Here is a 144,179-nt window from a genome sequence, read left to right as displayed (position 1 = left end):
CTACGCTTTTTGTGAATCATTTTGGAGTATTAAAAAAAAATCAAAACATCTAAAATTTGAAAAACTTAATATTGCTATTTTTGTGAAAAGCTTAAAAAATAATCAATAAACACCCCCCCGCCGCTCCCAAACATAATATTCCGGATGTATGACTTTTTACTGATCTCCTTGCAAATTTGATTATTTGAGATACATAGTTGCCAACTGTAAAGGTTATAAATAATGAACCATAGAATATTAATTAAAAATATCGGAAATTAAGGTGATTCATATTTATTCTTATAACTTTGTTCTGTCCTAATTAACTACTTTGAAAATAAAAATCTTTATAACCTATACATAAATGAACTATAATATGACTTCTAACATGTAACATTTGACAAACATCAAAATAATCCGTTAATGATTTTATAATTCACTTAATTGATCCATAAAACGAAGTGCAATTAACTTCTGTAATATTCATTTAATGAATCCTTGCTACGTCTGAAAAGCCATAGATAAATATTGTTTGCAATTGATCGTTATCGTTATCAATATTTAGAAAAAAATCAACTTTATTATTGCTATCGATTGTCAAATATTTTACCCATTAATAACCGAAAATATAAAAGGTTGAAATGATAAAGGTAGAAATACTGGCTTTGGTGGCCTATTGCATGTCGCAAACAGCCTCCAAGGTTAGAAGAAAAAGATTTATTTTTTCTAAGTAACCTAAAAGCTCCCTCAAGGTATTAGGACAAAAACACCGGTGAACAAAATGCCCTCAAACCCCTCCAAGGTAAAAATACTGACGCACCAAAAGTATACTACTTCACTTAGATATAAAATCACTCTACTGGTATAATTAATTAATCATTTTTAAGCTTTTGTAGAGTATTAGCTAAACAAGTTGAGCTTTGAACCCACTCCACGACTTGTTTGCTCAACAAAAAAAAAAAAAAAAAAAAGAAGATTAATAGAAATTGAAAAGAGTTGACTTCAGGTTATAAAGTAAAAATTTAATTAAGAATCTGCCCATTCATCAAATTAAAGTAATATTCTTATATTTATTAAATGAAATATATGTCTTTCAGCAGAATTTACAAGATGTATGCAGTCACACTTGAAAAGTCCCTTCCAGTTATTAAACATAAGTCAACATTTAAAGAAATCAATAGTTGATTGGAAAATTGAACAAAAAATACTATCAATTGACGGACTTTTGATTAAATAGTAAAGACACATGAACTAGAATATTATATAATATATATAAATCTATATTTTTTAAATCCTTGGACACTTATCCCCTCTGTACTTCTTTCATCCTCCCAAAAATCTATAAATTCATTCAACTGTTACTCTTAATCTCAAGTAGACTATTGTTGGTATTTTACGCATGAGTATAGAGATGTCTATACAACTTAGGTATAACGGGCTGAACCTCAATATAATAATAAATTTACACATTTTCACCATCAAATTGGCAATTTCAGATTTATTAATTAAAAAAATCAATGTTAATATAAATACTAAAAAGATTAATATTTATTACATAGTAACTATTAAGAATAATCCAAATCTTATTTCAAAGAACATATTTTGTTAATCAAATGAATTTACAATTATTCAATGGTACTACAGTTTTTAGAGAATATACCCTATATCCATATATTAGATATGGTTTCAATATACAAATGTCTGAAAAAGGTAACTTGAAGATCTTGGTTTGCACGGATCATATTCTTATTGAAAATAGTATCAACGCTATAGAAAGTTGCTAAGAGGGATTAGTACACTTCAAGAATATATCTCCTTACCCTCATAACTGAGACCCTGATTTACATCTAAAATGTGCTAAATTATCCATTTATCATACTTATTCACCCCACCCACCTCTCTATTCATGGGATAGGGGAAAGATCATAATAGAATCTCTTTGACATGATAATTAACGCAGTATCTATTTGTTTTTATCTTTCTAATTATTTTACACCAGTGCAGTCAATAAAATATTAACTTGCTAAGTAGTAGAGTAAAATGATGAATCTGAGGGGGATGTGCCCAATTGAAGAAATCATGATGAATAGCATAATTTGGTATGTATTGATTAACATGTCCGGTAAGGACAAATTGATTACTCCGTATTAACTATTAAGAATGATCCACATCTTATTTTAAGACTACATATTTAAACACATTCATACAACGATACAACAAATACCGAGCGAAGATAGGTCATCGACTGTTGTGATCTGGCTCAAAATTAACAAATAAGGCCAATAGTAAATATTAACATTTGAACAAAGTGATATTTTTAAACAAATGTTTTGTTATATTTTTCTTCAAAATGGTAATTACCCCGTTCTTACTTATTCATTGTTATGAATGTATGTTAAATATTTACTGTCTTGAACTCGAATGAAACCTCACTAAGCAGTAAACATATCCTTACTAGTGTACAAAAAAGATTTCAACTTTTGATAGATTAAGAGATGTAACGAAATATGTTTTCCATATTGAAAGTTTCTTTTCAATCCAATAATGTTCTCATCAGTATAGTTGTGTAAAACACATCCTATAAAGCAAAAACAGCTTTTTATTAATTGGTCATTTGAATATGATTTTTATTAACTTACGGTGTTGTTAATATTATTTAAATCATTAAGACAGAACATCCAAATATAAAATAACAAGCATTGTCTAAGTACATGAAAGACGAAAATTATTAGTATATGTAAGTCTTTGTTGGACATGAAGTAGAATTGAGGATCGACATCAGAGTAATTCCATCTTATATGTCATTGCTATCTGCGGAGTGGGATTTGTGTTTATTTCCTTCCTATCACAGCTGCTTGCAGCTGATCTAATAAACGTCAGAATAGCTAAGCTGCTCTCCTCTAAAACATTTTTGAAATTGTTCGGCTGACTGTGTTAATTTTCTGGTTCTTTTATTTTTTTAAATACCGGTAGGTCATATATTATGCATTGCTGGTGATTTATATGAATTTCTAATAAAATACTACATATATTTTGCGATTTTTATTAATCAATAACAATTAAGAGATCATCCCATGGTTCCAATATTATCTACCTACAATATAATATACTTTTTATACGGCATTACCATCAACGTTTTTTTCGATGAAGCATAAATCATGTTGATGTCATACTATAAAACTTTTAATAATGTAATAGTGTAGATAATCAAACAATTAAGAAATATAGAGAGGATGATAATTCCTTTATTTATTATCTTAATCAAATCAACCCACCTTCCCCTCTTTGTCATTTGAGGGAGAGAAGAAACATTCATTTTGTAGCAGTGGCGTAAATGGTGTATGGTAGCTGTCAAACGGAGGCACCTGGAAACTTTATAAAAAGAAATTGAATTGATGGAAAATTTCTTTGTGTATTTCAAAAACTTCCCTGCAATTCGCCATACCTAATGAGACATCTATAAATATTTGGTTTTAATATAAAAATTAAAAACATTTATTGCCGTTAGATGACGGTAGCCTCATTTGTCTATTATCCAATGACATCGTATTAAGTAAGGATTCAATATTACATCCAAAAGAAAGGATGGTACTTTAATAATAGGTCTTTATCTATGTTAACAATATAGAGGGCCCTTCAAATATGTTTTCAAGTTGAAGAATAGGGACGTTTTTTCTTCAAATTTCAAGATTGAAATAGTAATACTGATAAAATTCTATCATTTTATTAAGTAATTTGCTTAATTTAATTTTGAGCCCTGTTAAAATCATTCGACAAAATTCCATGAAGCTGACATTAACCATCTATGCAATATCGTATCCCAAAAAATCATACAATAGAATTAAAAAAAGTGGAAAAAAAGGAAGTTGTAATTTCTGTCACAAAATTCAAATTACCTCATCACTGACGAATACATTTAGGAAAACATTAGCACCACGAAAATCAGGAGAATGGGCAACATCAAATAATGTTAATTATTGCCTTCAAGTCTAACCTTATAGAAATTGTTTAAAATGTCTTCCATGTTGATATAAATGTGGCCTATCAACTCAAAAACAAGCTTGCATGATTTTTCTCAAAAGTAAGTATGGCTCAGATTTAAAGCTCATATCGGAGCTAAAAAAGTATTGTATACTTTATGAAAGCTCTTGACTAGAGGTCGGGTAACTTATTTTAGCGTTACCCCAAAATAACTTCTAATAAAATTAATTTAACCAAAACTTGACCAAGGGCGTCTGCAGGCTTATATTTTGGTGGGGCTGGGTTTTTGAATTTTTTTTGAAAAAAATCCAAAATATTTTTTATTTTATTTCAAAAACTTAAGGCTGTTCACAAAAGTTGAAATTTTTAGAAAAGAAATTCAAAAATCCACAGCTATTCCCAAAAAAATAATTTTATAAGAAAAAAATTTGCATAAATTTTTACCTCTTATTTTGCGTAAAATATATGTACACATCCTAACATTTTCAGTAAAAAGTATAAATTACTTTTTTTATGTTTTGGTCTATAGCATGTTGTTTATTTCATTTAAATCAAGGACATAGTACTCCCATTACTCCGATTTTTTTTTCCGATTACCCTATTTGGGGTAATTTATCCCTGTTTCCTACCACTGCTCTAGACTATATCTATTTTATTCGCAGAAACGAAATATTCAGCTCATATTTGACAAAAATACGTCATTTAAAAATAGATGGGCTTATATTTATGATATAAAAGAATAGATGAGGAATTTATTATTTCTGTTTAGTATTTATTTTGTGCTGACGCAGCTCATATATAACATAGAAAAGTGATCACTAAACTTTTCTTTATAAAATAATCTATAATAAAAGAAGAAAAAAAAACCTGATCATGGAAACATAAATTAAATTATTTTCCGGGATGAAGCTATATTAACTCCATTAATATTTTTCCTTCGGAGGGGGTGCATGAAAGTTGTCAGAGATGGATATAGCTAATGACGTTTTCATGACTCTCTCATATGATTTTTTCATAAGTGTGAGAAAGTTAGGGTGTAAAAAAAATACAGCAAAACACGAAAACAGGAGTAATTAAGAGTCCCAATTATAATCTATGTATGTATATACATACACACTTTTCAGATGAAACCATGATGAAATCCTGCTTTGTTTCATGAACCGTGTGATTTGAGACATGAAGGTTAAAGTCTGTGAGTGGTTTTCTTAAGAAACAAGAGTTGTGAGGAATTGGGAATTATCAATAAGAAAAGTTTTGTATTTACATTTTTCTTAATAAATTGCAATCTCAAAACTCCACAGGGGCGTCCATTTGGGGAAGCTTGTTGTTTTTTTTGTTTGTTTTTTTAAAAACAAAATCCAAAAAAATTCAAAAAACCACAGTTATTCACAAAAAATTTCCAAACTTAATTTCAAATATTATATTTTTTGCTCTAATATATAATTTACCGAATGTCCAAAAACATATCTATTTAAATGCAAAAGTTCCTTTTTTGTTGTTGTTTGGATCGGGGCTGCAGTTCCACCATCCCAACCCCTGCGGCCCCTACTTCATTTATTATCGCTCAAAGATTCTAAAATAATTTTTTATTGACAAATTATCTTGTTAAAATATATAATCCTAAAAAAGCAAGCACAAAACGATTTTATTTATAATTCTTCGGTAACTTTTAATAATCTATTATTTTCTTTTTTTGAAATGAGCTATTTATTTTGTAAAATATAATAATTTTCAACGCATATGTGTCAAGCCAATTTTCTAGACACACAGCTCAAAGGACACTGCGTTATCTTGCTAACACAAAAATATACTATATATTATCCTGTCAGCTGTCGATTCTCTCCTCTCCCTTGATTCGTGATAGCTATTTCATAATTTATTCTTTTTCATAAATCAATTAAATAAGAATTTATTCATACTCCGTTTCAAAAAGGGCATGAATACAATTTCTTGTTGATCCTCGTCGTTAATATAATAAATATATGTACCATTTTATTATTTCTATGAAGATATTTTGGCTATCAGACACAAATACACAAATGTATGACTAATAATTCCATAAAATATTGCTAAGCATTTTATAACATAGTATCAAATAAAATATTATTTAGGTTTTAATAATATGTAATTAATTTTAAAAATAGTGAAGAAATAATATGACAGTGATAGTCTGGAAGTAGATAAAATAAAAATGGCAGATTGACTTATTAGGCTAACTACCAGATGATTTTGGGCCTTTTTTAAAGGAGAGGTTGCGTTATACATAAAGGTAACTCTATAATATCTCTCAACCTTTTCTTCTATACGAAAAAAAGACTGAAAATTTGTCTGCATTTTTCCATTTGCCTAAATAGTTTAGTTATTTTCAAGTAGAAATAGGGATATATTTATTACTTAAGCATGAATTATGTAGATCTATCCTTATAATTCAATAATACATATTTATTAATAAAACCCCACAATGGAGACCTAGAGTTTTGATAACTGTTTGTAAGAGTAAAACTTTTAGGACACAATGGTATCCAATTATATTCAGAGTTATCAAGTATTTTTTAGTCTGTTATTTTCCTATTTGTATGGTATGTTGACTACTCCGATTCAAATTATATTTTATTAAGCTGTGAATTTTCTTCCAAACAACTCCAAACCAAAAAAAAATCGATGGAACGACGTAGCTCAATGTACAACGCCCTCGGGAGAAATAATTATCCAATTGAACTCAATGTGTGTAGGCTTGCGTCTCGGTCATTCATAGAGAAGGAAATATACTTAATGTATATGGAAAAAGACAATTCATAGGTCAGATGGAGTAATTGTAATATTATTATGGTTAAATATACTTGATCAATGTAAATCCATTTGATTAATTAAAGGAACATTTAAAAAATCTTCAATTGAAAATTAAGTAGTTTTTTTTATTGATTAGTGGGGGGAAAATAGGTGAATAATTCTATGTTTTCTTAATGTTAATTACTTCGTAGCTGTATTTTAGATGTCTAAGTAAATAATGGTCTATCTGTTGCGACTAAAGTCGCAAAAGAAGGTGTTTTTGTGATAATAATGTAGAGTTAATTTGGTCTAAATGCTCCTTCCACAACATTTGATATATAATCCAACTCAATTATTGGATTGAAAATGTAATCAGAGGGATCATAAAGCGGTAAATACCAAAATATTGGCATTAAAAAAGAAATGGTGGACATTTTTGTGCTCTATTGGACTGAAAAATATATTTTTGTAACTCAAAATGAGAAGTAATATAGGATATGAATATACCTGCAAATACTTAGAGATATTCAAAATAAAGTTGTAAAACTTATTTGTACATACCTACATTTAAATCCTTCAATCAAGAAACAAAGTAAGGTATATGCATTTGCTTAAGTAAAATTATATATTAGTAGCCTAAAAGTAATTAAACATCTATCAATGTCGATGTATCAACTGTTTTTTTATTATTGCTATTTAAGAAACAAAGTTTTTTTTATAAACAGGAGTAGTATAACTCATTTAATAAAGATGCACTTTAAAACTACGCCAAAAGATCTATTCAATTCAAAATAAAACCCCGAGAGAAAATTCATTGTTAGAAGGAATACCTAATTTAATTTAAAAAATATGAATGAATATATGTCAAACTTTGTAATTACTTTCATAGGTGTACATAGTTAAGTTTTAATTCAATGTTGAGTGTATTACCTTTACTTAATATCCATACCCATGTATGAAGAAAGACATTCAAATAAACTTGAACTCCCCAGTAATAAGTAGCTTGTACGAATATGACATTAGACCTTGTACATTACTCTGTGTGATTTCAATGTAATTATCATAGTTTTGTGGCTTTGATTTTGTATGAAGATTTCTATTATTAAATTATAATAGTTGTTATTATATCCATAAAATTGAAGATTATATTAGCAGCTCAATAGGAGTTTTTTTTTTTTTTTTTCAAACTTTTCCTATCACTAACATTTATGTATGTATATAAATGTACATCATTTTTCTAAATGTATGTGAAGGTTATAAAATAATAAAAATATAAATTACCTCTTGTTAATGAATCAAATGTTTTTAAATTACCCTTGCATTAAGTCTTTGTAATAGAGCAATCTAAATACCTTTAGTTTTGCAATACAGAGTGGGATCCCAAAACTTCCAGCAGAATGGCTAAATTATAAAAAACGTGATATTTATGGAATCAAGAAAAAAAAAAAAACTCAAGCCCAATTTGTGATATGTTTAAATACTATTTTAGCTCTATTTTTTATTCAACATATCTTCCTTCTCTCGCAATTACAGCCTTGACACGCTTGTGAACAGATTGACAGCTCTAGACAATGAAGGTCATGTCCATGGTATACCACGCTAGTAACCAATAATTTTGCCTTAAACTATTTTTTCCTAAAGACATTTTGCCTCGAGGATATTTCGCCTTAATATATAAATAAATAAGATTTATAAGTCATGATTGTTTATTTTTGGTTGAAATTGATGTTACCTTTGAATTTTTCAAATCAAAATATGTAATATTTTTTGCTATAAAATGCATTAAATGTTTGTTTTCTGTTGGAATAATGATAGAACTATGTTCTTGCCTCATATTCTGCTTGTTCGTCAATCCATGAGTGTTTTCTTGTTTAAATTATCCATCATGTCTTATGTTAATTATTAACAGAGAAGTGATTAGCAATGATTCGTTTCGAATCGTTGGCGTGTTTATATATTTTTGTTTTTCTTATTATACTAATTGTATAATAAGAATTGGTTTTTGGTTTAAATGTATTACATAGTGAGAATTTTGTTGGTGTATAAATTGAAATTTCGGGGTGTGATTCACTCATTTTAACAATAGAAAACACAATTCAATACATTTCGCAGTAATAAACAACACATATTTTGATTAGAAAGTTCCAGCAAAATATCAATTTTAACAAAATTGACGTATAAATCTCATATATTTATATTTAAAGGCGAAATATCATTGAGGCAAAATGTCCTCAGAAAAAATGCTTTAAGGCAAAATTACCTTATTCCTACCACGCTTCCATGATTACGGTTTGGAGCGATTCAAAGTTTGGATGAGAGGTGAGGCATACATTCTTCTATAAGACACTCCAAACTGCAAAGTCCCGGGGTTTGAGGCGGCCAAGTGGAGTAGAGCCACATGGAGACAGACCAGAAGTAACCCATATTATCGCTGCATAGATTTTGGTTCTTCTTGGCAGTAAACCATTCCCATCCATAATGTACTTAATAATGTTGTAGGCAGCCTAGTTGGAGATGCTGACAGTCACTACAGGAATAATAATGGTTGCCTTTTTCTTGTTGTTGCTACGACATTCTTACACGTAGAAACTTTGGATAAAATTGTAGATAACGTTTCTTTGAAATATTTTTGACTATATAGATATCAACAGTATTGCCCCCAATATGGCGTCACTCTAAGTTTTTTATGTAATATTTAACGCCAATGAAATCACTTAAAATAACAACAAGACTTTATACTCATTAAAATAATTTTTAACAGATGAATAACCTTCATAAGCTGTTTATATACACAAATAGCGTTTATTTTATAAATTATAATTCAAGTGCTTATTTTGAAAAAAATAATTTTTGAATTATATTATTAATAGCTTATTTTTGAATTTTTTCTGTCTTGAATACAGAAAATATACACTGTTTTACCTAACCCTGAAAATAACCTGGCATGGGAGAGAGTAGAAGGGGGGGGGGGATCAACCCCTAGAATAATTGATTTCTTGGGATTAAAAAAAGAAAAGAAAAAAGAAGTAATAATAATAGAAGATAAATTTCCTATAATTTCTTTGTTGTAAGGAACCAGACACGTGAGATTTTAGAGTGTAGTGCGACTACCTTTTTACTTAGTTTATAAATATCTACCATTAATTTACTAATACTTGCTAGTAATTTATGGTCTAATGAATCTTGAAAGGAACTTACATAGATGTATGTATATTGAACATACCTACATACATACATGTGGTAGTCGTTGCAACAGGTAAACTTATGTTTCGACAGTTTTTGGGAGTTCTCATTAGTCCTCCCTCAGTGAAAAAGGACGTTATGAGAGAAGAAAAATAATGATTTTTTTCAATTATTTTGTAATAAAACTTTTGTTCCAAATAGTGGATTACAGTATAAAGATCAATAATACAAATAAAATAAATGTTATTACTAATTATACGAATTTAGATCTATTTGACATTTGAATGGAATCATAGTGTAGAACATAACAACTTCTGTTCTTTATGTTTTCATATCGATCCAATATTTGCAAATGTTGATATCCAGAGCATTTGAATATGACGTAGATCCGTACAAGGTGAAGGAGAAAAAAATTATGGTCGGTTTAATGAAATTTTAATGCCTTTTATGAGAAAGATTTTGCATATTTTTTTCGATCATGTGATTGCTTTATAAATAAGCTTTTGTTTTGAACTGGCCACCAAATGAGTGAACAAAATGAAAAAAGTTGTCATCTATACGATGAAGCACATATAGCCCAAAAGTACATCACTGCTGTAGTTGCAGTCAATGTCCGCAATATCCAGTATGCCAAGAACGTTGGCAAAGAGACATCTAGATTGTCAAAACCTTCAGTCACTGTATTAAGGATGTCATTGCTTCTAGTGGAGACCATATCGGATAAGATGCAGACTCTGTGATTTGACTCCAATTTTTGTAAATATATTTTTTCAAATTAGTAAAAAAATTTAATTTTGAACTAAAAAGTTTTGTTTTTGCTAACCGGAAAAATTTACTACCGATCATCCTCTACTCAAATTGGATATGTCAAATTAGGACACGAGTCAAATACTTGATTGAGATTACTCAAGTCCTCACAAGTCACATAAATAATGTGATAATATATGTTTTCTCCCAATAGGTCTGAAATTAACTGGTAGTTATTATTACAAAATGATAAAGATTGAGTTGAACAAATCAACGTTCAGAATATTAATAAGAGTAAAAAATTTGTACATCAATAGCCCATAAAGAATCTTTTAATCTTTTGTATAAACGGGACAATATCATGAGGACTTGAATTAGGTACAAGCGGCAGAGTCCGACTTGAGCTTTATCACTTGAATCCTGTGACTCAAGTATTATACATCTATAATGTATCGCGAGAGAAAGTATCAAGATAGGAAAGTAACAACACTTTGACGAATATACAATATTGCTGACTTAGTCTATCTACATAAAACATTCATCAAGCCATTTTTTCATAGAGTCTTATAGATACAATTTCCATCATTTCAGCATTCCATAATACGATAAATTTGTGAGGCTCTTTTTGAAACATTAATATTTCATAAAACATAAGTGTTTGATCGTTTTTACCTAAACACATATGAATTATAACATCCGACTTCATCAGCAAATATATAATGAAGAGTTCTAGTGAAATAAAGGAAGGAGCAGATGTTTATTTTTATGTGGATTATAATATATAAGTGATATTTTGTATAATTAAAAACGTAATTTAATAACTTATTCTTTTAATATAAGACATACTATTGTTTATAGTCGGTTCATATATTCATATAATTTGACATATTTGTTTTTTATATATATAGCCATCCCAAAAAATATAGAAATATGCTGAATCGGAATGACTAATCCATAATATATCATTCTGTCCCAATTTCCACATTTATAATACTATGCAATAAAATTTAGGTTTTTGAACGCCCGTTGAATAAAACTTACATTATTAATTGTAACTAGGGCCATATAACACGAAATGATCTTTAAAATTTTCAATTTAAGTAACTTTGGTCTATAAGACTTTTTTTTTAATCACGTTTTTGAGTATAATCTTAATTTAGACCATATTTTTAAGTGAAATAACTATATAGATAAAAATTAGAAGTAATAACAATTGATAAAAAACATTTGAGAGATAAAATATTCATTAAATTACCTAAAAAAATGGTCTCAAACTGACGAATAAACATTACGTTAGAACAATATAAGACTTGCTATAAAAAAAAAGTTCTATTTTTATATATTTTTTCAGTTTGGCTTTTAATTTTTTTAAAGAACATTTAATAAATATGCTTTTAGGTTGCATGAAAATATTTTGAAATTAAATATAATAAAGTTAAACTTTTTTCATATAAGAAAATCTTTTCAAATTATCATATAAAGTTTATTAAATAGTTTTAGCTATAATAAAAAGCAATTAAAAATGGGAATCAAATATGAGCTTCCATGTATGATCCTTCATTTTACTAGATTTTTGTATGATTAGACACATTTTGTAGGGACTTTACTCAATTTAACTTAACAAAAATTATTTATCTTTGAATGCTGGAATGTTTTTATCAATTGTTATTAGCTTAAATGTTCATCTATATCAATAGTTTCCAACCTTTCAAATATAGAAACCAATTTTGGAACCAGCAATCTGAAAACAGTATCTACTCTTAAAACATATTTTTTTGTTGAAGAAACTGCCATATATTACGATTATGAATTATAGATCATTTATTTATGAAGTAACTATGCATTCCGTAAATTCACCATCGGAGAAGAAAATCTTTCGGTTGCTATGATGTTTGAGATCATTGATAAGACTCCTACAAAGTTTCAATCGGAATTGTTGATAGGTTTTAAGTCAACAATGGCCTTTAAATCAAACCTATTTGACTTCCTACCCTCATACTTGACAAACATTGATAAGGTATTCTTATTTCATTTTCAAAAAATCTAGGCACTAAGTAAAAAAAAAAATCGGCTAGATGCTGTCAAATTTGGCTAATCTATTTCGAAATTGGCTAATCTGACAATACTGATGGGAAAAACAACAGTGGTAGCTCAACCAAAATAAAATAAATACCAAACATGTTGATTAATTGCTCAAACGTTGAGTTGAGTGATTTAGGCAACAGTTACATTTAGTTTCATATTATGAATTTAAATAACTGTCTTTATAATATGTTTTTCATCCTATTTTTAAGAATATACTTATTTGGCTCAAAATCAATGAACGAGTCCTTGGTATTGGTGGCGCGACACAATGTATGTCTTTACACCCACAGGTTGGGAACAACTGATCTACATATATAGTTATTTATTTTCAAAATATGGATGTAATTCGAAATTATACTTTAAAAACGTGATTTAAAATAAATTATAAGGGCCCAACCTATGGTGATTGAAAATTTTAATGGTAATTTTCGTGTTCTATTTCTTAAATAACAATAAAAAATGTTGTTTTTAGCCGGTGGGCGAAATTTTTGTTGTATAGTGTAATTAATCAATTGAATTGATTTAATTTACGGTATTGCAGAGGGATATTTCAACCAAAATAAAAACTGGTCATTGGGGTGCATAAGTACTCTATGTACCTATATAAGATAATTAATAATGACATATTTACTGTCCTTGGATGTATTTTTGTTTTTTGAATTTATTTGTCTTGTCTTATCTTATTAATAAACTATTAAACCCGTACCTCTAAATAGGGTATTTAAGCCATACTTTTAGTTTGGAAGGGAACAAATTTTTTAATGACTAAAAACAAGATACATTTAACTTAAGCATAATAATATAACTTCTGGTTAATTGATGTAATATACACATTATGTACATGCAGAGCGAGATTTTGCGTGATGGAGGACTTATTAGTAAAGAAATCCATCTATTATGTATAAGGTAATATTCTTAATGATTCACCTAAGAGCAGGTCTGGTTCTCCAAGTGAAAGAATGAGATATGTACATACTTAAATTGAGTAAGATAAGCACGCGACATTAGAAAGTATTCTCGGATTATAAAAATATATATTTTATCCAAATTGACTCTCAGAAAATTCAAATATTATACTTACATAAGAGAGAATCCTTCAACTTGAAGATACTTTTTATTCGATTATCTATTACAGCTCTTAAACAAGCCCATTTATATCTTTTAGATATGCAGATTAATGTCAAGGTAACTAAATTAGTTGAACAATATATATTTATAATGTCGTAGGAGGGGACAGCGACAGATTTTGTTAGGTCAAAAGTCAAAATTTTATATTATTTATGCTCCTTCGGAAATACAATTTGCTCCCCATGACATCACATATTGTATAATAAACGAAAAGTGATGTCATTTTGTATGCATAATTTTTGATATATGGAGTTAAGAAACAAAATGGACAAATCTACAGGAAACTTCATCTAATTGCATTTTAAAATGAAAAATAATAAATTATTGTAATTTATGAGCAAGGATTTTTATTCTTAGAAAATTTGGTTCTTTATGCTTATTCCAAAATGACTGACTTTTAAAAATGATGACGTCAGGAGTAAGGGTCTGTAACTATAAATAGATCAGGCAGAAATAAGTTTTATGTTATAATTACATACGTATACCTATGTGAGTTCAGAAATGCAGTGAAGGATTCGCATTACTTTGACATGGGAGAGGCCAACCTAAATTTTGGTGACCTTAAACTAAAGATTGACTTAAGTTCAATATTTTTTTTCTTAGCTCTGAGTTAGGGATATTTCGGATTTTATATTAAATATTAAATCACTTCATTTTGTTTTTAAACAAAAATTCATTTACTTGGCGACCCCTAAAATATACATTGCAGCGTAGGGCACGGCCCCTGAGAAGCCAACATTTTTTAAAATGTAAAACCAATCTTACTATTTAAAAAAGAAATTTGTAGCAATTCTTTCGACGTTCCAGAACTCCCAAATTTTTAAACCTTACGACTATTCTGAATTAAATCAATGAGATGATGCAAATAAGTAATAAGTCTTTAGAAATTATGTATTATGTATCTCAGTATTCATGTATCTCAAGCGCCTATAATCCTAAAAATATCATTATTGTTTTCACCATTGTTGAGCATCATTCGAATAAATAATTATCATTCAAGCATAAAAACAGGAGTGTAGTTTGAATAATACATAGATATACGATGGAAGGTATGTATTTTTTGCTGATTTATTGCGTTTTCATATTAGGAAAAAGTAAACAAATATTATTTGACATAGATAGGTAATCAAATTCCCGGGATTTTATACCTACGGGAAATTCCCGGGAAATCCCATATTTAATGATTTCGTAATATTACTTTTATGAAATTATATATAATCCACCTTAAATTAGCTTGTTCATCACTAGATACTTTTTGGCGGGTCGGATAGGGTTCACTAAGTTAAAAAAATCTGGACCCACAGACTCTATAAACAACCCAAATACTATTTGTGGTAATGACAAAATGAAGAATATTTGTGTGGTACTGGATTAAAATGATTTATTTCTTCATAAATTTTTTAAAAGAAATATATAAACTTGATACTATTTATCCATTCCTAATGGAATCCCGATATATCCCGGGAACCTGCTGAAATACAATTTCTATAGAAATCAGAAACTCTATTGCTTATATATGTATGATGATACATCACCTCTAAATTAGGTTTCCTTTTTTAACTTTGGCCATGTTACGACTTGACAAATAATTATATAATATTATATGTAATTTACTTATATCCTACATTTACATATATCATTATTCAAACAAATTCTTTTTATTTGAATCATAGTTAGAGTAAAAAATATCATATAATGAACGGATGGCTCAAGTCAGCAAGGGTAGTGGATATAAAAGTCTATTAACAACCACCTGTGTTACGTTTCCGGTATATAAATATGAGCCTTTTCTTTTATAGGATCATTAACGGACAGTTGATAACAACCAAATTTTGAGCCTTTAGTTCATTTGTGAATAGATGCAACAACTATTAATGTGCATAAATATTATTGTATGTAGGCACAATGTACATTGTACGGACATGCATATAAAGTACTTATCATGCTGTCAACAATGAGAATTTTAATTGTATTTTATCATCACGGAATTCATGATTGAATCTTTTTACAATCTAACAAAAAAAATGATAACATTTTTCATCAAATTAATTTTTTTAAATGATGAAATATGAATTACGACCATACAAAGAAAAAAGTTTTAAATAAATCATCATATAATAACCATGCATATGATTATCATAATTATTTTTTGTTTAGTTTTATAAAAATATGAAACATTTGAATTGAAACAAAATTAATTAACTACTTAAGACAATTAAACGGACAAGGGAGTTTCTACTTGGGATTGTTTGCCTCAAGCTCCTGATAGATAGATATATTATGATAATAGAATAGTCCTTTGTTAATGGTCTTTTGTAGACATTAATTTATCGATTAGAGGATGAGTTTCCTGAGTGAGTCACTCGGTTCTATAGTACATAGATCTTTAGAACTGTAACTAATAAATATAACATTTATTTTGAGTCTTTAATTAATCCTGATAATAATTGTAGACCGAGAGAGAAAAAAACAACTATGAAGAACTATGATGCCGTTATTTATCGGAAAATATGTTAATGCCCCTTGCATTCCTGAGTTCCTACTTACGTATCATGTGTTTCTCTGAACCCTAATATAACAGTTTTTAGCAAATTATCATTTCTAATAACCCTTTAATGGTAACAATGTCAGGGGTGTCCACATTGGGTTGGCTGGTAGGGGTGTAGTCCGATCCCAAATTAAGAAATTTGTGCATTTGAATACAAATTTTTTTGAAATTTAATTTTTGAAATTATTTTCAAAATTTTTTTTTTTTCAAAATTTAATTTTCTGCGAATAGATACTTATTTTTTAGAAAAACTATTTCTTTATGAACTATGGACTTTTAAAATTTTTTGTGAATAGGTACGGATTTTTGAATCCGTTTTTCAAAAACTGTAATAAGTCAAAATAATGTAATATTTGAAATTTTTTTGAAAAATTTAATTTTTGAACTTTTTTTCAAAAATGTTTAACATTTGAATTTTTTTCACAAATGTTTAACATTTGAATTTTTTTCACAAATAATTTAATTTTTTGGTGAATAGAAGGGGATTTTTGAAAAAAAAAATTCCAAAAAAGTTCATATATGAAATTTTTCTTGTTTAAATTAATTTTTTGTGAACATCGTGGATTTTTGATTTTTGAAAAAATAAAATTTTTGTGAATAACTATGGATTTTTGAAATATAACTTTGCGAACGCCCCTAAAGTACAATCTCAACGCAAACCAGTCCAAAATAACTATGCTCATCTATGACGTAATAATATTTATAGCATTAATGCGAGTTAAAACAACTGTTATCTCAGTATAACTATCCTATATGATATAATAAAATGAGTTATGACAACATAATATCTAGTCTTGTGAGGTTCTGTTGATGTATTTATTATGACTTATATATTAATTTTAATTAGTTAAGGTAAAAGTATCAGGACATTAAAACAAATTATGATGATTACATCATTGGAAGGAGATGGGATTTGTATTCATTAAAAATATGTTGCTGGGGTGAAATAAAACACTTGGATCATCGCATAACAATTCAAACATTTTTATCATATGAAACCGCACTCTACATATGTACCTGCAATATGGATATGACTTTAGGACGGCTTATAGACAAAGGCATAAAGCAGTTTTTTGCTCTTTTCTGTTCCTTATATGATATCATTTATTATATCCGTCATCGAAGTTATTTAATATGTTTACCTCTGTTGTTAGTTGGTTTGTTTGTTTATTAGTAAACAAGATTACAGTAAAAGTTACTGGTCGAGTTTGATCAAAATTGGTGCGAAGATACATCTTTATATGATCACTTATAGAGGCCTTTTTTTACGTCACGGTAACACAAAGCGTAAAAATGGTATGATCGACAAAAACTTTGGAACAAATTGAGACATATGAGAGATTTTACACTCTACCAACAGGGACATCAGCATGACTATATATATTTTTTTTGAGGGGGGATGTTGGTGGAAATGTTTTTTCTATTTTTTTTAGAAAAAAGGTAACAAAGAATTTAATTATTTTGATTTTTTCCCCCTAAAATCTATAGTTATTCACAGAAAATAAATTATTTTTTCCAAAAATTAAATTCCAATTTTAAATTTTTGGAAGATAAATTTCATAAATTAAATGTTTTCGAAAAAAAAATTCAAAAGGCCACAACTATTTAGAAAAATTGAATTTTTAAAAAAATCCATATTTCTACTCAACAAATTAAATTTTTGGAAAAAAATAGCATTTTAAATTTCATATATGAAAATTTTTTAAACTTTTTTTTCAAAAATCTACAGCTGATCACAAAAAGTAAAAAATATATACAGCTATTTACTAAAAATAAAAATTTGGACAAACATTTGATTTTTTTGGAAAAAATTTCGAATTTTAATTTTTTGGGAAAAAAGCAAAAATTCCTTGATTGTGGTGGGCTACAGCCCCTCCAGCCCACTCCTACGGAAGCCTCTGACCATGTCCTCATAATAGTTAATGCTATGTTTGCAGTTATAACTAAAAAAAAAGAGCAGAATATTATATACCAAAATGGGCATTTTTGGTATTGATAAAATACTAAAGGACTTATTACGGGTCAATCAAAAGACAACCCGTACTTGTTAAAGCATAACCCAATATTTTGAGTAGGAAAGTTACAGTTGACAAGAGGCCATTAATTTTTGTCTATATCCACATCAATAATCATAAACCTCATGCTTTATTCCCGTTAACAGGACGTAGTTTATACGAATGTATGTAATAAAATTATGTCATTAAATGTCTTGAGAATACAAATAAAACTCATGGAGTACTTTATATCTATAAATTTTATTTCTTAAACCTTCGTTAGAGACTGGGGATTTTGTACACTTCGAATTCTATAAACTATTTTTAATTCCTACTAATAACATTTATCACCATACAACACTTACTTGTATGGTCCTGAAACATCTAGTCGGAAACAAGCAAAATTCAATTTTTGTTGTTATTGTGATAATGGCTTTTCTGATGATTATTTCAAATGGCTTCCAATTTAATGTAATTTATTATTTTATGTTTCACACTAAATCTCATAAAAAATTGATAAAACGTATTTTTTAATACAAATTCGTTAAAAATAATGAAGATTTCACATTAACGTTTGTATCAAAAATAAAATAATATTACTTGAACTATGATAATAAGAAATTAGATCTTGTTGAGACTTACAATTTAAAATTAGTGATGTGCCACTAGCGAAATTTTGCAGCTCGAGTAATTTCGATTTTATAAAAAAAAAACCACTCGAGGATTTACGAGCTATACTCGAACTCGCTGGAATTACCGTTACTACTATGAATACTTGTTACTCCTTTGAATACTCATTACTCTCATGAGTATGAAACATACAATGTTTAACTAACTGATTATTTTTAGGGTAATAAAGAAAAAAATGATTGATTAAGGAGGATTTTAGCCCTCCAGTCCATGTCTTTGGAGATGCCGCGGATACTACCTAACATTTTTTGCACGCACACAAATTTGTCAGTCAAAAGATTATATTTTATGTAGGATTATTGAAAATTTGTCTTTTAAAAATTGTTTTCCTTGCTCTATTTCGTAATGATAAGATCTATATTATTAACTGGCTCGGATGAAGCAACTTACTTCCTCTTGTGGACACAACACTTTTTGAATTTGATTTAAAAAAAAAAAAAATACATTTTGAAGATTTACATGCTTTAATATTTCAAAAAGAAAAGGCGAGAAACGTAATTCTTGATGAGTTACGATTAAATACCTGCATTTTAGACACACGAGCTCAGTTTTCGCTGTCTTTTTTTGTTTACCTCATAAAACTCAAGTACCAATTTAGGAGTTTTGCTCGTGGGCCATCACTAGTTTAGATTAAATTTTTAGGCAAAATATATATTATTTAGCAATGTCTTGAATATTTTTAGTATTTTCATTGATTTTACGAGTACAAAATTGATGAAATAATTTTAAAAAAACAACAAAGTTAAATAGTTTAGCATTGAGTCTATGTCAACTGGCTTATTTGTTTTATTTTGGTGGTAATATTTGATCCCAGTTCACTAGCTGCGTTAAAAAAAATGAAGTTCCCTCATGGAAGTTAATAACTCGTCGACATAAATTTGAATTTTGTGCTCAATCAAACAACTCTTACCTTTCATTTTCATCGAATGATCTTTCATCTATCCAAAGTCCTAATATGTAATGATGATGGAATGAGTTACACACACATAGGTACAGTTTTGTTACACATTAATTTTCAGGTTATAATACATAACGTACATCCTTCTTGTTACAAAAAGAAGTTAAATATCGAATCATTCCCACGGAAGTATCCTCTTACTCTATGGTGATTGTAATTTGTAAAACATAATAGTAACGATCCTATTTGAAACTATATTAATATACATACGTTTGAAAGAGATGGAGGGGTCTGCCAAATCAATCGGACCTTTATCATACCACTTTATTCATATCCAATACTTTTTCATCTAGTATTATATTTAATATCTAAATACTATAGCCAAAGTGTGATCTTTATAATATCTCTCTGTAGTGTTCCACGAAGGCTACTTAATTACTGAAAGCAACAGACCGGGGGAAGAGCTTGTAAATGATACTATTGCATGGGGGGTGCAATCATACACTGAACAATATATTTATAAGTGATTAAATTATAGAAGATATACATAATACTAAAATATCGCTAAGTGGTACATTAATTGCACAAATAAAAGGGAATTAAACAATTGTGATCCATAACACCACACCCACTCAATTTTTCAGACGAGGACAAAGTTGATTAACGTGCCTATTTACTACTCCTTGCAAGGTTTTAATACAGCCGGAAACGTTACTATAAAATATTTGGGGTTGCGGAGAAAACATGACGAATTGCTCTTACTGTCGAGGTAAGGACATCCTCAGTCAAAGCATCAACTGCCACTGTATTGAACCATTGCTGGACTTCTGTCCCAGCACAGTGAATTAGGAGTAGCTTTTGTGTCCTTATATTTCTTTTTTTAATTCTATGACCTTTTCTTTTATAAAAGAAAACCGAGAAAAAATCTTCTTAATGATACTTTTTTTTAGAAAACAAATCATTAGATGGATACAGCCCCTACATCACCCCACCCTTGCAGACGCCCCTGAAATCATTTTTGGAAAATACCTCGAAGAGACTTAAAGTATAACCTTTCGCAGCTTCAAATGACTTAATTCAACAACGAGGTCACTAATATTATTTATATATGGGCTCTAATGATATTTAGCTCTGTTAACGTTTAAGGATCTTATATTGTAACAAAATAATTAGTTTTGAATAAGTAAAAAATTATTATTATACTAAATAACTTAATATTTTAAATAGTAATTAAATAATATAGTTAGTGAAGATCTTGGAGTATTATCGTCTTTAAGAATTACAACAGTTATTTTTACTAATAACTAAGATTAAACACTTTTATTGAATGTTTCTTAGGGGATTGCAACTGAACAAAAGATAATTCTATGAAGCATAAGCAATAGATATTCAAAACATTAATAAAGAACTATTGTAAATGAAAAACGTACCTCACCAAAAAATGACTGTTTAAATTTTTGATATTAGTCGTATATGTCGTTTATATAAATAGTAGCTAATAAATGGCAGAGAGTCTTGCAGTATGAAGTCACTTAATGTCTATATGCATTCTGCACTACCTACAACACATTCTAAATAAAGGGTATAATACGATTTGTGGGAATAACTCAGGCTTGACTCTTTTTTTTAATATAACAATTGAGATAACTATTCATTCAATAATTAATTATTCATACATTATAATTAAAATAAAATAAATAAATATAACAATGAGATAATGTAACATTTTGGATTATAACAAAGACAAAGCTGTAATGTATGTAACAATCAAAATACTCTTTTGAAGATAAAAGACCTTTTAAGTGGCTCATATAATTTTGTTGGATGAGTCAATTTTATTTTTGCAAAATATATTATTATCAATGCCACATAGGTAAAAACATATTAAGGAAGGGAATTTAATCTGTTTGTAAATCTATTATTCACTCACGCAATTTAGCAATTTATTTAAAATAAATTTAGCAATTTCCAATTAATAAAAAATGAGGATCAATATTTCATTTAAACTCTAGAAATCCTTCCCGATATTATTTTTTTATGTTATCATGATGTGTCTAAATTAAAGGATTGCATTGACTTTAAAATTTACCTCCAACGACTCTACAAATTCAAAAAGTTATTTTGTGTAGGATATTATATACATAATATGTAATGTTTCGAACATCCGTTACAAATCACTTACATGATATACTAATTAGAGCCAGGGAAAAAACCATCAGTCAACTGCTCCTAATTGAGTAATCACATGTTATTATATAAGCTTGTCGTTTTCTTGATACACATTTGAGGAAGTGAATAATGACTCTATTAGTTCTAAATTACTTTTATTTGATCCTTTCGGCCAGTATAATAGGTTGAAATATATACATATACTGTGAATGAATTGTGCAAAAGATATAAGTGAAGAGCCTTCAGTCAAGAAAACACGATAAGTCTTTATACAATACACCTAACAAATGGTTGCTGAGTCATGTTTAAACCAGGTTTTTTTTTGTCAATGACATGTGTTTGTTGTCATATAATGATCGTTGTCCTTCTGGATTGGAATTACTTGTGTGATTCATTATGTGGAGATCCTTCCTTATTACAACACCTTCTTTTGAATTGCGGATGGATATGTAAAAAAAATTCAAAAAGCCAAATATGCAGAAAAGTTACTGTACTTCTAAAAAAATCGGGAACAGGATAAGGACAAAATCCCAATTATTTTTAAATTTCAAATATCCATACGTCCCATATTTCATATACATATTTGAGTTAATTACCGGTTGTAGAAAAAGTACTGAGATCTGCCCCTAATTAGTGATTAAAATACTCAGAATTGGTCAGGATGATGTTGTATATAGAAAATGTTATTTTACAATATTTTTTACTATAACAATACACATTAATTATGGATCTGCCCACCAATCACCCACAATTACAGCCTCCAATCACATTTAAGATTGAATCTAAAATATCCATTCAAAACTGTATTTTTAAAAGGTCTCATTAGTAATACATTATTCAAATTTGTGGGATGAGTTGAAATACCAAAGAGTTTCAGCTATATTTTAGAACCTTTATTTGATTTAATAAACTTATATTAGGGCGATATAACCATTCAAATAAAATCTATCTTTTTTATTGTTATTTTATTGTAATAATCACTTTTAACTACTTCAAATTGCACTTGGCGGTTCCTCTAAAGGATTAGTTAGAATAATTTGTGCATATATATTGCCATTAACTCGTAAATATGCACTCAATTTGTAAAAAAAACACATTCTAGCTTGCTTTTGTATTGACGGTCACATATTAATTTCATATTTCTTAAGACATTCCGCAGCATTATTGCTGTATTTACTGAAGTTTTTCTCAATTCTCAGAAGATTGCTATTCAGTAAGATCAAGGGAAATTAATTTTTAAATTTTGGGATGAGATTTAATGCTATAAAACTTTTTTAATTTAATAAGTTGGGGAAAAAGTAATTTCATATTTTCCCTTAATTCCAATGCTTTATAAGAAGTGTTAGAATCATCAGATTTTAGCCAAGTATTCCCTCTTCAGCTCAATTATGTGTTGCCCACGAGAATCCAACTTTAAAATGTCCTTCACGTAGAAGCCCTTGTCCCTATTAGCAAAAACTCAGATACACTATTTTCACAGGCCTCTATTGAGGTCAAATTTGATACCCCATAGACAGGAATAGGTGGTAGTCACTTGGTTCCAGGTCCGGGCTGTAGGGTGGATGCATAATTTTTTCCATCCGAGTTCCTGTATCTTCTTATACGTTATCAAATGTGTGTGTGTGTGGCCTGGTCTTGTCTTCATAATGTCTTGTTGTCTCCTTTTCATCAATGATGGCCGCTTCGGTTCGATCGCCAGTTTCAAACGGTCGAGTTGTTCACAGTTGAGGGCAGAATTGAGTGGAAATATTTTTTCCCCTCGAACCACTGTTGTACAACACGAACCGAAAGAGCATTGGAAAATTATGCATCGCAAATTTTCTTGGTCGCTTCGACGCATTTTTCCTTTCAGGAACGAAAAATAAATAATATGGTGGATTTCTTCCTTAGAGACCTCCATCCATACCCGACGCACAATAATTCACGACTGAAACAGCCAAGTGAAATACGGTACAAAAAGTATTTGAATTATACACTCACTCCTTAGTTTAAAAAAATACTTTTTCCCTGACATAATATTATAACAAAAATATTTAAATATTAATTTACGTTTTATATTTGTGAAATATTGTAAATTTATTCATTTTGTCTTCAGTATAAAGTTATACTTAATAATTCAATTTATGGATTTGTTATGGGTTCTCAATCGAATGTTCATTATGTAATCAACTTTTTATGTAAGCAACATAAATGAAAGTTCATACCATGAAATAATTAAACGAAAGATTTGTCAGATTTTTTTCCTTGGTTATTTACTATTTGTAAAGGTACATAAACCCAAAAAATATCAAGAGGCATCCTTGGAGAGATCTTCTAGTATACATAATCTACATACTTTAATAAAAAAATTGTATAGTACTTGCAATTCTGGTTTCGTCGATTCCGTTTTGGTAAATTTGATTTCAAAAATGCACCATGCTCTAGAGCCCCACGGTGGAAAATATTGATAAAATAATAGAAACTGTTGATTCCGAATGATTGTTTTGATTGCGAAGGAGACAAATATTATTGGAAAAAGAATGTATTCTTTTTACTACTTTTCATAAATAGTATGACAACCATGAAAACGGACATTATAAATATCAACCTACTTCTAAAAAGACTGAAGTAGCTATATTATTTACAAATTTTGACAAAGTCAGAATTCATAACAAGTTTCAACATGACATATTTCTTTAAAACCAATGATTCAATCTGATTGTAAGCAAAAAAAAATCAAGTATAGTAGAACTCGTTTAAATTGAATCTTAAGAAAACCGGCAAAATATGGGGGCTTTTAATGAAGTCGGCTTTTTGAATTAATTATATAGTCTTCTATAATAGACTATAATTTTGATAAATGTCTACCATAAAGGAATATCTGTACTAAGTATTGACTGTACTTTTTTTTAATTTAATACTTTTAGTCATTTAAATTTGTTTTTGAGACATAAAATAATGATGATCTTTGACCCTACATTCGACTTCAAAATAGAAAGAGTATTATGGAATCATATTAATTCATTATAGTTTGCTTATATCATATACAACTTTGAAGGATGGATTTTTTTTTGAGAAATTATAAATTAAAACCGTCAGAAATAAATCTTTTAATAAAATGTAATTGCAATTTTCACGATTTAAGTAGTTTGATTATTTAAAAAAAAGATATTTATTAGAATCGTTATTTCTACAACATTAACAATTTCTTATATTTTTTGTCACCTATTGATCTATCTGTTTTAGACTCTTAAGAGTATTTTGACCAATGAACTCAAACTACTTCTTGTTAAGGATTTAACAAATCACTACTTCTGAATAAATACTCTACACAAACATAATCTAAATAAACATCCATAAAATTCCCAACATGTTTTGTATTTCATTAATAGATACAGTATAATATTTTATAAGCCTATTACGGTCAATTATTGATCATTTATTCAAATTTTTGTGATGTTTTGAAATACTGAATAAAGTTTAATTAAGTTTAAAAGCTTCAATATTGCTTTTCAAATAGAATATAAAATACGCTCAGAACTTTTTACTTCATCAATAAAATAAAAGTAAAATAGTACCTCAAAATATAAATTTCTGCAAAGATTGATTTTCTTTATATTTGTTTATACAAATTTGAATCTCAATAAAAACCTTATTACTTACCCTTGAAATCTTTGAAAGTATTAATGTCCAAAGAATTACTGACAAAAAATGTATCCAACACACAAATTATGCACTAAGCACTGTATTTGTATAAGGTTTATGACTCAATTGAGGAAAAATGACGTCGATAGACTTCCATGTATCTAGAGTTCCATTACGCTTCTGTTATTTGTTAAAATATACAAAGAAAATTTTCCTTTTTCGTACATGAAATATCATATTTTGGCCAATTCACTTCCTAAAATAGTGCCAAAGGGCTCACAAAAAGCTACACGACATTTACATATATTACATGTATACCTTTATTAAAAGCCAGTCGGAAGAGACTTTGTAAAGAATATAAAATTGGTTAATGACTTACTATGTATAATGTTCATACAAATCTAACCATGTAGCCAAAATTGAATAAAAGGAAGGTAAAATAATAGGAAAAAATCAATTTAAAAAAAAAAAAACATTGCTGGCAAATGAAGAAGGTGGAGGAATCCTTGAGCCAAAGAAAAAAAAATGTTTCTTTAAAATAGCTGAAACAAAGAATGATTCAAGAGATGTGTTTGCCGTTTATCCATGGTCTATATAATATATCGAAGGACATATATCTGTATATTTATTCAAGCATCCAAAGACACACAATATTTTATTATGCAATCATGAATGTAATACCTGATCCCTTTCTCTTTGTTTCTATTTATTTATATTTGGCTACGACTTTTTCCTGTGATAAATTTTAATTTATCAATTAAATAGATTAAAAAATAAGAAAGTTTCGAGTTGGTGTATGTATAATGTATAGATATAGATACATTTCTCCTTCTCACTCATAGAACGTAGGTTTTATTTATTGTTTAGGGGACACTACGTAGTTACTATTAAATTGTTAAAGGTATACTACATAATATATAGGTAGATAAATAAAGACTAATATAAATACTTTTCTATAAATGTACTCATGATGCAGAGACTTAACAATAAAAAGAGAAGCATTCAATGTGCCTCCGGGCATCCATTGTCCTTGGAAAATGTGTACTTACTAATGTAGCTTCAATAAGAATAAGACTTTATCCGAAAAATAGAGCATCATTATCTGAACAAAAACAAGTCTCATGTAAGGAATGCTCTGAAAACAGATAGATAATAATGACTTACTTATAATTTACGTAGAGAAAACAACGTTAAAAGGTTTCAAGGACGTGTACCACATTTATGATGTTTGCATATACTATTGTTTCCAATTACTTTGGATATTATAATCTTCAAACTTCAACAGTTCTTCCTTTCAAAATAAAGATGTTATGTGATTGAAAATGTTTCTTGTTTGGCGATCAAATATATCATTTTAGTTATTTGAATGCTTCAAAAGTTGTATTAATCATAGCATTTTTATTCCTTTCAATTTTAAATTAAAGTTCAACCTTTTTATTTGGCAAAATATTATTTCTTGGGATTTAAAGATTATAACATGCAATGTTGTGAAGAATAAATTATCTATCCCGACTGGTCCTTAAGACTGACAGTCCGAAGGACATTATATTTGAATATGGTAGAATATTATAAATCCTAAATAAGTGGGCAAATAAAAATAATCATTGGCTTAATCTTATCTATCAAATAGATATTTGTTAAATGTCAGCTTTTTGAAATTTAAAAATTAATTAACCCATTAAGTCTTCTTAAAAACAAAAAAATAATATAACGATTTTCGATCCATTTATTAAAATATAGATGTATATTGTGAATATTAGGATTTTTCTCCCATGATCCCTTTTAGTTTAGATTTCTTGGGTTGTTTGCACCTATTCAAAAATTAAATTACTATTGAAAAAGGATTTTTGAAAAATATTAAGTTTAATTATTTCATGATATGAACTTTCAATTATTTTACTTACATAAAAAATTGATTAGATATTGAATATTCAATTGAGCACCCATAGCAATTTCAAAAATGAATATTTAATTTTAACTTTCTAATGAAAGAAAATGAATTAATTTTGTATCTTTCATGAATGTATCAACAAACTTTGCTTAAAATTCATATTTTCTCTTTCAAATATAAAAAAAACTAATATAGTATTTATTATCTCATCCCAAAATTTAAAAATTGTTTCCCCGAGACCTCTGTGAAGAGCAACTTCCCAAAAAATTGTTATACTCTAGCACATACATTGACAATCTTCTGCAATATCCATTCTCAAATAAATATCAAACTACATACATCCCTCGACAACACAAAAGCAAGCACGTGAAGTAGTTAAAATGAGTGTTGGTTCAGTCTTTATTTATTCCGACAAGTCCAGTCTTAAGGACATGTCCTTAAGACTGTCGCTCCTTCACACTGTCAGTACTAAAACTTATTAAAAAAAGAAGACATAAAGTTGATCGACGTCATCAAGTACTTTATAAGTTTTTAGGAATGATATAGAGGACTTACCGAGAGTAAACTGGAGAGGACTACAGGAATTCAGTCTTCAGTCCTAAATAAGAACTGACACAACATTACTTAATAGGAGAAAGAGGTGAAATATAATTAGTTTTAGGAACAGTTGATGTTTTAAGGATACCATTGAGCTTTTTCTCTACACAAATATATAAAAAAATGTATTTTCAGAAAAAAGGGTTGCAACATCTTATTTTATAAATAGGAAATATCTAGACACAAGGCTTATTAACAAGACAGACTTGAAAACTTAATAAATTATGTTTGATTTTTATACGGTGTATAATATTATTTATAACGTACGTATCTGAGGATAATTCAGAGATAGTCAAAATAGCATACCCATCAAATATTATATTCTCAAGTACGCAAGCCATTCTATTTGAACATAGATTAATTTGAAGGAAGTTTGTTTTTCAACAAGACAACGACCCAAAACATACATCCAAGTTCTGAAAAACTTCTTGAAAAAGAAAGAAGCCTCTCACATCTTACCTACTATATTATGGACAACTCAATCACCTGATTAGAACCCAAATGAGCCATTGTGGAACCACATAGTCAGAAAAGTTCGGGAAAAGTGCTCCACAAGTCAGAATGAGTTTTGGAACATTTTGAAGAATGCTTGAAATGATATGAAAAATTAACAGCAAGAATACCAAAAGTCTGTAAAACAGTTATAGCGGCAAATGGATGATTTTTGGATTAAGCTAAAATAGAAACAAAAATACTTTTATTTTTTACAAATAAATGTTAATAATGTCAAGTGCAATTTGCAGCACCTCCAAAGGGTTCAAAATAATATTTTGATGAGAATTCGTTAAAAAATACAAATATAATCCACATTTAATTTTGATAAAAGCTATTTTAAGTTGTTTTGGTGTTGATGAGTCACATGTTTTAACACCACCACCTCTGTATAAATAGTAGAAAATAAAGACCATATATCATATAATTTTTTGAAACGAAAAATATTCCTTAGGCTGTTATGTTATTTCATTGTTGAACATTTGAATGTTACTCATGCCTTTGAGTGGGTAATTACGGTGTTGATCCTATTAAGAAATATGCTCAAATTTATTCAAATCTGGCGCACCTTCTTTTCAAGCAGCCGTTTGCAAGTATCTAAAGAATTTCTAGCTATAAAAATTGTCGTAGGCATATTAAATCTTGTTGAGCATTAGTTTTTTTACAAAACCCTTGTTATTAGATTAGATTGGAAAATTAAAAATCTTGGGAAACATGGAGTAAATTTAAAACAAATTTGTAAAATCGTTCTAAATGTTATTTAATTGAAGTTTCTAAATTTAAATAAATAAAAAAAAATTAATTGTATTTTTCCTTTTTGTATATGAAACATTTAGATAAACATGAACACATGTAAATTCAAAGATGAGAAGTTCTGTATGTGACATAGTATGATTCTGTTAAAGATATTTACATATATTGGGATATGTAGATACTAAGAAAATATCTTTGGTGAAGGACTAATGAGTGTAAATACTCCCTTCCCTATTGTAGGAGGACAGTCCAAGGAAGAGGACTGAATTAAAATAATGTGATTCTATTTGTCGAAAGACACTGAATATTTGATGAATGAAAATACACGAAATTATAGAAGATTATTTATCTATAAAGTTTGTGATATTTGTCAGTATTTAATTAACCCTAAAAAAACTCTAAGGAAAGAGACAATTTGCCAATGAAAATAACAATTAATTAAAAAACAATTACTGCATTCACACACCCTTAATCAGTAAATTAGTTAAGATGGGACATTTGTAGAATTTGAGCAGAATATTTCATATTTCAAAAGAAAAATCATGCATCAGATAACATATTCCAAAAAAGGGGTGCGATAAAAAATACAACCAATTTTTATCCGTATACATAGCACACTTTAAACATTAAACCTATCAGAATTCAAAGATGATATTATTTTCCATTAATATATCAGTCCTATTTTATCTTAGATTATCTTTACCCTATTACTAATAGGTATTATGACGTTGCTATTGCATTTGAGGAACGGATCTCTTTATTTAAAAGTTGTTTGAAAATATAGGAAGAATAGCAATGGTAATTTTTCATAGAAAATAGTTTTTTGGAATCTTTTTTGAGTTGCTAAGGAATTTCATCATGATGATACAGTACATACTTATACCATAAAGAATGGGAGTCTTATTCCACAAACTTGAAATTTGCATTTACGCGTCTACGTAGATATGTACAGCGTTTTATATCCATATATACACTTTAATTTATAACACTCATTACCGGGAGTACGAATCAGTTCTTACATACCAAATTTAATATTTTATTGTTGGTTTTCCAACTTTTTTTCAAATTTTGTAACAGTTGGTTCGGAAAAGTTGTCATGTGGTCAGAAAATAACCTATGCAATGTTTAATTTACCCAAACGTCATCTTTTTCTGAAAATGTAAAAAGAAGGATGTGCACTATTTGCAAATCATCAAATGTTCTTAACTTTTTTCTATTTTTTTTTTTTTGTTCTATAGGTCATTTTTAGAAATAAACTTGAAAAAACTTTTAAGATTAAAAAAAATTGTCAATCAAAATGGATTTTTTGCAAAATCACTAAATATGTCTTTTTAGTATGTAAATACAAAAATTAAAGACTTTTCATCATTAAATCGATATGTGCGAATCTAAAAATTAACTCGTGTTACAATGCAATCTTGCATCGGTAATTTACAACTTTTACACCCTAGCCGTAATTGATATTCGACAAAAGTTGAAAATGCAACAACTCTAACATACATGATATGTGTGTGTATCATAAGTGGCTGAATACATTATGAGTTTGTATATGGGTTTCTTATTACGAGGAAACCCTTTAAAAGTATTTGTTAGGAATGTATATTTTGAATTCTTTCAAATATATAATTTTGATCAATCATACAAAAAGTCATTCAGCTTTGAAAATATTTATACGAGTACGTACAAATGATTGTGTATATATAATTATAAATCAAATCAGCTTATTAAGTTCATTAAAAGAAACTAGTATTTGAGATGTGCCAAATTTAAATGCATTAAGATGCCTTCAATTACAATTAAAAGAAAATATATTTCATATGAATGTATGCTAATAAATACTGAGATATAGTTTAGCATTGAATAATATGTACAATGTGGGTATCTTTAAACATATATATAAAAAGGGACAATGCAAAATTTGACTACAACTTTTTTTTGGGAAACTTTGTGTTTCAAATCTTTTCGGAAAGAAATTATCCCATTTTTCAGAAAAGGTTGATCATTTAATTTTAAGACAAGACCATAACGTGTTTATATAAATAAAATATTTTTTAAACTTCAAAAATTGTGAGAGCAACAAACGAGATTTATAAAAACCATTCAATCTGATTATATCCACTTCTTCATTTATGTCAATAATGCCTTGTTTAGAAATTTATCAATGTGATTCGCAAAATTCCCATCCACTAATGAATATATTTTTTAAATATTCACACCAAAAATGTAAATTTAATCTTCCTACAATGAGAATGACATATTTCTTAAGATTTTTTATATAATAATTAATTTTTTTCCTATGTCTTATATTCAGTATAGTATTAATAGCATTTTCGACTGATATTTACATTTGCAAAATGGATGGAATAGTTAAACAAATAATAGCAAATTTGAATTATGTAATTATTATAATCGTTCAACTGGTTATTATGTAATTAAAGTAAATTTAATTTCGGGCTTTCTTTCCTTAGCCAGATGGCTAAACGCGTCATAAAACGGATGATCACTAACGGATATTTAATCAGGGGTAATTTATTTATTTTGACTTCATTACTAACTTAAATGTAAACAAATTATTTTCAGGCTATTAGGATTATATTTGAACGACTAAAAGTGGATACATATTTTAATCATTTTTAGCAGCATGTTCATCTTTCCTGACACATGTGTAAATGGATTGAGCACCGTGCTGGAAGACTTGCTTGATGACAACTTTGTAGAGAAGTTCCTTGAGCGTGTTATGAGCAAGAGATCCTCGTACCTGAAGTCTTTTGTTGACGATTAAGGGAGTGATCAATTTATAGGTCGTTACTTCTTGGACGAGCCTGTCATAAGTGGCTTGATCAAAAAGAACCAAATTGTTCAACTTATCGCAGGTTTTTTCCCATGGGCCACTTCTTCTTCTTGGCTTTGCCGCTTGAACCTCTCTCCTAGGGGTGAGGGGAAGTTTGGCAGGTGCCTTTGATTCTTTTTTTGTTCTTATTTGGCGCCTATGAAAATGTACGAAAGGTAACAACATTGTACAATATTGATTATTTATCCCTTGAATGAATCCTAGGTCAGGATCAGGGACTGTATGGTTGAGATACCTTCATTTTGACTATGATGAGTATAAAAGTTATCTTGAAAGAGCTTAAACATTCCCTTTTGTAAGTAAATTACCGTTATTTATCCTAAAATATCTATCATATTTTAGCAAATAAACTTAGTACATACCATTTACATACCTATAATGTCGTTGAATATGTTATGAAAGTATCATTTATAGAAGATTGAAAAACTGTCATATTTAATATTAATATCTTTGCCATTTATTGTTATTACGACACAGCTGCTTTGAATAGGGAATAAAAAGAGGGTAAAATGACTTACTGACTTTATTTTATAGTTTGTACATATACGACCGTCCCAGGTGTTTTTGTCTGCCTTATATATCTACATATCTCTTCTGATGAGTTCTCATTAATATGGGGAGACTGCATACCATTTTTCCTATTATAGTTATATAGAGTATATACATATTAATGTACATTGGAAGAAGTTTTGACATGTGGCAGAATTTAATCAGCAGCTCTGCAATTCATCACACCTGGCTTTTTATACATCAAATACTCGGTAACGAGAAGCAACATGTCGTAATGCAACTCCATATGAAATTTGTCTAATGCAAACAGTGTCAAAATAATTGATTGGAACTGTCATTATGTGTTAATTAAGTGTAAAAAAAAATAGGAGATACATGTATCTAAGGCCATTAAATTTGCTTTACTCTACTCTCTGGTTATAAGAAAATTTGCTGAAAATTTTCTATTAGACATAGAAGTTAACTTCTCAGTCCAGCATTTCTTTTTTAACAATTATAGTATTGACTTAAACAATTTGAGTCATTGTTCCCATGGATCTCCAGTCTCCAGCAGCATCCGCAGGGGATTGTCTGGAGGGCTTGTAACACTCCCTCCTCCAAATTAGGGAATTTTAGATTTTTACTAGTAAATTGAACATTTTAAATTAAATTAATTTTTTCAATTTTTTTCCAAAAAATTTAAATTTTTATTAATAGATAGGGATTTTTGAAAAAATTTCTTCGCAAAATGTAATATTTGAATTTTATTTTCCAAAAAATTAAATTTTTTAAAATTTTTATAAATAGCCGTAGATTTAGGATTTTTTTTTTCCAAAAAATTAAATTTTTGGTTCCAAAAATTTAATCTTTGAAATTTTTTTGTAAAAAAATTAAATTACAAAAACTAAAATAATAATAATAAATATATATTTATATAATTCTGTGGATGCCTCTGGTTTCACTCTAGATTTTGAGTGCTACGATTTTACATATCGCTTTTTATTTAACGGAACTTTAAATGAAAAACCCCACTCTACATAGCGATCCACTGACTGATCAAATCTGTAATTAACTAGGTACTGCTTTATTCTTTTTTATTTATAAGTTATAAAATAAACTTTCTTTTAAAAAAAAAAAAAAAATAATAATATATTGAATTTTATTTTTATCAAATTTCCCTGGAATTCAGCTTAATTGTTCTAATTGCGTCGGTCCTGAACGTTGATCTGCTGGACTAAAATTAAGTCTTGCTGAATATCCGTATTATTAAATTAAGATTCCATGAGTAAGTAAGATTGGTGTAATTACCTTAATAAATTCAAGTATTTTTTCCCGTTTTAATTTTGAAGGAATGATTAAGAGAAGAATGAAGATCACTAGTTGGTAATTAGTCATTATCTTGAGTCCTTTGACCAAAAGAAAAACCTTGAGAGTAGAACAATCAAATATTCCTCCTGATTCCTTAATAAGACACAATTAAGCCTTTACTTAATCCATATAATAATACTCAATTCACCTCTTGCTCATAAAATGACCTAATTACAGTCTATTATCAACCTTTATTAATATTTACATAATAAATACTAATATTGTCTAAATTGCTGTCCATATGAAATATGGCTTTTTAATCCACTCTAAGGGACAGAATGATTCAAAGAACTATAATCATATCACATGACCTCCTCAGGGTGGTCCTCTTTTTTAACCCTATCTTTATATATATAATAATGAAGATATACCAGCAATGCCCATAAGGGTTAATCAGTCAGAGCAATCATAAAATTAAATAATATTTTATAAATATGTATGTTTAAAAAAACATTTCTTTAAGTCAAGTTTTTCTTACATTATAATTATGATAATTTTTTTATATCTTTGCATTTTTTATTTATAGGTATAAGATGTTTGATTGTTGGGTATGTAGATACTTTTGAGGTAGTTACACTAATTTACTTCAGTAACTTGTATGCAATGTTTGTTTGTTTTTTGACATTTTCATGCCTGTCGGTGTACAAATGGCTCTTTTAAAAATCATGTTATTATATCAACAATGGAATTCCATGACTATAGTCGTAAAAAATATGGCCTTCTACTATATTTAAAAAAAGAAATAAAAAATTAACGTGGTCACTTGGACATTTAAGACAATGTTGGGTAGGAGATGAGATCAGCTCTCATGACCTTTCGTTACATTATCTGTGACCTAAAGGAAATAAACGCAAATCCCACCGCATATATAGACAAGAATCACTACGATGTTGATCCTCAATTCTACTACGAATCTAGCAAGGACTAATTTTGGTGTACTTTGATGTTTTCTCTTCATTGATAAAATAGTAATTATACATAAACCCTGTTCAAGTAGTGACTGCAAAAAGTATCACGCTCGTCCAAACTTAACCACGTAGTAAAATTATCAAGGATTCCCTTTTTTTAAGGATAAAAATTCAGTGTTTTAGTTGCTTTTCAAAACTTTTTTTTTTGTAGGGGAGGGGGGTTAAAACGCAATAAAGTTAGACAAAAAAAAACATTGAATAAATATTTTTGTTCCCTTTTTTATCATGAATTGTGATATTATAATGATAATTAGCGTCAGAGAAATGTTCGGATATCAAAATTAATTGGGTGCTTGCTTCTTCAGCATAAATCAACTACACGTTGGTGACAGGCACCAACGTATCTATGCCGTCACAAGAAGCAGATTTATTTTCTACTCAGTGTTCTCTGGAGGCTTTTTTGTAAGGGTGACATGAAAATATCATCGTAATTGTAGGTATTTTTAATGATTTATAGTGAAAACAGACAGTAGATGACAAAATCATCAGCAAACTAATTACTAGCAAATTGAATTCTCAATTCCTTTGGACTGAGCAATTTATATTTATGGCCAGAAACATAATATATTTCAGATGTATGCTCCATATATAATTTTAAACTTTTTATTATTAGACAAATAAGTGATGTTCAGGATATATTTTTTAGTATTCAATTTGTCAGATGGATTTGCACTGATTAAGTATAAGTAAACATTAAAAAAGTATTACATTTACTCCATCTGACCTAGGAATCTTCTTTAAAGCCCATATGCATGAAGTATATTTCCTACTGTAGGAACGACCGGGGCTCTAACTTATGCACATTGAGTTCAAGAGAATAATTTCTCCCAATCGGTTTGTCCATTGAGCTACCTCGTTCCATATTATTTTTATACGTTAATAAAATGCTTGTGTGTGGGGCATAAATTAAATTAGCCCAGATTTATGTAGAAAGTAAATTATCAATCTAAAAAATTACTGCCAGCACGGTTGAATTAGTAAAAATATATTATACTAAATTCATTTTTTCTAATCTCTATACAAATATCAACTTTTCCTCACTTACATAAAATAATTAAGGCCGTATTTTGTTCTCTACTCTCGATATGTCTGTTTTTTTCCTTTTAGAAGTGTTCTGAAGGTTAATTGATTGAATTAGAAATAATCCTTGTTAAGCTGTAAAAAATTCCCAAAATATATTAAAGTAGGAGGAATTGATTAACAATAACTATTGTTGGACTTCCCCTCCGTTTCTTCAGGGAGAAAAGGTCGTGATATACAATAAAAGTAATTACTTGCTACATAAAAATCAATGAGGTATTGTATAGGTATGCAATTTGTTAATCTCATTAGGTTTTATTCCATGACCATATCCGCAATTTTTTATATCAATGATCAATTAATTATATCATTTCATTTTGATCCATTGAAATCACTCATGCATAATGTTACAAATAAATATAGGTAGGAATTATATAACTGTGAAATCAGGAATTTTATAAAGTTCCACCACTTGACGATCAATAATTTTCATTATTAATTAAAAAATGATAGCCTTATTATAGAAAGCATATAATTTAATTTTAAATCATTGCATATTTCTAATCACAGGTATTGTATATAAACCCTTTATTTCAAATGATGAGTCTCATTTTTTTATTTGCAAAAGGAACCAGTGTCGTAGTGAGGATTTCACACCTTATAAATGTAGTTTTTCTTAGTTTTCAACAGTCTTAGAGTCCTTATATTCCTTTTCTCAAAATTTTCCCAGGCCTTTAATTTATACTTAAATAAATATTAAAAGGGTTTTATGCGATTTTTTTAAAAATTGTCTTTAAAATTATAGATTTGCCGATAAAATCTAAGTCTCAAACTTCATTTAAACATTTTTTGCACTTTATTTATGCGTAAAATCATTTTTTTGTTAGTTATTTTTTTTTTAGAATAAAGAAAACTTGTTTGAAATCTCCTCAAAACAAGTTTGCTGAACAAATAGCTCATTATGAAGGAAGATGTCTGGTTTCTTGTTATGAAATTTGAATTTGTATGTAAAGACTTAATTAAGAACTGCAAATATAATATTGATGAAGTTGTATTGATATCCTCCAGCTAAAATTCTAAGGATTTGTGTTGTTCTATCCCTTATATTACTCTCGCTACTTTTACAAACTGCTTGTACAAAATTTAAACTTGTACACAACATGTGTTATATGCATTATTATGTGCTACATGAGAAAAGGATAAAAACGAAGGAAAATATTTATCTACGTGCCATAGATTAGTCTTTAAAAAAATTCACTTCTTCTTTTCTATAACTTAATATACTTACTTCCTTTAATTGAATGTACTATGAATCAATTAAATCCAGAAAACAACACATTTTAATTTGCTGCTGACACTACTAAGTAAATAGAGGTAGAAAATTTAATAAATATAATTTCAAAGGAGAATGCCAATTTTGTCATAGTTTATGGATGGGAAAATGTTTTCTGGATTGATGAGAAATTTTGTTATAGAAAAGAAGGATCTTTTTCGGCAAATTAATAGGCAGAAAAACTTTTATAACTAGAAGGAACACTAGGTAGAGCTCAAAGCATCCATCTAAAATAAAATTTAGTAATGTATCTAAATTATTCCAAAGGTATAGTCTAATTTAATCTTCGTACCAAGTTTGATCCAAATCGATCCGTAACTTTTGCTGTAATCCTGGTGACTAATAAATGAACCAAAAAATCAAAACATTAGCCCCGATTACTTTGTTTGCTGACGTAAAAAAAAAGTAGTACAGATCACTAAAACATCTCAAAATTGAATAATACATTATAAATATATAAAATAAGCCTAAAATTATTAAATAAAATATTTAATATAAATGCTGCTTACCCTGTTTTTATCATTTGTTACAAATCATCATCGACTTTATTATTGATTTTATTTCCTGAATAGTTTTCAAAATATCCAAATTTTAAGACAAATATATTTATTTATTTAGTGCGAGTAAATATGTTTATAATGTCAACTAATGTATTTGTTTATTTTTGTTGTTCCATCCCTTTTTAGTATATCCCGTGTACATTATATACTTTTTTAAATAAGTATACAACGAAACCTCATGCTACGGAAGGAGAAATAACTCATGTTCATATTGTATGGAATAAAACAACTTATTACGAATTTCATGTTACAATTAATTTTTTATACATACCTGACATTCATAAAAACACATACTTATATTTTACGTCCAACCTATGTTTATATCCATTTCCAAGCATTTCTGCCAATTAACTTCTACCTATGTACATACATATAAGGATTTTAAAAGGAAGCAAACATCTGATAAGTGTACTCATCCTTGACTGGCTTTTAAAACCAATTACGTTGTGTGTTTATTATTTATATGAACTTGCATATATATGAATTAAACATATTTCAATCTTAGACATCAACTTTAATGTATGAGCTTTTATGGATGTGAAACAATACAAATAATAACATTTAAAAATACTTAAATTGCTCTTGTTAAAGACACACACACAAATGGTTGGATCTATATATGTACTTTTGTACAATTATGGGTCAATGAACAAGACTCGAACTGAATAAAACAATCAGCCAGAAGCAACAAGTTCCTGATTTATTTATTCATTTCCTTGTAGATACACACATTCATATGTAGATACAATTATTATTCTGAAAGAATTCATGCCATAAGGGTCCTTCAAACATTACAGGTATATTAAGCTCATTCTAGAAATCATTCAAAATGTGTTTGACTTAACAAGTTATTTATTATGTTTGAATGGAATGAAATACAAAAGAGATGTACTGGTTACAAAATTTGTCCGAATACGGGGCATAATCTGTTTCCTTAACAAACTTTGCTCATAATGAGATTCACCTTAGTCAATATTAAATAATGACGTCTATCAGGATTTATTATTCTCTAATAAGCCATTATTATTAAAATAAACAAACAAGTTATTCTTGTTCAATTGTTTGTCTCAACAGCAATAACAATGAAAGATGATACTTAAAGTTTCACTGAACGAGTTCAATTACTTAAGTAAACTACTTTAGATAGTGTAATCCTAGTAAAAATAATGTCATCCAGAATATGTTTTAAAATTTGAGATATAAAGCAATAACCGATTGCAGGAGGAGCTGGTTCTATGATTTTTCTTTGTGGGAGCTTTGTTAATTATTATTTTCAACTTCTCCAACTTACATATAATTTATTCCGACTCTAATTAGGGGGGGGTTAATTTATGAAAATGAGCAAATTAAATTTTGAAACATCTATGCAAATACCATTAGGAGTATTTTTTATCAATCGTAATTTATCTTTTGGATATTTTTGAATTGATGTAAAAGTATAAATGCATTTCCCAAGTTACATCCAGATTAATTATGAATAAAGATGCACAATAATGTAAAAAGATATCCGGTCAAAGACCTATGTTATGTTTTACAAACATAACTTTTTAATTAAAATACAACACAAAATCAAATTAACAGATCACTCTAAAAACTGGGCACCCCAGTACACACGCTAACATAAAAATTTAGAGGAAGTTGACCTTTTTTGTGACCTTTTCTACGACCTCAAAATTCCAAAAATAATAGAGGGATTTTCTTAATAAACAATTTGATTCATTTCATAATTTTTACTTTCTTTTAGAAATTATGTTTTATTTTTTTAAATATTTCAACTATTCCTAAATGGTCCTTTAAAGAAAAAGATATCGTTCTGTCCTTTTCCCTCTTAATAAGATGTCCTTCATATCCCCAATACATCTTAAATACAATTCTTTAAAGTAAAATTAATTAATTTAAACACTTATTAAATTATAATTAAATTTTTACGCAAAGAAATGCAGTTTGAGGATCATTCATCCGCTTGTAAAAAGTTCACTTTTCATTAACTTTTATTTTTGTTAAGTTAAAAAAAGTTTGTCAACTTTAACACCCATTGCATACATAAATTTCAACAATTTCCATTTTTTTGTTTCAACTTCCCCTTTTGATGAAGCGAGTTGAAATGATACAGAAACGATGATTGATAAATAATAACAGAAAACATTTATTTGACAAAAAAATATATATGTCTCTCAGACTAAATAAGCACGTTTAACTATGAAATTCAAATTATTTATGGATTTTAACATAGTTAAGCATAATTTAAATACATTCATTTGATACCTTTGAGAGTTTCTTAACTATGTATGGTACTCAACGATTGGTTAGCATCTACTTGATATATTTCTTTATTTTTGTTGCTTATAGATCCATAATATATCCTTGAATTTAATTGAATTTCTATGATGGAAACAATTTAAACAATTTTATGAGCAAGAGATTTGATCTGATTCTTCAAAGAATTCACCCATTTGTAAAAAAAAAACTATGGAAAGAAGATTGTAGATTTATTTTATTACCTTTATAATCTCATTTTTATGTGTATTTGAGTATTATTCTCAAGGAAACTCCTAATATTTACATATGAATGTGGCCTTAATTCTACATATGTATGATTGATGATATTATTGTTGTATTTTTTATATCAAGTTTCAAATTTATAATATATTAATAATGAATTCACATTTGATATTATGACAATTTTTAAATAAAATAAACTAAATTACATTTTTTTTCCTTGCATTTTATAACTGAATTAAACAAATGGCATTGTACTTTGTATATTTATGAATGCCATTAGACCACTAATTCACTCTAATTTATAGGCAAATAATGCATATAAAAGAGATACATACATATTTTGTTTCTTATTAATAAGAAAAATATGGAAACCATAAATTAACAGAATTATATATTTACATGTAGGAATCATACATTGTTGATCGAAGCAAAGAGACTCCAACGGCCTTGCTGAAATGCACTCGTAATATTTCTATCTACATTTACGTAACACTTAGGAACATAGGGTGGATCTAGAGTTATAAAAAATCATATTATAATTTTCAAACCTCGACAAGTATCAAAATAGAGAGGTTATGTGATTTAAAATGTGACGTGGTTGTAAGAGGGAAAATGCCAGAATAAATTAAATTTTGGAAGGAAAAAAAATACTCACGAGGCATTTTCTCTCCGCCAATCAAGAACTTTTTAAATCACGGAAATTAATTATTTTTATAGTTGATCGTAGATTATAATATGCAAAGTTGTTAGAAATAAATTGCGTGCACACTTATAATATATGTTTATAGAGGGAGTAGGAGAAGGTCTACGAAATTAACAAAATTAAAGATATGTTGGATATTGGACAACCGACTTTTTGAGTATATTTGAAATTTTTAAAGTATGGAATTAAATATAAAGTTCTATATTTACGTCATTTTAGACTCGTAGTATATATTCTTTTCTAAATAAGGTGAACTAAAAAAAAGGGAGAGCGGGTGGTAATGTACGTCTCATTTAACTTTTTCTGAATTTCTGAAAAAAAATAAACTGGGCGAGAGGAACTAAATTTGGGCGGCAAATTTTTATGCGGACGTCATATATGTGGGTGGTCTGAAAATTTTCTGACCTAACAAAGATACAATATATTTTTCTGATTTTTTCTTTCTTTTTTCAACAAGGTCTCCTTGTAACTCTACACATTTATCCCAGCCCTGCCCCCATCTCTGTAACCTTTCCAAATAGTCCTCAGACTTTTTATCTACAAAATAATTGTTCACAAAAGTGATCTTTTTCATTTGACGAAAATATGCCTTCAGCTCGTCGAGTAATAACGCGTAGTATGCTCATGTAATTAGTTTTTCTTTTTGGAGATGATTAATTAAATTAACTTCATGACTATTCCAAAAACAGTCGCCATCACTTTCCCCAAATTTCAAACTTCGTTTGACACAGTTGATATGCCGCATTCAAAGTGATACAGACTACTAAATGTTTTAAATTTTTTTAAATAATGTGGTTTTACAATTTCAAATTTATTTTGTTTTTAGATTGAAAAAACCATGTTAAATTGAATTTTGGAAGTATATCTTTGGAAGAATCATTGAAATATAAGGGCATTATTTGTGATAGAGGGTAGAGGTGATTGTCGAATTATGATGGTTGATAACATAAAGAGTCTAAATAGATATTGACAATTCTTAACGTGAGAGGGAGTGTCAAATAATTAATTATAAATATTTTAAGTTAAAACATTACCTGACGGTACATTGAATGTAGGTGTTCTTTTTGATAATCCAGATAACAGTAAACATGTTGTATGAACAAAGAAAAATATCCAGAATCTAATGTCCATAACAATAGATACTAATAAATATCATCAGTTCATTTTATTTTTTATTTCGTTCAAGGTTCAGCCATTATTTCCGTTACGTAGTTAGTGTTTCCCTGGGTAAATTCCAACTACCCAGAGGGAAACTATGTGTTACATCAGGACTCCACTCCGGGGTACAAGGCCAGGACAGCGCAGCAATGGCTTGAGAAGAATTTTTCAGATTTCTGGAAACACAATTCATGCCTAGGCTAAAGGATTTTTTAATAAGGTTATTGTTCTGTATATTCTATGTAAGAATAATATATTATATCAGGGTTCCCAGGGATTTTTAGTTCCCCTTTGTTCAAAACAATATTGAACTGGTCTAGTTCAATTATTCGAGTCAAGGTAGAGTACTATAAACTTTCATATTCGATAAAAGCCTTCAAAAAGTGCCCCCTAGGCTCCTCCCTATCTGTGCCACTGTCACAAAATAAATAGTCCAAGCGTTCGTCTTTACTTTATCAGCCATTTAAATCATATTTAAAAAAGTCAAAACAAATATAAAATTTGAATTTTTTGTAAGTACTATTGGAACGGAACGTTAGAATATCATTTTTAGCGTTCAAAGTTCAGCGTTAAAAAAAATCCGTTATGTTCATTGAACGTATGTTCTATGGAACGTCGTTCAATTTTGTGTTCATTTTACAAGCCTGAATGAAATATTTACGGTTATCTAGTTGTGCATTTAGTTATGTCAAATAAAAAACAGACTCTTGTTTGAATCATTATCAGTTATGTAATGAGCCATCAACGGTAGAACTATGAAGCTTGATATTTTTTTTTAAGAAGAAGCCTTCGTTAACCATTCCGTTAATGAACATCCTTCCTATAACGCAGTTAGTGAACAAGGCAAAAAAGAAACCGAATCATTAAAACCTATTTTATAATATGATAAACAGTTGAACGATAAATATAATTCAATTATTTAGATTTTGTATTATTTTTTAACAGTCTTGCTTCCACTTTGCACGCATACATATCAATTCTAATGCTGAATATTCATGTTCGAAAATAGGTAAGACATCGAGAAATAATAAGTCAATATTTTAAAATAGTCATAACAACATGAATTTGTAGTTTAATAAAGATATAATTTGTTATTCTTATTGTAAAAAATATTTATTACTTTATACAAAAGTGAATTAAAATTACTTTTGTAAAAAATATGATTTTGGCAGATGAAAATATATCCCAGTCTTAGGGGTATATATTACACGGGTTACCGCATTTAATTGGGGTCTCCATGGCTTTAGAAGGAGGCGGCTATCCCGTCTACATGCCCTTAAGGTGTGTACTAAAAACAACATCTTATAAGTGTTAAATACCTGTTGAACAGTGTTACCTGTAGTAGCGTTCGTAACATTAATACTCGTAGACTAATACACTTATTCCATAGTAGAAGTAGCTTATTACTTTGTAGTTATTTCTTTTTTAGATGTTGTGATCAAGTTATAACTTGTACAAATTACAATTGATTTGTCATAAGACGTTTTATTTAATTATGAAACCAATAATTATGATAACTGATTAAAAACTGATGATAACATTTCATTTTGATTTATTAAAATATCTTATATACTAAGTATCAACCAGTACGTTCCTTGGATTATTTTATGTACTATAGAATACGTATGAATCAGTAACAAGGTTAAAATTCAAAATTGTACCCATAATATTTCAATAATTACATTTTACCTACAACAAGGACTGTAAATTATTCGTTCAAAATGTGTTGCAGCTTGTAAAGTTACCATTATACAAAGTCAAAAAGGTGAGGACTTGGACTCGTGAATCGACTTGAGTCCATATTTTGAAACTTGCAACTCGACTTGATCTCACAATGACTCGAAATTTGATTCGGACTACAGAGCTAAAACTCGCAACTTGACATGGACTCAAAAGCTATATATTTTAAACTCAAGAAAAGCTCTAACAATGTGGATACTATATTATAGTTATGGATCTTAAATAAACTCAACATAAATCCGAGGACTTGAGATGGACTTTAGGATTAAGTGTTCAAAAACTTAGACATGTGAGTCAATACATGAGACTCGACTGGGACTTGTTGTATAAGGATTTTTTTTCCCCACTGTTATTCCACCTGTAAGAAAAATGAAATATCTGGAATTTGCCCACATCTATAAAAGAAGGATATCCGAGGGGCTCAATCCCATGTTTATTCTTATGAATACCTGTTTTAAAATGCACTATACTATTTCAATTATTAATAATTATCATAATATCCGGCCCAGCGAGCACACCTCAAATAAAACTACTCAAACTAAATATATATTTAAAGTTCATCATTTACAGACCGCAATGTTATTTCTATATAAGTTGAAATCAATTAGGATATTATTCGTAGATACGTATGAAGACTTATATTTGTACAATTCCATTTATGTTTGGGGAAAAGGCTTAGGTCTTATTATATTATTATTACTTTGACAGCTTTATTATTATAAAATTTCAAGGAAAAATACCAAATAAAATAAAAACTAGATTATTTTTTGCGATATTCCTTTTATGTACATAAAACTGATGTATAAATACAAGAAACAAATGGAATCAGTTCCTTATCTAAATTATCATCTTAAAACATAAATAAGTATGAGGGCAAAAAAAAAAAAAATGAATAGACTCATTGAAATTCCGTTTACGTGTGAGGGACTAAAGAATGAGTATAAAGAGGTGTTATTGACCATTGAATGAGCTACTCATAATCATCAAAACATTTTCTCCACGTACTCAATGAAAGCATTTAGGGCGTATCCTCTAATCGAAATCCATTAGAGGCAGAGCAAAATGACTAGACACTTTCATTGAACATGTATTTGTGTCTTGAAATTATTAAATTAGTTTAATATGAAGTCTCATTTGAACGTTTAGAAATATATAATAATATGAAAACACGGGAGTGACTGGTGGCACTTTGTAATTTTGATTGTATCTTTCAACTTTCCCTCCAAAAAGAGAAAGAACAACGGGTTGTACTCAATTAGTAGCTAGCCAATTCTTCCCAGCTATAAGCCTATTTTTCATTTAATTAGATAATTGTTCATAGCCACAGGTAAAAATCAACATGCTAACCCCAAGGGTAATAGAAATACAAGGTTATACCATAACGCGTGTACGACTGATGTTTGACTTCCAAAACACACTTTTAAAATTGACGTCATAGTAGATGAGTGATTGCGTGTTTCGTCAAAATCTGTTTTTCTTGCCAAGCAATCGGTACAAAAAATTAAATTAAAAATTCTAGTAAAAGTGACGTCATAGACTATGACTGGTTACTTGTTTTTTTTTTAATCTGGCTGTCTTGCCCAGCAGTCGCTACAATACATCAGATTAAAAATTCTAGCAAGCCCGATCACATGATGGTCTAACCTTGTATTTCTATTAACATTGGACCATAACATTTGGAAGAATGTAAAGGAGGAGAGAAAGAATAATACTCATGATGTTTCATGAGGTCAGCTACAATCAGTTTTGACAGGAAAGGAAGGAAAAAAGGATATAAACAAGGATATTTACTGAAATTATTCCGATGCCGATCCCCAATTGTACTTTGAGTCCAACAAGGACTTACAATTATAACTCTGCAACAAATATTCAGGCATATACTAGGTCTTTTATGACAACACACAAACATTCAAACAGGTTTTGAATATAATTTCCTAAATCCTAATTTAGAATTATATTCACAATGGTTAAGTAGAGATTCGAGTTCAATAACTATTTGTGACATTTTACAATATGGAACTTACCACAATATTTTTTGATGGACTACTGCTAATATGGTTTAACTTTAGGTAAAACTGTTTATTAATCCATAGTCTATAATCCATCAAAAAATCTTGAGGTAAGTTCCATATGTTTTTTACTATAAAATTATTGCATTTTTTCCAAGCTGAGCGCACAGTCACAATCAAAAAAGATTAAGGTCGATATATGCCCATAGCTAAAACATTATAAAACTTATAAAATCATTATTAATTATTAAATATATATTTTGTTAAAACTGATATTATTTTTGAGGGGATTGGAGGTAATATTTCCAAACTGCCTATTAATTCATCACCATTTGCAAATATAATGTGCTAATGAGAGTAGGTATATTTAATGACAAATATGGAATGCATGGAGATAGATTGATTGTCAATTGCAAAAATAACAAATAAGACCTCTTTTATGAATGATCAATTAAATTTGCTTACAAAATTAAAATAAGTAATGCTTAATCGCTAAAGTTTGTATTTTATCTTAAAAGGATTGTAAACTTCATCTTGTTCCATATTGAGGATGGGAGAGGGGAGCATAGATCCAAAAATTGTCAATACCGTTATATAATTACTTATTTATAAATATATACTAGCAGAGAACGCACCCTCTGCGGATGTAGTCCTCTATTATAGCGTCCCATTGCTGGCTGGCAGTGGCTTTGAGGGCCTCGATGCTTAGATGATGAACACTGCATGCCTTCCCCTCGACATGGACCCTAAAGGTGTAGTCGAGGTTATTTGCGTCGGGACTGTAAGAGGGCCGAAATTGTCAAGAAGAACTCCAAAGACTCATTCAAAAGAGTATTACAACAGAAGAAATGAGTTTCTTTCATTGCAGTTGCCCAAATTGGTCTCTGCACCCTTACAAGGCTCCTCCCACCCACTTTTTTAATAGCTTTTTGGACAGTCTATTGTGAAACAACGATATATCTTACATGTGCCCTCATGGACTTAGGGTTATTGGTCTGGGCTGTTTTCTTTAACTCCTCCGAGTCCATTTTGGCCTCTTTGACAGAGCCCTTCTTCTTCTCCAACGTTTTGGACATGATGATGGCGTAGACAGTGGTCCGGCGCAGGTAAACTGCTTGCAGTGCAGGAATGAAAATTCGACAATCACGTTCAGGTGTCATTTTCTCGACTTGTAGGTAAATTAGAGAGCTCAGGTTTATTTTGTTTTGTAATTAATTGTTTATGCTTTAATATATCGAACTATGAATTAAATCAAAGACTCAAATTCAAATTTCAATTAGTATTGGTTGAAATTTCAATGGAACATCAATTAGAGACAATAACTTCAATATTTAATATTTTTATATTATTTTCCCTTACTCTATTCTACTACTAAAATCATTTATAGTCTACAAAAGTGTTGGAATTTTATTGCCTCTGTTTGTGTATGCGCTATGGTTGTTAAACACGCACACATACAAACAGTAATTTCAAACCAGAAATATTTTTATACTTTATGGCTTTATTTGGTACATATGTTTGTAATCATGTATACGAACTATTTCAATTTCTGTAAAGAGCTACTGAATGATCAAATAAACATAAAACCACATACAGTAAAGGCATTAATATTAACTAAATGTTCATACATTGGTAACAACATCCGGCCAAATCAACGGAGGGTTAATGGATTTAATCCGTCAATCATACGATTACTTTCAATTAGTATGGAAGTGGAAATTTATTTTCGAGGACAAAACAGATTTTATCATCCTTTAATATATTTAACATATCATCTATTATTTATATTCAAATATCAGCAATGATAGTCACTTAATTGATTTAGTTAAGCTAAAAGAAATAGATAGATTGATAAAAAAATCCATAGAATCGACTCATACACTTTATTACTGGGTGAGGACTCAAAAATTAGAATCTTCTTTAAGTCCATCTAGCCTCAGTTCTAAAATTCTAACAATTTTTTACTTGACACTATTCGAAAGAACTAAAAAAGTGCTACAATTTGATGTTTACTTTGTTTTTGTACGATTAGAAATGTCCAGCAACAAGGAAAACAGCATAGTGTGGAAGATCTCCTCCGCGCACAAGTGGATCCCAAGGATCTTACCATAGTTGAAGAGCACTTTCCCCAGGGACAATTATTTGTTTAACCAAAGTGTGTTTCCCAGCACACACGTCCAAGAAGTTGCGGCATTTCTGCAAGGGAGAGCAGGGCTGCCTTATGGCTGGAAGATTCTAGTCTTTGTCCTCACCCGATGTGAACCCCCTGAACTTCGCTGTTTGGAGCGTCTTTGAGGTCTAGAAGAACAAGACTTCCCACTCAAATGTCCATATCCTGAAGGTTGTGATCACGGAGGAGTGAAACATTTTATGCTCGGACTTAATCAAGTTCAGCTGTGCTTCTGTTCGTTTTATTGAAGCCATAATTTCGAATGGAGGGGGATTGAATAAAAAGTGTAGAAAATTGTTGAATTACCAACTTTTTGTTCAGAAGTTTGCCATAAAAATGGGACAACATAAAAATATAAAGAAGTGAAAAAACCTTTTAATATGTTTTAGTCTTTGAGTCCTCACTCTAAAATTATACCATTTATTCACAATGGGTAAAATAATTTTTATGTGAATAATGATACAAATATAACTTTCTTTATCTTCCCTGATAAAAAATATTTATTGCTACACTTCAAATAAAACCTAAAATCAGTATGACCAGTGATAAACGTACCCAAGGAGTTCAGTTTTCCTTCCGAAAATCCAAGAGATGATTCCACCTCCCAAGGCTAACTCTTGGGAGCATCACACGGATTAACGGCAATAGTCAAGGTTCGACCAAAGTGCCTGCCATTTATCTATGTAATGGGATCTATCTGAAAATATATATGATTTTAGTCAAGAAAGTTATTTTGCCATATTTTCGTTCGATTTATTTTGTCCTTTTGAAGGCTAGGAAACAGATTGGAGATCATTGTGTCCAGAGCAAAACTAGATGGAACACTTTTTGTTTTGAGAAGACGCTTTATTAATGCTTTCATCGTAGGTATTGACGATGTGCAGACAAACTATCGTTGCACGACGCTGTGCCTCTAAAAAAAGGGGAATCATTCCAAAGAATACCTCCAGCCCCGGTGTGGGCGTCGAACACATAGTATGACAGAGACCAAGTAATCCTAGTCTCTGGATTTTTGTCAAGAAGAGTTTGTTGCCCTGACGTAATATTGTGTGCCTAAATAAGAGTTCTATATGTTAAGGCAGGTTTGACGACACTAAAGTAAACCCAGATTGCCTGGCGTGGGCCAAGACCCAGGTTTCATTCATTGCATGGAGAAGCTTCATAGCTTTGGACAATTTTGCTCCAAGATGAGTGTGGAATCTAAGTTTTAAGTACAATATAATCCTGAGATATTTCATCTCTTGAGAGTATTGTATTTGTTGGCCTCCTGTTGAAAGGCATGGTCGAGGTGAAAGTGAATGAGTTTTTTTTATGTGAGAAAATTGTGGCCTCAGTCTTGGAGAGATTAAAAGTTAAACCCTTTTTATCTTCCCTAATTACTCAGAGGTATTTACTGCACATACCCCCAAAGACTAAAATATCGCTTTAATATCTTTGGTATACGATATTTCTAAAGGATTTATCAGCAGGTATTTTATCCTCCACATTTATGTTACAGGAATGAAATATATCCTTACATTTAAAAGAGCATATTTTAGCCAAATCAATCATTTTCGTTGGAAAATTATGACAAATTTGCATGAATATAAAAGAGGGTATATAATTAATCATAACTTAAGAAGCACTGACATTGATCATAATTTGCCACGAGTTTGATGAAAAACATCACATTCTTTCACAAAACCCAGTGTGGGCAAGTATTTGAAAGATAATTTTTAGTGCTTGAGCAGGGTTGGGAATTACGTTCCCAGTTTATAAGTCCGATTTTAATTTTTTCCATGATTTGAGATTAAAACTTCTACTTTTTTTTTAAATTTTAAAATTAACTTTTGCCTAAATTTTCAACTATATAGATCCATTGGTTGAATCGATATAACTAAGATTATTTTCTTAAAAATACGTAAAGGGGGGCTATGTATTATTGTATACAGAGTAAATTAGACCAATCTTTAAACCCTTTTAACTTTTGCAATTAAAAATTTCAGGCTGAAACTTTGGAATGCTTAATAATTGTAAACAAAAATTTCATTCATTTTGAAGAAATATGAGCCCATAAATTCGGTTAATATTATTTATGACAAATATCTAAACATATTTGTTTGTTCCATGTCCCAAGAGACTACCTACAAGTGTGAATTATATTATTGCAATACAATTTCCGTACAATTTTTTAAATTCAACCTAGTCTTCTAAGAGAGGATTCGTAAGGAGGGGAAGATAAATAACTTGGGGTTTCTTAAAATATGGATAAATACTCTCCACCCTCAGACTGGCCTGGGGGTAGTTAGAGGAGTTCATTGGATATATGTGATACTTTGGCGGTGGTTTTTAAGCATCCAGGGGTACCCTCAAGTATCACTTGCAAAAAACCATGGCTTTGAACTATTTTTTGATATTAGAGGGGGTTCCTGGGATGTATGGGATGTTTTGGCGGTGTTTTTTGACTATCCAACACTACCCCGGGACCACGACAACTCAAGGGTTTTGAACTAGTTTGTGATGTTACAGGGGTTCCTTGGATGTATAGGACACTACCTCCGAAACACTAGCCAATCTAAGGTAGGGGATTATTCAACCCTATTTTAAGAGACCCTAAGCTATTTATTCACCATCCCTCTTCCTCTTATATTGCAATAATATTACGCACACTTGAAGTTACTCCCTTGGGGGATGGAACAAACGAATATATTTAGATATTTGTTATAAATAATATTAAACGAATTTAAAATGGGTTATTATTCATCACGAAGTTTGAAGAAAGTACGGGCAATTTTCCTAAACGGAAATTTTCCTGTATCTTAATCTTCCACGAGCAATTTTCTTCAGGGCAATCTTCCGTGCACGACTATATAGACCCACAATTCTTAGTGCTAAATTTGTATATAGATACATTTTTCGTTTGAAATTCTTTGGAAGTAGACATATTAAACTCTATAATATATATGGTAAGTAATTAGTTCTAAAAATTTAAATGTTTGCCAAAAGTAAGATTAAGGATAAAATTTTATATTAAAAAATATGAAGAATACTCAAATTTGTACTTTTGTATTTTAAAAATGTTGAAGGATTTGTGGGGAAAAAATCATGCTGTCTTTATTCCAGGTATCTAGAGTTAAACGTGTTGCATAAACCATATTTGTACAACTCATAAATCTGGATAGGGGAGAAAATCGATCCATAAATTGACACCCAAAATAATCGGTCTAAATATTGAGACCAAAAATTGGTGTACGGTTTGAAAAAGATAAAATTTATATCTAAGTCTGGACTGAAATATCGATCCAAATGAGTATACAAAAAATCGTTACGACGGCCACAAAAGAAAAGAGATTGTTTAGAGGCAATCAATCTTCTTATGAATGTATTCAAAAACATGTGGCCTCCAGCTGTCTCGATTAAAATCTTTTGAATAATTCCATCCTGGCATAGGTCCAGGGAGCTGCCTGCAACAAGCCTCACGGATCTGTGAGATCCTTGGGTTCTGCCATAACTACCATATGAGCTGATTTGTCATAAAAATACATTCATAAGGTTTGTGCAGCCTAAAGGAAGAGGGTAGAGGGCATAATTTAGGCTGATGGTGGCCATATTGAATATAAAATGTCAATTTCAGTTCTAAAAACAGAAAATACACTGATTTTTATTTGTCATTACAATAATCTCAAGAAACTGGAATATGTGATGGCTTTGTAGATATTAATTATCATTATTTAATGGAGCCTTGAATCAAGGAGCTCTCTTGAGTTATTCTTTTGTTTTTGTTTCGTCCTATGAATTATGTTGATTATAGGGTCATGAAGAGATAATATATGTGTTCTTACATATATACTACCAGTCGCTTATAAACATACACATATGTAATATGTATGTAAATTCATTGTTAAAGCCTCCTCAGATGTAGGTACCTATATACCTATTAGTGCTCATATGTACATAAAGTAATGAATAGAATATATCCTTGCAAAAAATGTTTCAGGGTCTTGAAAAGAATATAAGTAAAATTGCAAAATATCCCTAATTATTTATATACTTTTGAAGATAAATCATACTCTACAAAGGTAAGGCCATGTTTTCTTAAGGACAGACCTTCTTCTATTATTATCTTAGTGCCAAATTTTTAAAATTTACAAATATGATAGATAATAGATATTCTTTTAGAAATGGGAATGATATTAAATCAATGGAGGTATAAAGATAAAGTTGAAAGTCATATTTAATTAATTTAAGTTTGGAAATTATACAGATTTAAAATATATGTAGAGGCAGCATAAAAAGATCCTGGAATTTTAAAGAAATAAAGGAGAAAACATCATTTTTTTCTTTTTTTCGATACTTAAGAAGAAATTAATATGATAATTTTCATGGATAAAAAAATACATTTCAGCCTGAAATTTATTTTTATTCCGGTAAAATGATAATATTGTAAAAAGTGATAAGTTTTTGATAACGTATTTTCTCTATAAATTTTATTAACACAAAGCTGTGCAATTTGATGTTTAAGTTAACATCTTATTGAATAATTGATAAAAATTAAATTCAGTCACTAATTATAAACGAGAAAATCTGGAGGGGATCCTCTTTCTCCCTTTATTATGTGATAAGTCATTGAGATTACACCATGAGTCATGGTTTACTTTGGATATAAATTTGAATTATTTTCATTTTCTCTTTCTATCCCAACTTCTCGCAAAGAAAATTTAGAGTGACTTAGAGCTTAATAATGTATTATTAGTGTTCAAACATTCTCCTAAATAAAAGGGCTCCCCTTTAATTATTTGAAAAATATCACAAATATAATTAAAAGAACAGTATTTTGTAAAGAAAAAAAGTTTATTTTACGGAATAAATTATAGCAAAAAATGTGTAAAAAAATCTTTTTATTACACTTCTATACATCTAAGGATTGTCTATTGCTAGAGAAAATTTGTTAAATATCTAAAATAAAATAGCATGTGAGTGTTTTAAGTAATTTTGTGTTCAATTTTGTTGCGTTAGTTTACTAAACATGAAAGTAACCAATCAAGTATCGACGTTGCTTAATTGAATAGTTGTAGGTTCGATACTCGCTCACTCATAATAGAAAATATATATTATGTAGGTATGTTAAACAGTTTAAAAAAATAGATTTGAAGACGATCATTAATTTGACAGTGCCCTTTATTTTGATTTCTGTGATGCCAATAGTTCTTAAATTTATTCGACAGCTATAAAGTAATTTGATTTTTTTCGACAGAAACAATGACATCCTTTTCTCCGTTTTTTTAATTCTATAGCATGATTTTTCGAGATACAATATTCCATAGATAGATAATGTCAGCTTCGTGAAATTTTAGTATGTAGGCAAATTTCAAAGAATCAAATACTTTAAAAAGTGATAGAAATATAAACCTAATAATGTTCAAACTTATAGTTGTTACCATATCTAACATTACGTATATAGACTTCAAAAAACAATTCATTGGTCTGTTGGAGTATTCTTTTTTTTTTTACTTATACAAGATCAGCTTCATCGGCTCAATTGAATGAACATTTATATAATAATGTTCTAATTTACGTTTTAATAAAAATAATTTAATTATTATTGAAAAACTCAATTATGGTCTAGTGTCGTCTAAGAATAGCTGTCCCTTGGATACAAAATTATATAAGCTTTATTTCATATATGTAATGAAATAAATATGTACATAGTGCAATATAGATTTTTTTCGTTTCAACTCATACCCATATTATCGATATCGGTTCTTTAATGAGACAAAAAATCGTGTGATTTAAACTCTAATATGTACAGTCTGGAAAAAATTACCTTATTTTAAACTATGAGCTATATTATTAATGTCTGTTGAGGACCATTAGACAGTCACATTTTTTTCTTGACTGCGTCTGACCAGTGACCACCCCTTAAAATTTTAGGATAACTGTTGGCATCCCTTGTCTGGACTTGGATCTGAGTTATTGTTTACGGACTTTGAACTGATTTGACTTGATCATGTTAATAACATGGATTCTATAATAAAAAAAATACATTAACAACTAGAATGGGCACTCAGACCTCCCTCTAAAATCTAATTGAGTTATATGGCTCAATTTGTTCGAAATTTATTTTCGATTATGCATTTTTTTACGTATTGTGTTACAATTACCTCTAATTCTCAAAGTTTAATAGCATCTTACTGTGTCCATATATAATCTTTGTACCAAGTTTGATCAATGTCGATCTTTAATTTTAGTTGTAATCCTGGTGACTAACAAAGAAACTAATTAACAAAAAGAGGGGAAAAATCCATTATTATCGGGTACATAAACAGCAAAATCATAAATTATATCAGTATCGTTAACTTTTTTCATAGGTTTTGAACCAATCAACTTCTGATGTTATTAATAAACAAACATTGCTGCATTTTAAAGGATTAAAAAGGTTTCCTTGTTTTTAGTAAAAAAAACATAATGGATAAAAAGTATTTAAAATTAGGTAATGAACATTTTTTTTAAAACATCAATGACCTCAAGACGGTGTTGTTATCTTTGAGTATCCAACAAAACTACTAATAAGTTAACATGCTCGATTAAATTTTACTTATAAAATCTTGTAACTTCATTTAAAGTATTTGACAAATTTTCAATTGACATTTACAAGAATCTATAATATCCAAGCTATTTTAAAAATTTATAGAAACATGTGTATTAGTTTTTAACAATTTATATTGTAATCTCTTCTGAAGGAAACTTATGCAAATTGAGTCAATGGAGCAAATTAAAAAAAAAAATATCAAACAAGGACTATTAATAAGTTAACATGCCCCAATACATTTTAAATATAACTTTTCGTAACTTTATTTAAAGTATTTGATAAAAAAGAAAACTTTAGAATTTTGAAAACTATGAAAAAAGCTATTTTAGAAACTTATTGAGAAATATGTATTAGTTTATAATAATTTCTTTTATAATATCTTCTGAAGGAAACTCATAAAAATTGAATCAATGAAATAGTTTTTGTTTTTAGAATAAAAATGATCAAACAAAGACATATTTCATAGTTTTTCGATTCGTCCAGAATGAACAAAATATTTATGTCAAAGTCTAAACCTTATAAGATAATCCTAATTTATTTCAAGATCAATTGAAGAAAAATAAAGGTAGGTATTTTGTTATGGCTTATAAGATTTGAGAATAGATAATTAATTATTAATGTCCCAAATAAATCTTTAATAAATATATTTTTATCTTAATATTTCAATCCTTAATAATAATCAAATACAGTGTGTGGAAAAATTCAAAATTTGTTCGGTTACCTTAAAAGCTGGATCATAATATAACATTACTTATCCATGGTTCCAGCTTTAAAAACTCGATGAAGATGTATAATCCACGACTATTCTCATCAGAAATTTCGTGTCAATGAGAGAAGTTGTTGAAATAGTATTTACATCATGTTCAATGCCACTGGAAAACTTTTGGTTAGTTATATACTTAATCAAATATCAAATTCATCCATCAAATTACTAGGTATAAAATATGATGTGTTTCAACATAAAAAAAATCATGCAAAAAATCAATAAAAAAAGAATTTTCAATATTTATTACATATTTACTTCATTATTATTACCATCCCAGGATTTCAGTCTTGTATTTTTAGCAATTACGAATTATATTCCCACTTATAGAATAAGTTTAGAGGTAACCAGGAATATTAGCTATAGTCTGAACCTTCATTTGACTTAAGAAACATTATTTGGCCTATGAAATTACCAATTGCCAATGGAAAATTGTCATTCAGAAAAGTGCCTTGGGGAAAAATTACCCTCGAGGAAATTGAACAAAATTTGTTTCAAAATCAACTCTGGGCCCATAGTTTTTAACTTACTTTGTGTCTTTTCCGTAGCTTTTATGGGCCAGAGTTGATTTTGGAGCTTTTAGAAGAGACCTAAATGCTTTGTGAAGGGGAGGAGTTGATTTTAACCTGCATGGTGTCCCTGCCGTAGTCTTAAACAACCCATTGGCTTTGTGTTCATTTTGAAGTATTTGGAGGGGCTGAAATGATTTTGTAAAGTGATAGAAGGGGTTTTTAACCTGCTTGGTGGGTGGGCTTGCCATTGCACAAAGCAAGTTTTGGGCCGAGGTGTTATGATTTTTGTTAATAAATGATTTGGAATTTTCCGAGTGGTAATTTTCTCCAGGGCAACTTTCCCTAGTGGCAATATTCCACTCACAATTTTCTCGACACAAATTATTGTACTATTGACATACTATTATTTCTCCTTAATACTGACAATAAATTTTTGCAACCTTTAATGGTAATTAGATGCGTTTCTAAAGGGTTAATCAGAACTAATTTGCTAACATACCTAAATGAAATATAACATTCGAGAAAAATTACCCTGACTTTTTTTTTGTGTTGACCGACAATAAATTAATTATGTCCATAAAATAAAAATTATACTTGATGATTGTAAAACTTTGTATAAACATCATAGCACTTATCATAATAATAATATAAAAACTAGTTACATAAATTTATTGCTAAAAAAAGTAACTCAAATTATCTCAAGACTCAAAAAGCTTTGATGACTTTTCTTGGAAAACATGATTTTTTCTGATATTTTGAGATAGGGAAGGAATCACCCATGTAAACATACTTATAGTATTTTCTTTACAACCATGTGTCTTAAATCTGATAAACTTCAGTCTAATACTCACTCAAACCCTTTTCCCTATTCACATTGACATAAATTATTACGATGAAGTACAAAGGTTCAAAATACTATATTAGGAAAACTTTGAATATATTTTCCTAATATTAAACACAATGCTTTGAATTATTTTTGGAACTATTATTATTTACATACACATATTCTAAGTGAATAAAAATAAGTAAGAACATACATATTACCTACATAGTATCAAATGAAATACATCATATACCATCTCAAAACATGGCATTGTTAGCTTGCTCTCTCTTTTTTTAAATCTTCTACGAACTAGCAATGTCTTTTCCATTATTATTATAAAATGATTAGTAAAATTGTATAAATAGTTGACGGAGAGCAACCTTTAATTTATGTTATGGGATCTTTATAGTATCTCTCAACATTTTTTCCAAAAAAAGAAAAATATCAAAACAGGTTCAAAATCAGTTGGTACTATATAGACAATTTTTCAACTAAAAATGTCAACTATTGGACTATTCTTCATTAAAACTCTCTTACTTCCTTTCAACCAGGGTTGTGAAGTAGGAGCTGGTGGAATTGCATTCAGGAGTGAGAAAATTTGGACCAACTTCGACTACAATAATTATTATAATTTATTTACTAGGTATACGCCTATGAAATGAGACTTTCGGCTATTGGTCCCTAGGTGTCACCGGTTAGACATTATAAACCGGTCCAAAAATATAAATGCTTATTTTGACATGTGTCAACAATATTTAATTCATTGTTTGTGTAGTTTCATTCAAGAACGCACTTTTTTCGCTCGTAAAAATGCCTACAAACTACGATTTGTGGACATCATTGGTTTTCTATTACCAATGAAGAAAAACTCTTCTCAAGCCCATCAAATGCTTGAGGAAGCTTACGGTGGACATGGTCTAAGCAGAACACAGTACTTCAGGTGGTTTGAAAAATTTCAAAGTGGTGATTTTGACGTGAGAAATGAAGAGCACAGAAAGAAAGAAATGCAATGTGTCTGTTCTGGGACCAGTGTGGTGTCATATGGTATGACTAAGGGTGATAATTTTGGTAAGAATAGAAAAGCGTGCGAGGAGAAGAGAAGAAATACTTATGGCATCATTGATTAAATAATATACATCTTCTTCTATCAATCAAGAACGTTATCATTACCGCCTTTATTATTCAATATTAATATAATATTAGATGCTGATAGTCGATAGAGAACTGAATAAAATGCCTAAAATAACGTTGCCTTCTGTCTGGATTTCTGAAAATGGAGGCACAGGAATTTGGAAAATACTTACCGGATGAGAAACAGATGGTTTGTCGATATAAATGTGCCTTTAGTCCCCTGTCTAGAATTACACGCCACTCATTATCCTCATCTCATATCAAGTTAATGATGAATACATCAAGTCAGACTTTAAGTCTGGTCTCACAAAGATGCTTATTGCATGTAATATAACCTTATCCATTGGTAATCATCTATGTTCAAAAAATTTATGGAGAAATACACTGGTAAACCTATCCCTTCCCGAGGAACCATCATTAAATTAATGGAGGATGTTGGTACTGATGTCATTTATAGAAATACATATAAAAATGTTTTGAGGCATCCACACCAAATGACAATCAAGTTATCAGTAAAAAGTATAAAATATTTACTAATTTCGAAATAGAACTCTGAATTTTGTACTATCTAACAGTAAGTATTCAATTTTTTTTTAAATCTAACCCTAAAATATGATTCTATTTTAGCCAAAATTATCAAGAATTATGATACGCAACTCATTCAATGGCAAAAAAAGTGCTTAAATGGTCACAACAACGGGAGTAGTAGCTTTGGATGGTTCGCAACTAGTTTGTCTGAGACTAGTTTCTTCACTTAAAGACTTGGGTATGATAATTAGGTTTTCCAATATTACAGTCAATAAATATTACTTTTTTATCACTTAAGGATTAGCTATGGTTTGATAAGCTCCAAGAAATGGTGTTCAGAAAACTCATAAAAGGCAAAAGCAACTGCTTAAATGGTCATAACAACGGGGGTAGTTGCATTGGACAATAGCATTATAATTAACAATTGTGCGTATCTTTCATGATAATAGTATGTTGTTATATAAGCATAAATAACGGGGGAAATATCTTTTTTGATGCTCTTAATAGGGAGTAATATCGCCGGACATTACTACATAATTAGCTTTTGCTCTAAATCTTTACGATGAATTTATTTATAACATTTTTTATTAGTATATTTATTGTCTAATCTTATGATTTCGACATTTACTTTATTATTAATAATTAGTTAGATCTCATCGGTAGAGATATATCCATCCTGTGCACAATTGTATATAGCAACTTCTACATGAAGAAGAGGGGTGATTATCTTTTTGATTAATCTCCACATCTCGCTTGTGTTTTGCAGCCTAAAGTTATGACATATTTAACTGGATTCCGGTGTCAGAACAAGAAAATATTATTTGGATCAGTCTATTATTTCAATATTCTGTATATATAATTTATTGTTATTAGTTATATGGTTCCAATTGTTTAATTTTCTATATTTAGCATAAATGTATGATGGTATATTTTTTATTATGTAGATTATATTTAACTAAAGCCTTCTTTTTTAAACATGGAACTTCAAATATATTTCGAAATACTCTACTTTGTCGTTTCATTAGCTATTATTCTGAGGATAAGGTTCATAATGAATTACAATTTCATGGAGTGTGACGTTATAAAATCTACTGTAACGGATAAAAAACGTCTAAGTCAATTGTACGTAGTATATCTTCATTAAACATTTTGCTAATAAATACTTTCGTTATACCCACAAAAATCATAATAAAGCAGGCAGATGATAATCACATCAGTATTTTAAACAATAATACCATTTGTATTTGTTCCCCCCCTTCTCCTTGCACGCGTTTTTCTCTACAATATTATCAACTTTAGGTACGACATTCTACAACACGCTCAAACCGTTAATGTTGATCGCTACCAACAACAATTGACCGATTTGAACCATGATATACGCCAAAAATGCTCAAAATACGAAACCAGGCAACACAATGTAATTTTCCTTGATGCCAACGAACCACCGCATCGCTCTATAGCCACCCACCAGCTTGTTCAATTGTACAACTGGGAACCTCTTGTTCATGCAGCTTACTCACCAGACCTGACGCCTTCCAATTATCTCTTGTTTGAATCAATAGGCGACACACTCAATGATTTACGCTTCGATTCTCACGCTGTAGCAAAAAAATGAATCGATGGCTGGTTTGCAGCCAAAGACGATTTTTTTATAGAGAGGCATCAATAAACTGGCTGAAAGGTGGGGTAAATGTGTGGCTAGCTAAGGTGCATACTTTGAAAAATAAATTTGTTACCATTTTTTAACAATAAACGTACAAAATTTTAAAAAAAAATCTCATTTCATAGGCACATACGTGTTATATAAAATTTATTGATAATCGAAGAGTTACATAGAATGTTCATAAAGTTTTATCATAGATGGTTATAAACTGTAGTTATTATGTACCATTAATTTATTAAACTTGAAAGTTAACTCATTTATAAGTTTACTAAACAAATTTCAAACGTGCTTTATAGTCTATAAAATCATAATTTCCAATCATCTCTAAAGTATAATTTATTTAGTTAGGTAAAGCATAACCACTAGCTATGCTAGTTCATTACTTAGTCATTGTCATCAGAATAAAGAGCATTGTTGCAGTGAGAGGTTGTGTATACTTGTTGTTCCTCGGTTACGAGTACATAAATTATGTTCCGAAACTTATGAAAATATTAGCAATAGATAGTTTTTGATACATTTCACCTGTTGTTCATTTTATTAAATATCTTATATTCCAAATAATTTATGTATACCTGGCACAATTATTTACTACCTATTGCTATATATTAGATTTACATTTATTGTCTCAAATGACTCATTATTACATATATAGACTATAAAATATATTATTAAAGAATTGTGTTTTGGAGTCGGAGTCGGTGAAATACAAAAATAAACGGGAGTTAGAGTCGGGCATTTTATTTACCGACTCTGCAGCTTTGCTTTAAACCCTTACGTTATTACTTATCTTACAACATTGAAATGGATATTTTACAGAATGGTAACCTAAAATTGTAGTAGGCTTTAATTTCACTTTATCGCCTTACTTTTCATTACGAGGTGTCAAAAGATGGCTGAAACAAAAATAAACAAGCTTTGTTTTTATCGCCTGTCTCTTAGTGTGGAAATAATGGAGCAACACACAGAAATGGAACGCGTATGCGATATCCTCCACGACAGTGTCAGTACAAAGAAGGCCCGAGGAACCGTCGGCATCTCCATCCAGAAGTCTATTACAGCCAATAAGAAGCAAAATTTATGCACAACAAGATGGATTACTTCTGGTCTGCCTTCACGTGGCCCTCCTCCACCCCTGATCTCAACAGTTTGAGGCATTTTGGAGTAGAATGGATGCTGCACCTCACATCCAAATATGGATTTGCTCCGAGCTACGGCGACTCTGTTATTGAGTGTGAAGGAGAGGATAAGGAATACAAAATATAGCTAAATATATTATTTAAACATATCACCAATTGATTTTGAGTCAGCACAATGAATAAATACTTTTTGGCCATTATACATTGTATCTGTGAGTTTATATATAACTTATAATAGTAATTGAAGTATTTAATTTTAAATTTTGTAGACTGTAGAGGTTCAAAATGAGAAATATTTAATTCCCCTCTAATCATACCTTTTTCATAGTGCTAGTGGGAGCAAATAAAGAATACGGATGCAAAAAAACATGCCTTGAAACACATCAATAATTAGTTAACCCAAATAGCAAAATTTAAAAAAAAACGATTGAATTTGTTAATATCTTTAAAAAAATCGGATGGAGGAAGTATATGATGAATCAATAACCAGGATTACGGCAAAAGTTAGAAATCGATTTTGATCTAACTTAGTACAAAGGTTATATATGGCCACCCTAAGAGGCCATTAAATTTGGGAGGTCAGGGTCTAGGTAGTACAAAGTGTTAAAAATACATTATCGACAATAATTTTGGGACATAATAACGTAAAGAGCTTAAATTGGTGTCATTATGTTGGTTTAACTAAGATACTTCATATAGTAAAAAATCCCAAGGTCAAGATTAAAGGTCACAGTCAAAACTAGATATTTCATTTTGGAAAAATGACCATAGGCGGAGGTTTGCACTCGACTGTGTACCCATTCTAATTCTTTATATGATTGATAATTTATCTATTTTTTTAATGATAATAAATACTTGTCACATAGTAGATAATTATTTTCAGTCTTTCCCTTTTTAAGTAACTCTCTCTCTCTCTCTCCAACAATTTAGAGCCCTATTTATACCTATACACATAAAATAAAATAAACAAGATAAGGAGCAGTCAAAATATGATCTAACTCTTATTGTGACTTAATTTACATATTGGGCTTTTTACAATATGTACATATAATAAAAAGATAAAAAATAGATTTTGAAAATATTTCATTTTGTTGTAAATCACTCTGTTTATGATCAACTTTAAACTCTTTTTTTACGACTTTAACTAATAAACCTTTTTGTTATGAACTTATATGATTGTGAATATCCCATTTGACGACGACGTTATAACCATAATTTGAGTGATGTAATATACATTCAGCATTTAACTCACTATTAGTATAAAGATATAATAATGTCAAAGTAGATTTTCCTATATCGGGACTCATAGCTAATGGGGTTTACCATATTATCTTGTCAAGATAAGAATTAAACGAATTACAAATCAGTTAGTTATTTTCTTTGAACTCTTTGTAACTTCCCTTCAAACCCTTATATAAGTATGTACTTCCCTGCGCCGTTTTGTCAACTCAACATTAAAATTGACATTTTAACATTATACAACTTTATTTCCCTTGAGTGATAGTTTTTAAAATTATATTATATATTTGTGCATTCAAAGTCTAAAATAGTATTTGGAGAAAATAATATGAAATTGTATATAAATTTAGCAGTGGTTTCTAGCCTATGGGTCGCGACCCTCAATAGGGTTGCCTGCCAATTTGCCTGGGATTGCCTAAGACCTTCTAAAAAGTTGTTTTATGATACTGAATGTACTTGTATTATCTTCTTGTGCTAATATCAATATTATCTAATTATAGTAGTTAAGTCATCTCAAATTTATTTTGTAAAATTCAGATATCCCATGATTAAAATATAGTGTGGACTTTTTAAAGTAAGGCTTTACTTTCATAGTTGAAGAGGAAATTGAACAATATATCAATACGTGTGCCGAATCGGTGAAAACCAACAAAATGAAACGATATTTTGACACTAAACATCCTAACTTTGATAGCAAGGATATCCAGTATTTTAGGAACAAATCCGATGGAGTTCAGAGGGTTCATTTTAGAATAAAGTATTATCAGTAAAATAAGTAGATTTTGAAATTACATATTTGCTGGCTCTCAGAAATACTGAAGCCAAGAAACCTCACACCATTGCGAGGGGCTGCTCCCAACAACCAAAGACATTCTTTGAGCTATCTTTGGAACTGAATATGTTAACAAATTGAATAAAAAGTCAAATTATACATATATTTTAGAGCCACATAGCTCCAAAAATAAAGTAAGGAGGATCAACCCAAATAATTTTATACTTGGGGTCATTGCAGTGTGGCAAATGTTATCAAGAGGTTACGTCAGCAGAAAACTTGGAAACTGCTGCTGTAGAGTATGGAGTGGTTGTTTTTTTTTTGTCTTTTTTAAACTAATAAACCAATGATTATCCAACAAAATATAACCTATACAAAATAAGACAACTTCCACTCTTCAGAAAGCATAAACAACTCGTCGAAACCTTGATAGTTCAATCAACAACTCAAGAACTGATGAATTACAATCTCAAAAAACTGAATACAGGGTATATGATAAATTAAATATGATCATAGAAGGCGATGAAAAATATGATACATACAAGATATTATAAGAACATTTCAATCTATGGGGTAGATAACCCCGAGAGAGGTAATAGAATGATAAATCATGAAACTCTGATATCTGGAATAAAGAGAGCATTTTTCCTTTTTCCATGTGAGAATTTTTTTACTTCATCTTTATAATAATAAATAACAGAAAAATAAGGACTGAACATATTGTGTTGAACACAACTAAAATGTCAATATACACACTTCAGCAAATATTGGTTTTCCTAGAAATATTTTTTTAAATGTTAATTTTTAGCAAAACTCAAAACTTATTGGGGATATAGTTAAATTGTTTATTTTCAAAATATTACTAATTAACAATGTATCTAAATACAAATTGTGCAGTAAAAACTGTAACTGCTTAAAGTTTATAAATAAAGAAGGATCTTTGACTCATGTGAAAAAAAGTAAGTGAAATAGAATTCGATGGGCTTCCATGTTTTTATCATTCCATGGTTAAATATACCACATACATAGGAATGTCCCAAATCAACTTTTCCCTTCCGATAGGATTAATCACTGGTTGTGATACCATCTGATAGATATTAGCAAGAAAAATCCATACTTTTATTTAACTTAATATTTTGCTGTATAGTAAATACACTTGTAGCAAACATAAGCAATACATATATCAGTACCTACATTAACATAACCTAATGTGGCGTACTATAAAACACTAAAATCACTAATAGTTAATATAAAAAAATTCTTGTTTATTTTCTTGTTGAAGTTTCTGCTCCTTTTATCCTAATTTTTGTTCTAAACGTTGATTGGTTGAACTATAATTACCTCCTTTTAAGTTATAAATAGAGGGGAATGTTAGTTCATGAATTTGAGTAAATTCAATTTCAGCCCAAATGTTTTGATAACTTCTCCCAAAATTACTTTTTCGCCCATGAATACATATTTTTTATCTATTTTCAAAGTAATAAGAAGAAACTCGGAAATTTCTTAATCATTGAAGCCTTTTATATGCCTAAAACAATAGTTATATATCATTTTAAATTTAAAAAGTAGAGTTTTAAGGTCATACATTATGTAAAAGGTTATATGAAAGGTCAGTTTATTCTTAATTTTTATTTTAGGGTGTGTACTAGGGTCCCCAATTTTAAGGGTAACCTGTTAATTCGATTTTCTGTTGTATTTTGATAAAAGAAATATGTTTGTAAGTTTTAGTCTTCAATGGGCGTTTTTTGACCTCTATAGTTATTTGAAAATGATATTTTTGAACGACATTTTCTATTTGAAATGGGGCTCAGAAGTTTGAATTTTAAATTTATATAGCTGAACTTTGGAAGTTTCAATTTTAAATTTATATAGCTGAACTTTGGAAGTTTCAATTTTGTAATTATGTTTTTGAATTTCCAAAGTTTCATTAAAGTTCCTTTTCTCAAATACTAAGTATATAATCCTTATTTTTCATTTTGAAGTAAAACAAATTGTAGCCCAACGAAATACTTCGGATACTCAAACGATCAAAACCCATGTAAAGGGTTCGGAAGCAAAACGTGGCCTGAATGACTGATTTTAAAAAATGTCAATAATTTTATTTTTTGAATAAATAATTTTGAAATTTTTTTTACAAAACTTTGAGACACTACCTTTGTGAGCATGTTCACTCAATATGGCCGCCCCCAGTAGCAATCACAGCCTCCACACGGCGTCTGAAATGCTGAACTTCACGGACAAGTTGTTCTACTACTTCATGGGGCCTTCAGGGAGTCCACGTTTGGGTGAGATGTCCGGTTAGTCTCCCTCTCCAAAGTGCCTCATACAGCAAAGTCCAACGGGATCAAATCCGGCAAATATGATGGCCACATGTCCTTGGCCAAAAATCAGCCATGTTCTCGGTGCAGAACTTCTGGCATGTGGCCGATGTGTGTGACAGTGCACCATCTTGAGTCCACATATAATTGTCCTCTAGGTAGGTGGCCTTGATCCATGGCAGTATGGTGAACCTCAGCACCTTGTAGTAGATCTCCTGTTCGATTTTCTCCCCAACCTTAAAAAAGAAGGGAGGCATCTCCGAACCCTGTACTTTCCTTCGATTTCCAACATCCTAAATGTTTGATAAAAAAATTTGTACTTAAAATAAAGGAACGTTATTCTGAACTGAAAATAATAAATCTAAGAGATATCTTAGATATTTACCATATGCATACTTGGACGTGCTAGAGACCAAGGTCGTCACCTTGGTCTCCAGCACGTCCAAGTAACTTGATCAGCTTGGTTGCTACCTTGGGATACCTTACATGTGACAGTAGGACACAGCTCCCTACCACACCTTAAAAAAAATAGTCTAAAAATGCTCCAAGACAACTTCATCTCACCAGATTTTTGTTTTCAAAACTCGCCAGATCAGAATACGATTGATTCTTTTTTGTGTGTGTGTGTGGGACACGATCGAAAAACAAATCAACCAAACCCCTTGAAAAACCACAGACAAACTTATCTGTGGGATCAAGAAAGGAATTCTAAAATTTGCCAAAGGTCCAAGTGGAGAAGGCCTGCTCACGATTTCGACCTCGTATAGAGGCTGGAGGTAATGTTATTGAATAAAATAAATCAGAATCCATCAAGCTTTCAGAATTTGGTTTTATTTTTGAATTTCATAACTGATTGGAGAGAAAATTTATTTTGAAAAAAGATACTTTTCACCAAAGATAGCTTACACACCTTGTACTTCTTTGTTCTTCAGTATTTAAACATAAATTTATTAATATACTGTAGCTACATATGTATAAATACAAGTGCAGGCATTGAGCATAAAAGAAAATATATAACTTAAAATCTACATTTAAGTATATCATAGTCATTAGACAAGAAAAAAAATTACTAACACAAATATATATGTATGTACTACTACTTATAACGGTCATTTATATCAAAAACTCTAAAGATTAAAATAATGTGGGTGTTTTTTGTTAGTGATAAGAAGTTACCTGATGATGAAAACGAAATACAGAAAAATCAAATCCAATATTTTTCCGTGAAAATATGGACAATTTAAAGAATATTTTACTGCGGATTAGGAATCTGTCGTTTAATATATTTTTTACCTTGTGGGTTGTGCAAAAATAAAAATATAACTACAATAGGGAATGGCAAGTTTTCTGATAAAATGTATATAAAAATCTATCTTTGTTCTTTTTAAAGATTGTTGATTAATCATTGGTTGATATTTTTAAAGGGCTACTAGATAATAGTCTAATGTTCTTGCAAAAAATAGCAATAATTTTATGATTAGGATTGAATGTTACACTTCCTAAAACATAGGTAGATAATATTTTTCCCCTTTATTCTAATAGGGCTTGGCGTTTTTATTGCTTAGTTATAATACACATAAATTTATTTTTTAATAAAACTATGAGTAATAAATCAAATTTGACTCTTTTTCAATAATAAAAGAACAATCTATATCCATTTGTTCTTTCACCAACATCAAAATAACATTTTTTTTGCACATTCATTCCTAAGCATTTCGATGTGACGTCATCTTTCTGGAATTCGGCAGTCATAGGGTGTAAAAGTCAAATTTTATACGAATAAAAATAGCACAAAACCTGGAACACAAAAGTATGTATTTAATTTTCTAATATATAAAATTTTCATAATATTATATTTATTTTTGTACATTTGTTTAAAAAATATGTGCAATCACCAACTATGCCTTCAACATAGCTTTACTTATGGGCTTATTATGCATTTATGACGAGAGTTAAACTGGTCTATTAGCCAAATAATTTCAATGTGGCATGAGTAGTGTTGGCTTACTCCTAGAACAGATTACCTAATCGAGGAATTGGTCCTTTTACCGTTCAATGGTCCTAAGGATTGATACTTCAGTCCTTCAGTCCCACTTTCATAGCTATATTTATAGCTATTTTTCACTCATAGCTAGAATTGAATAATATAAAAATGATGAAAAGAATAAATTATAGCTAGAACGTAATATAATAAGTTCTAGCAACACAGTTCCTCCTTTAAGCTTTAGCTATCTTGTCTGTTGAAAGAAGTTGTGTGAAACAACTGAAAGGACAAAGTTAGTACCAACGTCATTTCAGCTGTTGTAGTTACCTACTTAGTAAAAAGTTAAACAAGTAAATCATTTTTTTATTTGTTTATGTAATTTGCTTTTTCCATAACAGGGGATCAGAAATTATAAGGATGCTTTCGGACTTGGCGGAAAATTTTGTGTTGGAACATCTTTAAACTACATATATGTTTATACTATGCATGGAGTTAATATATGATACTGATAAAACATAGATTCAACATATGATCCAACACTGATCCAACGTACAAGTGTATTTATTTATGTATAAAGCTTATAATTAACCAAACACTTGACAAATTAATTTAATAATTGATACAAATGGAATTGCAAATTACTTCACATAATTACTCACCGTGCATTAAAGCTATGTACTTGCACCAAAGTACTTGGTTCCTCCTTGAAAATTGCTCCGTATTGCAAACGACGTTGCCTTTTTGAAGTATGTGCAAATAAATATGATATTTCTATAGACTCAAATGTCAAACAGAGTGATTTATAATCATGTCTATAATCGGAAATGCCTACTTTGAAGTAGCTATATGCCTCAAGTGTTATTTTGATAAGTTTTTATTTACCAAAGAAATATTTATGTAGAGTCAATCACCATGTCTAAAGTATCAAGAAACCGTTTTCTATGTCTTTTAAAAATATATTGAAGTAAATATGAGGCCTGTTCCCACTTTTACATTCAACTGTTCATTCCCAAAAACATTTCGTTCATTATTTTTAAAACGAAGCGACGACCCCATGATCAATTTTTGTCTAAATAGATATAATTCCCATCAATAAAACTTTTCCCCTCATGAAATTCTTCTTTTATTGTACTGCATATAGTCAGAGTTTATCTTGAAGGTTGCATAGTTACTTATAGATACCATTGTCGCCCTCTGGTGTACAAAAAAGTACTCACATAACTCAATATGAGAATAAAAAAATTGATACCCTGGTGGGTGTTTATTACCTTGGTCTAGAGCAATGGCGTCGCTAGACCTTTTTTTCTCGATCTCGAGCTCCCAAATTGATACAAACTAGCAACGCTCCTGGCTCTGTAAAAAGTATGTGTTTGTAGAGTGGGAAAAAAATGAACGCCATTTTAAAGATTTTTTCGGTAATCATTCAATTTTTTACTGCTCAGGTGCTCAAAAATGAATGGAAAATAAGGACGGTGCTCACTTACTCAATTACATAACTTTTCTTCAACAGTATGATGCACATTTTTGTCCTAATTACATAAACACATGTATCGTTACAATATATTTGCATATATACAAACCCGTTCATTAATTGTTTTAAACATGCAAAAATTCAATTTCATTTTGTTGATTTAGCAACGTGGTGGTGCACGTTTCAAAAATATATACCACTTACTAATTATACAACAATTTAGTTGATTCTTGATATTATATTTTGAAATTAACCTTAAGGGAATTTTTTTTAACATCATTGAGTATGTATATCAATTTTTTTATCTTGAGCACGTTTCATGATTGTTTTGACACCTCATCAAACAACTTTCATTTTATAAATGTATATACATATTAATATGTAGATCGTAGGTAAATAAATGCATAAGCATGTACAATTTCTCATCTTTTTGTGTGTTTTTTTTTATTTTCACAATTAATTAACTCATAGCCTTGATAAATAATCCTCTGATTTTCACTCTATTTCAATGAATTTATTTCAAAGTAGATAATAAATACATAGGTATGTATTGATATCAAATAATGATCATGAAATACTAACGAAAAATATGTTTTGAATAACAAAATAAATCATTGATGTCGAAAATCCTGTTTTTTAATCAAAAGTTATGCATATATAACTTTGAAGTGCATATATACATGTCTCTAGGATTTAAACACCTATGATATATTGCTCATCAACTATAAATTAGTGAATAGCCATCACTATAAGCAAAAGTTATAATAACGCAACAATGTATGGACAAATGTTTTAAATTGATGCAAGTTATTCATAGTACGACTTTTTGTTCTCCTGTGTAAGGTGTGGCACTAATTTTTCCTTTAGATTTCTACAAAAAAGAATTGCATTCGTAAAAAAATAATAACAAGAGCCACACGAGTCATCATCGAGAAGTACTACACTAAGTTGAACTCGTATTTCTAAAGTAAATCATCGAAGAAGTTGGTATGATTCGGAGCAAGACACTCCAGAACAAGATTGCAGGCTTCATGATGCATCTCATGAAGCATTTTTTGGGATTCACAGTGCGTAGCATCTCCATCAAGCTCCAAGAAGAGGAGAGGGAGCGTAGAGATAACTAAGTGCATGAAGTATCTGCTCTTGTACAAAAAAAAAAATCGGTATTCGCAGTGAGACAAAGGACAAGTTGAAGGCCAAGGAACTTAACAACAAACCTGGTGTACAACTCTCCACAACCTACACTGGCAATGGGGGCGGTGGGGCCTCCAACAACAACAAAACAACTTCAGATCCTAATTCATTTACGAACTCTTAATTATTGATTGATGATGAAACCTGTTTGCCCTATGTTTGTTTCAGTTCCTCCCGAAATACAGGCTCAAGGAGTCGGAAACACTTAAAAATAAATATGAAAAAATAAGAGGACGACTTTACCCTACAAACATTTCAATTCTCAAAGCAATCATATAGCTAGCTAAGGTATGCCAAGCTTTGGAAATCTAGTTTATAAGTAGCTTCGTGTAGTGTAAAAAAAAAAATAACTATTTACTAAAAATGGAATATCGAACATATACAGTACTAATACGAGTCAACCAATGGGGAAAACACAGGCACATAGTTCTTAACATGCTTGACCATAGCGTACATTGCATTTCTTTTTACAACTGGGTGCCAACGAAATGTTAGCTGGATCATGGAATGGGAAATATCTGGAGTAGAGACGGCAATTTTTTTTTCTCCATTTAAGTCATTTTTTCTTTTATACATATACAATAATATATCAGAGTACAAGGCCTGAATATATTGCATTTAGTATTTTCAAAATGTCAAACTACAAATTTGAGAATAGTTATTACAAATTATAATCTTAACAATTATTTTTGACAAAATTTAAAATAAAAAAACTCATTACTTAACCCGGAAATCATTAAATATGTACATTTACAAATAATTGCAAAAGAAAATTGTACCTTTATACAAATTATGCACTAAGAACTGTAAGTGCATAAAGTATACAGAATTGGGACCCAAAAGTTGCATTAGCATTACTTGATAACAAAATACATGTTTTTTATGGAATTAAGAAAATACAAGTCATAACCAATTTGTTCTATGTTTGCATACTATATTTAGTATAATTTTGTATTCAATATATCTCCTTCAACAGCAATAACAGCCTCACCACACCGGTGAACAGATTGCCAGCTTTTCACAATGAAGGACATGTCCATGGTGTATCTCACTGTCATAATTGTAGCTTGGAGCGAATCCACGTTCTTCTCAAAGACTCAACAAAACTTTAAAGTCCAATAAGTTGAGGTAAGGGCCAGAGGAGGGTCACATGGAGGCAGACCAGATGGCAGCCATATTGTAGCTGCAGAAGTTTAGGTTGTTCTTGGATTTATGGTTCTGAAATTGGCGTTATATGTAGTCTGGATGGAGATGCCAATGGTATCTGTAACCTTCTCGACACTGTCATCGGCGTGGATAAGATAGCACACACGTTGCCTTATTTGTAGTCACTCCCACGATTAATAAGAATATAATCGGGCTTGCTAGAATTTTCAATTTGATGTACCTATGCTATGAAGGACAGACATATTTCGACGGCATAGAGTATAGCAGAGGCTCTCTAACCCGAACAGTCTAGGAAGGCGACATATATCTACTCTTGGTAAAAGTTATACTCTATTACATTACTATTAAAAAGTGCCGTGAAAGTCAAACATCAGTTTGCTATGTTATAACCTTGTATTTCTATTAATCTTGGTCACTCTGACATTTTTACACTTTGTGACATGCGATAAAAACAAATTTGTTGATTTTTGTTCCACTTGTCGTTTTGTTATGTAGTTTAACCTCATAGTTAAAAATAACGGGAAGAAAATCGTCTGCAAATGTTGATGCAAATTATAGGTCACCACTCTGTACATATATTAGAAGAATACTATGACTTTAACTGGGAAAAAAGGAAAACAAAATGATTTCGATATATTTTCATGTATCTAAAATTCCATGGCTGGGTATTATATTTCATACAAATGTATGCAACTTTATCCAAGAGTATCCCAGGGACAGTGTCAAAGTATCTTGACTTGATCAAGGCTTGAGACATGAGCACAATTGGTGTGAGAGTATGTCCCAAATTTTAAATAACCCCAATTCCTCTCTTTTATTATAGGTCTTTATTTACATACCAATGTCATAATAAAGAACTGTAAAAATATATTAAGGCATGTAATGTAAAACTAAATCTGCGTTGAACCATGAAAAAATATTTTATTTTGATGAAATGGTTGAAATAAAAATTGAATAAACAAAAAGTCAATAAATAAATATATTAATACATAAGCTAATGAAATACTGGTTAATTTCAAGAGGGAGGAAACAGTCTTTATACTGCAAGTCCAAGTCACTGAATATTTTCATTGAGCCATTGAATACATTGAACGAGTCCAGTTCAAGTCCTTAGATTTTTGTTGAGCTCATTTCAGATCCATTATTATAATATGGGATTTATAGTATTATATATTTTCTTAAGTTCAATATAAAATAGCTTTTGAGTTCAAATCAGTTATTGTTTTTTTTTTGTACAATTATTTTTCAACTTACCTGTATATATATATATATAATAGAGTCTGTTTGTGTGTATGTGAGTCATTTATGAGTTCCCACACAGTTGTGGCTTAAACTTCTCATGATTGATCTTTTCTTTTGATCCTCGTCAGGTTAAGATCAGGGTTCCGATTTTTGGGGGTCATATGAGAGAGCTTTCTCTATATGCAAAACTTAAAAAATGTTTTATGAAGCTCAATGAGACTAGATAGAGGGTTAAATTATAAATCAAAATAAAGATGTTTTTCAAATTTATTCAAAATCAAAAAAAGTTCTACTCAAAAAAAGAAATTGGTGAAATTTGCAGTTTTGTTTTTTCTTTTTTTTTTCAGGTGCAAGTGTACTTACAATAGAATATTGGATTCTTAGATAAAATAAAGTTTGAGTCATTCGTCTGTAAATTTGTTTTCACATATAATTTTAACAAAAAAAAATGGATTCTTAACTAAAATATCTGTCATTTTCTACTTTTTTTTTCATCTTACGTCAATTTTGAATTGAACAAATATCACGAAACGATGCATTTTGGTCATAAAATTTTAAACCTAAACAAAACTCTATAATATTTTTAATTTTCGGAACATTTAATAAATAATTTTTGCAATATTCGCAAAAATGACCTATTTATTGAACAATAAAAAAAGAACTTTTTCGATCAAATTATTCTTCATAACTTTGCAAGTAAGAAAAAAAATCTTCGTAGTTCTGTGTTCCTCTTTGCATTGCTAAAAAAAATATTATACTTCTTTGCAAATTTAGTGCAAAACAGTTCTTTGCAATTTTCTTCGAGAATTTCAATTTTTTATTTTTTTGACAAAAACAATATATAGACTCCTCATGTAGACAAATTTTTTGATGCATTTATGTTCGTATGTTATTTGAAGTTTATAGCACAATTTTATTTCAAATTCATAATAATTCATTTTATATATTATACATGCCCTATATTATAATGCTCACCCGCACCGAAGGTGTATAAATAATAAAAAGAAATAAAATTGACTATTGCCAATGTTATTTCCCGCTCCCTCCTTGTTCTGAGCAACGCCGAGTAACCCTTTGCTACTTATCTTATAAAAATTAATTTTAATTATAAATGAAAAATGACATAAACACAATTATAATCCGGGATTTGATCTCCTCATCTATTTTAACCCAAATTGACAGATGAAAAAAACATTCACTGTCGACCCCGTCTTCAACAAGCAGAACAATCAGGTTGTTTGCTTTGAAGACACTTCTGAATACGTCCACCACGTGTGAAAAAACAAAACATCCGACCTAACTGATAATTCTTGGGGTTTGTGGCTTCGACTGGAGACAAAATGCCCCCGATTTAGTTCAAGACTGGGTATAGTCTGACGGCGGCCGACTACTGGAAGATTTTAAAGACCAATGTTTCCCGTAGGTACTCAAGATCACCAGAGCGTCCTACGTCTTCCAGTAGGATGGGGCACCCGCTCACACAGCGTGCAAGCCTGAATGGAAGAGAACATTGAGTTTTGGCCCAAGAACTTCTGGTCTCCCCAGAGTCCCGATATGAAAACTTTGGATTACTGTATCTGGTGGCAAGTCGAGTCCCAGGCCAACAGATCACGCCAAAGTTAAGACACTGACCTGAAGTCCTCTGTGGATAAGGAGTAGAAGCTCATGAGAAGGGGCTACATTGCCAGAGCCTTCCGTGGCCGCTTGAAGGGCTTCATTGAGAGCAATGGAGATTAAACTCCGAAGTAATATATGTCATTGTCTGCTTCATAAATGGCTTTATGTAATCTATCACGGGGTACTTAATTGAGACTCAGGAGGAGTAAAAGTTTGCTCATGTTGATTAGTGGTAAATCTTTTTTGCACGACCCGGTATATGATAACTGAAGCCCCTTATAGTTATAATTTAGTATATAAGATTGATGAAGAAAGAGGATGTCAAGTTGTTTAGTAAAAATAATCTACAAAATGGGTTAGCATGAATGATTTATAGTCTTTAAAGAATTAATTTATAGTTTGAGCCATTCCCCAAAAAATATTCATTCAACATAAACATTAATTTTTTTATCACACTTTTTGTAATGTTTCGCAGTAGAGGAGTGATTCTCGTTTTTTTTTCGTTTTGTTTTGTATTTGATTCATTGTATACACACACCTGGAAAGCTCATAGATATATGTAGTATATATATTAACAACAAAGACAGTTAAGTAAGTACCTAAGTGTTTGGAATAGTCACACACAAAAAAATCAAACTCGAATCCATATCATTTGTCAACCTGAATCGTTATATACGAGTATTTACTCATATCATATACATGTGTACAATTCAAAGTGTGCTTGAATACGAAAAAAAAATCAATCAAAGGTATGTGGGATGAAATATCTTGCGATCAAACCCTCAAAGTGAATCATTCTTTTAAAAAAAAAAAAAGGTTTGAAGTATTTACTAAATATGTATGTACTTGAAATCACATTACATAATTATCTTTTTTGGTTCCATTAAATCGGATCTTTCCGACCTTGTTAATCATTACCAAATTTGCAACTCCCTTTTCTGCATGTTGAAAACCGTACATATGTATTCCATTAAACATTTTATTCAGTGCGGATCTGTTGATTGTATCACTAAAAAATGTTGAAAAAAATCTGGATTGTTCTCATGGATTAAAGTCTTCATGTAATATAGCGAAAAATGACTTCATTAAGTATATGTATATTGTAGTTTGAAGGCCTCAAATTTTTTGAGATGATAGAGCAGATATTATAATGTTTATTAGTTAACAACCTCAGCCACCGTGTAAAACAGCGATAATATACACGCACATATAAGAATAACACAATTCATTAAGTACTCTAAAACCTAAACTCACATTTATAATTAAATTGATATAACGATATTAAACTCAAATCATTTAAATGGTATTGTTTTTTTTCAAGAGTTTATAAATGTGATTGAACGGCTTTTATGTATGCAAACTTGTTTCTTTATTGAACAAAATCCTATGTATATAAACTGGAAATCAATTCTTTATTCAAAGGATAACAAAAACTAGCATATTTGTAGCACATGGGCCACACTGATTAATGACCTTCTTTGGTTGTGATTAATTACCCCCAAAGTTAGACGTGTTGATTAGTATGTAGTCTTCTAGTATAAAAGTAATTGAAATTCTAATGTTGTTTGCATCAAAGTTGAATCACGAATCATTTTTAAACAATATTTATAGTGTTTTGAATATATTTTCTATCTTTAAACAAGTTTAAATCAATTCTGTCAATTGGCAAAGTTATTTTTTAGTAGAGGGTATGTGCAATGATAATGTGTCTCTATATATTCCTACGTAAGTAAGTACATGGCTACTATGTCCATGTTTGGTAGAGGGGTTTATTATATGTAAATGTAAACGAATTATCGAATATTTCTTTATACAAAATATTGCATACATATTTAGAGATATGCAAATTTTTTTTTTTTGAAATGATTCTTTAGGATTGCAAGAGGCGTGAATACCGTGACAAAATAACAAATCAAAAACAAAGTGCTTGACTGATTGTAGCCATGTATAGAGGACCTATAAATCTTCAAATATATGTACAATATCCAAGAATTGAAGTGTCATATTTGAATCGGTTTTATGCATATAGTAAAGGAATATATTTTTTATTGAAGGAATTTTCATTTGAATGGAGTTTTTAACAATAGTCCTTGGGTATGGACGAGGCTAAAATGATTTAAATTTGGTAGAATTTAATAAATTGAGAACTATAAATTTTTATAAGATATATTGAGCGTAGTAAAGATCATTCATATCATAATTAATTAACTAGCATAGGCACTCAGTAGAGCGCAAACCTCTGCCGAAGTAATTAATTTATATTTTAATAATTTATACAGATTTATTTATTAAATTTCAAGTAGGAAATGTTTTTCCTACCGACGCTGTCCACATGAAAATGTACAAGTGTAACATTATGTTATGTACGGAATACGTCAATTCTCGAAGAGACAAAAATTTGAGATAAACATTCGTCTTTACGGCTTTGTTTCGGGGTACAATCTTCAATCGGTACTTTTCAGTCGTTAAGTTTACTTATGTTTCCAATATCCACATGAAAGCAGCAATGCCAGATAGCCAAATAGGTCCATATAATGTCTGATTCTTTAGTTATAATGACCAATGTAAGGGACTTGCAACTTAGTTTCAACCAGGGTAGGGATTATTTTTTAGAAAAATCATTTACATGTAGAGTGCAGCAACTTTATATAAATTTGTTATAATAGCTTCAGCTTTTCAAAATTTAAGGAACAAATTACAAGGATGATATTTGCTACGAATTTACCTTTTTTCCTTATTGAGTACTACCAAACCAGGCTATAATCATCTGTCCAGAAAATATATTGGTGATAAGTATTTGGAGTAGGTCTATGAAAAGGAGTAAAAAGAATTTACATAGATTCTGAATAATAAAAAGTATGTATTTCCATCAATGGTTGGGCGAAAATCAATAAATAACTTATTTATAAAATGCGTCACAATATTTAGGAATAATCACTATAGCAAATCTAGATATCGACAGGAAAGTGGTCAATTTATCATCATGCACCAAGACACAATGTAAGGTTATCTTGAATCATATATAAATAACTGGCCCATTCTTATGAAGATATCTGAAGTCGTCAGAGAAGTTATGGTCAAAATTAATGGAATAACAAATTGTATATTTTATATAATTCATGATCAATTTGCATTCAAGTAGAAATATAAATGAACTTAAATTAAATTAATGATTTCTTTTAATCAAAAAATTTAAATCCGCCGGTATCAAGTCAGACTTAAGTTTAATTAAATTGCAAATTCAGACTAAAGACGTGGAGTGAAAGTACTCGTTACTTGACTTGACTCGCAAACATAAATAATAACCCGTGAACAGCTCTGTCTATCAAAGATAATTACAATATACTATAAGGACATTTAAAAATTAGGATGCTATACAATTGTACCTAACCATTCACTAAATGCTTCAGGAATTAGAATCTGAATGAAATTGCGTTTTTAAACGATAGATGCTCCATTTAAAGTTGCAAAGCAAAATAAAAACACTTCTTATTCGTTCCACTTAACTTTTAAATGACTCTTTATTGACCAAAACAAGAAGCAGACATAAATAATAGAATCTAATATTATTAGGCCGTAAGTGTCCTTTTTAATATTCATAAAAGTCCCTTTAACAAATTAAATCCTTGCATGAATGACACAAGAAAAGTTTAAATTTATCACTGGAATACTATGTTTAATGTTTATAAAATAGGTTTATCCAACAAAGCAGGTTTTGGAAAAATATAATATATGTAATGATCGTAAACATTATTTTGGCTATTGCAAAATAAAAATAAGATACATATTTTATTCATCCCAATGAGAACTTTTGGAATCACGGAAATGAAAAGATATCATTCATCAATATAAGTAATGGCACTCAATCCAAAATGATAATTGTTTTTAACGTTAGATATCTGTTTCTATGTGTTGTATTCGACAAGTTGAGCGTAAAGCAGGAAATAGTGCTTTAATATCACATAATACTTTTAAGGATTTTAAATTTTAATTTCTTAGTCCATTTATAAACAAATTTAAATGTAGTGTTAAAACATTCAGGTCAGATGAATAAGCACGTCCAACAAGGAACACAAATTAGGACTACTAAAAAAATAAGGATATCCTTTCTGCGCTTAATCTGGATGATTTTTATTTATTTATTTATAAATAATATCGCACATTTTCTCCAAATAAAACACAATCTTTTTTTACTAACTTGTTAGTTTAACCACAGGATCCAACGGTCCATTTAAAAGTACCTTCAATCAATACATAAATACAGTGTACGTTCGATATTGATAAAAATATTTTTTTATAACTAGGATTATTACTAGTAGTAAGCAATACTAAACTTTTTAAGATTCAAAAAATCCCTTGGATCTTTTTTATGACCCGTTAAAGTTCGGGTACCCGAAGTCGATTCGGATTTCGGATCTTTTTGGGTTATAAAAGTTTGTTTATATCATTCCCGAGTACTTCGGATCCGGTTCCAAGACCCGTCCTATCTCTACTTGTTACCGGATTTATGATAAGGAGTAAATTATCCTTCCTTAGGACAGGTATTTTTGTAGACTAAAACAAAATTTTGGAGACCTACAAAATACTACCATTAATACTTGTGCATTACTTTTGTGTTTGAAGAAGGTGAATCAAATTAAAATACTACCCATAAGATTATAGGAAATTATGGAACGAAAAAAACGTAAATGTGATAAAATGATACCATTCTTTTAATTGGAAATATATATATATATATGAGTTGTTCTATTTGGAAACACTATTTATCGACATCTTTATCAAACATTAATGTCCATTTTTAACTGTATAACAATAAATAAAATTATGTATATGCGGAGATATTTTATCTACATCAATTATCCTGTTATACTGCTATGAGTTATCTTATCATGAAATAAGACCCACATGATTATTTCTTGCCGGATTTTATCATTTTTTATTATCTACAATACCAAATTTTCTTAAATGAATAATTACTGTTTCGACTCACTTAGATCCCCGGATAAATTTTAGGTAAGAAAGTAGAATGGAGGCGGTTAACTTCTCTACTGTTTTTGTTTTTTACTAGAGCCATGGATACCGAAACAAAAGTAAACCCAACCACATTCATCTTTGTTTATCACAGGATTATCTAGAGCAATGGATCCCAACTTGTAGGTTTCGACCCTAAATAGGATCGCAACACAATGCCAAGGGGTCGTTAATCGATTTTGAGCCGCATTTGTATATTTCTTTAAACACGGTGAAAAATATATTAAAACAGTTACATAAATTCATACTACGAAACTAAATATAACATGTTTCCCAAATTAGTTGATTTTGGAAAAGATTGGCCAAATTTGAAAGCATTACACCGATTTTTTTTTCACTAATTGACTAGATTTTTTGTAAGAAAAGTAATAATACTTTGTCAATGATGGTAAAAGCTGCTGGTAAGAAGTGAAAGAGGTTTGAGGAGAGGCCATTCTTGACTCAAAAGCATCAACAATCCTTATGAAGCGTTATAGAAGTATCTTTGATGACCTCAAATATCATGGCAACCTGATTATTTTCTTCTCCGATCAATAATTTAGGTAATATATAGTTGCTTCACAAACAAATCATCTATAATTCCTCATGGCAATGTAGGGAAGTTTCTTGTATCGGGCCAACGATTTACAATGTTACCATTTATGGAAGACATTGTAAATGGGTTTTTTTTCAAGACCCCAGTCTTCTCCCCGATGGCCTTCTGGGACAATTCCCCCTGGAGGAGTGCTGCTATCCCAATCCTCTTATCATGGTGGCAACTAGGACAAATTTTTTGTTAGCAATGTAGAGCTAATTATGTGTTCTACAACATTGCTGTTGTGAAAGATGACTCTTAACCTCTCAAAATTTGCATGATAGAGATGAGTATAAAAAATGACTTTATAAATAAGATATTTTAAGAAATGGCGTCGTTTTCTAGAAAAGGTGACTACATTAATGGTTGTGTACAACTCCTCTAGATCGTCAATAAAAGATAATATTTTCTTATAACCTACATCAGCTTCAAAGAATTGCGCTATTTTTTCTACCTTGTCATTTTTCCTTTTTCTTTCTATGCCATTTTTTCCTGACACCACCCTTGATAGATAATTTTTCTTTATCGGACTCAAACACTTTCATCAGCAGTCAATCTCTGTCTCTTTTATGGATGAATAGAAAGGTGATTTTATCACCGCATTTCCTCAAAGAAAATCTGCATTCCTTTCAAACTATAATTGTACTATGTAGCATTCATTCCTTACTACTCCCAAATCAAAGGTTGTAAATTTACAACCTTTAGAACACACACACATACATATACACTGACCATGTCATTTTAAAGTAATATTTATGTGTAACGTAATAAAACTTATTCTTTATGGATTTCTGGCATTCTTACCTCCCCTTATTTTTTTTAGAAAAAAAAAAGTTGTTTAATCAAGTCTTAAAAGTTATGTAATAACTCGTATTAAATAGGTACTTTTGCATTAACAAATTAAATAGTTACACTTGCGTTAGTTTTCGATCTGTAAATTCTAGGCCGGTCTTATTCAATAATGATTTTTAGTGAACCGAACTAATTTGGTTCACTAAAGAAGTTAGCTACGAACTAGTATTGTATCAGTCCTTAATTATTCGGTCCATTCCAGTCTTAGGACTCGACTTATCTGTCTTTAGGTCTTTTCATCATTGAAACCGGCTCTTAAGACCGTTGTTGATCTATGGTAATGGTCCTTAGAACTGTCGGTCCTTTGGACCGGTCATTAACTGTCGCTTCTTGGAATGTTTCATAAGAATATCGAACTAAAATATTAAGCCAAATAAGATATATGAAATATATTAAGATTACTATATATATATCTAGCGTAATATATTAGTTTTTCAATATTATAGGAACATATTATATTATTACTTAGTTATATAATTTATTGTATTATATAACGGAATAATTAAAAAAGGAAAAACACCGTCATTGACGTCACAAAGGATCAATTTTACCTTTTTTTAAGAACCGAAAAGTAGAACTTGATTGAATGGGACTGGACTGGCCTTGACTAAGGTCCTCAGTTCTAAATGAGGACCCACACAGTACTAGTCGGAACTGTTCTGAAAGAAGAACTGGTCCACAATTTGAAAAAAAGTAAACTTAGGTCTAGGGTCTGAGAGAGTAGGCTGCACAAAAATATCAGTCCAAATCGTCTTAAAAAAATTACTCAAGACCAAAACGAAATAAAAATTCGATCTTGGACGTAGTACAACACTACTTGACACTAAAAATAGGTGCATATGAATATGAATATATTTATATGTAAAAACAGCTTAAAATAAACAAATTTAACTCGTTTACCAAAAAAAAATATATATTATTTTTTTTTCAAAATATTGTACTGCATCCTAAAAGATTAAAAGTTATTTGTTCTTTTAAAAAAAAGGTTTAAATCTAACATGGATTGTCTATGTATGTCAAGAAAAACTAAATAGTCTTCATTATGTATTTATATAGATTTTTTTTTTTTTTTTCAAATTCAAATTTCTTCTTTATTTTTAATGAGTCTAAATTTGTTTTTTGATTGGACATTATTATACAATCTACAGGGTAGGGCAACAAAACATGGATTATTAATTAATGTTTATTTTATTTTATAAGTATATATATATATATTCTGTTTCTGCCGTCTTTTTTATATAAACAAACTATACTAATCATTTAGCCATTTAATCATCATTACCGAGCAAAAGGGCAGTGCATCTCCGATCTCCTAGAATCAAGAGTTGATGTGATGAAGGTTACAGATATTGTTAAGTATTCTAGGAACCTGATTTTTAAGCATAATTTAAAGAGGCATACAAAGTTCTTGTTAAGTTCGAAAAAGAATATAAAGGAGAAGAAGACTTTTCTGTGGCTCCTACGACCATCAGGAAGGCTATAAAACACAGCTTGGAATTAATTCCTTTCACAAATACCCCATGTCAACTTCTGAAAGAGGAATGAAAGTTAGGGGGCTTGAGAGATGCAAATAAATCATAAAATGGATCAAAACAAATGTTTCTACCGTGAAAATTATCTCAGACAAGAAGATTTTCCCAGTTGATCAATTCTACAACCACCGGATCGACCACTGGCTTGCAGAAACAAAAGAAGAGGTCCAAAAGGTTTATCACACCAAATATTCGGCCCAAACAATTATCCACTGCGTTGTGGCCTTTGATACAAAGAATATACCTCCTTTGCCAGCAGACCTAATTTAAAGTGATTCGGTACACCGTCTTGCCATGGCTGAAAACCAATTACCCGAAGGGTAACTACGTCATGACTCTGGACGGTATACTCTCTCAAACGCCCACCAAGTGACAAAAGTTATGCACAGATAGCATGGTTCGATTTTTTTTCCAAAGAGATATTTCCTCACCCGATTAGAACCAATTGGACATTTCTATCTGGGTCACTTTAGAGAGGGAAACCAACAGGACCTCACTCCCCCATGTGGACTCACTGAAGTCCTTCATAGTGCCTGCATGGGATAACTTGTCAAAGTAGTTTGTAATCAACTCCTACATGACCTTCAGACGACCTCTAAAGGGTGTGATTGATAATGAAGGTGGCCACTTTCACTAAAAAAGTTTTACAAAAACATTCTTTTTGTGCCTATAATTGCGTAAAAATACATTAATGATTTACTTATACTTATATATTCGTTGAAACCAAGAAAAAAAATGCGAAAGAAAACTTTATATATTATGGAATCCCCCCAAAAACAGCTGATGGTATCTCCAGTCGATAACAACGGCCTCAATTAAAATTTGTCACACTGTATTTTTTCTAAAGTAATAATGTTTTAAATATAATATAATTGATATAATTTTTTTTATCAATGTGTTTTTTCAATATAATTAAATTAGAACTTTTCCACTTATCGTCATCATTATAAAAGTCTGATGTGTTGGAAAAGGTATAACCTAACAAATTTAAAAAAATTAAAACTTGAATTCTACACTACAATATTTTAAGTACTTTTTTTTTATTTGATGAGATTTCATTAGGATTTTTTGGGGATGTCTTCATTTATTTTATAACTACGAACATATATCAATAATGACATTGCTTATTCAATATGTGATCTCCTTAAAACGCTCCATACCAAATGGATTCTACTTGATCTACGTGAGAATGCATTCAATAACATCCTCATTTGTCAATGGTTTAAATGAACGATTCAATTAAATATAACGATAAGGAGATGGCTTTAGTATAGATTGGAACGTGTTTTTATCTACCAGACACATTCTGGATACATTACTTATCATCCATGATAAACAACATTTTCCTTAAAGGTTAGAAAATATATAATCTCAACAGATAAAATTATCCATTTCTTTCCTTTTTTTTTTTTTTTTTTTTTCATTAAATAATAATTTTATAGCATCGGTCTTGATAACGAATCATTGTTATTAGTATAAAAGCAAAATTATAAATGTAGAGAGAAGGAAAAAAAGAGATTATTTCATTGTCCATTTATGCTAGGTATGTCACGGAGGAGTAATCGTAAATAATGAAGAAAAAAAATAGAACATTGAAAGAAACTGTTGATATGTGGATAACAGTCCATTTTATTTTTTAACTCTTCTCGAATTTCGATCACGGCTACTTGGAAAAAGTTGGTATGTGCTTAAAAAAGTAACTATGAAAAATTTCAATGCTCTTAAATATCATCCTAAATTAGCATATCTAGTTCATAGTTTGAAAGGAAATAATAGTTCTTTACATAGTCTAATTAGAACTAAAATTATGAGCACTATATGCCGATCATCAAATTGTTCATAACTTTTTTCTCTTTTTTTGTTCCATAAAACAATTTAAAAAAAAGAAAAACTGTTGAATACTTTTGTAGAGGTTAGAAAAATGTCTATCAAAATACTGTTATGCAAAATAACTAAAAATATTTTCTTAGTATTGATATTTACGAAGTAAAGAGTTTTTGCCTTTTTTCATAACTTTATCGAGGTGTGCGACCTAAAACTTACCATGTAAGCCATCATAATTTTGTATAGTTTATTTTCTAACCATATCACAATTTTTCCACACTAGCTGTAATCGAAATTTTAAATCAGTGCAAAAACGAACCACCTTAATGTATATACTTATTTCAGCTATTTCTATCTCAATCTTAGCCTACTAATGAGGAATGAATCAGTCCCAAAATTTTGAAACCTCGTCCTAAATCTGTCAAATCTCATACTGAAATTCGTCTCATAGTATAATATTTGCTAATAGGCGTCATCATATATATCAGCCAGTGACGTGATCATCACGGAATATTGACTGTCAAGGACCCATTCAAATAATTTATGAAAATATAAATACTTAAACTAGTCATAAATTAGCACTAGTTAAAAACTATTATCATACACGAAAAATATTTAAAGCTTTATTTAACTAATTCGATTATTAAACAAGGATAAGTATTTTATTATAATATTAGTGAAAACGATGCCTCTAAAATTTAGATTAATTTTAAGACAAATCCTAGTTCAAATGGAGTAATTGTAATAATTTATAGTAACTTATACTTAGTAATTGCATCAAGGATCAAATTGAAAAAAATTATACTTTTTTTGTGAGGGCATATTCTTATAAGTGTCTTGAATGTTGATATACTCAACTCAAATTAAATCTAACTAAACTGTGACCATCAATACTATTAAATACATAATGACATGTTGTCATAATATTTTGAAACTTTTTTATGACAGAAAGGTCAAGAAATGTAATAAAAATGAGATATTCTTCATCACTCTCTTGATTTTATTGTTAGTCAACTAAAACAAAAAAGAAACTGCTCTTGTTTTGTTGGTATTATGTCTAAAAGAACAAAAAAGTAAATAAGAATATATTACAGTAACAGATGATAGATATAACCTCTTTTTTTTTTTTGCCAATAAATGTGTATTGATATAAATTAATGCATTTCCCACTTTTTGAACAAAATGTAAATTTCAATTATACCGATGGATAATTTTAGATTTTCTATTACTATATATCAATTTATCACTACTGGGCCAACTTGTCCATTATGGGGCTTAAAAAATTGCAACATTAATATTGGTATTAGAGCTAGAGTAACTAAAGTAAAGTCACTATGTTAATAAAAATTTGTGTCAAACCTTGTAAAAAACCCACATCAGATGTCTATATCACATCTTAGAAGCTGATAAATATGTTAGGTAAAAAATATGCAAACTTTACTCTAATTTTTGATCTTTTACAGATAAAAACTTAAACATTCATTACCAAATCAAACCCTTAAAAAATATTAATAAAATTATTTTATAATTGGATCATTTCACATAACTATTAAGAAGATCTTTTTAATAAAAGTCAGATTTTTACGAAATAAATGTAATTGGATTTTGGTTTTCGGATTATTTTTTTGTAAAAAATTGTTTCAAACCAATAAAGAGATTTGAATACTAAAAACGTTAATGAAATTAGATATGAAATCTAAATCATTTAAAGAAATATAAAATTTGTTAAGAAAATGAATTATTTATGTGCTTTTTTTATTACAGAGAGGCTTGGAGAAACTGTATTTATAAAAACAATTTTAAAAAATCACCAAATTTGTTCATTGGTTAGTTTTTTGGACATTATATATAATAATGAGATACAATGCAGCTCTTCATTAGGTAACATTTTCATTAAATCAATGTTTATGTCACGATTTATGGATCCCCTTCCTCAATGTACCAATCATCATAAATATCTTAGATCTTGGATGTCTCATCATTTTTATTCCAAATCATAGATTTAAATGCTAAGTCACCCATCATTAAGGGCTATTAAGTAGTTGGTACCTACTTGTTTAATGCTTCCATGCTTCCCAGAATGAGGAGGCAATAAGACATCGTTAATACTACTAACTCATATATTGAGGTCAAGGGGATTCTGTTGATTGAATAAATGTCTATGTAGACAGCGTTGGATTAAGAAATAAATCATTATTTTTAAGTCACTGAGTTTTTTAGTTCTATGTTTTCTTCATTTTTTTAAATCCATGATCTGTGGTTTGAACATCATTTATCTTACTTAATTTGATCAAGAAAAATAGACTAGTGAAACGTAGATAATAATATAATTTAGGAATTTATTTCCGTTACATTTGTAAAAAAATACATATCAAACATATATTTAATACATTTTTAAGCCTCGTATTTTTGCCATACCTATACACCTATTGTGGATTTTTTTTTTTTTTTAATTTTCTTTATAAGCACCTCTAAAGATTTGGTAAGGGTTATCTAATTCGTTCGTTGACATTTAACTTGAAAGTTTTAATGCTAAATAATGATTTAATAAATTGTGTTTGAAGATGTTTTTGAGCATTTTAATGGTCTTATATTGTGTGAATACCCTAGACCTTAAGGTAAATCAATGAAAAATTATCCAAATGATTAAGAGTTTTGAGCATTTCTGTCCACAAATTCACAAATTTCAAAAACATTAAATAACTATATTATTGGTTATTAAAGTTTTAAACCATTTCCTAAAGTAAATGGAATTCCACTCATAAGTATCCCCCAAAAATGCACAATAAACCACTCTGATAACAATAATCATCTCATGGTCTACTTGCTTCCATGAAACATAAAAAACAAAACAATAATAATCAAATCATTAAAAAAAATAAAAACCAGTGGTGGAGATGTTACCTGCTGTTTTACTCACTAAGGACGGAAAAGATTATTCATATACCTACCTACATTTCTATGTATACTACATCATAAGATATATAGGTAGACATGTGTATATTGTACATAGGTACAATCATAATACATATGTAAGCGTGTTTCCTTTACCTGGTCAGTGAAAAACATGAGTCAGCAATGTCAAAAAAGAAAAAGAAATTATTTTATTCATGTTACCCGGGGAGATATCTTCTTTGTATCTCGAAACCTCTCTTTTACACCTGAAAATGGATTGAATGCTATATTTGCATATATATTCGACATCATATCCTATATTTATTTAATTTTAATAATAAATTGGTAGCTAAACAGAATGCGTTTCTAAATAATTGAGATGCTTATTCAAGATTTCAAATTTCCCAACGTGAATAAAGTATATCTAAATGCATAAGTTACGACAAACAAGGTTCAAATATGATACATTAATATATATTTATGTCTAATGTTCAAGGAATCTACGTACTAGAAAAGGTTAAAGTAATTTACTTAAGACACTTTGTATGAAAAAATGCCAAGGGAAAAAATAGTAACGCAAAAAATTTCAAGTAAAAAATGCCAGCGGTAAAAATGGCAGAATAAAAAAAAAGGAAAAGTGTTTAAATGGAAAAAATGGCAAGATTCTTTTAAACTGATATAATATCTATCACCAATATAATATATAATAAGAAAAAAAATAAACAAACACGACAGCGGTTCGAATGAAAGGAGTGATAATCACTTAATTATCTGTTATTAATTACAATATGATTAGACATGATGGACTATTCATATTGGACAAGACTCTTGGATTGACGGACAAGCATTTGCAAATACTGGGCAAGAGTAGAGATTTCCACTTTGTTATGATCCAGGATGTGTCAAAAGAAGAGGTGGTTGGCAGGGGAGCGACAAACCACTGAGAGGATTCCGAGCAGGTAGTCAAAGGTCGAGTTTTTTTTTCAAGTTAGTATATTCCACCATTCTATTCTAAGTGTAGAACTTTTCTTACTTTATCGATAATAAAATATAAATAGCTTTGTTTAATTTTATCTTGTTCAAATATTGAAAATTATGATAAGAGAGCAGGAGTTTGACACAATATGAGAAAATACAATTGCTGACAAGACAACATATTTTGTAAAGTTATTCCGATACATATGTGAAACAATAAGCATTACATCTTTACTTTAATTGTATCAAACAACCTTTCTCACGAAAACGAACAGAAAAAATGCACCAAATCACTTCGTGGTTAGCTAATTTTTTGGAACTACTGTTCAATGACTGTTGGAAATTGTTCTCAAATTAATACTAGAAAAGTCCATTTGAACCAATCAACGTTCCGAACATCGATTGGAAGAAAAAGTACATATATTGACAGCTAACAACAAAATATATTTTATATTTTTGTGTTAGCGAGGGGGTAGTGTAGTGACATATGTAATATCTATACATGAAGCATTTCAATATAAGTAGTTTTTAAATGGATATCAAGATTCGCTCAGAATAATCAAATCAAACCTAAGTTTAAATGAGTATAACCGAGCTTATGGAGCACTTGGAGCAAGTGCCTAAGGCCCTAAAATGAATATGGGCACTGCGCTTAATAAAATTTAAAAAAGTAAAAATAATTTTAAAAAGGGCATAAAAGCGACAGACTTTTCCTTTTTTTAAATTAATTATTTATTTTTCTTGCACCTTAAATACAATTTTGAAATTGAAGTGACATATAATAAATATCAAAATGTATTTCCCCTAATGAAAACGCATAGCCAAGGTATTTGTTTCAAAAACAGAGACAGATACAGACTCTAGATATTACACAAAAGTTGTTCAGAATTCTGAGTAACGTACCTAGGGCTATGCTTTCTTTCGATCATACCAGATTCCTGGAATCTGATTGGCAAGTTTTTTTTTTTTTTTTTTTTTTTTTGCAAATAAGTTAAGCAAAGGGAGAACGTATATTGAATAAGAATTATAAAAAGGGAAAGATGAGGATTAGCGAGTTAGTCTTATTATGTTTCTTCATTATGGTTAAAGGAGGAACTCATTATAATGGCCAAAGTGATGGAATAACTTCAAATGTTTACTAAATTCTGGAGTTCGGTAAAGAATTAATAAAATAAGTTGAAATAAAATAATAAAGTATGTTCTAGTATTAAATAATACATATTATCATTTAGAGAGTTTATCATTTTGCCGTAAATCTGCGCCATTCTTGAAATTAAACAAACTGATATAAATGTAGAACACTCATGACTTATTGAATATAAATTCAGAAAATTCATTCAAAAAAGGTTTGAATTTTAAAAAAGGGCGTATGAAAAAAGGACCTCGCCATTATATTTTTTGGAATTTTTTCAATCTGATAAAAAAATAAAATAAAAAAAAGGAAAAGAAAAGGCCCCACACATTTGTCATTATCCCTCTCACGCTCATACCAGTCTTGCTAATAATCAGGAGAAAGTCAAATTCCAGTATAGATACTTTAAGGATAAATTATGATAATTCAAGATTGAACCACTGTTTGTTCTCTTTATATAATTACATATTTTAAACACTACATATTAATAAAATAATATTCTATATTGTAAAAATATTGAACAATATATCATAAATTATATTCTAAATGTATTTTTAGTCCGGTGCTCCTAGGCTCAACGGTGCTTAACTCTAATGCAAATGAATTTCTATATTTTTACTATTTCCTTCAAATATCACTAAATGATAATTATGCCATAAAGAAATTGTTGAATATTTATTAGATGACATAACTTACATTTCCTAATTGGATGAAAAGTACATATTTTAGGATCCACTTAAATAATCCTTTTTTTTTCTTTTTTGTTAGAGAGAGAAATAGATTTGTAAAATACCTACATATGTACATTGTACATAAATAAGGGTAAAAGCCTTGCAGATATATGTATATATATATATCACATGGGCATTTCATTTTTTTTACTGCCTCAAAATGCTAATGTTGAATTTTCATTTGGGAGGAATTTCATTAGTGAGCTAATTAAAAAACCCCATTTTTTGTGTGTTGTTTATAATAATGAAGGTTCAAAAAGGCACTTAATCCAACTGTTTCTGTACGCACCATCTTAACTTTTTGTTATTTTTTTGAACTCATATATACAAACAAAACAGATGGGTATAAGTACGATTAGGTGTTTAAATAGGTCAATGTAATAGGGGAGATGGGTGCAGTTATAGCTCGCCCATGTTCTTGCACATCAATAAAGCTATAACCACAAAATGTATACTACAGTTGTATAATATAATCCACTTATTAGAGAAAACTAATTTAAGGGGTTAAAAAAATATAGATGAAATATATAGATAACCAATATTTTTGCAATTACTTATTCACCTTCTTTATATATATATATATATATCTTCGGAACGAAAGTTCTTTTGAAATCAGTTAATACAAGCTTTCCTCTATTTTTGTGTTCCCTTCATTTTTTTGCCCGTAGAGCGTTCAACCGTTATTTCCGTTCCGCTCTACGTTCCAATCATAAGGTAGTACAAACACACTTTACGAAGCATATTGTGACTTCCAATTTGATAGTATCAATGTGGTATTATTTGAGACCTAGGTTTCAAGATTTTGAACAAAATAATCCACAGAATATTAGTGTTCAAATTATTTACAGCAGACAAAAATCGGTTCATTCATTGTTGAGATGAACTCCAAAAGGCTAAGGTATAGACGATTTGATTTACGCCCAGGAAAGCAACAAGACAAGAAAAACTGGATCATGATCTAGTCGAGAAACTCCAAGAACGACCACTACCTCGCCTACGCGGTCGATGAGGTTCCTCCTGTCAATCAGACTAAGTTTCCAGACTCCCCGATGCTGGGAATCCATGGAATGCCGTTCGATTCATAAGCGTGAGTAAACATAATTTTATAAAAATTCAGAAACTAATTATTGTGGAGAAATTTGAAATATTGTAACACTCAGTACAGAGTCGATGATTTGCAACGAGTGTAGTAATTTTTGTCTGTATTACTCTCTATTATTTTATAATTCCCGATCTACAGCATAAATGCTTATTAGCCAGGGGAGGTTCTTGAATACGGTTGCAAGAGTGAATTTCTCCCATCTTATTTGTGAAATTATAATATAAATATCGGTATTTTTTAATGTGCTATAATACATTGAAAGCTAATAATTCAACACCCTAAAAGATCTAGTTATTTATCCTAGTTACAATTTATAACAGATCACATTCAAATGCAAAACAATAGAAATCATATGTATGTATATTATGTTAAACTTTGGCGTGTCTGATTCAAACCATCTTTGGATTATTGAGTCAAAAACAAAAAATGTTGTAATCTTCTCACGTCCTCCCTACGTATAAGTGTACTTTAAATAGGGTTTTTTAGAGAGAAAAGGGTGTAAACCAAATGGATACTAGGGCCAGAATATCAAAACAATATATATATGTGGTGCGTCAACACAAAATCAATTTTGAACAGTAATAAGAAAATCTCAATCAATTTATTACTTAATAAATGAATACTATATTCAAATTTATGAGATGTGTTAATGTACTTGAGAATATTTTTTAGAATTCATTTTTATTATTGCACTTTACTTAGCTCCGAATTTAACAATCTATTTTGATTTAAAAAATTACAGTTTTTAATTATATTGTCTACACATAAAGTGATATATAATGGACGTTTTTAAAACAAGATATAAATTCGGTAACGAGCCACTGCTATATATAAGCAAAACAACTCATTTATTGGTTTTGGAAATGGCTTTAAATTAAAAGCTATAAGAGCATGCTATCCTTCTTAATTCAATGTTAATGTTCCAAAAACCCAAGTATATTTCTGAAGTTCCAAATATAGTTCGGGGAAAACGTAATTTGTATTCCCCCCTTTTTTTAAATAAATATATCTTGTTCATCATTTGTCATATCGGATCAAACGATACAGCGTTGTAAAGATGTAAGTTTATAATACAAACCGTTTTTAGACAGCATTGCGTTTGGTAAGTTCAGTCGTTAATTATCGTCCGTAGAGTATGGAGGTACCAAAGGAAGAAATTCGCAATATTTTATACTGTCCCTATCTGAAAGGAAAAAACTTGTCAAAATCTACAAAGAAAATTTGCAATAAATACGGGTACTATATTCTTTTGGTTCGTGTTGTGCAACAGTGGTTCAAGGGATTCTACCCTCTACTGTGATCAACTCGACCGTTTGAAGGTGGCGATCGAACTGAAGCGGCCAACATTGGTTAATAAAAGCAATAATACATTATCAAGACAACAACAGGCCGCACACATCTTTGATGGCGCGCCAGAAGCTCCGTGCTTATGCATCCACTGTACAGTCCAGACCTGGTACCAAGTGACTGCTACATGTTTTTTTCTATGGCCAACGCGCTTTCGGGAGATAACTTTGTAACAGTGACAGATTCATTTTCAACAAACTTTCTAGTTGAAGAAGTTTCTTTCAGTTTCTAAACCACATTTCATGCAATCATGTTTCGCAGAGCGTAACTTTCCAGAAAACTTTATATATGTTGGAAAATGTTTTGTTTTATAGTAACACCAAATAGTGTACTCTTTCAAAACTACAATACTTTGACTATATATTACGCAGCAAGCTTTCCTTTCCTTTGTTTCCACAAAAACCACTACTCTCCACTCTTCAATGAAAACGCAACACTCGGTGTCCACTTTTCTTTTTTAATAGTCTTAATGAAGGGAGATGAAAGTAGGATCCAAAAATGAAAAAACGGAAAAGATGCGTATCTGTGGGATACTCAGATGAAGGTAGAAAAAATTAACATTGTTCGTGCTAGTACTACTTTTACACTGAATATACAAATTAATTGAAATACACAGATTAGGACAAAGGAACTCTATAGTTATTTACAAGATAATACGCAAAAAATATACTACAACAATATTAAATTTTATGGGACATACCAATCAGGATCTTGTAGTATTCTAAACATAATATTTAAATTTAGATTTTATTACAAAATTTCAGGTTCCATATGTTTTATCAAGCAAATTCAAGTACAGTTGGCGGATGGACAAAATGACAGCGTGGGTCGGATGTGGCCATCGGGACGTACTTTGGCGAACCCTGTTATAAAGTATTACTTTCCTCCCCCCCAAACTTTTATATTGATTAAATTTATGATTATCATACTTTTTTTTTGTGCATCAAGATATTTTATGTACATCTACTAATGAACTATCAAACAAACTTTATTTAGATCTAAAATTTATGTAATTGAGTTGTTAGACAACGTGGGTTTCATTTGACGTCGTTTTTTGATGAATTGAATCTTTTCAAATAATAGATTTAATAAGTCAACTCTTCAGGTATATCTATAGATATTTTAGTAAATGCACTTATTCCTCCATATGCAATAATAAAATGATGCAGATCTATGAAGATTCATTTTCTGAGTACTTATTTAATGAAATTTATTTTAATACATTTTTGTAGATTTTGATTATTGATATAGATTAAAATTTCACTTCTCAACAGTAAATTTGATAACATGCGTTTCTTCTTGTTTATATGCCATTAGTACGCTTAAGATTTTTGAGCAATTTTTTTGGACAAAATGAGCAAAAAAAAGGCTCATATTTTGAAAAATGAACACCCAGAATATCACAATTGAGCAAATTGTATTTAAAGAAAAAATACACTTTTATAAGGACAGTTTAACTAATTAGAGTTGTTTTATATTTAAATTGATATAAACGGAAGATCAGGACTTTGCAATTTGGCGCCAAAGAATTTAACCTTTGTTGCAAGATTTAAGGAGGATTATTCAAAAGTCAATTTTTTACCCAAATTTCCCCTTTCTTTAATTGGCTGTTGTGAGAATTTGTTGTGCATCGTTTTACCTTAAAAAAGAGTGCCTAATAAAAAAAGGATTTTTGCATGCAGATTTTCCATCGAAGAATAGCATCAATGGAACCTTAAAACTGTTGTGTAATCAAACCATATTCAAAAATTTCTCTATTTATTTCACAACAGTTTAAAGTATGTGCAATTTTCACATAAAAAGGTAAAAAATAGCAATTTTTCCTAAATAAGTAAAAGTGAGCGATCGCTCACAAGTCCTAAGTCTAGTAGTCATTAGTTTATCTTTTTCAGTGGGACTAACTTCGAACAGTTGTTCTTAATTAAAGGATAATTTCTTTTACGCAACGGGTAATCAAAAAAGACAATAATACAATATTGTAATATGAAATTTCTATGAAAAAAAGTTAAACTGGGGACAATGCCTTGTTAAAGTTCTTAAATTGGGGTAATTGAGGTAAAAGAGTTAAAAATCACTGGTCAAGAAAAAATGTCTTATTCCTGGTGAATCAAAGTGTCATATTTGTCAACGGGAATAAAGAATGCAAATATATGTAAAAGTTATTTATAGGTGTACCAGATATTAAATGTGAAAAAAATTAAAAAAAATCATAATATTTGAACTGTTTACATCTCATTCAAAACCAATTAACCTGAGACCTAGACAAAATATTTTTTTTTGTTATAGAAAAAAAAACTAATAAAATTTGTTGTTTTGGTATTGATCTTGACTCTAGTTGACCAACAGGTCCAAGACCGAATTTGATTTTTGTTCCAGCCTTAAGTGATTCTTTTGACCGATTTGGACTGATCTTTCCGTCCAAATTGCTATTAAGACTGTACAACCAAATTTAATCGCTTTCAAACGGTGGACTTATTTTTTACGGGCATCGATTTTCGTCCTTATCTGGATTTTGAAGCTGTACTGTGTACAAGTATTATTAATGCAACACATTTAACTTTGTGTGACGTTATTGTGTGTGTCAATGTTACAATTTTGAACCAAGCATGACCTCATCATTAATTCGTCTATAGATCAGTAAAGAGACCGATCCAAATCAATTTTTTTTTTGGGACAGATTTTTAATTTGAAAACAGTTCAGACTGAACTTCTTTGCAGGACTGAATTAGTTCGGCCCTATGAAAATCATAGCGGTACCAGAACGGTCAATATTTTGAGAGTGATACTTTGAAAATATCCAAAAAGAAAGGAGACCAAGATCGATTATGAAATATAGATTACTAAAGACAAATTGTGTTCAACTCATATCTTAATACTCATTGGACCAGTTTACCTTGTATTTATTTACACAGTTTGAATTTTTGAGTGAGGTTTTGTTGGGAATGAGATTAACTTTCCCGCTTTTTCAATATATGGATAAAACAGTTTACATTCATAAGTATTTTGTTTATTGTTGCAAAGTATAATTATTTTTGAGGGATTACAATATTATCGATACACATTTGTTAGAGATGAACATATTTTCTTCGACTGAAAATTAGAACAAGGATTTGACCATCTAACCCAGGCTCAAACACATGTTTTTTCCTCTCTTCATTCCTCTATATAGTTATTGTGAATAGGTGAAAATATCATTATAAAAATAAAAAAATAAACGGGAATATTATTATTGATTACTTTTAATTTCATTTCGGGGTTTTTTCTCCCCCTAACCCTCACATTCTTTAAATAATTCTATTGTTATTGTAATTGCTCCTACTAGAGTCCTACCTCCCCCTTCCCCCATCTACCCCTGGTTCCAAACACACAAACAACTAAAGAAAATAACAAATAATTCTGCAACAAAACATACTACCTTTTAGCTGAAAAACTTTTAGTTTATTCAAAGAAAACATCACGAGAAAAATAATATGATCTCAAAATATAAAAATAACACGTTTTGCTCAATGGTGCTGGGATAACTTGTTGATAAAATGATTTTTTTAATCATGTGAGAGCCCCTTTGAAGTTGAATATGCCATAGAGTCAGAAATTAAGTCATTTATGAGTCTAGACCAGCGTTTCTCAAAGTGGGTGCCGCCAAAAAAATACGTATTTGGACATCTAATGTTAAAAATCCGACTTATCATAAACAAATTTATTTAAATACATTCTTTTACTTATAAAAGGATACAATTTTTATTCATTCATTTAAATGTATAAATAAATATTCAAAATAAACTGTAAAAATTTGTCTCAAGTACACAATGGTCAATAATGTGCCATTTAACAAGACCCCTTATTCAATCAGATATGTAGAAAGTCATTTATAAAATTATATGTATTTCAAGGACAAATATATTGTCTTGTGTAATCGAATAATAAAAAAATAATTGCCATGTGATTAGTCCACCGCCTTGCAGTGTGCAGCATATTATTTTATCATTTACAAAAATCTCTTTTTAAAAAGAAAAACCCAACAAGATATTGGTATGATTAATCATGAAATGGAACCTCAGCCTACTTACTGCCAGTCTTTGTCTATCTTCTTTGATTCCAAACCAAAGGTCGTTAGAGAAAATACTAGTGAGGCTAAAAAGAGATCATACAACGACAATTACAATTATAATATAAACGACATTTGGAATTAGGTATCATGAAGTGTTATTTTAATCATATATTACACTGGATTGCCTTAATTATTTTACGTACTTTTGAAGGGTGACCAGACGCAAAAAAACTTTGAAAAACACTGGTCCAGTTGAATAATATCAAGCCATAATTTATTTCACAAATTTCAAAAATAGCTTACAATTGTCAAGGGGTTTTTTAAACTAAAGAGCTGAATTTGCCCAAAAGGTCATTCCCCTCATCTCAGTAAGAGAGTGAATAATTCACACTATTATGGTAATTTATTACAATATGTGGTGTTAATTTTCAACACTATAGAGAATTCTGAACATATATTTTATTTTTTGAACTATTTCTATTAATATATCAAAGTTGCACTCGTGAGTATGTATAGTAACATCAATTATTACTTCTTTCAATCGATAAATGATGTTCCATGAAGGAAATTAGGCCATTTCAGTATGTGACCATGAGATACAATTTGAGTAATCAGTGAGTTGATACAATATGACATAATTGAGTAAAACAGCTGTTTCTTTTTTGAAAAAAAAAAATGTAATTGTCATGAAATAGTCTTTACAAAAGTAACATTGATTCAACTTAAGAGCCATCAATGGAGTAAAAATTATTTTTTAATATATTGAAACACGTCACCGAGTGTATTGTATATGGTGCTCTCTGATTCATATACCAATACAGTATAAGGAAAAAAAAGTATAATAAGGAACACTCTATAAAATAAATGACATCTTGCACGCCTTTAGTTTAATTCACATTGAAGGGGGAAAAAAGCGGGAAGTACTTTATATAAAATTTAAAAAATTGAATGTGACATGAAATTAGGTTTAGAAACTGGCTCAAAAATAATTTGTTTTCCTTAATCTGTTAATACTATTTTTTTATTCTTGAGGAGATAACGTCTAAGTATTGAGGGAGTAGCTACGTGTAAGTGAGCTCATAAAAAACAGGGGTAACACCAAGAATTTGTTGGGGTGTTATCTTAATATATTATTAAAACAAAATTTGTATGTTCACCTAATAACTCCGGGTAATGCCAATATACATATACAGCTGATCTATAATACACAATACTCTACAAGTTTATTTTTGTAATCAAAGATAATTGGGAAAATTTTGCCAATTATAAGGAATAGTTTTTCATCAAATAACAAGATCAAATACTTTTTGTAACAAAACAACTAAAGAAAAAAGTTATAGAATCAAAAAATGTTAAATAAAAATAATAATCAACAATTTTTTATGAGAAATACGTGACCAAAATTATTATTAATACCCATGTTGTTGTTTTTTTAAATCGGCCTAAGAATCGGCTACCCGTTTTTTTTTTCACCTCAAGTAATCGGCTCTAAAAAATCCATAATGTTTACATCTAAGTCTGAAAATAAATTTAGAGTGCTCTAAAATGGTCTGATTTCAAAATATATCGTCTCAGGCTATAAGTTGTATTATTTTGTGATTCAATGAAATTATATTCATTTGATTGGCTCTACATCGTGGGGGTTCGTAAATTATTACACAGCATGTGTAAAAGGAAATCGACCAAATTTGATCTCCTAAATTTCATATTACAAATATCAATGTTTTATATTTGATGGATTTTAGTAAACAATATGTAACTACATCATCTTTACCATATTGAGTAACCCTTAAACGTGAGAAAAGCAAAATAAATGATTTGATATTTTCTTAAATATGACATATTGTGAACCTGGTCTTTAGTATGTTTATTGTTTAAAGAATCTAATGGTTAATGCAATACAAAAATGTGATCTCAATGCAGTATATGATATTTATACTTCACCTTAAGCCTATGAAGTATCAGTATGACTCTTTTTGTATGGTTAGATATAGTCAAGTTGTAGAAAAATACTGAAGTCACACTAGGAATGACGTCAAAAAAATTGGTTACTATGAGAGATATGATATCTGCTGATATTAATAATAGATTAAAAATAAACACGAATTCATATTTTGCAAGTTGTCAACAAACATGTTTTATATATATTTACACTCGTTTAGATTTTTAACATTACTAGTTACATTCCAGAGGCACAATGGTAACATCTGAAGTACATTTCGTGTAACTTTAATAGCATTATTTAGAGGAAAATCATCTAGAAAAAAGTTTCAAAAATCCATAGCTATTCTTAAACATTTAAAAATACACAGAGGTTGACAAAAAATTAAATTTCAAAAATCCATATTTATTCACAAAAAATTAAATTTTTACAATAAACATTTCAAAAATTCACAATTGTTAACAAAGAGTTATTTTTTTTATAAAAAAAATACAAATGTTAAATTTTTTGCCAAAAAATTTCAAAAATCCACAATAGTTCTCAAAAATTTCAAATATTAAAGTTTTTGAAAAAAAATAACGCATAAATTCAGAGCTGTTTACAAAGAATAAAAGTTTTTGTATACAAAATTTCAAAAATTAAGTTTCAGATTTTTCATTTTTTGGAGAAAAATTTCTAAAATTTATAGCTATTCACAAAAAAATTAACTTTTAAAAAAAAATTCCATATTAAATTTTATCTTGGAAAGCAAAATTTTCTTAATTGCAGTGGGGAGGGGGGCTCCAGCCATCCAGTCCACCGCCCTTGGGCGCCACTGTTATTACCATATGTAACTCTGTAAGCCCCTTTAGGTCGTAGAATTCTAATTAAAGAACCCTGTTCTATAAATTATTTGAATGGATCAACTCTTGTTCGTTAAATTTATAATGAGAAGGCCAAAGTTTCATCAGTATTGCCCGTAACTCAATTTATGAAATGGAAATAGATATGGTCATAAAAAAACAATCACTTTTTCACAATTGTTCAGGTAAACATTTACAAATCAAAAGCATGATCATAGAAAAACCCAGGTTCTGAGTAATAACAAGGGATCGTGAGATCTGACAGATTATTATACCTATTAACAATAAATAGAAATACAATTATGATTATTGTCTGTCAATAAATCCTACTAGTAAAAAGATAGTTAAACACTTCCATTATAAACAGTAAATTGTTCATCTTTAACAATTAATATTATCTTTTAAAACCTCTTGAAAAGGATTCTTTCTTATAATTGAACCAAAATAATTATACAAGTATGTAATTTAGTTATCTACCAATGAACAACTCAATTTTTTAACTCAAAGTCATTTATAATTTAATATGTCAATTATAAATTTGTAAATCATGGAATATTTATATGAAAATAACACTTTTATCACAACGTTATTCCACTATGAAAAAATAGATTAGGTCAGTTGATTTGTCTACTACTTTTGCATCTTGTTCTGTGCGTGGATTGATTGTAATTGAATAATATTTTTATTAAGTTATGAAAATTTCACCATAATTAGATCAATTGAAATATTTCCATAGTATGGAAGCTAATTGACTAATTACGAATTAATTTTGAAACTTTCTTCTCTTTTTGATGCAAAGTTTGGGAGATAACAGAATAAAATTAAGAGCATCCCATTACATGAATACATTGATTATAAAAATATATAAGGTTGTCTTATTGAATACACCAATACACTTGGATACATAAACAACACATTGGATAAATGCACATTTATCCAAGTTTCTGGTAAATTAAATATATGGTATTTCAATATGTGACAATAATGACCCAGATTATTTTCTATTCAGAAATGTGTTCTTAATAAAATACAGTAAGTGTATATTTAAATCGTCTCAGAAGCTTCTCCAAAGGGATATAATATCTATTTTTAATTCAACTTTATACAGGGTGGTTCAGATGAATTAAGAAAAATTTTAGGGGCTTATAACGAACGACCTAGTTTGGGTCGAACCATATATTTTATTGTTTTAAAGCTACATTCAACAACATTTAATTATATATATATATAAATAAATGTGATTCGCCTTTTTTTATAACCTTGGACACACGGCACCGGCAGCTTTGGCAGACCTCGAACGGATCCTGCCACGACATTGTACGGGTAATTGACTTCTTCAGGAAGAGACGAAAGATACTTGGCACAAACCTCAAGCTCGACCCTCCCCAAAGATGGAAATCCCATTGGTTCAGGTCTGGGCTGTTTGCAGGCCAAAAATCTGAGCTCCAAAAATGAGGATATTTTGTGACCAATATCTTGCACTTTTTTGGTCTTATGGGCCGGTCGACTATCATGGAAGAAGGTTTAGTTTATTCCTTGGGCTACTTTATCCAGGGAATGTAAATTAAAAGTGCAAAAACAGAACCAATATAATGACAAAACTGGATCTGCACGAGGTGGCTTAGGCCTGCCAAAGCTTGCTGAGGTTATCAAAAGAGGCGTATTTCATTATAAATAATTGAATTTGACTAAAAGTAGCTTTAAATAATAATAAAATGAAGTTTCTACCCATTCTTTTTCGTTCATTAAAAGCCTTTAAAGATTTTCCTGATTTATCTGGTTCACTCTCTATATGTTTGTACTACTGGACTATTGACCACTAATAATTTAAAGCGACCTTTTAACCTTGAACCTTATATTTTTAATAATATATACCTAAGTATTTATGCACATGATTAGATATTTTTAATTGCATAATGAAACGTAATCAAATGCTTGTATCTCATAAAGTTATAAGAGCTACAAATACCCAATTATTAACAAAAAAATTACTGTACTTTTCATTGCTTTTTATGTATATATTCAAAATGGTTTTGTAACCTAATTCAATGAAAATTGAACCAAATCCGCATTTCAATAATAGTGGTCATAAAAACGTAATAATTAATTTTATAACATTTAATTGTAATTTTATGCAATCAAATAAATAATTATCTGTAAAAGAAATTCAAGAAACAGTATTTATAATAGGTTTTCTAACAAAAATGATAGTGAGGTAACTTAATCAAACAAACCATTTTTTTTCTTGTATGTAATAATCCCCATTATTTTGTACAATTTCATTTAATGAATAATAATTTCAATATAATTCCTTTGAAAACCCTCTATGTGGAAATTACTTTTTTATATCATCAACAAACAAAAAATATTGCACCGTGTTTTATTATCAGCTATCGATGTTTGTACTTATTGTACTATAATCAGAGTTATGAGTGTTGAGTGGTTGAAACTGTGAAGAATTATCAATAATTATTGGGCATTAATTCGATTATTAGAAAGAATTAACGAACCACCAACTGATTAAAAGATTTTTTTTCTTTTCGTATGAAAGGTTGTGTGATATAATCAAGGTCAAAAATGTACAGTTCTAAATTAATTATGTTAGTATACATTGATTGTTTCATTATGTAGAATTTTAAATGTTAAAATTTTAGCCAAAATGATTCTATAATCTGTTTAGAAGGTCTTAAACCTATTTCCGTATGCTTAATTGATATTATGTATGTAAATATTTGTATATGTCTGATAACATTTGTTAAGGATTTTGGAAGTAATCTCAAATGTTATCAAAAGTAGGGGTGTTTAACTGTAAATGAAAAGAATACTAATTACTTTACAAATATCTATTATACATACCTATATAATATGTTACTCAGTTTAAGTGAGTAACTGATACGAACTCCATATTTAAAAACATTTCTAGCATTATAGCTATACATACATTTTGAAATGTCAACACTTGTAAACTCTATTTGTTTAATTTTTTGTCACATCTACACATTCTTTTTTTATATGTTTTTAAATTACATTGAAACAAAACTTGTTTTGATTCATCTTTTGAAAGTTATTACAACTTTTCTTTAAATATATTTATATTCATATCAAATGAAAGACAAATTAATAAAGATTCAATAGGTTTTGTCATGGATCTAGGCATACATAGATAATCGTATGCAGGATTATGTATATATATATATATATCTTTTTTTTAGGGGGGGAACTTTTTTGAAATTTATTTTTGAAAAATTAAATTTTCTCGAAAAAATTTCAAAAATCCACAGCCATTCAAAAAAATAATAATTTCGAAACAAATATAAAATATTAAAAATATTAATTTTTTTGGAAAAAAAATTCTAAAAATCAAGAATTGTTCACAAAAAATTTAATTTGTACGAAAAAAAATTACAAAAATTAAATTTCAATTATTTAATTTTTTGATAAAAAACTTTAAAAATCCACAGCTATTCAAGAAAAGCTAAATATTTTGGAAAAAAAACAAAAATTCTGAGCTGTTTACAAAAAATTAAATTTTTTGGTAAAAAATATCAAAAATCCATAGTTGTTCACAAAAATTCAAAAATTAACAGGTAACACAAAAAATTTAATTTTTTGAAAAAAATAATTGAAAAATTAAATTTTAAATATAAAATATTTTGGAAATAAATTTTAAAAATACTATTTCACTGAAAATTTAATTTTTGTTTTTGATTAAATTTCAAATATTAAATTTTCTAAAAAAAACAAAAAATACTAAACCCTCTCCGGTCCAGCCCCTGCGGACGCCCTGGTCAAGAAGCTAGAGGTGTTTGTAAGTGTTGATACTCAGTCCTAGATCAATTTTTTTTTTTGTTCAGTTTTAAATAATTTTTGAAAAACTGATATGGACTGATATTTTTGACCAGACCTTGATTTAAGAACATGGACCGAAATTTGATCGTCTTCAAATCTTGGAACAAATTTTTTGCTCTCAATGTATTGACCGATTTTCCTGTTTCAATCTATGAACCCATTTTTCCCCCAGTCCAGTTTACAAATATGAAGCATAGGCAATTTTTTTTTCTTTTCAGAATCGAAGTAGATCGATGTTTTTTCTTTTAGACCGATTCAGAGCTAGCTTCTTTAAAGAGACAAAGTAGTTCGATCTAAAGAAAATTAGAACGGTCTAGTATTTTCATATTGAAACTAGTATTTATATTATTAAATGGTCATTAATATTTTGTAGTTAAACACAAGAATATTTGAAATATTAACTATATTATAAACACTCTATTAAATATAAGGAACTTCATTTGACTCTCATATGGCCTTTAAATATAATCAATTCTTAAACTCTGACGCATAAAGGTTACTACTTATAAAAGTAATTTGTAGCATCTCTAATTAAATTTTCATAATAATGTATCAATACAAATATTAATTAATAAACTAAGTAATCAATATCTTCCAAAAAGAGGTGTTTCAAACATAAAATAACGTTTTGAAACAAAAAAAATCGAAAGGTTGTGTATTTTTATCATCAACTTTTGTCAAATGTAATTATAAATTGGTTGAGGTCGCTGATATCGCTTAATTTACATCAACTGTTGTTCACCTCTTCTTACTTTATGATATGGTAAAACTTGTAAGTGGAGAATAAAGGAAGGGAGAAAAAATATATAAATACAAGTTTAACATTAATCCCTCAACAAATCTAACCTGAACTTATGCGATAAAAACATCCTCAAAAAAACAAACATTTTTCTATATGTTCTCTATGAATGTATTACATACACAAAACCATCCGTTAAGAGTTCATGAAATAAACAAAGATAATTATGGATCCAAGATTTTGTCGGTGGTTCATTTGCTAAAGTGTTTCCTGAGATAGCCAATTTATCATTGCTTCCTCTCAAGTAATGAGCCTCTGGATGCGTTTTATTTTTTTTGTAAACATAAATAGGGTTCTTGATGGATTGGATATATGATCGGTTTAATTTATTATTTACAATTTATTTGACTCTTTTTTTTTTTTTTTTTTTTTTTTTTTTTGAGATAATTTATTGATTTGATTATCATAAGTATAAGATTTATTTTAAATTTTAAGGAATGCTTGAGTAAAAGAAATTGTATTTCTGTACATCCATAAATTATTAACCATTCATTCGTTTAGTGGTATTTGGGGGGGTAGTCCTCCTAAAAGTTTCCAAAGACCCCAAATTTTAATCATATGTTATATTATAACATATGATAAAAATACATATTATGTATAAATTTATAAGGCTGTTATCACATATGGAATCCTAAATTGTCTAATACAGAGAAGTCCAACGTTTTAAAATAATGTGCCGTATTGCCATTTGAAAGATTTTAGAGGGCCACACTACCTATTAAATTAAATTTTATGAAAAATCTCTTCATAAAACAAAACTATTAAATACATATTTATTTAAAACTTATGCCAAATTTTAAAAACAAGTATGATCCATTTTTTCAAGGTCAAACTACTTCAAAACAGGCCAATCTGGCAAACCTGTTTAGGGGGCTCTTCAGGTTTTTACTTTTTTGTTTTTTTGGTGGGAAAGGGCTTGTTTATTTTGAGCTTTAAAAAAGATTAAATTTTGCTCTGCAAGTTTTTTTTTCCTCAGAGCTATTTTTTCAAAAATTCCTTTATTTAGAAATTATTTTTTAATATTTGCAGGTATTTTGCGCGTTCTATAGGTTTTGATGATATTGTGACAATTTGGCTAAAAAAATACTACTTAAATTTAGAATGAGATGGGCCCTCTCTTAAAAATTAAGCTGGCCACAGGTTGGACATCCCTCGTTTAATATATCAGTTTAAAATATTAGCAAGTAGACGTATAAAACAAACAAACCTGTTGTTAAGTAATTATGTTGGGAGAGGGGAGGGGGGTTCAAGGTAATTAAAAAGCTTTTTTTCACCGAAATAAAACCTATTTTTCATTTTCCCTTTCTATATCTCTCTCCTTCACGACATTACCTCGCTAACACAAAAATATCCTACATATTTTGTTGTCAGCTGTCGATTCCCTCTTCTCCCTTGATACGTCATTGCTATTTCATAATTTATTTTCTTTTTAATAAATAAACGAAGGAATAAGTTATTCTATACCTATGCTCCGTTACCAAAAGAACAGGAACACAATTTTTTGTTGATCCTTCGTTGTTCATATAATATGTAATTGGCCATTTTATTATTTCTATGAATAAATTTTGGCTATCATACACAGTTACTTCACTTTTAATAAATTAATACTAAGTTATAATATAATACAGTATCGAATAAAATACTATTTTGATTTTAATAATATGTAATTCATTTTCAAAAATGATGAAGAATTAATAGGACACTGATAGTCTGGGAGTATATGTGAGATAAATAACAGTTGGTGTTATTGGGCCAGATGTTTTCGGGATTTTTTTCGGTTTCTTTTTGGATGAAAGGTTGTGTGATACAATATAGGTCACGACGTGCCTTCTTTCGGTTTTTTCCCTTTTGTCTTCTCCATTGGATCTTTCTACATCCCTCTTTCTATCTCTTTTCATCAACCTTCATTCTTTTTTTCTATTCCTCTCTATTTAGCCTTACAATGTGGTCAAGTATGCCCCGTTCTGTTCGATAACTTGATGCCAACGAGAAATTTGTATCCCAAAGAGCATTTTTAGTAGACACACACTCCTTATCGTATGATCCGATGTGACCTATAATGAACAAAATATACTTTGTCTTAAAAAAAAGGTCGGGAAATACGAAATTACTATTTCCCAAATCTATTAGATTATAAAGTAAAATGATTTATGTAAATATATTGGAGATAAATTTATCTTTCAAAGTACACAATTGTACAAAGTGTATGTTTGTTCACTTTTTAAATCAAAAAATATAGAAATGTTTATATAATTTTAGGATGTACTCAACTCCTTTGTAAACGAACAAATCTTTAGGAAAACATTATTAGAGCTTGAAAACCAAAAAGGAAATCAAATGTTTATTGAGATGTTACATCTTGATAGAGGGGTGAAACGATATTGATGATGTACCATCCAATTACAAGGGTATTTCATACACGAAACGTCCAAGGACTTTGATCCCTAATGAAATATTTAACCTAACGTTGTAATTTGATAGATGAGTTATTTTTGAAGTTATCATCAACATTACCAGATGTCTAGATATCTTAAGACATGCCTCACATTCTTTTCAAGACCAACGGTTATTGGGCTTTTATATATTATATTATATAGGAAACATGTAACCTCTGTTTAAAAAGGAATTGAGTTAACAAAACCTTTACCAATCCTTTTGACTACTTTATCAGAGATAATATTTATTATTATTATTATTATCTTCTATCATTAAGATCTCTACAACAAGTTGTTTATGGATTGAAAATACATTTCAAAAGGACAATGAGAGAATAATAACAATGGCCCTGTGTATTTTCTAAATCATTATTTTTCATATATATTGATGTTTTTACAAATTTTTAATAGTAATCATACTAATTATTTTATCTTTCTTTCAAAAAACAGTGGATCATGGAACTTTCAGACGGATTTTTATTTGTTTTTGATAAAAAATTTCCTAATTGTATGAAATCAACATAATTCGTTCCTTGTTTTTTGAAGACATTCAACACAAACCCATTCTTCAAACATGAACATTTACTTATTAATGGTCTGAATACTGATTGATTGAACTCGAATTAGCTCTTTTAAGTTGTTGAAAAATTTCTTATAGGGACTTTGTAATGTACAAGAAAAACCTCTAGGTTCCTTATATCCAATCAAAATCTGTCAGGGTCTCTAATTTTAAATACTAGGTGGAAGTCGAGTTTTTGTCAAACATTAAAATTATTCCCTGGGATCATTTTCTTAATTTATAAACTTTACAATTACTTTGGATTTTAGAAATTTCATTATATTTGTCAGGTGTGTCCGCAAGATATACTTTAGAAAGGGCTTGTTTTTTGAAATTTTTTGGAAAAAAATTTAGAAATTAAATTTTTGGAAAAAAAATTCAAAAATCCACTGCTACTCACAAAAAAAATTAGTATATTTTGAAAGAAAAATTAAATTACAATTATAAAATTTTGTGAAAAAATGTCAATTATTAATTTTTTTGAAAAAAAAAATCATATATTAAATTTTTTGGACAACTATTTGCTAAATTATAATAAATTTCAGAAATTAAATTTTTTAGTAATAATTATCTTATCAAATCCTATGAGATTTTTACACGATACTAGTGACCGAATCATTCATCTGCTGACAAGCTGTGCAGGGGCTTTAAAAAATTCCTATAGTGTGGTATTATTGACGTTATAAAAGTAAAGAATATATACTAAATTTTATAACTAATAAACTTCATAATAAGTGACACTATCTATACATTGTAATGTCAAATGAAAATGTTTTACTAATTCATGTGCGTCCGGGCGTCCGAAGGAATATATTATTTTCTAAAAGGTTGGTGAAAAAAATTTCAAAAATTAATTTTTAAAGGAAAAAAAATAAAATATTACATTTTTTAGAAAAAAAATTTCAAAAATCCAGAGCTGTTTAAAAAAAAATTTACGACAATTAAGTATGAAATATTAAATATTTTGGAAAAAAAAAAGTTCACAAGTCCAGATTTGTTAACAAAAAAATTAATTTTAATCGAAAACATTTCATAAATCTACAGCTGTTCACAAAAGTTAAATTTTAGGGGAAAGAATATGAGAAATTAAATATCAAATACTAATTTTTTTTTTGAGAAGTATTGAAGAAACCCATTCTAACCCTTACAGGGAAAAAAATAAAAAATAAAAATTTCAAATATTATAATTTTTTTTCGTATGTTTTAATATTAAATTCCCTTCTTAAAAAAAAAATCTTAATTGCCCGCAATTAGCCCGCAATTACAGCCCCTCCAGCCTACCCTCTGGGGACGCCCCTGTAATTAAAAGATATGTAGTCAAAAGTTTGGAATAATTGATTAACTGCCAACAGATTTTGTGCATTCTTTTCTTCCTTTTTTTTTAAGGGGAACGAACGAGAGATGTACTAAAGATCACCTTGCATATGTAGCTACTAAGTCCGTCTTTTGTGTATATCTGTCCAAATGAGACCCAATTGTAAATATACCTATGTGAGTACTCAAAAACATGGTATTTTTTGTTATTCTTACTTCTTGTTATGGAGTAAATATCCACGTAGGTTTTTATTTTTCAGTACCTACATAAGTTCATTCATGTCTGTTTTCTTTTGGAGAAAGATCAAATAAATACGACTGTGTCTGTACTTTTCTTTACTCGCCTCTTTTTTTTTTTAAAAAGATCCAGAGCTCCCTGCTGATTCAAAAGTATAAAAAAATAAGTGATTTTAATCTATGTAGTTAAGAGGTAAACCTTTTGTTCATTTTTTTTTTAAAGGGACAAGATGAATAGAGGGCAGTAAACTTATTTGGATAACTCATGTCTATCAGGATAGACATTATGTAGGTATATTTTTGAAAAATGAATAAAACCACTGAATGCAAAGCATACTAATTGCTACCCATGCCTCTAGTCATAGATATTTTGTGGTCATGGAACAATATGATGAGGAGGATGAATAAGAATCGAGTCCGGAAGAAAGCATGATCCATCAAAATAAAAACATAATATTATTACTGAAACAGCCTCTACTTCATGGCACTGAATTTCTACATATATCATATTCATGATTCAAATGATCTTATCTCCCTATTTATGTATATATTTTTTTTTCAACCACAGTCATCCGTTCAAGGAAAACAAATACATTGTATTTTCCCAGGAACCGCTGGTAGAGGTTTACATATATGTATATTTTTGAGTAATTTATAAAAAAAAATAGTGACAGGAAGCTCTGTTTCTCATTAAGGCAGTAAAATCAATCAGATGAGTGTAAAGTTTACATTGAAAATGTCTTAATAGTTACTTATAGTTATTGTTTAAGTACCTAATTATATTTTCAAAACACATGAATTTTTATATATATTGTTGAACATTTTACTGTATAAACTGTACAGTGTATATTTACACATATTTTTACTTCTATGACCACCCCCTACCTGTAAACAAAACCCTTCTAGAACAATCCCTTTCTTCCCAAGATAAAAAAGGTCATTGGATGAAAATATAGCTAACGAGTGGGAACAAACTTGCTAAATTTTGAGGCTTCTTTACGACTGAACTCCGTAGAACATTATTCATAGAGAATAAAAATGGCTGATTTGATGTTATAAAGTTTGAGTTTGTATCTAAATATTTAATCAAGAAACACTCATTTGAAGGTTTATCGACTTCTTGCACTCAGAAAAGAATCCGTGATATCTAATTTTGTTTGTCTGACTCCTCTGTCAGTATAGTCACAAACCCCTTTTTCGCTTGGGTCATGAAACAGTCAAGGAGGTATTTATGAATTCCAGGTTAATGCTTAGCAATCCCTTATCGTCTTCCCTAGAAAAATGGCTACGCTACCGTTTGGCTACCTCATCCATTTTCAGTAATAAATCTGTGGAAGATGAAGAAAAGAGGATGTGCTCCTATTGCAGCTCGGTAGTTGAAACCTCGAGGCATCTAGTTTATTTTTGCCCAAGATACTCCCATATTGTATCCTTAACCTCTGGGTGGATAAAAGAAGCATACTGTTATCAGTGAAAATATATTTACACTTCGTTTTTACTACATCAATCAAGGTTTTTGTGGATGCGGTAAAATAGTTCTGGTCAAATTTTAAAAATAAACAGAAAACAAAATAAAATCTAAATCTTTCTAAGCGACTTAGAAGCCAAGAAAATGCCATCTAATCGTGACCAAAGAATTTCAGTCCACGCACTTGTAGACGCTGGCAAGAAACCAAGGAAGATTACCATCTTACCATGGGTCCAGACTAACTACCCAGACATGAACGTGGTGTTGCAGCAGAATGGTGCACCTATACACACGTCCAAAAAAGCCCAGAAGTGGTTAAAGAACAACTTGCCTTTCTGGCCAAAGAAAATGTAGCCCCCTACTCACCAGATCACCAGGCTACATCATCGATTAGGGTAGCCAAGACATCAAATTATTATTTTTATTTTATTGACATACCCTATTACAACTGGTAGCTGAAATACATCTTGATAAAGTTTTAGATTGAAAGTGTCAATATTTTTTCGAAGCATCAGATATAAGTCTCCAATCTCCTGGGATAAGTGGGTGGTAATGTCTTCTCCCATTCATTAAAAACCCTTTAAACGAGAAGCTGTAATAACTATAGTTTTATTAGTCCTTTACGCGCCCAGGTCTTGCAATTTCAATATACCCATGGGCCTGGATAAATTCATTAGGAAGTCAATCTTCATTTTATACGTTTTTTAAATATGATGTCTTTTACTGAGTTTGAAGAGAGCATATCGACTGACCACGGAATCTTCTAGTCCATAAAGATTCGGGACGGCACTTCTTTCTTGCGTTGGATTAAATAAATGAGAAGAATTTCCTAGTCTTGACGTTAACTATGTACCTAACACCTCCTAGTTAAAATACTGGTGAGAAACTGTTAAGTTTGTTATATCTATGAAGTTATAAAGGGGCAATTAAGTCAAATAAGTAGCTTCATGATTATGAAATTTTCAAGACAAATAGGGAAAGAATATACTGGACTAGATTTAAGTAAAAACTCTTCGAATAGAACAATCATGAACAATTTATTCAATTTTCAAATCCCAAATTTGTCTCAATATATATGGATATAGATTGTAATTTATATTCAGTTGCATGAGTAATAACTAGCAGCTAAATGGTTCATTATTAAGTATATTTAATGAGTCCAATTGGTTCGTTACTTATTTATTTATGTGAGAGTTTGCAGAAAAATAGGTTGAAATTCCTACCGTCCGACAAATCTTTTCTTATCATCCATATCAAGAATATCAAGAATTTTTAGAAACACATGTGCTGGAGAAGAGTTATCAAACTGTGATACGCAAGCTCACTCTAATAATCCGTGGAAGAACTTTATAAATAGGTTTAGTTTTCATTATTGTATATTCCGTTCGTTTAATAATAATGCTACATAGAAATCTTTATAAATTAATACTATAAATATATGTGTGTCTGATCTCCCTTAAACATTAATGTAGCCACCCTTAGCAGCAAAAATGGCTTCCAGGCGGTGGCGAAAGGTCTAGTACCCGCTGTGGATATAGTATCTCTGTTATGGTGTCCCAGTGCTTGTTGACAGGACTTTCAGGGCATCGGTATTTTGATGATGGACATTACAGGCCTTCCCCTTGACATGCACCCAAAAGGTGTAGTCGGGGAAATTGGCATGAGGGCATATAGGTGGGACAAAAGTGTCAAATAAGAGTTCAAAAGAACTCAAAAGAATCATTCAAAAAAGTATTGCAACGGAGGAATTGGGTTTATTTCTTTGCTGGTGTCAAAAGTGGCCTCTCCACCCTCACAAGGCTCTTTCTACCTACTTTTTTTGATAGCTCTCTAGACAGTCTGCTGTAAAATCTCAAGATCTCTTGCATACCCCTTATTGACTTGAGAAAATTAGCCTTGCTGTTTCTTTTAATTCTTCCAGATCCAGTTTGGCCTTTTGGCAGAGCCCTTCTTACTCTCCAACGTTTCAGACTTACTGACGGCGTAGACATTGGTCAAAGAAACGCCCAACTGCTTGGAGTTTGCGAATGGAAATTCGACAATCACTTTCAAGTGTCATTTTGTCTTCTTTTACTATAAGCTAGAGAGCTCAGATTTGTTATGTTTTGTTACTATGTGTTTACATTTTATTATATCGAAATATGAATTAATTTCAATCACTCAACCTTCATAAATCATTGAATTACTAAGTGTTCATATTTCAATGGACCACCCGGTAAGAGTATAAGTGGTCCTTGAATCATAAGGGCTATTGAAATTTGATTGTTGATCTAAAAAAAATTCAATTTGTCTTGTCTTGAGAAAAAGCTTTATAGTTATTTGTCAATTTGCCATTTATGAAAAAAAACAAAAGAATTCAGTCAAAAGGGTTAAATAAGTGCTTAAAACCTCTCTTCTTAAAGAAAAATCTTCTGCCACACCTGATGACATCATTGTTTGGCCCCCCCTTATGATAATATTATTTTCCAGCATCGCTGACCTCTATTCAGACACAATAAAATAAATTACATACAGAAAATTTCTCTCTAATTGCACATTAAACAATAAATCTTCATTTTTACTTTTATATTACCCCATAGCACGTTTGAAAGATTACATACACTAAAATTTCATTACAATATATTACATAGAGGTTCAAATATGCATTTCAAAGATCAAACTCTTTATTTTATTTTCAATTCAGAGTGTAAAATGACATCACTTTTTGTTTGTTAAGAAAAGACAAACAAATATGAAACATATATCTATAAATAAAGAGATTGAGGGAACAACACATGATGGAAAGGTCAATTCAATACTTTGACCTTCCCTAATAAAAAGCTGATACTGCATTTATATAGCAAACAATAACTATAATAAAAATGTATGTGTAGGTAGATATGGTCGAAGCACAGGGGGAGGTGAAGAGAATGGGAAATCCGTGACTGGAATGCCCATAGTGTGCTTGAACCCTTGATCATTCTATTGTAAGAAGTAATTTTAATTGTTTACATCATTTCTATTTATGTACGTAGCTACATATTTGGGGGAAATGGTGTATTGATATATATGTAGGTACAGGTGTTCCCCGATTATAAGGGTGCTTGGGAGCAAGTCCATTTTTTACTATTTTATCATTTTTTTTTTTTGGTACTTTTAAGACAATAAAAATCTTAAATAATTTACGTCAGACAAGATACTTTTAAAATATTTATAAGCTTTAATCTTAATCAGGTATTTACTTTGATTTTATATCCGGTCATTTGAAACTGTAAAATTTAAATAATCGGAACTAAACCATTATTTATTCGGGAACCTTTTTAATGCAAATTTACTTAATAAGTAATTACCAACAGTTGTATGTCTTTGTATCCAATCAAATATTCCAGAACACTCTCCCCCCCAATGCAAAATTATACAATTCTATTATGTAAATAAATAGACATAGTATGAACGAACTCATCAACAACTCAAAAAGTCTTGTTTGCTTCAATATATAATTTATTATCCTAATATAAAAAAACAGAGATATAAGCGGAAAATAGCATACTATACGGAGACTCAAAACAATTCCAAACACTGCGTTATGTGAAATCCGCGGTGTTTGAAACCATGGTATGCGGGACCTTCCTGTAAGTTGAAATTCTCGATAAATATAGAAGCAATACTCTCTGATACAACTTTTCTATTTTCAAAACTTCAAAATAGTGTATATGAAAACAGTATCAGATTTTCCAAAAGATTTACTAACAAAACTTCTACTGCAAAAGTAGGAATCTCACAAAAATGGATAATATACATACGTATATATATTTTGTATAAATCAATGATTTTTGTGTTCTCAAATCATTTTGACAAATCAAGGCTAAAAAAAGAATATGAGATACCTATTGAAAAGAAATCATTTCCATCTCATTAAGTCAAGTATATGCATGGTCATAAATGACATGAAACTTTATAATACATAATAACCCTCCAAACTATAATCCATTTCAAAGTTCAAAGCTAATGTGTATATTTTAACAAATATATTAGGGGAATTATATATATAAAATATAGAGATACATCAAATTGTGAGATATTTGAATAACGTTTGTCTTAGACGATTGCTATTTTGGATTTTTGGATCTATTTCCTTGCTTTTGTTACTACACATATTATCTAAGAATAGATCATAGATACAAGAAATAAGTAATGAACTTATTTTGATTTTAGATAAAATAATTTTGAACACAAAAGTAGTAAAAACCATTGAGGTTTTTGTGATTAGACACGTTGATCTTAGAAACTAATAATAGTGAATATATTTTTAAGAGCAAACTTTCAGTAAAATTTCCCTCACGAACATTTTTGACAACTACCGCCAAATTATACCCTCAAAAATCATAATAAAGCAGGCAGATGATAATCACATCAGTATTTTCAAGAACCTTACCATATGTCTTCCCCCCGCCCCCCTTCTCCTTGCACGCGTTTTTCTCACCAATATTATCAATATTGTAAACGTACGAGATTAGGGTGGTTTGAAAAGTTCCCGCCCTAACAAAGATACAAGACATTTTTTCTGATTTCATTTTTATTTTTCAAAATCGTCTCCTTGAAACTCTACACATTTATCCCAGCCATGCTCTCATCTCTGTCACCTGTCCAAGTATTATACACTGCGTTTTTCTCTCGTAAATAAATTTTCACAAAAACACTTTGATTTTGCCTCAATTACTCCGAGTTGGATTGACTTAGACGCATCAAATTTTACAGAACAAGGCTTTATATAGCTGCTATTGTTTGAATCTATTTAAATGTTACAAATGTCCCACTCAGACTACTGTTACATAACAACTGGTCGTCCGAAAGGACTGAAACTTTGGTCAGGGACTCTCAACAGATGCTAGATTAGTCTCTTTCGATGTGACTAGTTTTTATTTGCAAGTGCTGTCATCTTCAAGTTAATATTGGAAACTTTTCAGACCACCCTCATAATATGACTTATGAGTTAATTTTGACCAAATCGACGTAAGTTATAGAAAAAAATTTGCAGGTACAAAAAGAAGATTAAAGTAAATACCATAAATTAGTTTACGAATATATGTAGATGGGATGCCCATAAGAACGTTGGCATAATAAGGAGATAAAATGTAGAATGTACATAATATACTTAATGATATAAAATAACAAGTTTATTTATTAAGGAAACTATAAAAACGTTGTGTATTTTACTTGATACCCTCATTTACATTATTATTTAATAGACGGATGCGTATGTTGTATGTATTTCAACTTCCCATATTGTGTAATTTGATTAAGATAAAAGGTTAAAATATTTATGTACACCTTACTTATGGGTTATACCTTCTTGGAATCTACAGACATATAATTGATCCTTTGGAACACGTCCAAATGAACAATAATACTTAATAATAGTTCGTCCAACTACTAAATAAAACTACGGATGAATAAAATTTGAATATAGGATTCAAATGGTTTCACAATGCTTTTAATATTAAATCTTATCATTTTATTTTATGTTTTTTTTTTTAAATTTAAAAGTACATAAGTACAAATTTTGCAATCTAAGATTATATTCCATTTGCAATACCTCCTGTAGATTCATGGATTTTCTTTGTTCCATGAAATCAATTGGAGAATACATATAATTTCATTGAATGTATAGATTTCTAAGTCTAATAATAATTCAAGTTATTATTTGTACCCACATTGAGGAGGAAGATGTGATCATATTAAGTATCTTTAAAGTTATGAAATTGGCTCCCTAAGACGTTGATATAGCACAGTGTTACCTTGCTAACACAAAAATACACTATGTATTTTATTGTAAGCCGATGCTGCCCTCGTAGCAACAGATACATCAGTCTATTTCATAATTTACCCCGTTTTGATAAATAAAGAAACAATAAATTATGAATAGTTATGCTCCCTTTCCATTAGGACAGGAATAAAATTTCTTGTTGATACCTTGTAGTATACATGGATGACCCATTAGTCTTTGGTCAACTTCAACAGCTCAAAAAGTACAAATACATTTATTTCTCGAAACATCATTTTATTTCATTTTTTTTTCAGCTTGAAATTTCCTTCAAAATGAGTGTCAATTCATTCCACATGACCACTATTTGGGGCAAATACAGCTCTCAAACGCTTCAGAACGTCTTTACAAAGTGTACGGATGGTCTCCCCCGGCAAGTTGTCCGATGCTAGCACTATGGCAGCCTCCAAGTCGTCAGCACTGGGGTAGGAAGTTACACTAACTTCCCTCTCCAGAATGGACTATATGGAAAAGCCTGTTACGTTGAAATCTGGGGTAGAAGGGGCCTTGCTCCAGAAGTGCTCGAAAGTATTTTGGCACCACTCTGAAAGAAAATTTACAATATGTGAAAGTGAGATCCTTCCCAGTGCTGTTCCTGGATCCAGGGAAGTACATGGGACTGTAAAATTTCTAGATAGACACATTGATTGACTTTTCCACACCATCAATGGTGTCTTCGTCCTGCATGAGGTGACACCCATCTAGACCATCACTGATATTGGCTTTTGGCCACTTACAAGGCTGTGCTCGTTAAGGGGAACGTTCTCGATGTTCCGACACATCATCCAGTCGAGAGGCTTTTGTAAGCCAGTTCCATGATGAAGATCTTCTCGTCTCTCCAAATGATTGAAACATGCGTTCAAGAATTGATACATTTCAGGAGCACCTTCTCCAAGGTCAGCCATTATGCCATTTTAACCTTACTGAGAAGTTGCCGCTTGAACTTCGTCCTTGTTACCATGATCAACCTGAGTATTCTCATGAACTTTGGTGCCCACTCCTGAGCCTATCATCGACATTCTTCGTTCTCCTTCTGCCCCTTAATGGTATAGTTGACAAATTACTTTCACACATTGCGGTTTCTCAGGGCCTTGGTACCGATCCTACAGCTCTTTCCTACGAAATGATGGCGTGCTTAGGGGTCATAATCTCGTCGTTAGAGGCTGAAGAACACGTTATGGAAAAAAAATGTTTTTTTAGCGACAAACAAAGATGGAGATGCATAAATCATATGCAACAAACAGAATTCAAAATTCTTCTAGAAGAAATATTAAGTTGAAGTTGAAGCTGTCCTAAGACTTATGGGACACCCTGTGTATATATTGGCCATTTTGTAATTTATAAAATATTATCAAGCAATTTTATAATACAGTATCGAAAAAAAAAAATACGTAGGATTTTAATATTATGAAATATATGTATGTATAAGATTGTAAAAATTATGATGAATTAATAGGACAATGATAGTCTAAGAGTACTACAGCGATAAATAGCAGTTGGTGTTATTGATTTATTTGGCTAACTACCATTTGATTTCGGACTTTAATTCTGTTTCTTTTTGGAGAAAAGGTTGCGCGACTTAGATAAGTTAACGACGTGATATATAAATAAGAAAATGTGCACTTTACATTTATTGTATCTCTCGAATAATGAAAAAAAGAAGGAATCAAACTCATTGGTAGTTCGTCAATAACATCATTGTTCCCAATTGCTATTCTTTATTGAGTAGGAATATGTTCTGTACTAATTTGAATTGAGCAGATCAACATTCCTAGCAATGATTAGGGATAAGAGTGAAATAATTTAATAAGAACGTCCGTAGGGGATGAGCTAAAGGGGTTCAACACCTCCTCCAACCAAATTTAAGAATTATTGCTTGTTAGTAGAAAATTTAATTTAAACTTTCCAAAAAAAATAACTTTCTGAAATATAGGTGGATTTAAAAAAAAAAATTTCAAACAATTTAACATTCAAATTATTTTTTAAATTTAGTTTTTGATTTTTTTTTCCAAAAAGTAAATTTTTTTCTCTACAACTGTGAATTTTTCAATTTTTTCTTCATAAAATTAAATGTCTTCAATTTTTTTTATATTATAAAATTTAACTTCTAAAATTTTATTTTTTCTGAGCAATTGTTAATTTTTGCAATTTTTCTCCTAAAATTAAAAATTTGATTTTTTTTTTTTTTTTTAAAATTTTTTTTATATTAGAATTTTTTTTTAAATGTATTTTTTTATGAACAGCTGAAGATTTTTAATTTTTTGCTTGAGAATAATGGATTTTTTAAAAATTTCTGCGCATCTGTGGATTTTTGAAAAAAAATACAAAAAAAAACAAAATTTTTTGCATAACAGATCCAAAAACCAAGCCATCCCCCAGCATAAAATATAGATTAACATGTTCATATTAGTGGGATTACGATATGTTTAACATATTTCTAAAATTGAATAATGATACCCCAATCATTTTGGGAGAAAGAAGTAATTCAACAATTAGTCGAGAGATGTGTACAATACAGATCTATTTGTATTATTTGTATATTGGGATTTTTTAGCCACTAGTCGAAACAAACCAAATTAATAAATTAAAGTTCAATTCCTAGTTTCAGTTCAGCAAATCAATACTCAAAACTGCAATAGTGACTACTGTTTCAGGGATATCACTAAGACAACTTATTTGATTATTATGAAAAGTAATTTTACTTCACACAAAACAAATTCAACTCTCTAATTATGTCAAGTCTTCATATTATCTTAAAGCAATTCGCCCATAGGGGTATTGATTTATCTGTTTTTGCACCTATATCCTAACCCTTGAGTACAATTTTTTTTAACAAGATGCTTTCATATTATATATCAAATGGTACTAGTTATTTATTCTAGTAATCTAGTGAGATCCCTTACAATATTTCTAGTTTCCCCATCTATAAATGGATTATAAAATGAAGTTGTTTTAATGAAGAATTATTTTAGTTATTTATTTAATTATTTAATCATATTTTCTGGTCTACGAACACTGTTCTGACCTAAGATTAACTCGTATTGGAAGATATTGTTTCATTTAAATTTTGTTATGAGAAAATCATTTATTTAAATTTCATATATGAGATAGATGAATGAAAGATTGTCCTAATAAATCTTGTAATAGACGGGAAGGAGCCCTTAAGTAATTTCACAGCATAGTTTCTGATCCAAAAATATATGATGACCAATTGATCAGATTGGTATGTATAATCCCTCAATTTCCTATGCCTTCCTTCTTATGAACAATAATTACACTTAATGAATCCATTTCTGCATCTTTTAACCAGAGAATTACTCTCAAGTTCTTGTTATGTAATTTTCTAAATGACAAATCTCTGGATTTATTAATTTATTACTTCTAATTTTTTATTTTTCTATTATGTATTTTCCAATTTGGATTCTCTATATAATTTTTAATATAGTATAATAAATGGAATTATTAGGGACGACCATCAAAGAGTGTTATATAATAACAATATCATAATGTCATAAAATCCCAATTTGATATTTTAAGCCATAATTGAACTTTTTTTAACAAAGTCATCAATACAATAAACTCAGATCGTAAAGGTTTTGAGACCCCTTCCAATATTTCTAGTGTCCCCATCTATAAATGCATTATAAAATGAGGTTGTTTTAATAAAGAAACGAATTTGACTCAAATGTGGTATTATTAACAGTTGCCTGAGTCTAAAATGGAATTTTCTATTTGTACTTTATCCTACAGTTTATGTTCTGAGCTCTTAAAATGAAGAATTAATCATTTTCATTTTATATTTTTGTATGTGATATCTCAATATCGAGACCAAAAATTCAGTTATTGAATATGTGAAACTTAAGTTGTTAAATGAAAAGTTATGAAAACAAATTGTAAACTTGATCTTTACTTTTGACCTGAAATATTATAAATTGGTGGTAATCGATACCAGATACACACCAGATATTGTCACCTATAACTTTATATTCATTGAAGAAATTTTTGACATGATGAGAAAATTTTCAAATGCTTTGTATAAAATTATTAGAATTTGAGGGATGTTATGGGTGGGAGGCCAGTAACTATCAGATAGAGGGAGTTTGAGTTGATGTTTATATTGAAGGAGTTTGCAGAGGGTAGGAATTTTTATAAACATTCAAAAATTATACGTATACAGGTATGTAAATTTAAAAATTAAAAAATCTCTAAGCTTGACCTCCTTAGTATAAATTTCAAAATTATCTTACGGATGTATCCCACCGATTGAGGGATCGGCATTCCATCAATTATCTAGAATAATGGGTCGCTCTTTATGTACATCTCACTGAGTTCTTGTCCTCCTAAAGTGACAGCAGCTCTTTTTTTTTTTTTTGGATTGCGAACTTTTACATGAACGACTCTTTATACAATATTACACAATATAAAGGCAATTTCCGTAAATTAACATGGTTTCATAAATTGTCAGTCAGTCATAACTACCTATTCAGCAATTTATTAAATTAAATTAAAGCAAAATTATTCAACATCTAAGGTAAAAAAATTATTTCTGATGCGGAGAGCCTCTTTATGCAAAAAAAAAAAAAAAAAAAGGAAAACTGATGCTGCTGCAAATGCAAAAAAAAAAAGGAAGTTAGAATCAACTGTGAATTAGGTACAATTTAACTTTAGAGATCAAGTGTATATTGTAATATAATACATGTGTTACATTATAAATTGATTTAAATTTATAATTCACACAAAATTGATATTATACGTCATTGAAATGATAATTACATATTTAACGGTTAAACTTTTTATTAAAATAATTTAATTGGTAAATTATGGGATTTTAAAGTTTTAATTTACTACAATTACTTTATTAGTATGAACAAAATTATTTTAAACTTCAGTGAAAATATGAGGAGGGTAAAAAAATCATTTTAGCGTCCCCTAAATAAATATAAATCTTTATTTATACAATCTCAGGTTTATAGCAAAGAAAAAGTAGTTTATAATTTACCTAAAGTGATGTCTACAGGAGCGTCCGCTGGATTATATATATATATATATTTTATTGGAGAGTGGAGGGGATTAGTTTTTGAAAAAAAAATTCAAAAATCTATAGCTATACACAAGATATTTGAAAAATTTGATTATTGGAAAAAAATACAAAAATTCACAGCTATTCACAAAAAATTAAATTTTTTGTAAAAAAAAAAAAGTTAATCAGCTCCTCCAGCCCACCCCCTGCGGATGCCCCTGGTCTACCAGTACATATGACGTCTATTAATGTTATCATTCTTTGTAGATATTCTCTCAAGCGTGATTTTTACCCTTATTTAGACAATATTCCCATTCTTAATCATGACTTTCCTTGGGGATTTATCTACATATTAAGACTTTGAAAGATCAGAATAAAAAGTGAAAAAACGCACAATATATTTTGAAAAAAAAAGCCTGCTTTAAAGTTGTAAGATAACGAAATTGATAGCTAATGAAGTTCTGTCAGTACTACCACATTTAACATTCATTTGATAATCATCGAAAAAACAATGATTGATTCCCCTTATTTGAATTGTGGGCGTACCCGGTTCTTATTTGGACCATTTACGTAATCGTTTACGATCTGTGATATCCCTCGAGGATTATTTTATCAACAGAAGACTAACATAGATCCTGGATCCTCTTCATGTATTTAAGTGTATATACATTCAAGGATGTATTTTCTGATTTATATGGTTCTCAAATTTCCATACTTTAAATGTACAAAGTACGTACACAAATATATTACAATAATTCTCCAATTTCATCTTATTACCTTTTATTTCTATAAAGACAATATGTGTTGTATATCTTCCATTCACACTGTCACACCTTTACCAAATCAGAATCTTCTGCAGGATTAGATTTATTTATTATTATTATTTATCTTATTTTTTTATTAAGGGGGGCAATATTTCAAAAATTCACAGCTATTCACAAAAATTAGATATTTTAGAAAAAAATTAAAGTTTTTGGAATTTTTTTTCAAAAATCCACATACATTAACAAAAATTAAATATTTTGTAAAAATATTCAAAAATTTAAATTTTTGGAAAAAAAAAAATGTCAAAATTAAATCTTATGAAATTTTTTTTTGCAAATCCGCAGCTAATATCAAAAATGTAATATTTTTGAAAAAAGTTTCAAAAATTAAAATGTTTTAGATGAAAAAATTGAAAAATTAAATTTAATGGAATTTTTTTTTGAAAATAAGCAGTTATTCACAAAAATTAAATTTTTAGGAAAAAATTTCAAAATCTAATGTTTTTGGAAAAAAATTCAAAAATCCACAAGTATTCATAAAAAAATTAAATATTTTTGAACAAAAATCAAAACTAAACAGCTATTTTCATTAAATTTCAAAAATAAGCACCTGTTTGCACGAAATTAATTTTTATGAGAAAAATTTCTAAAATTTCAAACATTAAATTTTTTGTAAAATAATTTCCAAAATCCATAGTTATTCACAAAAAGTTAAATTTTTTAGAAAAAAATTTGAAAAATTAAATTCCAAATTTTAAATTTTTTGAAAAAAATATGCCAAATATTTTCTAGTAAAATTAATTCACAATCGAGTTCAATTACCATTTCTTTTACCTCACAGGTACATTCACATGGTGAATGTGCTTAAGACTGATGTTCATCATTGTTACGCCTCTTTTTTGGCGCAGTTGCATGCTTTAAAGCAATATATAATGAATGTAAATTACTTATGTTCAAAGCTCGAAAAGGATCACTGCTGGAAATTTTTGTTTTTATTCTAATTTATGGTCCTTTTCAATGTCATGTTCCAAATCATTTTATAATATTTCCTTATTTATACCGTTGTTGTAGGTATGTTTATTTGATAAGAGCCATATTATCTTAAATGGAGTTAGTTTTATATATTTTTGAGTTGCTGCAAAGGATTCATTGTGTCTTTAATACATATATTAGGGTGGTCTATTTTTCTACTTTTTTCGAATTTTGATTATAAATAGTGCAGAAAAGTTGTGATAAGGTATAAAAATTTCTTATACCAAATTGCATTCTTCTATAAGGTCATCTTTAGGTCGCATATCTAGATCAAATTATGAAAAAGACAAAAACACTTAACTTAATAGCTAATTAATTGACTTTTTAGCTAATTTGTATTAAATCATTTCAAAAATCCATAGTTATTCACAAAAAATTAAATTGTTTGGAAAAAAATTCAAAAATCAATAGTTATTTCCAAAAATTATTTTTTTTGGAAAAAAAATCAAAAATTAAAAGCTGTTTAAATAAAAATATATTTTTTGGAAAAACAACTGTTCACAAAAAATTTAATTTTTGAGAAAAAATTTCAAAAATTAAGTTTAATATATTTATTTTTGGAGAAAAATTTCAAAAATTACATTTAAAATATTATTTTTTAAAGAAAATTTCAAAAAAACATTGTTATTCACAGAAAATAAAAAGTTTTAGAAAAACTAATTAAATTTCAAATATTTTTAATTTTCAAGTAAAAGCAAGAATTCCTTAATTTTGGTAGGCCTACAGCTTCTATAGGCTATCTCTTGGTGACACACCTGCAAATTTCATCGTCTTATGCTTTACAAAGTAAATATAGTTACTAAGAAAACATTTTTAGCTAATTTGTAAAAAATAATTTTGATAGACATTTTTTAAGCCTATAAAAAGTGTGAAAAAAGTTTTTATATATATAATTCTCTTATGGAACGAAAAACAAAAAAAAATTAGAATAATATGATGATTTGGGTATAGCTCGCATCATTTTTTTACATTTTCAGAAATTAAACATCAAAAAAAAAAATTTATTCTCCCTTTTTGTTCCATAGGGTAGCTTTAAAAAAATTAATACATGTTATTTATACTTTAAATAATGTTAATCATTACTAATTAATGCAAAATAATTATTAGTGCTGTATTTTAATCTTTATTGATGAAATAATGAACTTTTGTCTCCTTTCAAAAATTTGAATAGGATTTGCTACCTAAAGATGACATTGCAAGAAAATGACATTTTATGTAGGTTCGTTTCTTAACAATGACAACTTTTCCGAACCAGTCGTTATCGAATTTCGAAAAAAGTTCAAAAAAAAAACCCGGCCTAACGTACCTGAATAAATAAAGTAGGATTCATAACCATTATCAGTTAAGACCCGCATGAGAGTTAGTAGAAAATTCTGAATGAGGCATATATACATATTCATTACTCCCTACTTACATTCATAAAATGTTTTAAATTACGTTTGTTGTAATTAAACCAATTACTTACGGTCTTATTTATGCCTGATATTCTACTAATAATACGTACATGTATATTAAAAACCTACAATACCCCCAAAAAATATATCTTTGTTTATATTAAACTCATCATCGCATGTACTACGACAATTAATTGTGGGTTTTTATATATAATGAAACAATGTATTTGAAAATAGTTGTGGTCCTTATCATTACTTGGATACTCAAAATATCGAGTTGGCTTTGTAAATTAACTCTAATTTTATGGATACACTGTTTATACAAAGATTAATCAATGCGAAGTTGATATAAAGTTATGCTAATCCATATTTATCTTAAAAAGTACATATTAAATAAATGAATCCAAATATTGAACACATGAGTCTATCTAGAAATAGGTTAGTAAGTTATATATTACTGTAACACCCATATTGCTATTCTAGGAACTACAGTGGTTTTTAACATAAATTTTCATTATCTTTAATCACCATTTAAAATCATAATCATGACTCAAATCAAAAAGTAAAAAAGGATGTAGGTTTAGTTCACTTTGTTTATATTTTTTTCTGAACATTTTTCTGTTATTTTTGTGAACAATTGATAAATATGGAACAGAGCAAATGAGATCCCATTATTACTATCTTCAAGTGGCCATGAAGCAAAGGATATTTCGAAGCTCATAATTTCCTCAGTTGAACTGTGTATGATAGCATATACAATCTGGAAATGCTACCAAGAAGAAACATAAGCCTCAGATAGATAAGAAACACCTTCGTTTATTTTCTTATCAAAAACTCTTCACTGAAGATCGATCATTTAATAGAAAAACGATAAGTGGATCTGCCACAATGTTCACACAGTCCTTGCTGTCTTTAAAAGCAAAAAATGGGCTGATATTATGGCATTGGGTGTCATCAGCAGTGAATTGCATGTTATAGATTCTTATTACTTTAGTGATGACCTCAGAATCAACGTAGATGTTTACATGGATGTCCTAGAAACGGTCATTGTATCTTGGACGAAGACTATGGCTCCTGTGAGGCTTTACACATTGCAGCAAGACTGAACTAGCCCACAAGGCCTGTGGAACAATTGAATAGTTGAGGACGAAAGTACATCACTTTTGGCCTCCTGAGGTGTGGCCTACAAACTTCCCAGGTATAAATCTTTAAATAATGTTGGAAGTTTGTGCCTTAAAATATTAACTAGAAAACCAGAGCGTTCATTCACCTCAGCAGCCATGAATCTTTAACCTGCAGAGGTATCTAGGGCATGTTCCTCTTTGAAGGGTCGTTTAGAAAAAATCCTTTACCAAAATCGTGGACACATTGAACAAAAATGTTTTGTCTACATCCGTTCATTATAATTTCTATAAGGAACTTTAAAATAATTAAGCTATAATAACAAATGCATAAGGTTTATTCTCTCAGGACAATTAATCTTAAGTAGTCTGCAATAGAATAACGATATTACTTCATTAAATCAATCATTACTGAATTTATTAATCAAATGTTATAATCACGAGCAACAAACAGATCTACAAAAATCCTCTAATTGTAGGTATACAATAAAGAACATATATTTTTATAAAGAAAGCACTCTAAGTACTGAAGAGTAAATTATACATAATTTTCAAAAAACATAAAGTTTTTATTCATTCAATAATCGAGCAAAAAAATCCAGTCAGAAGAAATTTTCATATAAATAAAAGACATAGAGAGCTGAATATGGAAGAAATAGTTTTGAAGGAGTGTCGATAAAAAAAGTAAAAGAACCAAAACAATTGATTTCCTTGTATTTATCCATAATTTAAAAACTGTTGCATCATATATAAATACTTCAATGTTGTTAATGTGTAAAAAACTAAATTTTATAGTTTTATTCCGAGGATTGAGGACAAAAAATAATCAAATTTAAAAAAATGTTAATATCGAAAATGTAGTATAAATTTTTTTTTGAGGGGTAGGTTTATTTAATTAGTATAAAAACTCGTTGAATTGATTGTAGCATTGTTAATCGAATAAAGGGGACATTGAGAATAAATTATATACGATTATAAGAAATATGTAATATAACTAAATTACTTTTCCATGGAATAATATGTAATAAGTAACATTAACTCAACGAAATAATATTGCCCAACAGTGTTTTTAAGGGGGAGGAAACGTCAGACGAGTTTCCAAGCTCCACACTTGCTTTTAAAAATAAGCACCACAAGTACTGAAGATTTAAAAGAATAAAATTTGTTAAATGCACAAATAAGAATAAGGATTTTTGAAACGACAATTTTTTTTTACCCATATTTCCACACATTTTTGGGAGTCAACCAGTTCGAAACCGCCTTTTATAATTATCTCACATAATTTAAATTTACTGCCCGAATTATTATCTCTGTTTGTTAAGCCTTTTATCCACATGTGAGTGGACAACTACCGTTTTTTGAGATTGTTAAAGCAAACTAAGTAGCTAATTAGTGGAAATTCATTCGAGTTACTTTCTATAATAACAATAAAGTTCATGATTAATTTATCAAAGCAAGTAAATCTGAAAAGCGTCATTTATTCTGTGGAGGCAGAACAAAAAACTGAAAAACATGTGGATATTAGGTTTCATTAATAGAGGGAGGAATTGTGTTCTTTGTTATAATAGTATTTCAGTTGTATTGGTGTATTGATGGATTTAAAAGGATATTTCAATACATTGGTATTAGTATTTGAGTCTCAATTTGCATATACTTACAAATAAAATGACCTTACCTTTTAACAATTTAAAACAACAAAAGTCTAAGTCAGTCCATTTCATAAGAAACAGTAATTTACCAGTATTTTGCCCTATAAACTTTCAAGCTACAGGTCAAGGCACCCTCCCATTTTTTTTTTTTTTTTTTTTTTTTTTTTTACGTTTGTCAATATTGTTTTTTCGAAGAAAATGTATCATAAAATCCTTATTCAAAGAGGGGTTTAACACCATTGCAATTTCATTGGCTAGTATGATATAGCTATCAAAGTTACAGTGTGCAAGCTTAAACTGTTATCTATAAACAAAGCTAAGCAATATTTTTTACCAAATATCAACATATATATATTCGTAGAATATATCATGTAACATGATTTATTGGGCATATACATAGCAAAATATGACATATTTTGTTAAAAAGTCAGTATAATTTAACTATCATTTATTGTATGTAGCAAACTAACTAGCAATTTCAAATATTTTACAGAATCGACTCTATATAAAAAATCCAAATTGAATGAAATATACTTTCTCATCACCATACATATTACTGAATACTTAGAATAATACTTTTGTTGCTTAAACATAACTAGGATTATAATATTTAAATTGACAATTCACATTGTATAAATTTAGTTCAAAGCACTAAAATACGAATGTATTTTAGTGACAGTTTCCACTGGTTTTTGTGAAAAACTGATAACAGACTTATTTATTGTCTACAACATGCACAAATACTTAGTTCTATTTTCATAATTGCTAAGCAATATATTTTTTAAATAGTTTCACACTGCGTTCAGAAGCGTAATTGACAATATGGAATTCGTTTAAGGTCTCCTGGCCTTTGCAACAATATCAATTCTCAAGCTGTTCTTCTTAGGGTTGTCTAGAGAACTTAGCCATTAAGCTAAAAACTAGAAAGTAGCTGTAAGATTATGTTGTGCCCAAATCTCTAAGGTTTACTTGTTATTCCTTGAGGATCCTTTGACTTTACTTTTCCCTGATTCTCAAGTCATTTCTTTCACAATTTCCATCTTTTCTATTGTGAGAATGGTATCTACATTCTCAGCAAACAAAACAAGCTCCACTAGTTAATCAGACAGATACCAAGATGGTTATCTAGTACCTTGTTTGTACCAATACTTATCGTTGGATTGATCTGGTTGTACTTTTCAAAATACTTTCAAAGCTACCCGTCATTGGCTGCATCTTCACTACAGAGTAGAACTGTCATCCTGGACTTTGTGTATATTACATGAAACTCTACAAATATTGATATTTGTATTTCCTTTCATTGTTTAAGTCTGACAACTTTGTGATGACGGAACAGATATATATTTACAGCATATATCCATCGCTATCCATCTAGCAAAATGAAAAGCTCAATGACCTCGCCAATTAATTTTGTTTGATGTATTTGCTAGAAGAATCAATATATTTTTAAAAAGTATCAATCGGAATGTTGTTAGGAAATTGAGAAAAAGTTCAATAATAGATGCACACAATGCAACTGAATGTGAAGAGGAAATTGGCGTGAATGTAAATGGTAAAAAGTTTAATAATCAATACAATTAACAGATTTTAATGCATTGAAGTAAATATTTAACTCAAAAAGAGTATTTTAAATAAGATACAGTGAATATGACTGATTTTGAATTACATCGGAATTGGCATCGGGGTATTTTTTGGAATCATCCCATCACTAATTGTAAGTTATAATCCTGATTTTTTATATGTAATCCCTATTTTTTCTTATATGACGCGCTGAGCAAGTTCCTTTCCAAAATGAATCCTCCAGAGGCAATCATTTTTCTATCAATATAGATTACTAGATACATAAAATTGTTATTATTTCATTAAATATCCGTGAGATTTACTTAGTACGTCATGTCCTTGATGTTAAGACACTGTTGCATGTAATCATAATTATATATTGACTAAAAGGAATTACTCGATGTGATGTTTTTTGAATTGCAAAAAAAATAAAAATATATATGGATCTCACAAAATACAAATCATTTTATTAACCAAATAAATGTAGGATATTGTATTATATGAATGCCCATCTTTTGGAATAATGAAAAAGCGGAGGGGAACGTGATATTTGCTCTGCAATGCCTTAGAATATTTTATTTATACCTATTTATAGTAATTTATTCCTTTCATGGTTACTCATTGAGAATATAAATCGGTCGATACGTACAGATTTTAATACTAAATGTTAGACCTGAAGGAGGAAGTTAAAGTTGGCTACATTTTTTTGTTTTTTGGAAAAGGGTTTCGAATTAATTACACGGTTGTTTAAAAAAAGCAACTTTATATAGACTTTTCATGAACAAACTATGGATCAGGAATTATTATCATAGATCATTTTACTTTAAACGCATGCATATATCAGTGCCATGAATAGTTATGCAGCACTTTTTGATATATTTGTATGTTTTTACTAAATTGTCTAGGACTAAAATTGTAGGGGTTGATTTAAACAGCTTGACCGACTTTTCTGTATATATACATATATAAAATAAAGATTGTATTTGTGTCCTCTATGGGTGCCCACACCATTGAGTCTCGGTGGCTGAAACATGGAGGTGCCCATTTTGGGATTATTCTATACCCAAACACAAAATCTGTTTTTTGAGCTCAAGACAACTAGATAGGGGTTGAATTTTAAATCAAAAAAGTTACTCTTCTCTCAAAAACAACTAAATAAAAACATTTTCTAAATTTATTCAAAATCAAAAAAGTTATGTGTAAATAAATAGTTCGGTGAAAACTGCAGTTTAATTTTTTTTTTTTTTTTTTTCAGGTATTACATTTATAAAATATAAAAACACATAAAGCAACAATAAATTTTTAATTATGTTTATTTGGGCTGTTGTTTTTAAATATTCTTTATTTTTATTTTGGTATTTTCTTATTTTTATTATATGTCGCAAAGTTATCCACTTTGCCTGAAAAAACCAGGTATATCTCTAATTTTTCAAAATAGTTACCAGATGTATCGGATAGTAGGTAAAAAGAGGATATAAGATGTCAGATGAAAAGAGAACGTTTGGTCACACTTGTAATAACCAAGGTTAATAGAAATACCATAACGCGTGTACGACTGATGTTTGACTTCCACCACGTTTTTTAATAGTGACGTCATAGTGTATGAGTGGATCCCTCGTCATTTATAATATATATATATTGGTCATTTCATTATTTCTATGAATAAATTTTGGCTATTTCTTGATAGAAATGCTATAATAACTCATCATAACTACTTTTAATCAAATATTACTAAGCAATATTATAATACAGTATCGAATCAAATACTATGTAGATTTCAATAATATCTAATTTATTTTAAAAATGGTGAAGAGATAATATGAAAGTGATGGTCTGTGAGTATATCAGATATAAATGGCAGTTGGTATGGTTGACTTATTCGGCTAACTACCAAGTGATTTTGGGCCTTTTTTCTGTATCTTTTTGGAGGAAAGGTTGGATAATACAATAAAGATAACGACGTGTAATAAGAAGGAATGAGATCAAGATATTGATATGTGAGTGTCGAATTCCCTCTGTATTTTATCCTTTGTATGCATAGTCATTTTCAGAATTTATGATTTGAAATGAAGACTCATGCAGTTAGGTTTAACTATGTATGTATGGTGAGGCTATAAATGAAATATCTAATAATAGGCCCATTTTAACTTATTGCATTTTTCAAATTTGTACTTGGATGTTGTTATTATTGTTTTAGCTGTTTAGCCATGGTCCAAATGGGTTTGTATGATAAACATATGTATGTATTATGCAAAGTATGAGCAAAATGTTCATACTACATCCATTACCTGCAAAACTCAAAGTAAATTGTCATCCTTCAATGTAAAACAATATTTGCACATAATGACGTGTCGTATTTCCTTTGTTGTCGTGGAAAAAATGCATCAAATCACCAGAGGATGGTATTAAAAATAATATATGCTAAAAATAGTTTTGACAATCGACTGCTATTTCAAGCTATAAGGGGAACCCGAATGGGAGTAAAAATAGACATTTAAGTGTTATTTTATTATGGGTAGCCCGTGTTTAACCGAAGTATTTTCACAAGTATATATCCATCTTATTTGCATCTCCAAACCTCCCCAAAAAAAAAAAAAAGAAGAAGAAGAAGATGGAATCGACGTAGCTCAATGAACACTGCGCTCGAGAGAAATTATTCTCTTGAACTCAATGCGCGAAGCTCACGCCCAGTCATTTCTAAGAGAAATAAATATATTTTAAGTCTATGGACTTTACACAAGATTCTTAGTCAGATGGCATAAAAATACCATAATAGTTGATGTTACTTAAACTGTACAACTCCATCTGACCAATTAACAGAACAAATATAAAAAAAGTCGAATGTAAAGCTGTCAGAAGGAGACGTGGGTCCTCCATATTGTATGTAAACACTGAAACTAGATTTTACATTATTTACCTTTTAATTGCTCCCCAGCTTTGCACTACTCTGTTGCTATCATTGTCGTATAGGAAAATATTAACAGCATGCAAATATATGAATAATTCGAGTTTGGTCCATCAACGACAAAAAAAAACATTAAAAATGCAGTAGTAGACAAATCGAAAGCTGACCAGAAATTCAAAAAAACTTTCTTTGGGGATACAATTGTTCCCAACCTGTGGGTGCAACTATAGCTGGGGTCGCCTAAGGCCTTCTAAAAAGCTGTTGTATAATACACAATGTCCTTGTGTTGTATTCTCGTGTTAACCTCAACATTCTAAAATTTATTTTGTAAAATATCAGATTAACAAGTATTAGGAAAATAAAATATAACTTAGTTGGGCTGACAGAGAATTAATATTCTGAGCTTTGGAAATTTAATATAGCTGTTATGATTGTTTTACTTATAGATACAATGAATGAGTTCTACTAATATCTGGAGTGGAAAAAGTCTTAATAAATCAACCTCATGTTAGTTGTACCATCCTTATAAAAAAGATAAATTATGATTTCAGGAGATAAATTTTTTGGTACAAATACCTTTTTTGTTAACTTTTTTGATAATGGGCCTATAGTAAAATGTTGAACGAAATATCTTTAAAGCCTCCAGGTTTAAGCACTTAATTAAATTAAGTATTTTTATTAAAAAAAATTGTTTCTAATTTAAAAAATGTTGTTAAGTAGGAAGACCATTTATTGTATCCTGTGCTGATGAATTGGCATTAGAGTGATAATTGTACAAAGTTGTATTTGGCTTTCAAGCAGAAATAATGCACTTCTACTTACATGAGGTTGAGAGACTGATCCTTTTTCGACTCAAAATATTAGTAAAACTCATTAATATTATGTTAAAATCCAGAGGAAAAAAATCAAACTATTGGATGCATGGCTTTTTAGAGTATACCCAAGTTAATAGCAGAAGGCAATAGAGCAGTCTGTGCCTACCTTGTCATCTCTATATTTTTATTAAAATGTACATAGAAAATCTTGACTGTAACCGCACAATAATACATTCTTCTTCTTTGAGGTAAGTTTCATCTGCTAATACATAAATAAAGGAATTATCAGAGTTAGACCTTTTCTCATTATCTCTTCATTTATTAGAAATATTCTGTATACACATAAAGGAGTTATTGTTTAAGAGGCTATTACATAAGAATTATTCACTCAAAAGTAATAAATACTCCCACATATATATGTATTGTACATATGTACGACAAAGATTTAAAGAGAACTTAAAAGAGCCTATTTGTAAGATGCAGCTTCAGGTGGAGGAGTAGGATCACCACCAAATCCCTACTCTAAAATGCTATTTGATCAAACTTTAATTGCTCCAGTGTTTATAGGCGCATGAGTCATGCATTCTTTGAAAAATGGGTAAGAAGAACCATGAATCATTGAGCATATGTATATTAAAATAGTTTTCACGTGAGGTCATTATTCTAGAAGTCGGTCATCTTGGAGGCAAAACGAACAAAAACCTTGCAACAATACAATAGTTTAGTTATTTTACTTTCTTAAAACATTTACGGAGATTTTGGGTGTCCATTTTGTTTAATAGCTAAATATATCAAAAAAGTTGTACTCAACATGATTGTTTTTAATAGTGGCGGAGGAGGGGATATTTACTAAAATAAAATAAAAAAAATCTTTATTATTTTTCAGCTATATGATTATTAGGGATATGAAAATTGTTTAAATCTTCGTGAGTGTAAATCAAAACGATTTTTTTTTTGCAACTTTGATAGGCCACATATTTGCTGACAACAATCACTATAAACCTTAAAGTGATCCTTGCTGACTTGTACGTTTCAATTATAAAAATAGGGAGAAATTATTAATAATAACACTGATATCCTCTAGATTACCGTCATAAACTTTTTTTTAAATGTATTCTCACGAAGATTCCGACAATCTTCACATCCCTAATGATAATTATCAATTAAAAGAAAATGTCCCCCCTGTTGCGTGCCCTCTGACTAACTCATTAGATCCCTTATCCATTCCCATTAAGTATCAATAGAACAAACAAGTTTCTCCTATTTCAGATAGTATTTAATTATTTTTACTGGTACAACTATGTTTCCATAGATATACCAGACTGTTTGTGAGACAAAGCGTGTGTCAATTCGAAGAATTAAAATTAGATTTTATTTTAAAAGGTCCTTACCATGAAAATTGCACTAGAGCGGTCTCTGTTCTTAGTTAATACTTGTACTAAACAAAGTATTCACTTTGAACGTAGATGTTGTAGCACTTCCCCTTGCGGACTGCCAGTATCAAATATGAAGCCACCTGTTTCTAAGGAAGGCAAATTAGTCAATTTGTCTATAAAACTATTTCGAAATTTAATGAAAGATTTAATGAAGGTTATAAATTTATTTTTAACAAATAATAATAAATAATAGTGGTTTTGCAGACTACTGATATCAAAAATGATTCTGTCTAAGCTTAAAATTATGTAGACCAACAAAAAAATGATATTTGAGACTGTTCTGACTGATATAGTTAGTTATAATAAAATCATTAACTTGCTGTCAAACATCAAATGAATGAATTATTTGGTGTTAGATGATTTGATATCTAGTAGTTTCATTCCCAATAAATTCATCCCCGGACATTTCAGTCCCACTTTGAAGAGGAATATTTAGTGACGTCATACAGTTTATGTTTCTAAACACCTTAGTAGTTTTTGTGTAAGGCAGTAGAAGGAGGTCTGGACATTCGGCACAGGAGATGAGTGGTGAGTTATCGATGAATAGTGATGTATAGGAGACGGATATAAATGATTTATGGTTTTTATATGAGAAGAAGAAGAATACTGCCGGGGTTTACTTCTATTAGCCATGGTATAAATATTAGCCAACGATCTGGATTTCATCCTACTCACTATTAAGATTGATCAGGACGTCATTTCTAATCCATAAATACCATATATCATTCATATCCGTCTCCCATCTATCACTTGTCATCACTCATCTTCAGTTCCGAATACTAGTGTTGGGGTTTCGGTCTAGAAATCATAGACCGGTATGAGACGTTCATTTTTTTGTTTGAACCGAATTAGTTTGGTCCAACAAAAAATCTTGATCTGGCCAGTCTCGTATAAACATTTGTTCTAGATCGGCCCAAAGGAAAAAAACGGTCTAGTTCGGTGCCATTCTAGACCGATTTTAGGGATAAATTGTTTATAGAAAGAAATTATATGTTTTTTCAAGTATAATAACGTTATACGAAGTTTAAACAGAGAGAGCTCAGATTAATTTTGATCCCACCGTCTCTTATATGTATACTGTATGTGTTCTAGAACTGATCGTGTACTTTTGATTTTTTTTTTTTTAAGAAAAAAAATGGTCTCACATAATATATGAGGGGAATTTTTTTTTCCACAATGTGAGACAGAAAAAAAAACGGTGCACAGTCTGAGACCCCGTTCTGGACCGGAAAAATCAGTCCAAATCGATTTAATCACTTAAGATTGAACGGGGAAAAATTCGGTGCTGGACCGAGTCTCAACACTACCAACTACCCACTGCTCAGGCCTCCCTTACAGCCCTACACAAAAAATACTAAGTTGTTTAGAAACATAAACCGTATGACGTCACTAAATATCCCTCTTCAAAGTGGGAATGAAATGTGTGGGTATGAATTTTAGAGGGACTGAAATTACCAATCATGGAATTATTTATGTCTGAGTACATGTTTGAACATGTAAAATCGATGGGTACAAAAAAGATTCCACCGTCTGCTGAGGTAGCACAAACTGTTCAAAGGATCATAATAAAGTATATGACAACTAAAGTATCTCCAGACGTAGTGTTTATATGTTTAATAATTTTCGTACGGTCAGGGTTTAAAAATTAGATCATATTTTACAGCAATTACGTATACTATCACTAGCCAAGTGTCTTATTCTACATTAAAGACATACTCAACATATAGAAATGCTACTGGGCTTCTACAAAATAGTTATTAAGCAATAAAGTATGGACATTAATTTATGATTTCAACTCCGCAAAGCTCTTTGTACATAGAGGTACATACATTTATGCATCAAATGACGTCAATCTCATTTATTTTTTCTTAGTTAGTTATGGACATTTCACATCACATGACGCATTCATCTTATATAAAAATTATTAAGCTACATAATATTTAAATCTTGAAGAAGAATAATACGTTTTTAAAAACATCAACAACAACATATGGCTTGAGGCTACTCATACATCAGTTTCCATCATGTTTTAACAAGCGGTTTGTATGGTTTTGTGGTATCAAATATGCCTCATTTATGTTAGATATATTATTAAAAGTATATTTCCCAAATACTTTTATCATGTAGTCAACTGAACTGGATTAAAGATTTTTGAGCTTTTAAAATTCACACATCGTTTTCTCTTCTTAACCTTTCACGTTGATCTTTAAGGTTAATTTGTCTCTTTAATTCTTAAATTTATGATGTAACTCTCCTTTTGACCCCATTACACATTCCATACACTCATAATAACGGAAGGGCAGGGGGGTTGAGATGATCCCTTCCCCTCTGGGATGGTATTATTACTACAAATGATACATTGAAGTTCGAAAAAATCTCCCACTGTAATTAAGATTTCTTTTTAATCATGGATATGTAAGTATAAATAACATTTAAAAATCCATCTCATAGTAAGATTTCTGATGTTATTACTCGAAGAGTCTGATTAATATTTTAATTTCGAGAATTCTAAATTCCCCTCACTTAAAAAGGTCCAAAATTCTAAAACATTGGAGGTATAAATTACTCATGTAAAGGAGTAGGTAATCAGGGGCGTATGCAGGATTATATTTTTGGCAGGGCAGTTTATACAATTAAAAAAAAAAAAAAAAAACTATAATTTTTTTTTAAATTGCAAAAATTAAATTTCAAATATTAAATTTTTTGGAATTTTTTTTTTTAATTTCACAGCTATTCATAAAAAATTTCAAAAATCCACAACTGTTTGTAAATAGTTAAATTTTTTGCAAAAAAGCATCAGAAAATAAATTTTGGGGGGAAAATTTCTAAAACCCACAGCTATTCCCAAAAAAATTCAAATACTTAATATTTTGGAAAAAATTTGAATAATTTTATTAAATTTCAGATATTAATTTTTTGAAGAAAAATTATAAAAATTCAATGGCTGTTGACAAAAATTGAATAATTAAATCAAATTTCCAATATTAAATTTTATAGTAAAAAGCAGAAAATACTTAATTGGGGGGGGGGCTACAGCTCCTCCAGCCACCCCCTGCGGACGTCCCTTGTATTAGGGGATTATCGCTCGAGATCTCCTTTCTCGGAGTTTTAAACACACTGGAAATTTCTGGGAAATATTTATTTGTCTTGTAAATCTTGGATTTAGTTATTCTAGTTATGTTCAAGTTGACTTTTAAACTGTGGGTCATGTTTTTACAGATATACAACCCCAAACTCTACCAAAAAAGTAGTTTCAAAAATCTTTAGTTGGAGCCGGATTTGGAAAAAAAAATGGGAGGCTTCTGTTATTAAAAAACAATCTGTAGACTATTAGTGATAATGGTTAAAATGGGAATTGAGAGAAACACATTGGCTGAAAAGTCCAAGGCTTAAAAAATAAAATACTTTTTATTCGTTCAATATTGGGTTTATTAACCAATATAATCTACATCAAAGGTAAAGCAATCATTCCAGCACCACTTCAACATTTCAATGCCACTTTTATAAAAAGCTTTATCTTTTGCCTCAAAATACTCGTAGTCCTCAGTTTCAGCGATAACCTCTTCATTGGAGTGAAATTTCTCAATGGAAAGCATTTTTTTCAGGTCTGTGAACAGGCTGTAGTCGCTTGGTGGCAAATCGGGTACTCAATATTCACTAATGATGATATTTCCCTTCTCAACGTTGCCTATAAATATTATTGACATTTGCATCCCAAAATACCAAGGCCAGCTGTTTGTTGTGCTTTCGGTGCCTTTGCACAAAGTTAACCAGTTATTGATGATTTTTTTATTCTAGAGTGAAGAAATGGATCCATGTTTCATCCATTGTCACAGACCGTTTCCAGAATTCCGGTTTGTTATATTTAAATATGGCCAACACTGCTCAGAATCATCAGCAGGTGTTTTGTTTTTGGTCAACAGTGAGCAAACGCGGCACTCACTTTCAACAGAACTTTCTCATTGACAAATGATCACTCAATATAAAGGCAACACGTTCTTTTGATATCTTGCCAATGTCAGCTAACTCACGCAACTTCACTTTCCGATCATTCAAAAAGATATTTTGGTTTTTTTTTCCCGTTGTTAACACCTTATTTGGACATCCCCTGCGTTTTGCATCATTGGTGTATCTACGAACACGTTTGAAGTAAGCAAACCAATATTTAATTGTTGTTTCTGATAGAAGAAAGTCTCCATGACACTTTTCAAACCATTGCTTAGCTTGAACAGTATTTTTTTACAATGAAGAAGCAGTGTAAAATTAAAACACGAAATTGTTTTTATCCATTGTTTTGAAGATGACAAAAGTAGCTCACAAACTCAAAAAACAAATTGTCATGAAATTTTGACAGCTGTCTTTAAAAGGTTGGGTACTAACTGAAAATTAGGTGAATTTAAAAAATAGCGCCATCTATGTGTAAACCTCGGGACTTTTCAGTCAATGTGCTATATACATGGGTAGGCCTAGCATAAAAATAATTATTTCTTTTTAAAGATAGAAATAAATACTTGAAAATTTTTACAGTAGTTCTGTTGGTATTCCCAATGCAGGGTCCTGTATTTCCAGGATCCTACTCAAACACAATTTCTCGGTAAATGAGAAGCCCTAGTAGATATTGGTATATGTATAACATTAAAACAGTGTCATAATTACTGAAGGGGACAAGGGAGCCCGGTCCCCCAAAAGTTTTTCAAGAAGTAGAATTTATCGGTCTTATTGACGGTCAATCATCCATCGTCAATAGAATCATTATAATTATGTTACAAAAGTTAAGATTTTGTCCTAGCCTATTGTACTTCTTACTAATTAGAAATTGTAAGCCTTATTTAAGATCTTATTTGAGTATAACCCCATAATTTGTATTCAATTATATACTTTACATACATTAATGTTATTATTTAATATTGATCGAATAGAAATATATAATTATTCTTTATTTACGAATTTTGTAACTTTTAGTATTTGGATTTTATAACGTACCAAAAAATATATCAATTAGAAGTTTTCCTGAAACAAGGTAAAAATTACACTTTTAATATATTGGAGATCTAATAGTATTGGAATCTTTGCATTCCACGTTTACAAATCACTGTAGATTTTTTATTTCAATAACTTCATCTCATTTTTTGGTTGAAACCTGTAAACAACATACATGAATTTTTATAATGCAACTAATTTTCTGACAATATCATTGTGTTATACCAAAGGTGAACAAACTACATTAAGCCCTGAAGCGACCTTAAGAAATGGAAAAAACTCATAAGAATGTACTTTTTGAATAATGATTAGATGGAAATCCACTTAAAAAAATGCAAATCATCGATTATCATTATGCATTTGATTGACAAATTTATTATATTTTATGTCAAAGTCATTGATTGTTGTCAATTTTTTAATATGTTTGTACAAAATGAAATTATGTAATCAAAATATTGAGTATTTAACAATCGACTCCTTTTTTTCTGTAGCATTAAAAGTTCATTTCCATAAGGAATGTCAAAAATTGGATTTTTTATGGATAAATAAAAGATTTGATACTCTATAAACTTATAACATTATATAAAATATAATTATTATAAATATTGTATTATTTTAAGATATTAAAGATGGACAATCATGTTTTGTCGTGATTATATCTAAAATATATATATCAGTTTAATGAATAATACATAACGTCAACCCAGGCCATTTCTATCAAAGATATATCTTTGCCTGTCATCCCATTCACATTCCAGATGATAGAGCGCTCCGTGCTGTATTAAACTAATAGTTCAATCATAAATGAAAAAGTTGGGCAGAAAACGTGGACTCGAGAGGTTTTTGGTCTTTATGACCTGTCAGAAGGTGGTGTGAGGTCTTCTTGCATGAGGACAAGCCCAAGTTTCCCTTCAAAACGCTCCTGATAGTCCTAGTAGCAATAGAAAAGTCGTTGGCGATACAATTCATCGATTCGGCGGGGTTCATGGAAATGTATAGGCTTCTGTCGTGGTTCAAAGATTTTGTAAGGTCTTATAATAAATGTATAAAAATTGGAACTGAAATAAAATAATGATTACATTAACACAGTATATGTTCCACATGATAAATCAAGAACCAAGGTGCTTCTAGTCTTTATTGAGATGAATATGATGGAATCCAATCAACAAAATAATATTTCACCGAATAAAGAAAAATTCAAACCTAATTAAGTCTCTCAGTTTTCATAAATGGGAACGAGTACAAACATGGAGCTAATATATAGTTGTAATATAGAAACTCATCTTTTACAAATATGCTTGTAGGACTACAAAGTCTTCTCAAAGATAGATGGGACATTGATGGAGTTCCTAGACCTTCAACACAAACAAAATATTTCGATAAAAAGAAACATAAATCCCAAAAACGTGATGGACTAAGAGCAATATCATTCAGGAGCTTTTGGCTGAATGGCTTCTAAAATCTTTTGGAATTATACGGTGTCGTTTGAGTGTTTTAATCCCCAATATTCCAACTATGGAGTATATTCAAAAATAAATAATATATGCAAACTCAAATATTGGAACTCCTTACATAAAACAGAGGGTGATATTTTGACACTTTTGACATGTCCATGGGAGTATATACTCCATTAAAAGGTGCCTTTGTAGAAATTCCCAATTATTTCCAGAAGATGCCAGTTTTATTTTTGAATAATCTTCTTGAGTACAGAAATAATAGAGTAGTTTTGATGACACCTATAAAAAGTTCTAAAATACCAAAGATACAAAATAAACATGCTTATACTTTTACCTCGGAGTGTGGGCGAAGAGAACTGCTTACTGAGATTAAATTCGTATCTATTAGAAGAATGTGGTGTGAATCATCACTAACCAATAACCATGATTAGAAATGTTTTAAAGGGGATAAACATACGATCAACTGAAGGAGTTTAAGAGTTCTCCTTATGAAAAATAGTTTTCTTAGTATGTGATTACAAGTGCCCTTGAAGTTTCAGCTTTTGAAGAAATGATACACTTTGCTAATTTTGCGAAGAAGAAAAAGAAACACCTGTTATATCAATGTAAAATAATACAGACAATATCCGATACTCTGGCAGCAGAGGTAGGATTTTTTTTGAAAACCATTGAAAAAGGGAGGATTCACTTATGTTCACATCAAAAAGTTAAACCTTACCAGCATGCAGTGCCCATAAAACTACTTTATTATTTGTATGCAATCAAGGGTAATCAAATGGAAATGTGTGCATCTATTTTAAACACAATAAGAAATTGTTAAGAAATATTAAATAACTAAGGTTTAGAATATTTTTTAATCCTTGCATTGTTCGTGAATAAATTATCTGATTTCCACACTTTGATGTAATTTTGATACTTTCCAATTAACATGTTGATACAGGGTTACTATTAAAGTGGGGCTAAAAAACTAAGTGCTCTTTAAAAGTAACGATAAAAAAAAAATAGCTTGCATATTTTGGGAGATTTATACAGGAAATGAAAGACATTGAATATCTATTAAGGGTAAACCTGGATTTTACGGAATAAAAAAAGAATCTTTATTGTAATCATTTCATTTAACTATTTTCATTCCCTTATAATGAACAACTGTAGTTTATAACCATGATTGATTGATTAATAGTAGTAGAGAGACTTCAAAAAATGTGTTTTAACCCTATTAAGATGCTTTATATTCTTAAGGGATTTTGACAATGAGAACCCCCAGGTATAATAGATATATATGTTCAAGACATGGTATTTGATATATTATGTATTGTTAATGAATCAAAAAGTTCATGTTAGAGGCTATTATTATCATTTTATTATCCCTGAATAGATAAAAAAAATTATGATGATTTATGTCTAAAAACATTTTGTTAGAGAAAAAAGTTTTTCGTCTTATACTATTATTTATCTTATTGAGATATATCTAATCTTCCTGGTTGTTTATTTCCCATCATTGATAAGGCAAGAGCGTTGAATAAAGATATTTCCCAAGTTTTGAACTCCCATGATACGATTGACCTTGAAATTTCAATATGATTATTTTATCCATCCAAATTCGATAAGGTGATTAAATATTAGATACTATACCATATAATCAATACAACTAATGTATATCAGCATGGTTACTAAATGTCAGGAACATAATTAGAACTAATTTTATCTAGACAAGCAAATAGGGTTTTTTTTTTAAATTTATTATTTTTTATAAAGCAGGTTTCGTAGTTTAAAAAAATGTTCCGTTTTTTATGTCGGTAAAACAAATTTTTAGAAAATAATATATAAGAATACACATTTTTATGCAAGTTTTCTATGGATTCTAATATGAATTAAGTTATTTAAGTTTGGTTCGGTAAAACTAAATTGTAAAATTAGATTAATTCTAAGAAGATATGTAGAAATTATGAATATAGGTAGCTTTAGGTATAAAAAGATATCATAATATCAAATTATCGTATTTATATTTTTGGATGTGGAACCATAGATTAAAACATCGGTAGAACTTAATAATTTATAGATATATATATATTCAAGTAACTATTTATTGTTATATTTCTGAACATATTAATAATTAATTGAAGATTAACAATTTTCGGAACATTTCCAATTTTTAACGCAGCTCCAATTATTTTTTAAATATAATAAAAGTGCTAAATATCTTCAAAATCCAATAATTTAAACAATCTCCTTATGAACATTTGTTCAAGCATCTTTAGATATTTTTTAGTCATAAATCAAGCATTAGACACATTTTATATTTTATTTATGTAACTATTTTATAATACTTATCATTCATAAATACAAGTAATATGGGATAATATTGAATAAACATCAAATGTGACGGGTCTGTTTAAGGAATGAGTTTTCAAATTCTAAAAAATGCCTTTTCGATGGCATCATTTAACTAATTTAGTCATTTTTTAGTCTCTTTAGCAAAGTTTTTCTGCCCAACATTTTGTTTGTAATAAAAATTTAATTATAAAACTTTCTTGTTTATTAACAATTTATTGATATCTATATTTATTTTTTAGTATTTCGTATTATTTATAGGATAGATCCACATTTTATTGGATCTTTACACCCATATACTTGGGTAAATTTTGGGTACCCAAACTTTTGTATCGAGATCTGAAACCAAAATTAAATGGTTATTTGTCTCTAATTTTATAAGTATTTTACTCAAAATTCAGACTTAAATAAAATAGAATCAGGATTAAGGTTAAAGTTATATTTTTACGGATTACTGATGCCAAATCAATAAAAAAACCCAAGATTATTACTATTAAATTATAATTATAAGTTATTATTAGAATTATTGTTATAATAACATTGAAGTGGATACGTCATAACATTTTTGTGTATATATCATACCTCTCCTCCGAAAAGAAAAAGACACAAAATCAGTTGGTGGTTGGCTGATCCTCAAACTATGGAATTATTATGAAATAATAGTTGGATAACTATTCACAGCTTATTAAGAACTAATTCGTAACCAACCAATCAGTTAAGGTCACTGATTAGAGGAAAATAAGAAGAAACTTCGACAGCTTACAACTAAGTATAGTAAACATTTTTTTTGTTTTTGTGGACACGGCGTTACCTCGCTAATAACAAAATATACAGTGTATTTTGTTATCAACTGTAGATTTTTTTGCTTCTTTTCTCTTAAGCAGTGTTTTGAACGTTGATTGGTTGAAATATAATTCGTTCCTTTTAAACTATAAAGAATGAGCGAACTACCAATTGAGTTGTAATCCTTTTTCAGTTTATTTTCGGGGGAAAAATTTATGTGTTACAATAAAGGTAACGACGTATGAATTAAAACTGCGTAGAATAACCTAGATGTTGATCCAATCACTAATCAAGATAAATAAATTGTATGTTCCGTAGAGATAATATCTTTTTTATAACTAGAATTAAGTATTAAGCAATTTTGTGCCTGGTTCAGATTCAGTGGTCCTATTGGTCTCGGTTCTTTCATTTTAAAGGTTTAAGTCTCAGCTTCGGTTCAGCTTTATCAGTCTCTGTTCCGGTCTTTGGTCTTGGTTATTTTTTATACTGGCTCAGTTTGGTAACAGGCACTTAAAACAAGGGACTTCGCTTCACTAGGAAGTTCGGTCCAAAGAAATGGTATTTGATACAAACAAGGCCACAGGTACCTTAGACGTAGAGTGCATAGTGCTCCAAGTTCCAGCAGGGTCCCAAAAAGCTAAGGTTGCTTAAGAAAATGGTTTTTAAAGGGGTAGCCGTGAGGGGAGGCAAGGGCGGGGGCGCAAGAAGATGGAGAATTGAGGATTGATTTTATTCTACATATAGATAGTACACATGTTTCGTATGTAGCGTCAGCTAAAAATGTATTAGTGTAGGGGGCCCTAGATAGTCAATTTTGGGAAATCCTGACTTAAGAAAGATTAAAGTTATGATATTATAGGTCCCCGACAAGCTTAGTAGCGGAACTGGATCAATAATCTACCTTACCCCTTCCCTCTTTTATTAACACTGTCTGGTACCTAAACCATTTTTCCAGATCTATAAGAAGCCACAAGTTATTTTGAACTCAAACAAAGCTGTATCACCCTCACGACGTAAAAAATCCTTGGAAACCGCAGCAATTGCCCACAAAAAAAACTGCTAAATATAATAAACTCTTTGGGATCTTCTTTTGTGACTCGAAATATGATACCAG

The 144,179-nt window shown here is 29.6% G+C and overlaps 1 protein-coding gene across 1 annotated transcript; it reads right to left on the bottom strand.

Moving 5' to 3' along the window:
* Positions 1–32,151: 32,151 nt before the first annotated feature.
* Positions 32,152–116,837, bottom strand: LOC121128836 (small ribosomal subunit protein eS25-like). Its single transcript, XM_040724439.1, has 2 exons — positions 116,743–116,837; positions 32,152–32,515 (listed from the first exon to the last, which is right to left on the bottom strand). The coding sequence occupies exons 1-2, from the start codon at positions 116,835–116,837 to the stop codon at positions 32,152–32,154; spliced, it is 459 nt and encodes a 152-aa protein (XP_040580373.1).
* Positions 116,838–144,179: the final 27,342 nt, after the last annotated feature.

The sequence above is a fragment of the Lepeophtheirus salmonis genome, chromosome 14 (assembly GCF_016086655.4).
Source record: "Lepeophtheirus salmonis chromosome 14, UVic_Lsal_1.4, whole genome shotgun sequence".
Lineage (NCBI taxonomy): Eukaryota > Metazoa > Arthropoda > Copepoda > Siphonostomatoida > Caligidae > Lepeophtheirus > Lepeophtheirus salmonis.
Note: the sequence above shows the minus strand (reverse complement) of the source record. Positions and strands in the feature narration are given on the sequence as shown.

Coding starts and splice junctions, on each gene's coding strand:
- LOC121128836 (XM_040724439.1), bottom strand. CDS start 116,837: ATGTCGATGATAGGCTCAGGAGTGGGCACCAAAGTTCATGAGAATACT. Junction 32,516..116,742: donor GTTCAAGCGGCAACTTCTCA/GTAAGGTTAAAA, acceptor ACATTTTCATAG/GCGCCAAATAAGAACAAAAA.